Raw genomic sequence first — 138,946 nt, 5'->3', positions numbered from 1 at the left:
CCTGGAGGCAATCCCACCCAGGCCCGTCCACCACTTTGCCCATGACCACTGACTCCTGTCTGGACCAAACCTTACCGGGGGCCTTGGCGGGGAGGTGGGAGCACCAGGAAGGAGCATCTCAGGGCAGGGTGGACTTCAGGGGGCACATGCCAGACCCAGTAGCTGGGCCTGGTGGTCAGGGCTTCCTGCCAACTCACCATTTAACTGTTCACACCCCTCAACATCCAGGGTGGATTCTAGAGTCGCTCAAACCAAACTAGGCACCTCCATCCACAGTGTGGGCCCTGGAGGAAGGTCCCATCATCCTTCCCATTGTACCAACGAGAAATCCAAAACTCAGGTCCCCTGCTGCTCAGGCTCAGGAGGCAGAGCTGGACCTGCCCCAGGCTACTGAGAGTTAGGGCCTTCATAACCAGGAGACCATCTGAGGGCGCTGTGCAGTGCCCAGGTGCTCACCATCAGCCATGCTAAGATGTGTGCTTTTTCCAACACTACCAAGCAAGGAACTCAATTCCGACACTACCTGGAGATAGTGTCAGATCCCATAGAACAAGGGCTCGGTCCTCCCCGACTTCAGCTGCCTTTGCAAGTCCAGGTGCTTGTGACCAACTGGCTCTAGATCGTTCAGTCCTCAGAGAAACAGGTCACTTACAGGTTTATTATAAAAGGGCATAAACCAGGAACAGCCCGATGGAAGAGCTGCACAGGCAAGAATGGGGAAGGAGAGCGGAGCCGCCATGCGCTTCATACCCACCACCTTCCCAGTTCACCAACCTGGAAGCTCATCAAACCTTTTTATTTACTTAAATTTTTAAATTGAATTTATTGGTTGATAAAATTACATAGGTTTCCCCCTAGCCGGTTTGGCTCAGTGGATAGAGTGTTGGCCTGTAGACCGAAGGGTCCCAGGTTCAATTCCAGTCAAGGGCACATTCCTGGGTTGTGGGCTCTGTCCAAAGTGCAGGAGGCAGCCAATCAATGATTCCCTCTCATCATTGATGTTTCTCTCTCTCTTCCTCTCTGAAATCAATAAAAATATATTTTTAAAAAAATTATATAGGTTTCAACTGTTCTCCAAATCTTATTGAAGTTTTTAGAGAGCTTAACCTGTAGTCTCTCCCTGACTTCCCAGAGGTGGCTGCGAGTTCCCCTCAGTAATCACCCGATCTTTCTGGTGACCAGCCCCGAGCTGTCCTCTCAGCCTATACCCTGGGTGGTGAAGCCAGGTGTCCTGGGTGTAAGGACCAGCTGTGCTGCTTTCTGGTTGTGGGACCTTGGGCCAGTGACCTTCCACCGCTGGCCTGTTTCCTCACCTGCAAGCCTGTGGCACCTGCCTCACGGGGTGGCCCTTGAGAGTTACCTCTGTCAGTCAAGAAGCCTTCCCTGACCACCCTGCTCCACGCACCCCAGGCTCTGTTGCCCTATTTCTCACTGGAACTAAATGCTTGCCCACATGTCTGTGGGGTCATCTGAGTTCCTTGCGCCCAGCACTGCCATGGTTTTACCTTGGATGCTTGTCTAGTGGACAAGTGGTGGACAGTTGGAAGGACTGACCAAACCCCATTTACAATGGCCTGCCAGGCCTCCCTCTCCCCCCTCACTGGGCCCAGGGGGCTGACCAGAACCCAGGAAATCAGAGAGCCAGGAGTCTGCATCGGCTGCTTTATTTAAGGGCTGGTGACTAACAGTCCCCATCCCAGCCCTTCCTCTTCTATAAAAGCAACTACACATGAACCGGGGCCCCCATCCAGTGTTGTTGAATCCCAGGCCACAGTCCTTCGAAGGCAGAGGAGGGCGTGGGTCCAGTTCACACAGGCAAGGTGCTGGAGAGGGGGTGAGGAGGCGGAGAGTCCTGAGACCGTCTCTGTGGGCTTGCCCTCACCCAGGATGTCAGGACACTGGCCCCTGGAGAAGCCAGGGCTCCAGAGCCAGGGGGTCAGGGGCCGAAAGAGGGAGCAAGTCAAAGGCTTTTGGAGTCAAGGAGGCAGTTCAGGCCCCCGGAGCCCCCTGCCCATGAGCACACTCCCATGGCCATACTTGCAGTCAAACATTCACATCCACATCCACTCCATACACAGGCAGGGGGCTGCGAAGGCCCTGGACCCACACCCTGGACCTCAGGAATGTCTCTGGATTGGTATCCAGTGGGCTGGTCCTCGGCAGCGGGGCCGCTAAGGGGGTGGGTCCTCTGTTTTGCTACTGATTGGCGGCCTCACAGGCATCTATCCAATCACTATATACGTCCACTGGTTCTGATAGATCTGAGCCGCTGAAGTCAAGGGCAACTGCCGGCATCCGACACCTCCCCTTTCCCGTATACATCTCTGCTGCTCACGCTGATGTCAGTCAGACCCCTGCCCTGCACACTATCAGCCCACTTAAGCAAGCAGGTAGCACCCATTCCTCTGGGTGGCCACAGCCCTGCACAGGATATATAGCAAGGCCCGAGATGCAAGGGCTGATTCTACCCCTTGCCCTTGAGCAGCCCACCCTGGGCAGGGCAGCCCTGACCACCCTACCCTCACCCCCTGGATAAAGCCCAGTTTCCCAAGGATACACGTGATGGGCGTCTGGAATTCTTCTAGGCACACAGTACAAGAGATGACTCCGGTGTTACGGGCACGGTCCCTGGAATGGGAGGAGATGGAGGGACTATAAGCAAAGAGGCCTGTATTTAAGGGGGAGCCAATTCCCGACTGAGGGCGGGGAGGCCCCATGAGGCAGGATTCCTGGCCGCCATCCCCTGCTCACATTTTCACGTCACAAGATTTCTCGTGGTTGCAGAAGGGGCAGGTGAACTGGGTCTCTAGGGTGCCTGTCATCTTCTTCTTGGGGGGTGGCTTTCGTTTTGACTTTCTGCGCCCCATGTCTGCAGGAGGGCGAACCTGTGAGGGGAGGAAGACAGATGTCAATGACTCATGGGACCCAGGAGGCCCTCCAGATGTTCTGGGAAGCAGGCCGGGAAGATGGTCTGGCTGGCCCACAGTGTAAGGAGGACTTGTACAATGGCACCCTCTGGGGACAGCAGACAATTCCAGTGCACTCTGGGTAGAGGGGGTGAGAGCAGGTACTAGATTCTAACCCTGCCCCGCCCCCCACTTACTACATGACCTCCAATAGGTTACTTAATCTCTCTGTGCCTCAATTTCCTTATTTATAAGATAGAGATGAGGTTGCTACCTCAGAGGGGCTGACAGAATCCTAAGTGCCTGCATTGTATAAGGCCCATCCATCGTTGGCACCTACACAGGAGGCCACTGTTCCTGGTGAAGACAACACGAGTGACTGACAGGCCAGTTGCCCAGGGCTGGGCAGAGCCCAAGTGCTCTGGAGCCGATGGTTCTTAGGAGCAGCTGCTCCTCTTGTCAAAAGACATGCAAGGACTACCCAGGAGGAATGACACTCACGGGATCTGACAAGAGCCTCCGACAGGCTCCCCGGGCAGCCTATCCACAGAAGAGGGGTTACCGGACAGAGAAGTGTTTCAAGCAGAGAAATGCCAGGTAGAAGGCTGAGGGGCAGGTATCTGAGTGCTGGGCTAGCAGTTGGAGACCACGCAAGTGGGGGAGGGGCAGGCTGAAGAGGGAACAGAGGGATCCTGATGGCCAGGGAGAGAAACAACAACCTCACCCTGTGCTTTTAAGGGACTGAGGAATACAGGTCAAAAGTCTGGACAAAGATGGAAGTCAGAACTGGGACAGGGCTGTTTGGGGAGGAGAGAAGCAGCTGGCAAGACTGAAGAGACAAATCAGTGGAATGAGTGGTTATGGCGAGAGACGGAAGAGTCCAGAACGACCTCCAAGGTTGTGATGGGCAGGGGCTGTGTCAAACACTAAAGAACAGTGTCGTTAAAAAAATGAGTCAGGTGCCACTGGGACATATGTCTTGGAGGCAGAGACCACTGAACGAATCTCTATGCCAGGCGCTGGGCTCAGGGCTCTGCATTCACCATTCCTGAGCCTTCCAATGAGCTCCCCCTCTCTCCCAATCACACTCTGTCTTTCTCTCTCTTTCCACTGCTGGTTCTATGATCATTCCTCCATGACAGGGGAGGTCGGCAATCTGCCAGAAGAAAGACCAGAATTTCATTCATATGTAGCAATCACTTTCTATGTAACATCCTCATTCATTTTTTTTTTAATATATTTTATTGATTTTTTTACAGAGAGGAAGAGAGAGGGATAGAGAGTTAGAAACATCGATCAGCTGCCTCTTGCACACCCCCTACTGGGGATGTGCCCGCAACCAAGGCACATGCCCTTGACTGGAATCGAACCTGGGACCTTTGAGTCCGCAGGTCGACGCTCTATCCACTGAGCCAAACCGGTTTCGGCCTCATTCATTTTTTAAAAAAATTTTAAAGCCTGGCCAGAGTGGCTCAGTGGTTGAGTGTCAACCTATGCATCAGGAGGTCACTGTTCCATCCCAGGGTGCAGGAGGCAGACAATCAATGATTCTCTCTGATCATTGATGTGTCTATCTCTTCCTCTCCCTTCCTCTCTGAAATCAATAAAAATATATATTTTTAAAAAATTTAACTTTTCATTACAGTTTACATTCAACATTATTTTGTATTAGTTTCAGGTGTACAACATAGTTGTTAGATAATCATATACTTTACAAAGTGTTCCCCTGGCACCATACAGTATTAGACGGTATTTCCTAGGCTGTACTTTACATCCCCATAAGTATTTTGTAACTAACAATTTATATTTCTCAATTCCTTCCACCTTTTTCAGCGAGCTCCAAGCCCCTCGCCTCTGGCAACCATCAGTCTGTTCTCCGCATTTGAGTCTGTTTTTGTTTTGTTTGCTTGTTTATCTTGTTCTTTATATTCCACATATAAGTAAAATCATATGGTATTTGTCTTTCTCTGACTTATTTCACTTGGTATAATACCCTCTAGGTCCATCCATGCTGTGGCAACATCCTCAATCTTAACCAAGGATGCGTCCAAGTCACTTTGTTAACAAAAACAGCTGGCAGAGAACATCCCATGTGGCCTTCCCTCCTTTGCCTTGGACGGATGTCCGAGGTCCCCATAAAAACAATTTGTGCCCTGGATGCCAACATCACATTTTCTGTCACTAGTAGGTCTTTAACAAACACACTCCCATCATTAAAAAACAAATAAAAAAACAAACAAACCACCACAAAACAAAACACCTCCTTCTCTGCAGTTTCTAGTAGAGCTGTTTTCCCTCCCATACTCTCTCTACCACCTGCCTCATGCTGCCCGTCCCAAGGGGCAGTCCCACAGTGAAAGGAGGTGGTTTTGGACACACTGGTTTTCTCTTCCTGCCCTTCCCATGGGACCCTCAGAACCTGCACTCTTACACCCCTGATTCCCTACAGTTCCTTTCACTCTCTGCTGCTGCTGACCTCCCTTGAGCCCCCCAATTCTCTAATGAGGAGTCCACAAGCTCAATCTTTGGGCCCCTCTCCTCTGCCGACACTCACCTCCATGAAGATCTCACCCAGCCTCAAGGCTTCAAATGCCTCTTCTACACTGATGCCACCTGCCTCTCTGGCCTTGATGTGTCCTTTGAACCACAGACTCGCCCCTCTACTTGTCTTGGTCACACCTCCCTCTGATGCTAACAAACATTTAAAAGTAACCCGTCGAAAACTGAGGTCCTGACACCTCAACCTGCTCTCTCCCAGTTCTCCCCATCTCAGCAGACAGCAGATCCGTCTTTCGGACTCATCCTCGATTCCTCTCTCTCACACCCAGCTCTTAATCTGATCCTGATCCTGCTGCTCCTCTAAAACACATTCAGGACCTGACCACTTCTCACCACCTCCAGGGCTATTCCAGAGTCCTGGTCATCTCTGGCTTGGATTATCACAACAGCCTCCTCATTGGTCTCCCTGCATCTCCAAACGTAAATTCCACGAGGGCAGGGACTTCTGGCATTTCTTCGTATCCTCGGAGCCTAGAATTGTTCATGGCACAGAGCTGGCACTCAACAAATATTTACTGAGCCAATGAATGAAGTAATGCCAGGCCCAACACTACACCACAGCAATGCTGCAATCAAGGCAGGCGAGGATTCTGCTGTTGTGAAACTTCTATGGTCGTGGACGAAGACAGACCCTTAACAAGTTAACTAAGGGAAATCACTCCAAACATTGTTAAGTCCTACAAGGGTAAACACTTCCGGAGTGGGGGCTGCTTCAGATAAGGGCAGAGTGGGAAGGACCCTCTTCGGAAGTCACTTAAGATGAGACCTGAATGAGAAGGCACCATGCAAGGGAGTCAGTCCAGGCAGAGGGAACAGCAACGGCAAAGGCTTCGAGGCAGAAGCTTTTCTCGAGAAAGAGAAAGGCCGGTACAGCTGAAGCTCGGTGAACAATGGGGAGATGGGTATGAGATGCGACAGAAGCGGGAAGCAGCAGCCAGACCCCACAAAGCCCTGCAGACTTCAGTGAGGTGTAGTCAGTTCTGGAGCCCATGCTCTCACCTACCAAAGCCGTTTTCCCTCCAAAGTCCAGCCCTGGGTACCACCTGCAACAGAATCACCCGGGGGCCCTCCGAAAAGGCTGATTTCTGAGCCTCACCCCAGATCTACCCACACTGGGATGTCACTTCTGGAGGGGTCGGGGCATGATTTGCCCGCTGCTGAAGCCTCAGCATGCGTAGTGACTGGTACGCATTAAGCGCTCAATAACTACGTGTTGAATGAATAAATGAGTCTCCGGAATCAGGAGCTACAGATGTCTCCCCCCCGCCCCATCTCATTTTACCCGGTGACTACAATAACCCACCCCACCACAGGAAAGGGGGCTGGCCTGCCATAAAGCCCCAGGGACCTCGGCCGGTCCTTCGGTGACGGCGGCCAAACGCGCCGACAGAGGGAGGGATGGAAGGGGGTCGGCCTCCGATCCTGCCGAGACTCAAGAGGCGGAGGGTGGGCGGTCCCTTCAGGCTTACCCAGGCTTCGGCGGCGCCTCCGAGCAGCGCGCTCAGCCGGCTGGGACCCGGGGGAGTCAAGCTCCCTGACGGGCCACCCTCCAACCCCCGGGCCCTCGGCGCCTCCTCCGGTACCCCGTGAGCGGCCCCGAGTCGAAGAGCACCCAGCCCGCCCGGCTCCAACGCCCTCCCGCGTGAACCGTCACCTGCACAAGCCTTCCCTTGTTGCGACAGCCTCGTTCACCCGGGAGACTGAGACTTCCGTCTCTCAGCGGAAGCGGAACCTCTTATACCCTTACGTCCCGCCCACCCGCAGCCGGGATAGGCCAATAGCAGGACCCGCCTCCTCCAACATCTTCTTGTGCGCATGCGTACTCATGGGGTGAAGGGAAGGGGCACGGGAGCCGGCGGGAGTTTCGCAGTGCGCCTGCGCGTGGGCTTGAGCGCGTAAGAGTACTACTTCTCTTCTTTCCCAGGGCCGGCCGTTCCCGCCTTTCGGGGGCGTTGGGCCCGGCCATCCCTGAGCTGGGAAGGTGTCCTGTCCTGGGCCGCAGTATCTTCTTGGGGATGTCTCACTTGCCTGTCCCGATTCAAACCCCAGCCCCTCGCAGGCCACCCAGCTCTCCCCAACGTGGGACACATTAGTAAACTATCCCGGAGCTCGGGACTCTTTACCCCTCCCCACGTGGGAGTCTGTGCTTGTTCTTCAATCAATTTCCACCTTTGTTATAAAAAAATAAAATAAAATGTCCCGGTGCTAAGGAATTGCAAATACTAGTATGGCTGGATCAGGGTGAGGGGGGAGCTTGTAAGACGCTGTTCTCCAACTTTAACAACCTTTGGGTCTTGCTACAATTCTGCGTTTGATCATTGGTGACCTTGATAAGAACTGTTTCATTAGAGTGTTCAGGAAAATAAACTTGTAACGTGGTTGTCAGATGGACCTGTCTCCAAGGTTCCCACGAGGGGGCAGTGTTACCCTTGGAAGTGCCTTTCTGGAAGTCCCCTTCTCAGTGCTGGTTACAAACCTGAACTCACAGGTGGGATCATGCAATGAACCGCTGTCTTGCAACTTGCTTTTTCCACTTAATGGTCGGTACGTATACAGATAACGCTTGTTTTCAGTAGCTACATAAGTCATTGTGCAACTCTGCCATGACATATGGACACTGCTCTATTTGCTGAAGGGTAGTTTTTCCCGGCCTCCTTCCCTTCCTTCACAGCTTTATTGAGATACTGAAGCATCCATCTTATATAAAAACTGCTGTTTAAAATTTTAACCCTGCTATTTTGGCTTCTGTAAATGCTTGCTTGCTTAAATAATAAGGAAAATAAGACTACTCCAGAGAGGCCATAAACCTTCCCTGGACGAAGTTATCAGTGCTGGCACCAGGCCAAGCCTTTGGTTGAGGTCTCAAGGCCCCAGCACATAGGGCTCTTTAAGAACTTGCAAAGGGGACGGGAAACACCCCATATTTGGGAGACAAAGAAGGTAAAACATATAAATAGGGAAAGTTCCTCCATGTTGGGGCCCAGAATTTGAGAGACATTTTCCTCTGGGCCTGTGCGTAATAATAATAAATGTAACTCCATCTCTCTAAGCGTTTCTTGGTTCTTCTCCGGTTTTCTGTAACAATACTAGAGGCCCCGTGCACGAATTTCTGCTCGGTGGGGTCAGGGCAGATGGAGCTGGTGGGGTGGGGGTGTGGGGGGACATGGGAGGTTGGCCTGCCTGCCTGCCCCTATGGGGTGGGGTGGGGGGCTGATCGGGAGCAGGGCCAGCTCGGGGGAGGGGCCGAAGGTAGTTGGCCAGCTGGCCCCGCTCCGTGGTCAAACTCCCCATCGAGGGGACAATTTGCATATTAGCCTTTTATTTTATAGGATAATCGACAGATAATAAGCTGACATTTTATGTATTTAAACTGACATTTTATGTCTTGACATATGCATATACACATGAAACTATACAATCAAGATAGTGAATGTTTCTATCACCCCAGGAAGTTTCCTGTTGTTTCTTTGTAATCAGTTCCTTCCCTGCCCCTAGCCCCTGGCACCAACTGATCTGTTTTTATTTCCTATAGCTTTATATTTTTTCAGAAAGTCACATGAACAGAATAATACAATATGTAGCCTTTTGATTTGGCTTCTTTTACTCAGCTTACTACCTTCGAGTCTATGTTGTATCTATCAGCAGTTTGTTCCTTTCTATGTTGAATTATATTCCCTTATGAAGATACTAGAGGCCCGGTGCATGAAAATTTATGCACTGGAAGGGGGGGGGTCACTCAGCCCAGCCTTCCCCCTCTCACAGTCTGGGAGCCCTCAAGGGCGGGAGGCGACCCAGCAATCAGGGGAAGGTGATACCCCATCACACCTCTGCTGCTGCCACTGCTGGCAGCACAAGTCTCGGCCGGCCCTGGTTACCTGAGCCTCGTGTGGCCCTGGGTGGCTGGGGGCTGAGGGGACTGGGCACCACCATCTTGTGGCTGTGGGCGCTGCCATCTTTAAGGGCATGGCAGTTAATTAGCATATTCCATCCTTATTGGCTGTGGGCACCGCCATCTTTGAGGGCAGGGCAGTCAATTAGCATATTTCTTCCTGATTGGCTGTGGGTGCTGCCATCTTTGTGACAGTGTGAGGGTCAATTAGCATATTCCCTCTTTATTAGATAGGATACCAGCCTGTTTATCCTTTCAACTACTGCTGGACTTTTGGGATGTTTCCAATTATGGGACAATGATGAATAGAACTACTATGAACCATCTCATTCAGATCTTTGTGGGGATACTCATTTTCATCTTCTACTCTTTTATTTTTACACTGAAATATGTGATCCCTCTGGAATTTATTCTTGTATATGGTTGGAAGTAGGGTTCAGGCTCTGTCTTCTGGGCAATTCAACAAGGCAAATTATCCCTTTTCTTGTAAAGTTGCAATACCACCTTCAACCTACATCACATTCTTGTGTGTTCTTGGAATTTCTGGATTCCCTCTGGACATTTTCCTGAAGCCAGTGTTGTACTGGTTTTTATATTTTTAAAATATTTTCAAAATATATATTTTTTATTTTTAGAGAGGGAGGGAGAGGGAGAGAGGAGCATCATTGATCGTTTGCCTCCTGCACACACCCAGGCATGTGCCCTGACCAGGAATCAAACCAATTGAACCAGTAAACTCTTGGTTTCTGGGTCAACACTCAACTGCTGAGCCACACCACTTGACAGCTTTGCTTAATTTTAGCAGGGCAATGTTGTGCTGTTCTGATGACAGTGCATTTTGCTGTGTGGTAAGGCAGGTCTCTCACCTTCTGATTCATGATTCTTGGAAGCTGGTGAGGAGGTGGGTGTGGCCTGACTCTCTGGAGACAACCTGTTGCTGCTTGAGGGTGATGGTGCCCATTCTGGCACTCTGCATGAAGAGTGGAGAGGGGCCTGATAATACCCGTGATGACTGAATCAGAAGTGGTTGCTTAGGAAGAGTGAGAAGAGTGGTTTCTGCAACTGCCCTTGAGGAACTCTGTCATCTTAATCCTTGCAGTTGAGAAGGCATCTTTCTAACAATGGCTGTGTGCTGATTGGCATTGTTCCCTGAGCCGGACCGAAGCTCTCTGAGAGTGACTGTCTACCCTGCCTTATGCTTTTGGGTGCTCCTGTGTCCCCAGCTCTCTGCAGAGGACTCGGTCCTTGGTGCTTGGTAGCAGTACTTGGCCGTTGTGGAGGAGGGGGCCAACCCCATCCCTGCCACTCACTCCCTGTGTCAGCTTTGATGTGTCACTTCTCCTTTCCAAGCTCTGGGCCCTGTGAACCAGGACATTGGGCTAATTCCATGGTTTAGGCCCCACCAATAGGACATTGGGCTGACCTCTGATTCAGACCCATTCCTGCCCAGAGCCTCTGAGTCAGTGGGAAGAGGCAGGGTGGCTGTGAGCTGCCGTGACTGTCGCGGTTAAGATTGAGAGTCTGCCAACTCCTAGGCATGACCTTGGGCATGTAATCCGTTCAGTTTCTGTAATGTCCTCTGAGAAGCAAGGTTGATTATGGCCCTTCCCTCTCGGGTCAGGATTAGAAATGATTTATTTATTTATTTTTTGGCATAAAGCTTGGCCGGTAATAATGCCAGCCGGGTAAACTCAGTTGGAAAGTCATTAGGGCTGGTCTTTGGGTAAGATCGCTTTGCTTAATTTTAGCAGTAACACGCGTATCTTGTAACAAATTCAACACTATGGACATCTCTTAAGTAGCCCATGGAAGGTGCCCCTGCCCCGGGTTCCTCCCAGCAGTGGCCTCGGTTACTTTGTGTCTAGGCTGTTTGGCGTCCCTGCCCTGGAGCAGCTGAAGCAGCAGTTGAGGGCGGACCAAAGGAGAAGTTTCGGTGACTGGCCTGGAGCTGGGTGGCTGTTACTCAACTCTCCCCAAAGGGGAACTGGCTTCTCTGCAGCCTTCAGCCTTCACCAGAAGAAACAGGCCTGAGCCCTGCCGGTAGCTCAGTTGGCTAGTGTGGTCCTAATACGCCAATGTCGCAGGTTTGCTCTCGGGGCAGGGCATACAAGAAGCAACCGGTGACTGCATGGATGAGTGGAACAGCAAATTGATGTTTCTCTCTCCTCTCTCTCTCCTTCCTTCCCTCCCACCCTCTCTCTCTCTCCCTGAAACCAACCAACCAACCAACCAACCAATCAATCAATCAAAAATCCTCTTAAAGAAAAAGAAACAGGCCCTCAAACAATTCCACTTCTGGACTTCTATTTTTTTTTTTTCATACTTATTTGCACAGATGTACAAAAGCCTGGGTCCAGGAATGCATACAATTCCATAGCTATGTTGGTAAAAGGAAAAGATTGGAGATTTCAAGGGGCCCCCAGCAAGGAATGGGCGACATAGGTAGAAGCTCTGTGCCTGTTAAAAGGAACGGCAGCAGAAAAAAAAAAAGAACAAAAAATAACCGCAGTCCTGTTCTTTGGAATGTGTCTTGTTTATTCTACAAACTTATCTGCTCATGCAGGAAACAGGGACAGGGTCATTGATTGCAGCTTTGTTTGAGGATAGCAATTGGATGTGATCCTGGCAACCCTCAGGAGATGGCTGGTTAGATAGGCAGTGGAGCAGGCACACAGTGGGGCCTCCGTAGCCAAAGCCGCAGAAAGAGCCGGAAGCCACGGAGAGCAGATAGGCAGATCTCCAGGTGTAACAGGCAGGGACAGGAAAGTACCTTTGGGGATGTGGGACATGCTTATTCCTGTATCTAAATTGTGGTAGGTGTTTATGGAACTGTGTGCTTTAAAAACATGGTTTTTAATTAATTTCTTTTAGAGAGAGGAAGGGAGAGGGATAGAGAGACAGAAATATCAATGAGAGCCTGCCTCCTGCAAGCCCCCTACTGGGGATCGAGACCCAAACCCAGGCATGTGCCCGGACTTGGAATCGAACCAATGACCTCTTTAGTTCTTGGGCAGATGCTCAACCACTGAGCCACACCAGCCTGACTAGAATTGTATGCTTTTTTAAAAAAAATATATTTTATTGATTTTTTACAGAGAGGAAGGGAGAAGGATAGAGAGCTAGAAACATCGATGAGAGAGAAACATCGACCAGCTGCCTCCTGCACCCCCCCCCCCACCGGGGATGTGCCTGCAACTAATGTACATGCCCTTGCCCGGAATCGAACCCGGGACCATTCAGTCCGCAGGCCGATGCTCTATCCACTGAGCCAAACCGGTTTCAGCTGGAATTGTATGCTTTAAATGTGTCAATTACACCTAAGTAAAGTTGGTTTGAAACACACACACACACACACACACACACACACACACACACACACACAAAAGCCCACAAAAGCCAGGTGCAGATCAGTGAGGAGACAAAGGCATTCACACTTGTCTTTATTTGCATAGAGATATATACGGAAGGAAACAAGGAAGGAACCAAAGCCGTCATAAAAAGTTGTTTCTTTTTAGGAGAGGGGGCGGGAAAGACAGGGAGGTGGGTGGGAGACTTCACCTTGAGCCATAAGACCTTATTAGCAATTTCATGTTGAAATGAACAAAAAGAGTGTTCTGTTACGACAGTTGAATTGTGGTTAGGTAGAAAGAAGAGTCGTGGTTAACTAGAAAGCAGTTGCAGAACTGTGTGGGGACGGTGTTGTTTTGCATAAAGAGGGATGTTTTGCTGATGGAGGCACCAGTGACGGTGTGGCTGTCCCTAGAGAGCTGGGCTGGGAGAGGAAGGCTTGTTTTGTACCTTTATTTTTTTTCCTGTTTGGCTTTTTTTTTTTTTTTTTTTTTTGTGCAGCAAAGCAAGCAAGAATTTATTGACCGAAGCAAAAGCACTCTCAGGACAGTGAAACAAGGAAGGGCTCGAGGAGACACTTTTGCAAGGCTCACTGGGAAGGCAGAGGAAAGGGGACTGAGACAGGTTCAGGCGGTGAGCCTGGGGCGAGCTGCTGCTAGCTGCTCCCCTGGTTGCAAGTCTTGTGGGGTCCCTTCGGGTTTAGGAGACGCCTATCTGTGGGAGAAGAGGAGGAAGGGAACGGTGTGCCCTGCTCAGTCCTTCCTTAAAATCAAATCCATGTAGGGGGCCAGCTGGCTGTGGATGGGGCTAAGAGATGGAGTTACAGGCCAGCAAGGGGTTGGGGCAGACACTCTAGAACCCAGGTGATGCAACTCGCCAGGGTCAGGAAAGGGACATTTGCAGTCTTGCATCTATTTTTTTTTAATGTTTTTATTGGTAACAAATTTTTTTTTAAGAGAAAGAGGAAGGGAGTGGGAGGAAGGAAGTGAGAGATCGGAAAACATTGATGAGAGATAAACATTGATCGGCTGCCTCCTGCATGCTCCCCCTCTGGGGACAGGCAACCCCGGCATAGGTGCTAATAAGGAATGGAGCTGGCGTCCTTTTGGTGCACGGGGCGACGCTCAACCAACTGAGCCACACCGGCCAGGGCGCATCTATTCCTTTATTGAATATTTGGCAGTGACAGAAGGATGTCAGGTTCAAGAGCGTGGTTCCCGCTCAGCAGAACCACAGGCCCCTGAGAAGTCCTGCCAAGGGGCGGGGGTCCCAGGGGGCCCCACCACCCCACTGGCAGGGAAGTCTCTCTGCCTCCGGCCCCTCACAAGTGCTCAAGCCGGTCTTGCCTGGGCAGTTTGGTCTTGAAGAGGGACTTGCCCGAGGCCTCGATGTAAGTGACGCTCATCTCTTTGGGGCTGATCTCCACGTAGGTGAAGCCGCCCAGTGAGTTCTCAACCCCGTAGTGGAAGCGCAGGTAGCCGCTGGGAACCTTGCGGAAGTGCCTCCTCGAGGGGTCCATGAAGTTACCAGCCCCGCTCAGTATGTAGCCGATGCCGTCCTCATCCTGAAGGTACTGCGGATGGAGGACTCGGGGTCAGGGGAGCCCCCAGCCCCTCAGTGAGGCCGGCCACGGGCTTGGTGCCCACCTCTCTTGAGTCCAGGCTCTCCAGTCACTTTGGGGCAAGCAACATACACCCCCTGTGGGCCTCAGTTTCCCCACCTGCAGGAGTGTACTGATCCTACTTCACAAGTCCGCACTGAGTAAGCTACTGGCAACTGGTAGCCATGATGGTAGCTTTGGGGGGACTTGGGGTTGTTTCCCTGGTTAAAGAACATAGAGTCTGAGAGAGCGTGACATTTGGGGGAACCCCAAACAGCAGGAGGACCCCAATGTGCCACGTGGCACATCCACTGGGGTGGTGGCCCCTTACCTGGCTCCCCACCCTACCCCACCCGCAGGTCCCTCACCTGGAGGTTGTGGTCGTGGCCACTCAGGTAGGCGGTGACCTTGTACGTGGCCAGCAGCGGCTGCAGCTGACGGACCAGGCAGTGGGTGGGCCCGTGCTCCGCGATGGACCAGACTGGGTAGTGGCCGGCCACCAGCACGTAGTCCTCCTTGGCCGCCGCCAGCTGCTTCTTGAGCCAGGACAGCTGCGTCCGGGCCAGCTGTGGGTCGCGGGGCCTCTGCGGCTGCTGGCTCAGGAAGTCGTCCGAGTTGCCACACAGCGTCACCGTGTCCAGCATGAAGATGGCCACGGTCACATTGGACCGTGGGATCTTGAAGCGCAGGCGGTAGTAAGGGCTGGGGAAGTTCCTGTGGAGGGCACAGGGGCGGTGTGCACGGTGGAGAGGCCCCAGGGTCCGCTCAGGCCAGCGGGCCCCTCTGTGCCCCTGAGCCAGGCCTGGGGGGGGAGATGGATGGGGAGCAGGCTCACCAGCGCTTGGAGATCCTGGAGTAGGCAATTTGTGCCGAGACGTTGCCCAGGTGGTCATGGTTGCCAGCCAGCACGTACCAGGGCACATTGCGGAGGGAGGGGTCAGAGAACACATCCTCAAAGGTCTCCTGCAGCAGACAGAAAAGGCACCCCCACCCCAGGGTCAAGCAGCACCCCAATGCCCCCACCGACTCAGGAGTCAAGGACAAGAGAGACCCTGAGACCTCCAGGCCCCCACACGTGTCGGCGGCTTCCCTCTGCATCCCTCAGAGTCGGAAGGTGACCACGGCTTCCCCGCGGGTCCCCCGCCCCCGCCCCAGTGGCACACACCTGGAACCGCTTGTCCTCGGCATCCTGCACGCCGGTGAAGTAGAAATTGTCCCCCAGCGACAGGATGAAGTCTGTGCCGAGGATCTTCGCAGTCCTGGCAATCTCCTTGGCGTTGGCCGTCTCCCGGGCTGTGTAGAATGGGGCGTTGGGGACCCCGCCCCAGTCCCCCACAGCCACAAAGCGCAGGACGGGGGCAGCGCCACCAGCCAGGGGGAGCACCAGCAAGGCTTGCAGGACGAGCAGCGCTGTCCTTGTGTCCATCTGGGAGGCGAGAGACAAGTGTCTGGGGACCCGGGCTGAGGCGTGGGCAGGAGACACCCCCTTGCCCCGCTGTGGCCCAGCGGGAACCCCCCGGGGTGCCCTAGTTCCCAGGACTTCAGGGCAAAGTCGGCTGGGAGGGTGAGCGGGTAGGTGGCGTCCGGCCAGGGGCCAGGAAGGGTGGCCACGCAGGCCCACTCTGCCCGCCCTCACCCCGGACCCAGCACTCACCCCGGCGGAGGCACTGGCCGGTCACTTGGCACAGTCCAAGGGGCGGCTGCGTTCCAGGGCAGGGCTGGCCAGGGTCACGGAGCCTTTATGCTCTGGGGCGGAAACGGATCATTAGTGAGGATGAGGCAGTTTCTCCAGGGCTGTTCCAGAAGCCCTCCCCCTTGGGTCATGTGAGCCGTGGAGTTCCCCAGCCCTGGGCAGTGGGTGGGTGGGTGGGGGTCTGGCACACAAGTGTAGCCCCGCCTACCACCGCAGTCACGGTTCTGGCCTGGGGGCTTGTCTGTGCTGGGGGCCTGAGGCGCCGCTATTGCATGCTGCGTGTGCCCCAGCCAGACACATCTGGGTGTCCGCGTCCTGCCTGTGTCTGGGTGTGTCAGAGCTGCCGAGGTCACGTGTCTGCCGTGTGCCTGCGAGTCCCGTGTGCCCTGAGCAGATAAGGCCCAGGAGTCTGTGATGTGCGCCAGAAGCTGTGTGGGGCGATGACTTACTTGGGGGTCCCCGTTTTGTGTCTGGGTGGTGGTGTGTGCCTGCACCGTGTCTCTAGCGTGAGTGGTGTGTATGGTGTGTGTGGTGTGTTTGACAACATCTGAGTGTGTGTCCCAGGGTCACCCCCCCCCGCCCCCCAACAGTAGAGTCCCCCTTTTCCAGGAAGCCCTGCCCACACCTTCCTCTCTTCCCTGCCCCCATTCCTGCAGGAGGAACCCAGGCGGGAGGCAGCTGATGGCACCGCATGTGACCTCGGGCTTTAACCCTCACACTCTCCGCAGGGCTGGGAGGCTCTCCCAGTAACCCCAGCCCCTGGGACAGGCGCCTGGGCACCGGGGCCCCTGCACGTGTGGCCCGGCTGACTTACCCTGCGCTCGCGGCCTCCCTCTTCTGGCCGGAGTAGCCCCTGCACACTCGGGCTGCTGCCTGCAGCCCCGCAGGGTGAACAGGGGCCCCGGGGTCACCCAGACGGCTGGCAGTCCCTCGCCGCAGCCCGGGGTAACAGGAAGTGGGTCACAAGGACCCGGGGGGACCCCTCCCACGGGAGTCGGCCGGCACGACTACACCTGCAGGGCGGGTCTCACCTGTGGTTGGCTGGGGCCCGGGGTCAAGGTCAACGCCAGGCGCCGGGGGAGCCGCGCTGCTCAAGTGCGGGGCGCTCGCAGTGGGGGAGGGGGGTGCCCCGCGTTCAGGGCCCCCGGCCCGCGAGCCCGGGGCGGGCCCAGGTGTCCTCTGCGGCCCCGCGCTCCCACCTGGCCCGGTTGGCCACGCCCCGGAATCCTGCCCGGCCACCCCGCCGCCCCGCCCCACGGCGCTGGCAGCGCAAACACGATTGGGGCTCCGGACGGCGGCTTCGGGGCCCGATTTCCGCCCCGTCCCCCCACGCGGGCCCAGAGTCGCCACCTGCCTTCACACTGGGGGCGCCGCAGCCCTGGTCCAGCGCTGGGTGGGGCCTGGCCCTGGGCTGGGCCACCGTCTAGTGAGGAAGTCTCCACCCTCAGTCTTCTGGTCTTTAAAATGGGTGTGAGGGCAAGTGAGTCAAATCTTCCTTAGAAAGAATTCCAAATCATGTCAGTCAAAGGCCCCTCGGGAGCCAGGAGTCAGTCTTTCCAGCCTCCTTAAAAAAAATTTTTTTTTTAAATTGATTTAAGAGAGAGATAGAAACATCGATGATGAGAGAGAATCATTGATTCTGCTGCCTCCTGCAGGCCTCCCCTCCCCCGGGGATCCAGAGGGCAACCCGGGCATGTGCTCTTGACCAGAATCCGACTCCAGACCCTTCAGCCTGAAGTCCGAGGCTCTATCCACTGAGCATGGAGCATCCTCCCTTTGAGTGTGGACAGGGCTCAAAAGTGATTGACTCTCATCCAGTGAATAAAGTATGGAAAAACAAAAGCTGGGAACGGCACAGTGGAGACCCCTGGCGGACACCACCTGAACCAGACGGCCCTGGCTAACGTCCCAGTGTCCCTGACAGAATGTAGCGGGGAGGGCGGCTGACCTCTGGGGTTTCTTCCAGCAGCCGGTGGCCTCGGGCTAATGATGAGCACAATACCAGATACACTTCAACGGAGGGATTTTCGACAGAAGAATCCAGGCTCTGCAAACATGCCCCAGTCATGAAGAAGAAAAAAGTCCGAGGCATGTCACAGCCTGGCTGAGACCCGGCAGGCGTGAGGACACAATGAAATGTGGGATCCTGGGCCAGAGAGGGGGCGTTGGTGCAAAAACTGGTGACACCCAACCAAAGCCTGCAGGTCTGTGAATTGTAACACAACCAAGCGACACAATTTCTTCGTAGTTAAGGTGGTTATGGCTACAGGGGAGACAGGGAGGAGCCCGACCAAGCGCCTGGCATTCGTTTTTGCAACTTTTCTGTAAATCTAAAATATTCCAAATTAAAGTAGTTCACTTTGAAAATGGGTTTAATCCAAGAAACGTAAGAATGTTTTCAACATGTATTAAGCACCACTGTTTGCCCAGTACCGGCTGACACAGCAGTGAGCAGCACGGGCAGGAAAGCCCTCCCTGCTGGGCTGACATGCTGGAGAAACCTGTATGCTAGCCATTAATGGCTCTCCTTCCTTTGGGGGTGGGCGTTCTCTCTCCATTTTATAATTTACTAGAGGCCCAGCCTGCACCCTCTGGGACCCCTTGGGGGATCGGGCCTAAACCAGCAGTCAGACATCCCTCTCACAATCCGGCACTGCTGGCTCCCAACCACTTGCCTGTTTGCCTGCCTGATTGCCCCTAACCACTTCTGCCTGCCAGCCTGATCACCCCCTAACCACTCCTCTGTCAGCCTGATCGACGCCTAACTGCTCTCCTGCTGGTCTGATTGCCCCCAACTGCCCTCCCCTGCCCTCCCCTGCCGGCCTGGTCCCCCCAAGTGCCCTCCCTCCCCTGCAGGCCTGGTCCCCGCAACTGCCCTCCCTCCCCTGCAGGCCTGGTCGCCCCCAACTGCCTTCCCCTGCTGGCCACCTTGTGGTGGCCATCTTGTGACCACATGGGAGCGGCCATCTTGTGCAAGGGCATGATGGTCAATTTGCATATTATCTCTTTATTATATAGGATTATATAGGATGTACTTTTTGGAATGTTGCTTAAAAAGCCCTGTTAATTACTTTGCCAGCAGAACAAATACAGACTTCCTCTTAACATATCTGAGGTCAAATGGAAATACTAGTACAGGAAACAGGGCCCTCACTACAGGTTCAGGGCAGGGGCTGTTTCTGGGGAGACAGGCAGGGGAGTGGAATCAGGGTGGGGTGACAAAGGAGTTGGAAAGGGGCTTCAACTCCATCCCTACTGTTTTTTTGTTTATTTGTTTTCACAAAAAAGGAAAAAAGAAATGATCAGAACCAATTAGGACTAAATGTTAACATTTGCTTCTTCACATGGTTGGTACAGGAGTGTTTTAGGAGTAATCTATGCTTTCTGTATTTTTTTTTAACACCATGCAAATTTATATTTTTTAGCCCTAACCAGTTTGGCTCAGTGGATGGAGTGATGGCCTGTGGACTGAAGGGTCTCGGGTTCGATTCCAGTCAAGGACACATGCCTGGGTTGTGGGCTCGATCCCCAGTAAGGGGCATGCATGAGGCAGCCGACCAGTGATTCTCTCATCATTTATGTTTCTATCCCTCTCTCCTGTCCTCTCTGAAATCAATAAAAAGTATATTTTTAAAAATATGTTTTAAAATGTATATATTTTTTTATCTTATTGTAAGACGTGGTCTTTATAGAAAAATTGGAAAATACTGAAAAGCACAAAGAAAACAATTACACTCTCCAGTAATCTCTCTGCCTGGAGAGTCACTATTCATTCATTTTTCTTTTCCGTTGATTTTTCTATGCCTACATTTGTCTTCAGAAAGATGGGATGGCCCTGGCCAGTTTGGCTCAGTGGAGAGAGCGTCAGCCCGAGACTGAAGGGTCCCAAGTTCGATCCCAGTCCAGGGCACTTACCTGGGTTGCAGGCTTGATCTCTGGCAGCCCTGATTGGGGCACATGCAGGAGGCAACCAACTGATGTCTCTCTCACATCAGTGTTTCTCTCTCTGTGTCTCTCACCCTCCCTCCCACTCTCTCTAAAAATGAATGAAAAAATATCCTCGGGTGAAAATAAACAAAAAACAAAAATAAGAAACAGAAAAATGGGATGCTAGTGATACTATTTTATAAAGTCTTAAATGTTAACATTTTATATATATATTTAAATTAATAAGTATGCAAAAGCTTGTGCACATGACTTTGTGGATTCTTGGCAATCGCTCTGTCATCTCCCGGGTTCTGAATACGCTGTTCTCCCTCCGTTTGCCCAGGGGTCCCTGCTCTGCTGATTTTCTGTGAGGGTGGATCAGGGTTTGGCTCAGAGCCTCCCGCCCCCTCCCACCCTGCCTGGCTTCCCCACAGCCACGTCAATCCCGTGGTTGAGCTCTTCCTTTGGCACCTCTGTGCCCTGCCCACTCCTCCCCTCTCCCCTTGCTCTTCTCTGGCCTTTTCACCCTCCTGGAATAGGGCCACCTCTGACCTCAGGGCCTTGGCACTTGCTGTTCCATTTGCCTAGAAGGCTCTTCCCTTTCCAGATCACACCCCCGCAAACCCTGTGCTCCTTTCCCCGCTGTATTCAAGTTTCTTTATCTAAAATGCACCCTCCACCCCCATCTGACTCCTGCATTTTTCTCCGTCACCCTTATCATGACCCAACAAGCCACACATCTTGGTTTTTGTCTGTCTCCCCACCAGAGAGATCTCCACTGGGATAAGAACGTCCCTGTTGTGTTTCTCTGGCATCTGGAATCCAGGCGCACAGAGGCGGTTGCTCATGTGGGGGATGATGGAGCGAAGGGGTGCCCTTTCAGGACCCCACTTGCCTCTGGATTGAATGTGCAGCCTCCCCGACCGCCCTCCTGGCTTCCTGCCTTGAGTGGATTCCACCAACTCCGTTCCGGCTGCTTCGGTTCTGTCAGTGGTGTTGTGGTTGGTAACCTGCCCTGGAGTGTCTTAGAGATCCTTCAGTGACCTGTTAACGAAAAAAACCATTGAAACCTGTAAAGAATTTCTGTGAGTTTATTTGAGCCAAACTGTCGACATATGCCGGGAAGCAGAACCTCAATGAATTGAGATAATGCTCCGGAGAATGCAGGGTTACATCTGTTTTTATACATTGCAATCAAAGGAAAGGGACATAGGTGAGTTACATGAAATCCATTGGTGATAGATTAGGGAGGTGGGACAAAGCAAAGCGGGGAAACCTCTGGGATAGGGTGAAAAGTGAAATGATGGACATGTGCTTCTCTTACAGAGATGGATACAGGATACTTTAACGTAATTAACAGTTGACAATTAACTTGATAACAATAACAATGAGGGAATGTCCCGGTGCCATTTGTTGTGCCCTGAGGGGTCCGGGGTAAAAAGGAAGTTACAAGTTACCCAGACATCTCACAGATATGTTATCTTAGAGGCAAAAAGGCAAATGGGCTCAGTAAAGAAGATCTAAGTTGATCTTTGTCAGGGAAGATATCGGACTAGGACATGACTACCCACTATAACCTGTTTGTAGTTAAATATTTAATTTTCAAACCATCCTTTATGGTTATTCCAAGTCTCTGAGTTTGCAAGACTGCCACGCAGGCCTCCCCTGAGCTTGTCAGGTTAGCATGTGGCTTCTTTCGTTCACAGACCCCTGATTAGATTTGGCATCTCTCTCACATCCTGGGCACAGCCCTCAAGTCACACGAAGGACAGCTTATTCCCACCTCAGGGCCTTTGCACTTGCCGTTCTCTCCACTGGACCGCGCTCCCCCATCTTTCTGTCATCGAGTACTTGGCTGAAGTGCCACCTTCTCAGACGGCCCGGATACAATTAGCACCCCAGCACCCACTTCTCAGTGTCCACCATTGTCAAGCACCCTTTCCCCATCCTCCCCACCAAGAGTTCCCATAGTGCAGGTCTGAGTGGGCACCCAGTGGGCACTGATAAGCTCCGGTCAGTGAGGGGAGGTAGGCACCAGACTGGCACGAGTGGTCTGAGGAGAGCCGGAGGGCAGAGGCCGGTGGAAGGCATCAGGAGGTGGGAACAGAGGCCGAAGGGGCTGTAGGAACAAGGCCTGGAGCTATGGAGTGGGCGCTTGATCTGGAGAGTGACAGGTTCGGAGGATGGGGTCCAAGCCGTGTTTTAAAAATCAGTTTGGCCTGGCTGGCGTAGCTCAGTGGTTGAGCACCGACCTATGAACCAGGAGGTCACGGTTCAATTCCTGGTCAGGGCACGAGCCCAGGTTGTGGGCTCAATCCCCAGTGCAGGGTGTGCCGGAGGCAGCCGATCAATGATTCTCTCTCACCATTGATGTTTCTGTCTCTCTCTCCTTTTCCTTTCCTCTTTGAAATAAATAAAAACATTTTAAAAAATCAGTCTGGAACAAAGCAAGTCAAAGACAAATGTATACCATCTGACTGTCTGTACTTCTATCTTTATATATATATATTTTTTTAAAAAATATATATTTTATTGATTTTTTACAAAGAGGAAGAGAGAGAGATAGTTAGAAACATCAATGAGAGAGAAACACCGGTCGGCTGCCTCCTGCACACCCCACACTGGGAATGTGCCTGCAATCTAGGTACATGACCAGAATCGAACCTGGGACCTTTCAGTCCTTAGGCTGACACTCTATCCACTGAGCCAAACCAGTTAGGGCTATCTTTATATTTCTGTTTACTGATATCTCCCTATCACTGTCTATATCTACCTGCCTACCTAGTTATCCATCAGTCACGCTATATCTTTTTTTAAAAATATGTTCTATTGATTTTTACAGAGAGGAAGAGAGAGGAACAGAGAGTCAGAAACATCGATGAGAGAGAAACATCGACCAGCCGCCTCCTGCACACCTCCTACTGGGGATGTGCCCGCAACCAAGGTACATGCCCTTGACCGGAATCGAACCTGGGACCCTTCAGTCCACAGGCCGACGCTCTATCCACTGAGCCTAACCAATTAGGGAAGTCACACTATATCTTGATACAAAACTGCAAGTGCTCGGTGCTACACACCAAGAAGAAATTCTGGTGCCAAAAGGAACCAAATGAAGAGTGGTATGCTCTGAGGAGAGCTGCTATGGGACTTTATTAATTTCTACTTTATTCATTTCTTTACTTAATTCCTCTTTAAACATTATAAGCTGGTGATAAATATATTTTTAAATATTTGTATTGCTCTCAGAGAGGAAGGGAGAGAGAGACAGAAACATCAATGATGAGAGAGAATCATTGATCGGCTGCCTCCTTCAGCCCTCTCCTGGGGATGGAGCCTGCAACCTGGGCATGTGCCCCAACTGGGAACCGAACCGTGACCCTCTGGTTCATAGGTCAACGCTCAACCACTCAGTCACGCCAGCCGGGCTGGTAATATTTTTGTAACCAGGAAGACAATATTTACCTAGACAGTCACGCTGACGAAAGCGTGGACGATTGCTGCGGGAGATAAGCCTGCGGTCGGGGAGACCCAGGGTTGGCGCTCTGGACGGCGGCTCAAAGGCCGGGCCTGCGTCCACGCTCCAGCGCCTCTGATGGCATTCGTCTGTGGGACTGTTGGCTGGGTGTACCTTCCTGGGCCTCATTTCTTCATCTTTAACATGGATGCTGTGACCGTCGCGCAGTTCAGGATGTTGTGTGGACCAGAAGACCTGCCGCAGATGGAATATGCGGAATAACACCTTGCCCGGAGCAATCACTCACTGTAAGCCAGCTGCCACTGCTTAATATTATTACCATCACTATTACGTGTATTATTATTATTGTTGATCCTCACCCAAAGATATTTTTCCCATTGATTTTTAGAGAGTGTTGAAGGGAGGGAGGGAGGGTGGGAGAGGGAGAGAGAGACACACACACACACACATCGATCAGTTGCCTCCTGCAGGCATCCTGTGGGCTGAACCTGCAGCAATCGTCCACGCTTTCCTCAGCGTGACTGTCTAGTAAATATTGTCTTCCTGGTTACAAAAATATTACCAGCCCGGCTGGCGTGACTGAGTGGTTGAGCGTTGACCTATGAACCAGAGTGTCACGGTTCAGTTCCCAGTCGGGGCGTATGCCCAGGTTGCAGGCTCAATCCCCAGGAGAGGACTGAAGGAGGCAGCTGGTCTGGAATGGCACCCACAACCCTTGGATGCATGGGCCAACTCTCTAACCACTGAGCACGCCGGCCAGGGCTATTATGTGTATTAAGTTGAAGCGCCCACCCCCCCCCCAATCTCAATTTTTAAAATCCCAAATAGTTTACAGTGAGAAGCCTCCCTCCTACTCTGGTCTCTCAGCCACCACTTTGGAGGGAACGAGCTTACCAGATTTTTAAAAAAATATTTTTATTGATTTCAGAGAGGAAGGGAGAGGGATAGAGAGATAGAAACATCAATGATGAGAATCATTGGCTGCCTCCTGCACGCCCCCTACTGGGGACTGAGCCCTATGCCCTAGACCAAAATCGAACCCAGGACTCTTCAGTCCAGAGGGCAATGCTCTATCCACTGAGCCAAACCAGCCAGGGCAAATTTACCAGATTTTTGTGGCTCCTTCCAGAGACGACTAATTGATTTCAGGCTGATAACTTTAAATTGAAGAGTATAAGATAATTTGAGTTTAGAAGCAGTACAGAATGTTTAAGATAATACATTGCCCCCTATTTATATGTTTAATTTTCAAATTTATAATAACTGCTAAGGACCTCAGAAGGGCTTATTTGGTGGTGGCATTTAGCAGATTAAAGAATAAAATTTATCACTTTTTAAAAATATATATTTTGTTGATTTTTTACAGAAAGGAAGGGAGAAGGATAGAGAATTAGAAAGATCGATGACAGAGAAACATCGATCAGCTGCCTCCTGCACACCCCCTACTGGGGATGTGCTCACAACCAAGGTACATGCCCTTGAACGGAATCGAACCTGGGACCCTTCAGTCCGCAGGCCGATGCTCTATCCACTGAGCCAAACCAGTCAGGGCTAAAATTTATCACTTCAATAAAGGCCATCTAAAATGTTTAAGCGAGACTACATCAAAATAAAAAGCTTCTGCACAGCAAAAGAAACCATCAACAAAACAACAAGAAAGCCCACTGCATGGGAGAACATATTTGCCAATAGTATCTCCGATAAGGGTTTAATTTCCAAAATTTATAGGGAACTCACACAACTTAGCATAAGGAAGAGAAACAATCCAATAAAAAAATGGACAAAGGACCTAAATAGACACTTTTTGAAAGAGGACATTCAGAAAGCCAAGAGACATATGAAAACATGCTCAAAGTCATTAATCATCTGAGAGATGCAAATCAAAAGGACAATGAAGTACCATCTCACACCTGTCAGAATGGCTATCATCAACAAATCAATAAATGGCAAGTTCTGGCGAGGATGTGGAGAAAAAGAAACCCTCCTTCAATGCTGGTGGGAATGCAGACTGGTGCAGCCATTGTGGAAAACAGTATGGAGTTTCCTCAAAAAGTTAAAAATGGAACTTCCATTTGACCCAGTGATCCCACTTCTAGGAATATATCTGAGGAAAGTAGAAACACCAATCAGAAAGGATATACGCACCCCTATGTTCATAGCAGCACAATTTACAATAGCTAAGAGTTGGAAACAGCCTAAGTGCCCATAGCAGGTGAATGGATTGAAAAACTGTGGTACATCTACACAATGGAATACTACGCTGCTGTAAAAAGGAAGGAACTCCTACCATTTGCAACAGCATGGATGGAGCTGGAGAGCATTATGCTAAGTGAAATAAACCAGTCACAGAAAGATAAATATCACATGATCTCACTCATTTGTGGGATATAATGAACAACATAAACTGATGAACAAAAATAGAGCCAGAGGAAAAAAACGTTTTAGAATAGAATAAATCCTGTTATTTGCAGATTTTTAATATTTCCTACAACTTTTTTGATATCATATTATGTTAGTACAGTTTTGGTAATATTATACTTAAAATCCTTTTATTCTTGAAATATTAATGTTCATTGCACGTAACATTATTATATTTAAGATAGTTTTCCTTGAAATATTAAAAAATAAAAATAAAGTGTTTCAGTATTCATACTAAAAGGGAAAAATAAATAAAATGTTGAAGCGAATTCAACCCACTGCATTTCCACAAGGAGCCAATGGCCTCTTGGAAAGCGATGGTCCACGTGGCCAGGTGTAAAAGCTGGAACCACAGGCTGAAGGGAAACCGTGTTTCTCAAGGTATCGCTTAAACGGATTACACTTTTACAAAGTAACTACGAAGATGGACTATTCGAGGCACCAAAGCTGACCCCAAACCCAGACACTAATGAGTTTGATTTTAGGAACCGAAAGGCTAGTGTGGCTGGAGCAGAGGGAGCGAGTGAGGAGGACATGAAGGCGGGGAGGGGAGGAGGGCGTGTGTGGGGCAGATGCGTGGGGTGCGGGGGAGGAGCTTTTATCCCCAGTGAGGTGGGCTCAGAGGAGAACTCAGTAGAGGAGGGACTGATCTGATTTAGGTTTTGTGTAACTTCTACTGGGTGCCTGGAGCAGATGGAAAAACTGGGTCGTGGGGGCTTATACCCTGTTTACTCATTAAAAAAAAAAAAAAAAAAGGAGCGGAACGCCGGAGCCTGAATACCTTTCGGATCCTTGACCTGTTCATTGCTGCCCTCGTGTGGCTACATCCTGAACTGCAGCGACATCGGCTGACCGCTCTTTTTGGTGCGCAAAGGCTTCCTCCCAGCCCACTGTGCGCCGTGCAGAGGGTCCTGCAATGGATTCGGCCAAGGACTGTCCTAGAGACTCTCCCAGAGGAGTGAGGAGTGAGTGTGTGGGGAGTCAGATGTTTGCAGGGTAACCGATGAACCTCGCTCTTCTCAGGAAATTGCAGATTGTGTTGGCTTCTAGAGAGAGGTTTTCAGAGGAGGGGTCTTTGGTCCGCGTTCAAGGACCAGTAGGAGTTTTTCAGGAAGGCACAGTGAGAACAGCCATCCTGGCCCTAGCCGGGTTTGCTCAGTGGATAGAGCGTGGCCTGCGGACTGAAGGGTCCCAGGTTCGGTTCCTGTCAAGGGCTCAAGAGCTCATACCGTGGCTGCAGGCTCATGCAACCAATCGATGTGTTTCTCTCACATCGATATTTCTCTGTCTTTCCCTCTCTCTTCCACTCTATCTAAAAGATCAACGGAAAAATATCCTCAGGTGAGAATTAACAACAACAACAAAAAAAAAAGAGAAAAAAGAAAGAAAAAGAAAAGTTATCCTGGGCAGAAAGAAGGGCATTTTTTGCCATTTATTTACAAAGCTAGGTCAAAACTGAACTCCTGATATACTCCTTATCCCCTAAACTGCTGCTCCCAACCTGGGTCACGGGGTTACCATGCCTATACTTGTCCTGAACACCTCTCTTCCTCTCACGCCTGCCATCCCCATGGCCACCACCCAGGGCCAGACACCCATCACCTGGGTGTTGGATGCCTGTCCCGGCCTTTAATTCCTGCTTGCCATCCCCGTCTCAAGGGTATCTTTCCCTGCCTCTCCCCTGCTCCACTTCTCCCAAGGCTCCCAGCTCTGGAAGGAGGCCCAAGCCGGTCAGCCTGCCGCCTGAAGTGGTGGAGGACCGGGCCCTGCCTACCCCACAGAGTCATTGCATGAACAACTGCACACGCAATAACAGCACCTGCCCTTCTCACTGAGGCTCACCTGATGCCAGCCCATGTGTCATGCAGTTTAAAGGCGGCTTCACAACAGCCTTATCACTTGACAGAAGAGCAAACGGAGGTTCAGAGAGCTCAAGTGGCTTGTCCAAGGTGAACTCTGTTCTTTCCAGCTGCAAAGCTTGGGCTTAACCCCAACACACTGTCGCCTCTGTGACACATCTCTGATGTGATGGGTTTAATTCTTTGCTCTCGTTCTTCGTCAGCTCAGGATTCTAAACACAGACCAGGTGGCTTGAAGGACAGACAGCTATTGCTCACAGTTCTGGAGACTGGGAAGTCCAAGACCAAGGTGCCAGACAATTAATTCAATTACTGGTGAGTGCTCTCTTCCTGGCTTACCGACAGCCAACTCTTGCTATGTCCTCACATGGTGGGGGCAGGGGGGAGGGGGGAGATACCTCTGGTGTCTCTTCTTCTCAGGGCACCATCCCATCATAAGGGCCCACCCTCAGACCTCATCTGATCTGAATTACCGACCAAGGCCCCATGTCTAATACCATCACGTTGGGTTAGGACTTCAACATATGGATTTGGGGAGCCACACATATTCAGTCTATAACATCTTCCCTTCAAATGCTTGAGCCCTTCCCCTTGAGTGTGGGTCAAACTTTAGTGACACTTAAGAAAAACACCTTTGAATATTATTGTGGATCTAGTATTATAGAAAATAATAAAGAGATCTAGTATACCCTTCACCCACTTTCTCCCAATGGTAACATTGCATAACTTGAGTTCACTATCCCAACCAGGAAACTGATTTATTGAGGATAGCCATTCTGATAGGGGTGAGGTGATATCTCATTGTGGTATTAATTTGCATTTCTCTCATGATTAGTGATGGGGGGGGGCATCTTTTCATATGTCTGTTGGCCATCTGTACGTCTACTTTGGGAAAATGTCTATTCAGGTCATCTGCCCATTTTTTTTAATGCTTTTTATTGACTTCAGAGAGAGGAAGGAAGGGAGAGGGAGAGAGATAGAAACATCGATAGGAGAGAAATACTAATTGGCTGCCCCGTGCAAGCTCCCTACTGGGGATCGAACCAGCAACCCGGGCATGTGCCCTGACCTGGAATAGAACCAGTGACCTTCCGGTGCATGGATGGTGCCCAACCGAAGAGCCACACAGCCTGGGCCTCTGCCCATTTTTTTAGTTTGTTAATCCTCACTGGAGGGTATTTTCCTTTGACCTTTTTACAGAGAGTGGGAGAGAGAGGGATAGACAGAGAGAAACATCAATATGAGAGAAACGCATTGATTGGTTGCCTGCTGCATGCTCCTGACCAACGCTCAAGCCTGGGAAGAGCCTGCAACGAAGGTACCCTTGACCAGAACTGAACCCGGAACCCTTTGGTCTGCAGGCCTACACTCTATCCACTGAGCCAAATCGGCTAGAGCTGCCCATCTTTTCATTGTATTTTTTTGTTTGTTTTTTAAAAGTTGCATGAGTTCTTTACATATTTTGGCTACTAACTCCCTTATTGAATATATGATTTGCAAACATTTTACCTCATTTGGTAGGTTGGCTAATAATTTTGTTGATGGTTTTCTTAATTGCACAAAACCTTTTTAGTTTGATGTACTCCCATTTGTTTTTTTCTTTTTCTTTTGTTGCCTTTGCTTTTGTTCAGATTCAGAAAATCATATCAGGACCTACATCAAGGGACTTATGGACTATGTTTTTCTAAAAGTTTTATGGTTTCAGGTCTTTTATTTTTTATTTCCGAGATCAAGTGAGAGGGAAGAGATAGAAACATCAATGATGAGAATCATTGATCAGCTGCTTCCTGCACACCCCCTACATGGGATGGAGCCCACAAGCCAGGCACATGCTCTTGACATGAATCAAACCTGGGACCCTTCAGTCTGCAGGCTGACGCTCTATCCACTGAGCCAAACCAGCTAGGGCTCAGGTCTTACATTTAAGTCTTTAATCCATTTTTAAAATACTTTCTTTTAAAAAAATGTATTCGTATTGATTTCAGAGAGGAAGGAAGAGGGAGAGATAGAAACATCAGTGATGAGAATCATTGATTGGCTGCCTCTGGCACACCCCCCAACTGGGAATCGAAGCATGACCTCCTGGTTCATAGGTTGATGCTGAACCACTGAGCCACACACACTGGCTGGGCTAACCCATTTTTTTTTTTTTTAAGATGGTGAGAAACTTTTTAAAAATAAATGTGTTTTTATTGATTTAGAGAGAGAGAGGTAGGGAGCGGGATAGAGATAAAAACAGTGAGAGAAACATCATTGATCACTGCCTCCTGCATGTTAATAGGGATTGCATTGAATCTTTAGATGACTTTGGGTTGTATGAACATCTTAACAATATTCTTCCAGTACATGAACATAGGATACCCTTTCATTTACTTGTGTTTTTCAATTTTTCATGAATGTCTTGTGGTTTTCAGTATACATCTCCTTCTCCTCCTTGGTTAAATTTGTTCCTAAGTATTTTATTATATTTTTTTATAGTTTAATGTAATTTAATAGCAAACTTAGGAACAGCACAGAAGATAACATTAAAAACATGTTCTGGGGGTGGGGGGGACAATGGTAAGATATGTACACATATAATACCTTAATAAAAAAATTAAAAAAAAAAACATGTTCTGGCCTGGCTGGTGTGGCTCAATGGTTGAGTGTAGTCTCATGCACCAGTGGTCACCAGTTCTATTCTTGGGCAGGGCACATGCCTGGGTTGCAGGCTTAATCCTCAGTAGGAGGCAGCTGATAGATCGATGATGTTTCTATCCCTCCCTCTCCCTTCCTCTCTAAAAAAATAAATTAATTAAAAAATCAATAAAAACATTTTTAAAAATGAAAAGAACAGTTGGAGGTGGCTAACCGCCTTTTCCCCAGGTCAGATAAGGCTTAGGCAAATTAATTTTCTTTGAGGGATGACATAAGGTACAGAGAACAGAATGTTTCAAGATGTTTTTCTCCTTTGACTGTATAAAGCATTAGGCTTTGGGTCGTTGAGTTAAACTTCATGAGTTATTGGGGGTACCCTATGACTGGGCCCCAGAATATTCTCAAGCTAGTCCATCTGTGTCTCCAGCAGTTCATCTATTCCTGTTACCACAGTTTGCTGGCTCCAGTAGCTTTTGCTCCCAATCAGTGGCCATTCTCTATATTCTCTTGTCCCTCCAGTTTTCAGGGCAGTGGTTTAGCCTCTAACCTCAAATCTCTGATGAATTTTCAGTTCAGCTTTTTTCTTGTACTAATATAACTGATGGCATCAAGCTCTTTTCATGTAAGAGCAGAAGCGGCTCATTTACTTCCATTGCTGTGTTTCTCCCAGCTGCCCTAATATTGCACATTATTTTTAAAAATATATATTTTTATTGGTTTCAGAGAGGAAAGGGGAGAGAGAGAGAGAGAGAGAGAGAGAGAGAGAGAGAGAGAGAGAGAAAGAAAGAGAAACATCAATGAGAATCACTGATCGGCTGCCTCCTGCACGCCCCACACTAGGGATTGAGCCCACAACCTGGGCGTGTGCCCTGACTAGGAATCGAACTGTGACCTCCTGGTTCATATGTCGATGCTCAACCACTGAGCCTCACTGGCTGGGCTCACATTGCTCACATTATTTTTTTACATTCTATCCAAGCCCTTATTTTCATCTTATAAACCAAAGTGTTACCATTTGTTAACCATCTTTCTTCTCTCACAAAAATATGAGCACCAGGACCACAGACATTTGTTTCATGCCTCTATATCCAAGATGCACAGTGCCTTGATGACCTGTGCTAAACTAGGTATGTTTTGAATCTAGATGAGGCATGTTAAGAAATTAGCATCAAGAGTATGATCTCTAAGTAACAAAGGCCTGATTGGAATAGTGGTCATGTCTTTCTCCCTTGCTAGGTTTGTGTTCTTTCACTAGTTACCTAAACATAAAGGACTCATTTGAGTTATAAAGGAGACAAAAACGTTTCATGTGCTTTACTAAGGGGATTTCTATGTTTTCACTGATGTACTTTATAATCAACAGTGTCTGTCCAATACACGGTAGGAAACATATCAGTATTTAGATCATGAGCAGGGAAGGTGTTCCAGTGGACTGGGAGCTGGCCTTGAAGTCTCTTATTGTGCTGAAGAGTAAAATGTCAATCACTTCCATCATCAGACAAAGCTATTCAGTGACCATGATGAATCAAGACAAAAATAAGGGTCTTTTGTAACCATCTCTCTAAAATTGGTAAGAGAACAATTTCAAATCATATCACTCCCATGTCGTCATTTGACTCCTCCGATTCCTCCTTCTCTTCTTTCTTCTCAGCTGCAGCTTACATGGAACCATAAAAGATACAGATTTTAGAAATTGTCACATTACCCAGTGCCAAACACAATTTAGGAGAGTCATCTCCAATTCTAAATTTATTGTCCAACAACAGATCTGTCTTAATGCAAAGCCTATTATTTAAAGTCATAGCCTGAAGGAATGACAAACAGCAAAGGGCAAAATATGTAAATACAGTTGACCTTTGAATAACATGGGTTTAACTGTGCAGATCCACTTATTCATGGATTTTTTTCAATTGACCTATACAGTCTGAACATCAGCTCTGAGGCTGTAGAGGGCTGACTGTAGTTATACTCAGATTTTCAACTGTGTGGGCGGTCAGCACCTGTAACACCTGCATTGTTCAAAGATCAACTGTCATTCACATGAGACTGTACTCTATGATAAACTTTGCAGTATTTATAAATTTATGCCACCTTTTATTAGCAAGGAAAATGGAATAAGGGTCTTCTGGCCAAAACAAAGAGAGTAGTTTTCTCATAAGAAAGATGGGGCAAGGAATATCCAGTACTTGGCACAGGAGGCCAGTAGGTAAATCCCAACAAATACCAAAATATCATTTATTAATTGCTCATTTACAAAACAATGGAAACATAAAAATTAAGCTTACCTGTATATTAGAAATACACTTCAATTTACCCATAGATCAAATAGTCTTCAAAATGGTAAGAGAAAAATGTTAACTGATTTAAGGAGGAAATATCTATTAATCTTATGTAGTATTGCTTGAAGAGTATTGCCTCAATGTTCATTTTTGGAAGCAGTAAATATCCACACTTCAGAGGTCCACTTTAAAAATGAGGCACTGATACAGACAATACATTTATAACTTTTATAATAATTCTTTCATATTATAGTGTTCCAGAACATTATATATGGATTAATTTATATCAGGCTTTCTCACATTACTAATATTTACAGGGTTTCATTCCAGTGGGAGTTTTCACATGTAAGGATGAAGGCCAACTGATGTCTTTGTCCACACTGCTTACATTCAATAAGTTTCTATTTGGTATGAGATCTTTCATGCCTTCTAAAGGAACTGGGACGACTAAAGGCTTTCCCGCATTTTTTACATTGGTATGGTTTCTCACCAGTGTGCATTCTCACATGTCCTCGAAAGGTAGTACGATAAATGAAAGCTTTTCCACATTCTTTACATTCATAGGGTTTCTCTCCAGTGTGAGTATTTTCATGTGTTCGAAATGATGTGTAACAACTGAAGGCTCTGCCACATTCTTTACATTCATAGGGCTTCTCTCCAGTGTGAGTTCTTTCATGTACCCTAAATGAACTAGGAAAATTGAAGGCTTTCCCACATACCTTACATTTGTAAGGCCCATCTCCAGTATGCATTATCATGTGTGTTCGAACACTTGAGGAAGAAATGAAGGATTTCCCACATTCTTTACATTTGTAGGGTTTCTCTCCGGTATGCTTTCTCATGTGTCCTTGAAAGGTTGTGCGATAAATGAAGGTTTTCCCACATTCTGTACATGCATAGGGTTTCTCTCCAGTGTGTGTTCTTTCATGTATTCGGAAGGAACTGGGCCAACTGAAGGTTTTACCACACTGTTTACATTCATATGGTTTTTCTCCTGTGTGAGTCCTTTCATGTGATCGAAAAGAACTAGGACAAACAAATGCCTTCCCACATTCTTTACATTTATAACGTTCTCCTCCTGTGTGTGTTATCATGTGTGCTCGAATGCTTGAGAGAGAAATGAAAGCTTTACCACATTCTTTACATTCATAAGGCTTCTTTCCAGTGTGAATTCTTTCGTGTATTCGTAAACCTAGAGGAGAACTGAAGGTTTTGTCACACTGCTTACATTCATATTGTTTCTCTGCAGTGTGTGTCCTTTCATGTCTTCGAAAAGAACTGGGACAACTGAGGGCTTTACCACATTGCTCACATTCATAGGGTTTTTCTCCAGTGTGATTTCGTTCATGTATTCGCAAACCTAGGAGAGATCTCAGGGATTTACCACACTGTGTACATTCATAGGGTTTCTCTCCAGTGTGCATTTTTTCATGTGCTCGAAATGAAGTGGAAGAACTAAAGGCTTTCCCGCATGCCTTACATTTATAAGGAGCATCTCCAGTGTGTGTTATCATGTGTGTTTGAAAGGTTGGGAGCCACATGAAGGCTTTCCCGCATTCCTTACATTCATAGGGTTTCTCTCCAGTGTGAGTCCTTTCATGTCTGTGAACAGATTTGTGGTAACTGAAGGCTTTCCCACATTCCTTACATTTATATGGCTTATCTTCATATTTGTGATACTCATAAGGTTTATGTCCAGCGTGAGATCTGATGTGTATATTCAGGGATGAATGACGCACGAAGTCTTTTCCACACACCCTACATTTAAGTGATTGTCCTCCAGAAGTAGTTCCCTTGTTCAGATCAGGATTTGGAATTTGGCTGATGGTTTCTCCACACTGACTACCTCCTTTGCTTTCATGGAGTTTTTCTACCATATAACTTCTGTAAAAAATGAGAAGCATTATTAGTGATTTCTTTGTTAATTTCCTATTTTTTAGGAGGGTATTGGATTACATTTTTATAATTTATAACTATAGTGAAGGTTTTTTGTCCTTTTCTGAATTGTTTCAATATACTGAATGCTCTGTAAAAGGACTAGACCTTGGTTATTATGAAAACAGTGATATTAATATATGAGGTTAAGGGTAAATAAATTGAAGTAGAAATTGTTTTATTTGCTTGTTTTTAAAAACCCATGACAGCCCTAGCTGGTTTGGCTCAGTGGATAGGGTGTCGGCCTGTGGACTGAAGGGTCCCAGGTTTGATTCCAGTCAAGGGCACATGCCTGGGTTGTGGGCTCGATCCCCAGTAGGGGGCATGCAGGTGGCAGCCAATCAGTGACTCTCTCATCATTGATGTTTCTATCTCTCTCTCTCCTTCTCCCTTCTTCTCTGAAATCAATAAAAATATATAATAAAAAATTTTTAAAAAACATAAAAATATTAAAATAAATATAACATGACATACTAGAATTCTTATGTGGAATAATGCTGTTTATTGAGTGACTCACCGTAGTTTTCTCCCCTGGGTTTTGTACTGATATTCAATGTTATGATCTTCCCATTTTTTCTCTAAATGCGTACCTAGAAAAAACAATTCCAAATTATTAGAAGTTAGAGAAAAATTATTAGATTCTAAGTCCATGATGAGTTGTGACCATGCTTAGTTTATTTACTAATATATTCATTTTTACACATCTTGAAATAACACTGATGTGCAAGAAATACCTTGGTTTCTCCCCTTGAAGTTTCAACAATTTGAACAGCTATCATTCAACAAAGGACTCCCTGCTCAACGCAGAAACACATCTGAGAGATCAAACAATGAAACATATGAAGGTGGGAAGTGGGAGCAGACTGGAAAGGTGGGAAGAAAGAAGAGCTGAGATGGTGCCAGAGACAGAGCCTGGAGCTCACAGCCCGAAGCTCACTGCAGGTCTCAGCCCAGAGAGGGGAGGAATCAAGTGGCCACAGACATTCCCTTCAGCAGAGAGGGGCAGAGAGATACAAGGAGCATTCCTGCAGGAGTGGTCAGTACGTGCTGTGGCTGAAGCTAGTGGCCTGTGCAAGGACATAGCACAGAGGTATGGCCAAGATTGTCTGGTAATTGGCAATTTCTCAAAAGAGAGAAATTACCAGCCAAGAATAATATATCCAGCAAAGTTATCCTTTAGATATGAAGGAGAAATAAAGACTTTTCCAGACATACAGAAGTTGAGGGAATAAACCACGAGAAGACCCGTGTTATAGGAAATACTCAAGGGGTTATAATACCTGAAACAAAGAACAAAAGGTCACAAAACTAGGAGTAAGATTACCAACAGGCCCACAGAAGCAGGATATCACAACCTTTTTTTAGAATAGGGTATTATACACTTAAATGTCACATAAAGATTAAAGGAGGTAATAACATTAAAATAGAGAAAGAAGGCAATGTCTACTGCAATTCAGAAATAAACTCACAGAGTAAATAGGGATAATTTGTGACAAAGGGGTATGGTTAAGGTCTGAATTTGCAAAGGGGGATGGAGATTAGATGCATTCAGAAGAGAAAGGGCTACTATATATATATGAAACTTTATTTTACATAAACCTAATTGTGACCACACCAAAAAGCAAAAAACAAAACTGAGACACATACCTTAAAAAAAGGGGAAACAGAGAAAAAAATATGAAATACCACCAAACAAAAACAACGGAGAGAAACACAAAGGAGGATGAAGAGCCAAGATGGTGGCGGAGTTGAACGGCTGATCTGTTGCCTCGCATGGCAGTTTCGGAAATACAACTAAAAGATGGACTGGTGAGCGCGGCAACTCCTGCTCGCGTCTCCCCAGGCCGGGCGGCTGCTCCTCTCAGTCAGAAACACAAAGTAAAATAACCAATGGAAAAAGAGGACACATGTAATACTTTCAACAATAAAGACTAAAAAAGGTAAAAGGAACCCATGGAGGCACAGAGCCACCAAAAAACGAAGGGTAAATGGCTACAGGAAAACCACAGACATTAAATAATTGCCCTACTTGTCAATGGACTGAACTCACCAATAAAGAGGCACAGAGTAGCAGATCAAAAAACAAATCCCAACCTCATGCTACCTTTAGGAGACACATCTAAACTGCAAAGACAAATATAGACTCATAGTAAAAGGGTGTAAAATGATTCTCCAAGCAAAGGGCATCCACAGAAAAGCAGATGTAGCCATACTTATATCTGACAAAATAGATTTCAAGATAAGGAAGGTAATGAGTGACAAAGATGGACATTTTATAATGATACTAGTGGCCCTGTGCACAGATTCGTGCACATTGAAAGGAAATTAATTAGAAGAACTGCAGCTCGGCAGTAAACCAGATTCGGTAACCCACAGCTGAAAGTGGAATGGTGCGGCCCCACGAGGAATCAGGCTCCCTTCTCTCTGGTTCTGGGGTGCGTCACCCAGAGAATCACCACTGCCAAGTCACCGCAGCTTGGCAGCTCCTGTGTTGAGCGTCTGCCCTCTGGTGGTCAGTGCGTGTCATATGTACTGGCCAGTCGGCCGGTCAAACGGTCACTTAGCCTTTTATATATATAGAAAGGGGAGCCCTAATCGGTTTGGCTCAGTGGATGGAGCATCGGCCTGCGGACTCAAGGGTCCCAGGTTCGATTCTGGTCAAGGGCATGTACCTTGGTTGCAGGCATATCCCCAGTAGGGGGTGTGCAGGAGGCAGCTGATCAATGTTTCTCTCTCATCGATGTTTCTAACTCTCTATCCCTCTCCCTTCCTCTCTGTAAAGAATCAATAAAATATATATATAAAAAAAAAAAAAGGGGAAACTACCTCAAGAAGATATAACACTCCTTGCTTTGGCTGGTTTTGCTAAGTGGTTAGAGCACCAGCCTGTGGGTCCAAGGGTTGTGGGTTTAATTCCTGGTCAAGGGCACCTACCTTGGATGCAGGTTCCCCAGCCCCAGTAGGGGTGCATGCAGGAGGCAACCACCTGATGTCTCTCTCTCACATCAATGTTTTTCCCCCATCTCCTCCCTCCCTTCCACTCTCTAGAAATCAATGAAAAAAATATCCTTGGGTGAGGATTAAAAAAAATAAAAATAAGTAAATAAATTAAATTTTAAGAGAAGATATAATATTTTTCAATATATATGCACCCAATTAGGAAGCACCAAAATATAAAGTAACTACTAAGAGAACTAAAGGGAGAGACTGTAAAAAACACAATTATAGCCTGACCAGTGTGGCTCAATCCCCAGTAGGGGGCATGCAGGAGGCAGTCAATCAATGATTCTCTCTCATCATTGATGTTTCTCCTTGAAATCAATAAAAAATATAGGTAGATCATCTAAACAGAAAATCAATAAAGAAATATCAGCCTTGCCGAAACCGGTTTGGCTCAGTGGATAGAGCGTCGGCCTGCGGACTCAGGGGTCCCGGGTTCGATTCCGGTCAAGGGCATGTACCTTGGTTGCGGGCACATCCCCAGTAGGGGGTGTGCAGGAGGCAGCTGATCGATGTTTCTCTCTCATCGATGTTTCTAACTCTCTGTCCCTCTCTCTTCCTCTCTGTAAAAAATCAATAAAATATATTAAAAAAAAAAAAAAGAAATATCAGCCTTAAATGACACATTAGATGAAATGGACATAATTGACATTTCCAGTGCCTTTCATCCCAGGACATCAGAGTATACATTCTTCTCCAGTGCACATGGAAGAATCTCAAGGATAGACCATATGTTGGGTCACAAAACTAGCCTCAACAAATTTAAGATTAAACTCGTCCTAGCCATTGTGGCTCAGTTGGTTAGGCATTGTCCCATGCACGGAAAAGTTGTTGGCTCAGTTGCTGGTTCAATTCCCGGTTGGGAGAAATGCCCAGGTTTTGGCTTGATCCCCAGTGCGGGGTGGGCAGGAGGCAGCCAATTGATATTTTATTTCCACATCAATGTTTATCTCCTCCCTTTCTCTCTCTCTAAAAATCAATACAAAATCTTAAAAAAAAAGAGACTGAACTCATACCAATATATTCCTCAACCACAATGCTTTGAAATTAGTAATCAACTGCAAAAAGAAAGCAAAAAAAACAAAAAAAAAACCTACCCCACAAATATGTGGAGATTAAACAACATGCTGCTAAAAAATTGACAGGGTCAAAGAATAAAAGGTGAGATAAAAAGATAGAGACAAATGAGAATGACAATATGACATGTCACAACTTCTGGGATGCAGCAAAGGCAATAAAAAAAAAAAATACTTGATCTCTAATTGACAAATTAAGTAACAAAGTCGTCATTCTTACCTATGGAGGCCAAGTTCCTAAAGGTTTCCCTCATCACATCTCTGTAGAGTTTCTTCTGTGAAGGATCCAGTAAGGCCCACTCCTCCAGCGTGAAGTTCACAGCCACGTCCTCAAAGGTCACTAAGTCCTAAAACATTGCAAATATCTAATTAGTAGGGTGCGTCAATCTGACAGCACTGGGCATTTACACCCAATTTATAGAAGGGTTACATAGGATTCTGTCGTTTCTCAACATTTATTTTATGTCTTGGTCATCAGAAACAAACACTCTGTCCATACTTATTTCCTCATAAATTTAACAGCATTATCAGTACTCGCATCCTCACACAAAATTACAACTGAACTATAGAACATCATCATTTAGAACACCTGATATCTAGCTGAACGGAAGTCCTACAACTAAGGATATACAGAAGAAGCCACATCAAGATTGGTAGGAGGAGTGGAGACGTGGAATGGGCTAGTCCCACACGCACATTGTGGTTAAAAATAAGGAGGATTATCTCGGCTGCAGAGTTCCCCCCTGGTGAGCGAAAGGTTCTAGTGCCACATGAGACTCCCCAGCCCAGGATTCGAGTGCCGGGAAGAGGAATCCCTAAAATTTCTGGCCATGAAAACCAGCTGGTACTGTGGCTGAGATGGAGTGTGGGTGCAGTCCCAGGTATTCCTCTTAAAGGCCTGGTGCATGAACTTACACAGACTTACTCTCTCTGAGCTCCAGCCCTGGGGCGGCAGCTCGAAAGATGACAGGGACATACTGGCATGAAATGAATTGTCTGGCATCAGGGTGAGGGCTGGGGAAGGGCAGTTTTCTCCCAGACAGAAGTACTGGCAGAGGTTATTGTTCCTTTGATGAGACTTCCCTACCACAGTGCTGACAGGCAGGAGCCATATCTGAGTCTCCATCAACCTGGCCTATACTTTTTGCCCAACCCTGGTGATTCCCTGAGACCCCACCCCATCCAATTTGCCCCACCCAAGCTGTTTGCAGTGGCTTTTCCATATGAATGGCCTATCCTGGCTCAGGCTTCCAAATATCTCTCAAACAAGCTGGCCTCAGTATGCCCCATACCTCTTTTTTTTTTTTTAATATATTTTATTGATTCTTTACAGAGAGGAAGAGAGAGGGATAGAGAGTTAGAAACATCCTACTGGGGATGTGCCCGCAACCAAGGTACATGCCCTTGACCGGAATCGAACCTGGGACCTTTCAGTCCGCAGGCCGACGCTCTATCCACTGAGCCAAACCGGTTTCGGCTGCCCCATACCTCTTGATAAGTAGCCCCAGGCTCGGCTCTAGCAGCAGCTCGCCTTGGTTCACAGCTTGGCCTCTCCTGAATACCTCCAAGAACAACATAAGTAGCAGCCATCTGCAGATTGCTCTGTAGCTCCTGCCGGATGGCCCCAGGCAGAGCACAGGCAGTAGCTGACTTTGCACCTCTCAGGAGGCTCCAGCTAATGGGGCTGCATCCATGAGACCAACAAAGCTATAGCAAACTGAGAAACAGTTCTTAAAGAGCTCATGTGTGTAAACTCACCCAGCAGCCAACTGAAAAGTGCCCAGACTTTCTGTAAAGAGGCTTACTTGCTTATTTTAAACTAGTGTCCCGGTGCACAGATTTGTGTACATTAGAAGAAATATTTTAATATTGCTATTCGCATTTTACTAATGAAAAGAAAATAGGATTCCACATCTACCTACCTATTCCATGACTTTTGTGAGGATCAAATGAGATGATGTAAGGGAAAACGATTCACAAACATTTGGTTAAACTGTGAAATGTTTGCACCTGGCTATAAAGCAAACTCCAAAGATGCTAGTTGCTAGGGAGAGGAAGCCAGGCGTTGCTATGTGATGTCATTACCCGGTGCCCACAGCCACTGTTTACTGGCTGGGCCGGGCTGTGGGCCACATTTTGCGCTATGGGTCTTGGCAGTGTTGGCTGAGATTTTGTGGGGTGTCGCTCCAGGGTGGTGGCAGGGCCTGTGTCCTACTTGGGGGAAGCCGAGTGTTGGTTTGTTGGTGCCAGGTCTGCGGTGCTGTTTATTTTTAAATGGCCAGTGCACATCATGGCAGTTTATGCATTGAGCATCTGCCCCCTGGTGGTAAGTGTGCGTCATAGCTACCAGTTGGACGGACACTTAGCCTTTTATATATATAGATCCTTGGCCTGAGGGGCAGGTGTCTACTTTAATACAAATCTAGGGACCTACTGAAATAGTCCCCAAAGACAGAGGTCTGTGGGTGCAATTTCTGCGCTCTTCCTCTGCCTCTCTCCAGCAATCCAATATCCTGCAGGAGCTTGTGCCCTTGGACATGTGCCCTAATTGTTGCAGCTGTCACCTGGGAAACAACTCTAGATCACCTGGCTCTGGTGGACAGACCACCTGGCTCCGGGGTTATGCTTGAGGATCCCAGAAGAATGTAACAAATTGAGAAAGAGTTCTTAACTGGATACCACACTGAGGGTACAGCAGAGAGGCAACAGACTGACATACTCAGTCTTTCTGTGAAAGAGGCCTATTAGCTTATTTTCACAGTTGCAGCCTGAAAGGCAGGCATCTAATTTAACATAAATGTAGGGACCTACTGAAATACTCTACAAAGAATGAGCCTAGCAGGTGCGATACTTACATTTTACCTCTGCCTTGCTCTAGCTCACCAGTATCTCCTGCAGAGCTTTTACACTTGGTCTGGTGCCCCGATTTTTGTGGCTGCTGCCCAGGAGACACACCTAAATTGTCTAGCTCTGGTTAACTCGTGGGGCTTTCGTTCCTGGTTCCCACGAACAACAAAGGAGAAATTAGCCTTGGCACAGCCCTGAGACAGCAGACTAAAACACTCAGTCTTTCTGGGAAAGAAACTTATTTGCATGTCCAGGAGCTTTGGCCTGAAGGGCAGGCTTCTGGTTTGGCACACATCTAGAGGCCTACTGAGATACTCTCTCGGGACCAAGGCTGGAGGTAACCATCTTTGCGCCCTCCATCAGCCTTACTCTAGGCTCTCAGTATCTGTGAAAGAAGATTATTAGCTTACCTTCACAGCTATGGCCTGAGGGGTAGCTTCTAATTAAACACACATTTAGGGTCCAAATACCTGCTCTCCAGAGACTGGGGAGGGTGGAGGTGCCATCTTCACACTCTTCCCCCATCCTGCCCCAGCCCCTGCTCATTGGTGAATCCAAGAAAGGAGCCTGTATACATGTCTGGTGCCCCGGCGCTTATGTCTGCTGCCCAAAGAACACATCCTTGACAGCCTGGCTCTGGTGGCCAGCAGGGCTTGTGTCACGGGTTCAACAGGATGGTGGCTAAGAAATAGTTCTTAACTGGCTATCACCCCAGAGCTCAGCACAGAAGGAGCAGACAGAAATGCCCATCTACCAGTCTTCCCCTGAAAGAAGTGTAATGCATAATTTAAAAGCTGCTGCCTGTCCCAGCCACTGTGGTTCAGTTGGTTGAGCGTTTCCCATGCACCAAGAGGTCACTGGTTTAATTCCTGTTTAGGGCACATGCCCGGGTTGCGGGATCAATCCCTAGTGGGGGGCATGCAGGAAGCAGCCAATCGATGTTTCTATCTCTCTTTCTCTCTCTTTTCCTCTCTAAAGAAATCAATAAAAACATAGAAACAACAACAACAACAAAACACACCCTGCCTCCTGAGGGTCTGGCTTCCAATATATCTGAGTCTTAGTGCTGACTGAGATTCTCTCCTTTGGGATACTGACAGGTCTTGCCACATCTTCATCCAGTAGGAGGCACTAAAAATGAAATGGGCTTATTGGACAATGGTAAAGGTTTAAGAGACAACCAAGAGCTAAGGCAGGATTGAATGATAAGATACACCTTTTATACAAAGTCACTCCTTCAAAACTGGAAGAGGTGGCTGTTTTATCTAATGCATAGAACTCAACACAAAGAGTCAAGAAAAACAAACAAAAAAATCAATATATAAGGTAACAAAATATAAGATAAACCTCAGAAAAACACTTTAATGAAAAAGAAATGATGTACCTGATAAAAAATTCAAAATAAAAGTCATAAAGATGTTCATTTAGCTCAGAAGAATGGATGAACAAAGTGAGAATGTCAACAAAGAAAAAGATAAAAGTACAAATTATAAATCACAGCTGAAGAATGAAATAACTAAATGGAAAAACACAACAGAGGGGATCAACAGCAGACTAGATGAAGCAGAATGAAGGATCAGTGAACTCAAAGAAAATTGATCATAGATCTAAATGTAAAAAGCAAAAGTAAAAATCTCCTAGAAAATCACATAGAAGAAAATTCAAGTTGATCTTATGTTAACTGATAAATTTTAGGATAAAACACCAAAAGTATATAGTAACTATCACTTCATTAAACGAAATACCACTGTTCTACAAAAGACAGTGGTAGGAGAACGAAAAGGGCACAGATCGGGAAAAAACAATCTTTGTAAAAGACTAATCTAATAAAGGACTGGTATCTAAAATGTCCAAAGAACTCTTAAAACTCAACAATAAGAAGACAGATAGGAACTCATACTACTTAACAAAAGGAAGACAAACAATCCAATCAAAAAATGGGCAAAGGACCTAAATAGACACTTTTCAAAAGAGGACATAAAGAAGGCCAAGAGATATATGAAAACATGCTCAAAGTCACTAATCATCTGAGAGATGCAAATCAAAACAACAATGAGGTACCATCTCACACCTATCAGAATGGCTGTCATCAATAAATCAACAAATGACAAGTGCTGGTGAAGATGAGGAGAAAAAGGAACCCTGGTGCAACTGATGGTGGGAATGCAGATTGGTGCAACTACAACAGTATGGAGTTTCCTCAAAAAATTAAAAAAAAAATGGAACTCCCATTTGACCCAATAATCCCACATCTAGGAATATATCCCAAGAAATCAGAAACACCAATAAGAAAGGACATATTCACCCCTATGTTCATAGCAGCACAATTTACAATAGCTAAGAGTTGAAACAGCCTAAGTGCCCATCAGCAGATGAGTGGATTAGAAAACTATGGTACATCTACTCAATGGAATACTACGCTGCTGTAAAAAAGAAGGAATTCTTACCATTTGCAACAGCATGGATGGACTTGAAGAGCATTATGCTAAGCTAAATAAGCCAGTTGGAGAAAGATAAGTATCATATGATCTCACTCATTTGTGGAGTATAATGAACAACATAAACTGATGAGCAAAAATAAAGCCAGAGCGGGAAAAATATTCTAGAATATAATAGAAGTTATCCTGTTATTTGAAGATTTTCCTACAACTTTTTAATTTTGTGATATCACACTATGCTAGTACAGTTTTGGTAATATTATTATACTTAAAATCCTTTTATTCTTGAAATATTAATGTTTATTGCATGTATTATATGTAAGATCACTTTTCTTGAATAATTGTAGTTTATTGCATGTAACATCATATTTAAAATTACTTTTCTTGAGATATTAATATTTATTGCATGTAACATTATTATATTTAAGATAGTTTTTCTTAAAATATTAATGTTTATTGCATATAACATTATTATATTTAAGATTATTTTTCTTGAAATATTAAGGTTTATTGCATGTAAAAAAATGGCTTTTCGCTTAAGTGAGACTTGCATTGATATACCCATTCTTTTTTCTATAAAAGCGAAGTATTTTGACTTATATAAAGCGTTCAACTGCCTTCTGCTACTTCAGTACCTTCCATTCTATTTTTATTTCTTTGCACTGAGATATCTTCTCAGTGTATTTTTAATCCTGTATCTTGAATGCAGTTCCTCATTAAGGTTAAACTTTTTTTTTTAATTGACTTTTTACAGAGAGGAAGAGAGAGGGATAGAGAGTTAGAAACATCGATGAGAGAGAAACATCGATCAGCTGCCTCCTGCACATCCCCAACTGGGGCTTCCCATAGAATGTCTGTTCCCACGGGAAAGGGGATTTCATATGGTTGTTCCCTACTTTCCTCTCCTGTAAAATATACACAAAAATAAATCCCCGAAGAGAGCCACCCACGTCTCAGGGGATGAATGATAACATACTGCGTCTGTATGAAATGCACCGCGGGAGACAACTGGTTAATAAAAGGCCGTGAGCTGGGGATAAGATGACCTCTGGAATGGGGGGCTGGGCGGGCGGGGGGGGGTAGGTAATCCGGAAATGTAGGGGTTTACTGCCAGCCCTCGGAGGAGTCAGGCTGAGGGGACAGGGTGGTGGATTTGAGACTTGGAAAAGTGAGGGGAAAACAAGTCCCCCGGGGAGAAAGAGGAGGGGACACACACCGCAGCTCCTCCACGCAGAACCCTGGGGACTGAGTCACGATCGTCCCCTGATGCCCCTTCCCGCGGTCCCCGCGCAATGCGGCGGGGAGGCGACCGCGCGCAGTGATGGGAAGGCTCGGCGGGTGCGGGCTGCCGCCGAGGCCCCGCGCCGCGTGCCGGAGCGGACCGATGTCCCAGCGACTCGGGTCCGGGTCCGCAGACTCCGAAGGGACCTCGGGGAGGCGCTGTCCCACCTCCGCTGGTGCCAACCCGCTCCTCATCCTGGTCTCCTGACACCCGCCCCGCCCACTCACCATTTCCCGGGTTTCCGGAGCTCCCTGCCTTCCACCTTCCGACTCCCTCCCGCGGCAAGCGGCGAGCGCTGGCCGCAACCACAGAGGACGTGTCCAGCCCCCTCAGGCCTTCGGAGGAGCCGGGGAGCGCCCACAGCGTGGCGGGGGCTGGAAGCTACCGGCGAGCCGTCCACGCCAAACGCGCAGTCCACCCGCTTCACAAAGCGCCACGCCCACAAAGGTTACCAAGGTCTCTTCTGATTGGACGGTTGCAAGGCCCCGCCCTATCACGACTGAGTGACAGCAGGCCGAGGTCTATGAGCCAATGGCAGTGGGCCACAATCTGCCCTTTCCAGCATAAGGCCGTTCACGGAACTAGGACTCGTCTTCACATTCTCTTAAAAAATGACCTCACCGTAAATAAAGATCAGGCTGCGTCCGTTTTGGTATTTGGCCATTTCCGGAGGGAAAGGTCGGCCCTTCGGTCCCTCACACGCACTCATCTGGTGCTTTAAAGGATCCTGTGGTGTCAGGGACACTTGGCTCTGGAGGGAAATTTGAAGCCCAGAGTCCTAGACCAGGACCCCAGATGCCAGCATGTGTGAAACATATGAGGCAAAGTAACCACCGGAGTTCAAGGAACCCCATTAATACCCATTTGGTGAAAGGTCAAAGGAGGCAAGACTGAAAGAACACTGCTTAGTGAAAAATAATAGAAGGCAAAGAATCAAGGATCAGGACAGTGGTCACCTGTGGGGCATAACAGAGCTAAATCAGGACAGAAACATCAGGGACCCTCCCCACTGCCACAGGCCATTTGTAAATCTTGATCCCAAGGGTGTTAATATTGTTATTACTAATTTGTACCGTAATGCATTTTGTCTGGTCTTATCTGAATATATTTGATAAAATTTTTAAGAAGAAATTCAGGCCCTAGCCGGCTTGGCTCAGTGGTTGGAGTGTCACCTGGCAGACTGAAGGGTTCTATGTGGATTCTAGTCAAGGGCACATGCCTAGGTTGCAAGCTCAACCTCCGCGGGGGTGGGGCGGGGTAAGTGGGGGGGGGGCAACCAAACAATGTGTCTCTCTCACATCAATGTTTTCGCTGTCTCTCCCCCTCCCTTCCACTTAGTCTAAAAAATCAGTGGAAAAAAATCCTCTGGTGAGGATCAACAACAAAAAAGGAATTCAGTGTTTCAAATAATATAATTTGCATAAGTTTGTTTTCCCTGTAAAGTGGCAATCTGAGTTTTCATTCTTGGTTTTGGCGGCTGAAATTGGTAACAAACCATGTGGCTATGTAGAAAAATGGGTTACATAAATTTATCATCATATGTACCTTTTAAGAACAGATTATATGTATTGATATGTAAAGATTTGGAGTACTTATCAATAGACTATATATCATGTTACCTCTTCTAAAACTGTTATGCTCACTTGTAGAATCAGGTGAGCCCTCACTCTAGGTTTGGCTGACAACATACTGCTGCCAGAAATATATAAAAGGGTTTATGACATAACAGAAGTGTCTGGGGACAGCAAGTCAAAGATAAAATCTAAAAGAAGGGGGGGAACCTTAGAAAAACAAAGATAAAAATGAAATGGAACTTCGTCTCAGAAACAATGAAAGCAGGAAGAGAGTTTTGTGAAATAAAGTGTTAGAAGAGAAACCACCCAATTAGAATTTAGTGTAAAGCCAAATTATCTTTCAAAAGTGAGGGAGAAATAAAGACTGAGTTTAAATTTGAGGGAATTTGTCACCAATATCCCTGTTTTGTATGAAATTCATCAGGAGGAAGGTGAATGATAAAGAAAAGTAGTGTTAGAGAAGGAATAAAGGTAAAATAAGATAATTTGTTTTGTTATTCTTTTTTTAATATACATAATTTTATTACAATTTTAAAAAATGCAACAGTCTAGAAAACCCAAAATTTACTACTATTGGTATTATTCCTATGAGTGTGCTGTGCTACCATACACAAGAAATTAAAGAAACCATTAAATATTTAGAAACATTTAACATCAGAAGCCTTAAAATCTGTTTGTAGTAGCCCCTCAAAAAGCTACAAACTACATTTTTTATAAAATATTTTCTCTACAAAGAATTTATCAGCTATAAAAAAAATCTGTACAGTTTTTATAATGAAGCTAATATTGAGCTGCACTTGAATTCACTTTCTTAGCAAAACAATTGCCTGAGAGCACACACACATACTCCGCACATCATTACAGCACAGCCTTTATTCTTCATCTTCATCATCATCATCTTCTTCTTCCTCTTCCTCTCCCTCCTCCTCCTCATCTTCTGGTTCATTTTTCTTCTTGGAGCCAGCTGGCCTGCCAGGGCCCTTCTTTCCCACTTCACGTTTGCCCTTGGCATGGTATGCAGCAATATCCTTTTCATATTTCTCCTTTAGCTTAGCTGCTTTTTGTTCATATGGTTGCTTATCTTTGGCTGATTGTCCAGACCACTTTTCACCCAATTTTTTGCAGTACCCCAAGTGGATAAACCAGGGTGTTCACTTTTGATCTTTGGGCGATGTTCAGAGCAAAACAGGAACAAGGCAGATCTGAAAGGAAGTAACAGAGTTAATAAATGGAAAAGCAAGGGGCAATTTGAGCGATTTAAAAAAACAAAACACTTAACGGAGGCCTTTTAGGAGCGTTGGGATCTCTTTCTTTCCTTTCTTGTCACCTTTGGGGGGAACATAATTTTTCATCTCCCGGTCATAGTGAGCTTTGTCACTCTTTGCCATATTTATGAACTTTGACTCTTTCTTTGCAGACATGGTCTTCCATCTCTCCACACTTTTCTTGGAGAATTCGGAAAAATTGAGGGAAGAGTCGGGGTATTTCTTCTTGTGCTCTTCCCGGCAGGTTTGCACGAAGAAGGCACACAAGGACATCCTGCGCCCGGCTTGTTGCGGTCTCCTTTATCCATGATGACCGACGGCGTCCACCTGGTGGTAGGTTTTCCTCAGAGTCCCTCCAAGCAGCCGGTCCCTCAATGGGCTCTGGCGTGAACTGGTTTATCGCTTAGCCAATCCTCAGCCTGTTATGTTATTCTTTTTTTTAAAATATATTTTATTGATTTTTTACAGAGAGGAAGAGAGAGGGATAGAGAGTTAGAAACATCGATCAGCTGCCTCCTGCACACCCCCCACTGGGGATGTGCCAGCAACCAAGGTACATGCCCTTGACCGGAATCGAACCCGGGACCCTTGAGTCCGCAGGCCAACGCTCTATCCACTGAGCCAAACCGGTTTCGGCTGTTTTGTTATTCTTAACTAACCTAACAGAGAACATTTTGTTGAAAATTATAATAGCAGCAATATGTTCAGTAATTATAGCTTTTGAATATGTGAATTGAATGACAGCAATGTTACGAGCGACAGGGAGAGAGAAATTGGGAACACTCTTGTTATAAGAAACCTGAACACCCAGTGAAGTGCTATGGTGTTACTTCAGAGAAGACTTGGATTGGTTATAAATGTATACTGCAAACTCAAAGGCAATGACGAAGAAAGTAAAAAAAACAAAACAGCATAATATGCTAAAAGAAAACAAAAATGTAATCTGGTAAAATGCTCAAAAAGAAAGAGGGCAGAAGTGGAAGACAAGAAAGCACAGGAGCAACAAATAAAAATGATAAAAATATGGTAGGTATTAATCCAGCTATTTCAATAATCACTTTAAACATCAATGGTGTAAATACAAGTGAAAGACATTTCAGCAGATGGTGGAATATGAGTTTTCTACCAAAATCTCCCCTGAATGCACTGCTTTTGACAACCACACAAGGATGAAAGTATCTTTCTGAGGGTCCAGTGGAGAAGTTGCAGCACACCATGGAGCAAATTAACTGAGAACAGACACACTGTAGGCAGTAAGAATTAACAGTTTCATTTTACCCACATCACCCCTTCTCCAAAGCAGCATGCCTCACTGCCAAAAGAGACTCCTTGCTGGGCCTGGGATTCCTCCCCCTCGGGAAAGAGCGGAGTGACCCAGCATTTGGCTTCTCCAGTGGTGTGAGCCAGTGCCCATGAGGCTCGCTGCTTTGTCTTACGTTTCCCCTCATCAACTTTATAGCCAAATGACCTTGAACAAAACCACATTATTTGAAGATCTGCTCTACTTCAGGAAAGGCATACCTCAGAGATATCATGGGTTTGGTTCCAAACCATCACACTGAGTGACTCACATACAAAGTGAGTATAGCAATAAAGACAGTTGCGATCTTTGTGCTGGTAGGTCTTCAGTTTGTAAAAAATGCAACATTTGCAAAGTGCAATAAAGCAAAGCCCAATAAAACAGTACAAATGAGGTATGCCAGCATTGGTAATTTTTTTTCTTGCAGAGAGCCTCTAACCAGCACTGTCAGGTTTAGAAGCCTTTCCACCGTAATTGGTTGTTACATTATAGAGTTCAAGGACCTAAGCTGAAATCAGGTTTGGCTGTGCCACAGAGTGCCATGGGTGTTGTCTCCTAAACCCCAAGGGCAGGTTCTGTGTTGCATTAGAGGCAGGAGCAGCCGCAGCCGATGTACTTCCGGGTGGTGGTGGTGGGGGTGGGGTGGGGGGTTGGACTCAGTTGGCTACCTACTGACTATCTTTTACCCTCTCTTCCTCTTTGTAAATAACTGATGTTTCAGGAGTGACCATGAGATGGACCCACAGGGTGTAGTCTTTCCCTCGACCCCTGACTCCAGGGTATGTTGGGGCCAACGCAGCCTCTGTCACAGCTTCCCTCTAACACACAGATAAATCCCAGCAAAGGCAACAACCCAGGACCACTTAAAGGAGGGTCTCAACCCCACACTCCTGCTCCCAAATGTCTAGAATTTCTCAAAACTGCCCACTCTTGTCGGCTGCACATAGAACTGAGTCTTGGTAGTCTCAGCAATGCCACACGGGGCAGCACAGCTCACAGCACCAGCTCCCCAGAGCCCAGCAGCCACAGTGCAGGCAGCAGGCAGCAGGCAGCAGAACAGGTGAGCAAGTTAAAGCAAGAGACAAATGCATATTGGTGGTCATGTGGGGACATGTTGCCTGCATACCCAAATGTTACCTTTTCCTGCAGAGGTGTGGTCCTTATGTTGAGACTGATTCTAGTGTGGCCCAGAGGGTAGGCAGGGAAAGGCTTACAACTGCCTAACAGAGGTCTTTGGAGAGAGCAGGGCGGCCTCTCAGGCAGCTCTGAAATGGCTTCAGGAAGCAAGGAAAGGAGCTTGGTTTGGGTGTCTGCTGTGGGTTAGGGTGGGGCCTGAGCAAGATTCTGCACATAGGCCGGGGCTTGTGTGGTTGGAATCTGAAGCCAGTGCCAGAGGAGGAAGCCCCAGTTTTTCTCATTGGCCTGTCCAGGTATGGACACAAGAGAAGAGGGAGGGGGAGGCTTAAGCTGTCAGCAAACAACAAAAGATATGGAGTCTAACAGCTTATTAAAAGGAAAAACATACGTAAGAAAATATGTACTTGCAATGGCTTGTTTTTATAGAGAAACACTAACAGGAGGCTCAAGAAATGACCAAAACTGTGTTTGGGGGTGGCTGGAGTAACAGTGCTGGAGGGGCCAGAAGATATTTGCAGGGAGTCATCTCACCTTAGACCTTCCTATCTTACAGATTTATTTAAAATAAACACAGAGCCCAGCTGGCATGGCTCAGTGGTTGAGCATCGACCTATGAACCAGGAGATCACGGTTCGATTCCTGGTCAGGGCACATGCCCAGGTTGCAGGCTCGATCCTCAGTGTGGGGCGTGCAGGAGGCAGCAATCAATGATTCTCTCTCATCATTGATGTTTCTGGCTCTCTCTCCCTCACCCTTCCTCTCTGAAATCAATTTTAAAAAATGTGTTGAAAAAGAAACACACCCTGATGACAGCAAAGCAGAAGAAGAAAAACTGAAAGCTATGCAAGGGACTGAGTTGCCAATATAGAGTCATCTGAAGAAGTTAATGACTGAAGTGCAGCAGATTGTGGAAAAGCAAGAAGCTGAAGCTACTTCTTCAACCATGTTCCTGCTCATGCTAGCATCTGTTAGCTGCCAGTCTTCTGCAAAGTCTTGCGCAGCCAAGTCCAAGGACTCTGAGTAAATATACACCAGCAGCAAAAGAGACTTTCTTTCATTTAGTAGCAAAAAATGTTAACATGTCCATAGTTCTAATTTCTCTCTTACTATTGTTTTGCATTGGCATTGTTTTGTTATTATTTAATAACCAGAGTTTTGCTCTTGACATTCAAGTTTTGAAAATGCTAACATGTATGTAGTTTAGTTTTGCATTGCCATTGTTTGCAATTGTGTTAATATTGGAGCCTTCTTTTTAATGTTTAAATTTTACTTTTATTATAGTAGCTTAAAAAACAAAAAAGGGTGAGATGTAGAGGGCTACCTGGGAAGACACATGGGCATTTTTCTTTAATTATCGTCAGCTGAACTCAGGGTGTAGGCAGAGCCACGCCCTGGGAACATGCTTCTCCAATCATAGCAGCCCAGGTGTTGGCCGGGGTGGGACTAGATATGTAAATCTAGGTCTATAAAATAAACGTGCTGCGTGGCTTGGGTGGTCATGCTGCTTCTCCATCAGAGAAATGGCGTCCCACCCAGCTCCCAGCTATAATCTAAAAAAAAAAAAAGAAAGAAACATGAAAGTTTGTACATACCATAATTTACTATTTACTAACCATTATATTATTTAAATTCTTTAAAGACTAATAGTTACAAAAGTATAAACCATACAAAGAAAATTTCAAATCTCTTGCTGACTAAAAGTACATGGGGCAACTCAACTCATTTCTTCAGGTTCTCTTGCATAAAGGAATAAAAATTCTACTTGGTTCCACAGTTTTCTTGCTTTTCTCACCTCATATCTCTCAGTCATCTTACAGTTTCAGAGTCCAAGCTCTCAGGGAAACTAGATTCAAAGGCCTGCACTATTCAGGGGATAAAGGATCCGAAGGAAAGAAACAAGTATTGAAATCAGCTCAGAGGAGCAGCCTGCTTCCCACAGGACAGGAGAGCCACTTTCAGAAGGTTCCACATCCTAGACTCTCCTGACTGAGATAGAGCCCCTGGAGTGGATCTGTCCCTGCGAAAGGTGAGGAGGGACGCCTGAGCAGCCCAAGGAATAAAGTCTGGGAGCTCCAACACCCTCCTCTCCCCGGGGAATAACGGAAACGCTCCCTCTCTCAGGCTTCAGCTCACAGTGAGGAAGTGGTCATCTGGATTCAGTGTCAGGTTCTGATCCAAATGAACTCCCAAATTCACAATCCCTAACCCAGGACACAGACTCCTGACTTTTACAGACTTCCTCAACATGCACAAATGACACTCTGAGTGCACCCACATTGGGGATGCAAAACTCCAACCTATATGTCTAGAAACAGGCGCAGGGGAAGCACAACTAAAACCTCAGAAGGGGCTTCACCCCCTCGCCCAGGTGCACCTGCACCCCCAGCTCTCCAGGGCTGTAGCTTCTCAGTGTAAAGGCTCCTTCCACGGTGGGTGTGAGCAGGTAGGACACCTGCAGGGGAGGTGCCTCTGGAAAAATAACTGGGCCTTTAAGTACTTCCCTTTGCGGGCTCAAGGTGTGTGTGTATATCTGTGTGTGTGTGTGGGGGGGGGAGGGGTCTTAGCTTCCTGTCACTAACCTGAGGCTCTGCTTCCCAGTGGAGCTGCTCTGAACCACCATCTATATTTTAAGCACCACATAAACCCAGTGTTTGAACAATTCGGCAAAAGCACTTAAACCCAGTATTTATGTGTAAAGGAGGGAAAATAATTATAAGTTATTTTGCTAACTCAACAAGAAAACCCTCAACTATCTACTGCTTTCAGAAAATAATGATAATTCATTATTATTTCCATGCTGAGAAGTTGTCCTGTAAACAACTGATTATACGTAAACACGTGTTGCAAGTCTAAGCCCTGGGATTTTATTTGAAATCACCCTAAAGTAATGAACAGCCCTCAGAAACAAACCACAGCACCCAAGGAAAGAAAAAGGGAAGCAGTTTAACATCTGCAATGTGACGCTGTATCAACCTAAGAAATGTCTGAACCCAGGGAGAATTTTTATGAGTATTTGAGTCAAACTGATGACATAGCCATGGAATAAGACCTCAAATGTTCCTGAGAGTAGCAGTTTTGCAGGTTTTTTTATGCATTTGAAATTAAGAAGGGGATGTAAGGAAGATTGAAGAAAGGCAGGGATTGAATTATAGTTAACAATATCATGTGCTCTTTTGAGGGTTAACATCCGACTTCTGGCATTTCAAAGGTGAGTTAACCTAGATGCTATAAAAACTTTCATTAAGGAAGTTATAGGCCTGGGTTGTGACCACTCATCATGATTTGCCCAGTTAGTAATTTATGATCAGATCACCCTGTGAGGTTACAGTTCATAGAACCCTTTTTTCCTCCACAGTTTCCCCTTTTACTCATAAATCAATCCAAAGGATGCATTGATGACCAACCTTTTGGTTGGATAGTGTGGTCCCACAGCACTAGGAAGGCTCATTCCTAGGAAGTCCCCTGGGGACGGGATTTGAGTGGAGGCAGGATCTTTCCCCAAAAAGGAAAGGGCAGGTAAATGGAAGGCAATCAGATCTTATGGCCTTCATTATGAAAAAACATTGTGAATCATTTCTATCCTATTAATGAGGGGTCCTCAAACTTTTTAAACAGGGGGCCAGTTCACTGTCCCTCAGACCGTTGGAGGGCCGGACTATAGTTTTAAAAAAAAACTATGAACAAATTCCTATGCACACTGCACTTATCTTATTTTGAAGTAAAAAAACAAAACGGCAAAAACACCCGCATGTGGCCCGCGGGCCGTAGTTTGAGGACGCCTGCTATTAATTATCATGATTCGAGTTTTGCCTTCTCATCCTTCCTTGGCATTTAGTAGAACATTTATAGGAGCCACGAAAAGAGCATTAACAGATATCTCAGAAATGTCCAGACATCATAAACAGCTGGACCAGATGGAAAACACCCAAAGAACAAGTATAACTATTATTATGACTAATATCAGCAGCAGATAGGTAAAGACAATCAAATAACATGGATTCTGAGTTAATATCAATCTGCAAATATACAGATCTGGTCCATGTCTTGGGATAGCTGTCTACCTTTGGTATCAGTGGCTCCTCATCCTCAACGAGTCTTTGAAGTCCACAGACAGAGGTAGGCATCCAATTCCAGTTAGGCAATTGATAAGATCCTTCCCAAGGAGGTTGGAGTGTCTTTTTTTATTTTTTTCCCCCAATTCAGATGGTTTCCATTTTTATTGTCAATAAAATTGAGTTGTCAGCTGGTAGATAAAAATAATTTTTTAATTTATTTTTTTTCAATTTAATAAATTTTTATTGTTCAGATTATTACAATTGTTTCTCCTTCCTCTCCCCCTCCCCATAGCTCCCCTCCACCCGGTTCCCACCCCACCCTCTGCCCTTACCTCCCCCCCACTGTCCTCATCCATAGGTGTACGATTTTTGTCCAGTCTCTTCCTGTAGCCCCCACACCCTTTTCCCCCTGAGAATTATCAACCCATTCCCATTCTATGCCCCTGATTCTATTATATTCACCAGTTTATTCTGTTCCTCAGATTTTTATTTTTTTATTATTATTATTTTTAAAATATATTTTATTGATTTTTCACAGAGAGGAAGAGAGAAGGATAGAGAGTTAGAAACATCGATGATAGAGAAACATCAATCAGCTGCCTCTTGCACAACCCCTACTGGGGATGTGCCCGCAACCAAGGTACATGCCCTTGACCGGAATCGAACCTGGGACCTTTCAGTCCGCAGGCTGACGCTCTATCCACGCTCTATCCGAATCTCTGGTGACTCCTAGTTTTCAGTACTGAGCCAAACCGGTTTCGGCTGTTCCTCAGATTTTTAATTCACTTGATTTTTAGGTTCACTTGTTGATAGATATGTATTTGTTGTTCATAATTTTTATCTTTACTTTTTTTTTCTTCTTCCTCTTCTTAAAGAATACTTTTCAGCATTTCATATAATACTGCTTTGGTGGTGATGAACTCCTTTAGCTTTTTCTTATCTGTGAAGCTCTTTATTGACCTTCAATTCTGAATGATAACTTTGCTGGGTAGAGTAATCTTGGTTGTAGGTTCTTGCTATTCATCACTTTGAATATTTCTTGCCACTCCCGTCTGGCCTGCATGGTTTCTGTTGAGAATTCAGCTGACAATCTTATGGATGCTCCCTTGTAGGTAATTAACTGTTTTTCTCTGGCTGCCTTTAATATTCTCTCTTTGTCTTTTGCCCTTGGCATTTTAATTATGATGTGTCTTGGTGTGGTCCTCTTTGGATTCCTCTTGTTTGGGGTTCTGTGCGCTTCCTGGACTTGTAAGTCTATTTCTTTCACCAGGTGGGGAAAGTTTTCAGTCATTATTTCTTCAAATAGATTTTCAGTATCTTGCTCTCTCTCTTCTTCTGGCACCCCCATAATTCTGATGTTGGTACACTTGAAGTTGTCCCAGAGGCTTCTTACACTATCTTCAAATTTTTGGATTCTTTTTTCTTTTTGATTTCCCGTTTCTTTTTTTGCTTTTTTGTATTTCAAATCTTTGACTTGATTCTTGCAATCCTCTAGTCTGCTGTTGGGTCTCTGTATAATATTTTTTATTTCAGTCAATGTATGTTTAATTTTTAGTTGGTCCTTTTTCATATCCTCGAGAGTCTTGTTAAATTTATCGGCCTTTTCTAGGAAATTCTTGAAAAACCTTGTAACCGTGGTTTTGAACTCTATATCCAATCATTTGTTTTCCTCCATTTCTTTCGTTTGTGATCTGTTTCTTTGTCTCCACATTTTCGTTGCTTCCCTGAGTTGGTAGGGTAGCTCTGTGTGCTAGGTGTCCTATATGGCCCAGTGGGTCGGCCTCCCAGTTACCTGAGGTGGACACTCTTAGTGCACCCCTTTGTGAACTGTGTGTACAGCCTTGTTGTAGTTAAGTCTTGATTGTTGTTGGTATCATTGGGAGGAATTGACCTCCAGGCCAATTGGCTGTGAGGACCCGCTGTGTCTATAATGTAAGAACTGCTGTGCTGGAGACACGCTTATGGGGCAGGACTTGTTTCAGTGAGGCTTTGGTGCTCAGTGAGTCTGCCTCTTGAGTGTGTCTCTTATGGATGTGAGTAGTTGAAATCTGGTGTCGTCTCACACTGACCACTAGATACACTAGCTTCTGGATCTCCAATGGGGTGCAGGTCAGCTACTGTCTGAGGCCACCCAGCAGGAGCTACAGTGAGAACTACAGTTTTCTCCTCTTTGCTTGGGGTTTGGAGGTTTTGGAGCTGTCTAACCAGAGCTGCAGTTTGTTAGGTTAACCCTACCAGACCACTGTAGTGATTTTTCGGTAATTTCCGAATCTCTGGTGACTCCTAGTTGTCAGTACTTTGCCTAGACCTATTTTCTACAATGTTTCCAAGTTCCATCTTATTCTAACCACTTGTTTGCATGTAACTAACATTTTTCTATATCATGTTGATTTTTTCTCTTTAATGCTCAGGAGCCCAGGTATAGGGGACAGTTAGGTTCGGGGCCTCAGGTCTGGTAGGTTTAAGCTTCGATAGGGCAGGCCATTTATATGCAAAAGCCACTGCACAGAGCTTGGGTGGGTTTGTAGATTGTGCAGGGTGGGGTCTCAGGGAGTCGATAGGCTAGGGTGTGGCAAACAGTGATGGCTGCCAGTCAGCTGTCTCTGTGTTTCCGCATTTCCAAGTCCCTGCGCCCCAGAGCAGTAAACAATGATTTCTGGGCGCACCTCTGCAAGAAAGTCACCCTCATTTTCTGACCCAATGCAGACAGTCCAGCTTCTCCTCGTAGGAGTTTGGGTCCTCAGAGTCTCCCCAGAAACTGGAGTTCAGAGTAATTGGGAGCTTGTCTTCCTTTGGGTTGAAAAAAGCAGCGCACCCAGTTGCCTGCCGCCAGTCCGATTCACGTGCCTCCGTACCTCAGCTTTTCAGCGCTTGTGCACGTCTCAATGCTCTTTTCTCTTTCCTTCTAGTTGTAGAACTTTCACTCAGCTAGCTTTCCCGTGGTTCTAGGTAACAGATGTTTTGTCTTTTAGTTGTAGTTTTGAAATTGTGCGAGGCAGCAGTTTAGGTTTTTACCTATGCCGCCATCTTGATTTCTCTGGAGTGTCTTTTATTAGCTGTTTTTCCCAATAAACAACATCTCCAGGTGGCAGTCAATGTTTTTTAAAGTCTCTGTTTTCTGGGAGCTCGCTGTGAAAGAAAACTGTTACCAACTTGGCATTTCCTTGAAATAACTCTATCAAAACATGGCAATAAAAAAAACCAAACAAAAAAACATGGCAATAGTGTAAGATGTTTCCTTTTAATAATATCAGCTCATAGGTTCCTGCATCTAAGTTCAGCTTAAATTCACTGTGATATAAGAAGGAATGAAAAAACCTAAATATGAGAGTCAGGGAGCAGGGAAGAACCACGTGAACATCTTGGGGTTCCTATAGCACTGATTATTCTTAAGTTTATAACCATTGCTTACCCATACAATGTATCCTAGAAGATCATCACTTATTTTACAATGCTCCCCGTGCAATTTCAAATCCTGAGGTGTTCCAGGGGCTTTTCTGAAAGACTGCAGTTACTCCTAACATATTATTGAAATTTTAACCCTTAAAACCTCAATTTCTACTGAAGACTAAGAAGTAATCATTTTGCATTCTTTAGCTTGGACATTTTATAATCTCTAGAAACATTTTTCATAGACACACAAAAGTCGTTATTAATATGGACTTATCTTTGCAAAACCCAGGCAAAATAAAGACATGTCTGTTTTACTTAAGCCAACAAACTTAAACTAGCTTTTAATTTACTAAGGATTAATCTTAGATCACGTGAAAAGCATTTGAGTTTGTTTATTTATTTATTTTAAATTTTGAATTTCCTGTGGTGACACTGGTTAATAAAATTATAGTATAGTTTTCAAGTGTACAATTCTATAAAACATCATCTGTATACTGTATCATGTGTTCACCACCCAAAGTCAAGTCTCCTTCTGTCATCATTTATCTCCCCTTTACCCTCTTCTATTTTCCCCCAGCCCCCTTTCCCTCTGATAATCACCATACTGTTGTCTGTATAAGTCTTTCTTTTTCTTAACCCCTTCACCTTTTTCCCCCAGTCCAAAAATCCCCCACCCCTCTGACATCTGTCAGTCTGTATATTTGAGAATTTTAGAGAACCCAATTCTTACAGGCACTTGCCTTAAAATTAATTTTAACAATACCATCCAGAGGTAGAAAATTATCTCACATTTACAACATAGATATATATAAATATACAGACACACAAACAGAGCACAGCTGAATCCAAATTTTGTTTTGGAGGCATTTATAATTTATATCTGTCCTTGACAAGTCAGGCTCCAAATGACCTTTTATCACTCTATCTATCTATCTATCTATCTATCTATCTATCTATCTATCTATCTATCTATCTTATTGAACCTAGAAGAGAGAAGGGAAAGGGAGAGAGAGAAACATCAATTGTTTGCCTCCCACATGCACCCAGACTGGGGATCGAACCTGCAACCTAGACATGTGCCCTGAGTGGAAATCAAACCAGTGACCTTTTGGTGTACAGGACAATGCTCCAAGTGAACCACACCGGTCAGGACATGACTTTCCCCCTTTTAAAATACGGACAGTCACTTTTAATACCTCAAAAATTGGGTTGAGCCCTAGCTGGTTTGGCTCAGGTCCCGGGTTTGATTCCGGTCAAGGGCAGGTACCTTGGTTGCTATCCTTGAGTGAGGATTCACACACACACACACGCGCGCACACACACACAAATTGAGTTGGCACTTAAACAGTATCATAGGTTGATCCATTTATCTAAATGGAAGCTGAGGCCAATTTAATGTTTTCTATTCATTCTGCCTAGTTTTATAACAGCTTTCTCTAATTGTGCAATGCAAAAATAAATGTATAAGTATGAAGGGATCCTCAGCTTGGCCAGCTTAGTGTTAATGGGTCGTAGACTTGAAAGACTTTGCTTCCCACACACTGGAAAAACTCAGGAGAAAATGTGTCCCCTAGGGAGAAAGGAGGGGCTGGGAACGCCACAGGCCACAGCCCCTCCCATGCATAAACCCCGCAGAATGAGTCACGATTGTCCTCCCCATCCCCCAAGATCCTCCTGGGCGTCACCGCATCAACTGGGGTGAGGCGGGGCTGGGGGCGCAGAGCTGCCCAGAGAAACTCTGGCCGGGGCTCCTATCACCCCGCACCACGCTATGAACTCGAGGGGACTGAAGTCCCAGCAGCGCAGACTCCAGAAGTGACCGCAGGGAGGCCGGTCCGCCATCAGGCCCTCAGCCCGTCCTGGGACACCCAGTTCCGCAGTCTCACCATTTCCCGGCTTCTGGAGTCTTCCGGGGTCGTCCTTGCGGCTTCCCTGGCCGGTACAAGTGTTGTAGCAGAGGACCTGGACCGGGACTGACTTGTAGCAGAGGACCGGGCGGTTAAACGCAGGCAAAACCCAGTTTCTGAGCGTCGCCCCACCCCGCTGCCCTGCTGTGCCCCTGATTGAATAGTTCACAAGGACCCGCCTCCCTTATTCCTGAGTGACAACCGAAGGAACAAGTCAGATGCAAAAGCAGAACCAGCTTCCGCTTTTGGGCGGGAACATGTCTCTATTAGGGATGTTTGCTTTTTATCAACTGGTCAGTGGCCTTAGTGGGGCAGTGGTGTCTTCCTGTAGCTCTTTCCGGAAGCAGGACCATGTGTGCGGAAGCAGGACCATGTGTGCACTGGAAATTCCAGACTCAGTTTCCAGATAGAGGGACTCCCTTGTCCTGAACAAGAGGGGCAACCAGGCCAGATTGGGACGAGAGGGTCTGAGGTCCTTTCTGGATGAGGGGTTGGTATGGGCTGCAAAGCCACTTAGGGAACTGTAATCCCATTTAAAAATGACCTCATCATCTTACATAATAATAGAGAAACATGTAAATTGACCATACCTCCGGGATGCCCAAAGACAAATCAAAGTGAGTATGCAAATTAGAAGGCCAAAGATGGCGGCCATCCAGCTGCTCTAGGCACGGAGTGGCCAGGCGGGGCAAGACGCCTGCTATAAGAGGGAGGGTGGGGGGGAGGGGGTGCAAAGGAATCTGCAGGAGCGGAGTGCCACAGCGAAGACAAGACTGCAGACTGACGAAGATGGCAGACTCTGGCTGGAGCAAAGGCCTGGATCTCGGGTGCTGGAAGTCAAGGGAAGGAAGGCCTATTGCACGAATCTCTTCATGCAATGGGCCTCTAGTATGTAATAATGAGTCTAGCTCTATTGTGATCTTTGCTTAGAGTGTTGAGGCTTTCACCCATTACTTGACTTGGTTACTGTAAAGCAAGATATTCCGAGTTCGTTATGCCAAAGGGGTGACATTGGATAAGGAGTTACTGCTATACATAAGATGAGACAGCTAGATATTGGCTAATGCCAAAAAATGTGTAAATGAGTTTGATTAGTGTCTGACACTAATGGAGTGACTTATTTCAACAAATTCTAGAGTCATTTGTTTTCTCATTTAAAGTAAATCAATTTTTAAGTAGTGTAGGAATAATTAAGAAAGCAAGTCTGATGTTCTCTAATGCTAACATGACTGTCTGGTGTTTAACAGATCTACTGCTTGTGTCCCGTCTTTAATCAGGGATGGCCTGTTCAATCTAAGGACAAAATGCAGCATCTCTGCAGGGGACCCCTCCAGGTGCGGTGGAGGCACATTGTCTATAAAGCATATGAATCTCATGTGCTCCCAAGAGAATCCCAAAGTGGCCAGTATGTCTAGAAAAGTTACCTTTTTCAAAACAGACTGCATTAATGTTAAGGAAACATACTTCCTCTTATAGGTGGGATGTACCAGGGGCACCATTTTCAGCTCTATGCTGTAAGTACTAGTATCTCTTCAATGAGAACTATAGCTAGAAAGCCCAAGCGTCCCGCATTCATAACCTAAGGCAAAAGGAGAAGCAGACTGCAGAGCAAGATCAACTCAAGGCCTAGGAGAGCCTCCATTACAAAATGATTTTGTCAGTTGCCAGCAATGACTGCTCTAACTGTATACAGCATGGGCTGAGGAAAATAGTCTCTTGAATGAGAATGCCCTGGGGAATTGATGTCACCATGGATTTGGAGACTCTTGGATGCCTCTATAGTAAAGAGGTGTGGGGAGAAAGACACTAATGGAGTGACTTATTTCAACAAATTCTAAAGTCATTTGTTTTCTTAAAGTAAATCAATTTTTAAGTATTGTGGAAATAACTAAGAAAGGTCTGATAACTGTGACAGCTGTGACTAAGGGGAATCAGCTCATCATATATGTTCTGCCACTGACTCTGACATCCTTTTAGCTCACAACACCCTGGTGTTGCCAAGGAGAAATCCACACAAAAACAATAATTCACATGAAACTATCATATAATTAACACAAAATGCATTCCAATGGTTTATTAATGTGGGACATGAAAAAAGACTCCTATACTCCCTATACCCCAAAAGGAGCTTTCTCATTATGAAATGTAGCATATATATAATGGACTAAGGATATCCAGGAACCATCACAAAACCAGTAGGAAAATCCCAACAAAAACCAAACTTTCATTTTTCAATATTCCCTTAACACACAACAAATAACATTATGAAAAAATTAAACCCAACTGCATATTAAAAATACACTTCAAAAAAAAAATACACTTCAGCCCTAGTCAATTTGGCTCAGTGGATAGCGTGTTGGCCTGTGGACTGAAGGGTCCTGGGTTTGATTCTGGACAAGGGCACATGGCCGGGTTGTGGGCTCAATCCCCAGTGTAGGGTGTGAGGCAGCCGATCAATGATTCTCATCATTGATGTCCCCATCTCTCTCCCTCTCTTAAATTAATAAAGAAAATATACTTAAAGAATACACTTCATCTATGTATCCAACAGGTTTCAAAATGGAAATATTAACTGATTTAAAGGGGGAGAAAAACACTACTTATAAACTCATATATTACTAGAGGCCTGGTGCATGAAAATTCATGCACTGGAGGGGGAGTCCCTCAGCCCAGCCTGCCCTCTCTCAGTCCAGGAGCCCTCAGGGGCTAGATGCAACCTGGTGATCAGGGGAAGGCGATGCCCCCATCACACCCCTGCTGCTGCCACTGCTGGCAACGCAAGCCTCAGCCGGCCCTCGTCACCTGAGCCTCAGGTGGCCCTGGGTGGCTGGGAAGCCACCATAGGAGGCTTGCCTATGCCTTGGGCATTGGCTGGGCAGCCGACATCTGAGGCTTGCCTGTGCCTCAGGACGCTGGGAGGCTGAGGGGACTGGGGGACTCCGGAGGCAGGTGCCCGGAGTAGTCCAACCTGCCTGGGGGTGGACCTGGCTGTGCTGCGCACCTGCCATCCTGGCGGGGCTGAGGAGGCTGGGTGCTGCCATCTTGTGGCTGTGGCCTCCGCCATTTTTGAGGGTGTGGCAGTAATTAGCATATTCTCGCATTGGTTTTGGGCGCCCCCATCTTTGTGAGGGTGTGATGGTCAATTAGCATATACCCTCTTTATTAGATAGGATTGTTGAATGATATGCCACAGAGTTATCTGAATATTCAGCTCGGAAAATAATTAGTAGAAATCCAATGCACTTTAAGGAGGCTTGATAAACACAATATACTTATATCTATATATATAAAAGCCTAAGCAACTGTCTGACCTTTAGACCAGCAGTTATGATGAGTACTGACCAACAGGGGGCAGATGTTCAACACAGGAGCTGCTGAGTTGCAGTGACTTGGCAGCTGCAGTTTTCAGATGACACACCTGGAATCAGAGAGAAGGGAGTCTGATTCCGGAGTGTGTCACCCGAGAACTGCCCTCTCACTATCTGGGACCCCTCAGGGGATGTTGGAGAGCTGGTTTTGGCCTAATCCCCACAGGCCAGGCCAAGGGACCCCACCGGTGCACAAATCTGTGCACTAGGCCTCTAGTTTATAATAACTGTTTCATGTTGAAGTTTTCTAGAACATTACACATGAATTAATTTCCATCGAGCTTTTTCATGTTACTCATATTTATATCTATCCCCACCCTACATGTAAGGATGTGGATCAAATGAAGTCTTTCCTATGCTATTTACATTCAACAGGAATTTTACTGTGAGTCTTTTTATGTCTTCGGAAGGAACTGGGATAACCGAAGGATTTCCCACATTCTTCACATTCATACGGTTTCTCTCCAGTGTGACTTCTTTCATGTACTTGGAAACCTAGCTGAGAAATAAAAGCTTTACCGCAATGCTTACATTGATAGGGTTTCTCTCCAGTATGACTTCTTTCGTGTATTTTTAAATAACTGTGATCTCTGAAGGTTTTACCACATTGTTTACACTCACAGGGTTTCTCTCCAGTGTGAGTCATTTCATGCCTGCGTAATGTACTGGGAAAATAAAATGCTAGCCCGCATTCCTTACATTGATAAGGTCTATTTCCAACATGTACTTGCATCATGTGTGCTCTAACACCTGATGGGTAAATGAAAGCCTTCCCACATTCCTTACACTGATAAGGTCTATTCCCAGCATGCATTTTCATGTGTGTCCGAAATCCTGACAGATGCATGAAGGCTTTCCCACATTGCTTACATTTATAGGATTTCTCTCCCGTGTGCAGTTTCTCGTGTCTCTTTAAGCATTTGTGATTACTGAGGACTTTCCCGCATTCCTTGCATTCATAGGATTTCTCTGCAGTATGAGTTGACTTGTGTAATTGTAAGGCATAGTAATAAACAAAAGCTTTACCACATTCACATTTATAGGGTTTCTCTCCATTGTGATTTCTTTCATGTAATTGGAAACCTCGATAACAGCTAAAACTTTTACCACATTCCTTACACTCATAGGGTTTCTCCCCCTTGTGATTCCTTACATGTATTTCAAAACCTTGGTGAGAACTGAAAGCTTTACCACATTTCTTACATTCATAGGGCTTCTCTCCTTTGTGGTATCTTTCATGTACTTGGAAACCTCGATGAGAATTGAAAACTTTACCACACTGCTTACATTTATAGAGTTTCTCTCCTGTGTGAATCTTTTCATGTGCTTGAAGAGTATGATGATATCTAAAGACTTTTCCACATTGTTTACATACATAGGGGTGCTTTCCTTTGTGGTAGCTTTGATGTATTTGGAAACCTCGTTGAGAATTGAAAGCTTTATCACACTGCTTACATTCATAGGCTTTATCTCCTGTGTGAGTCCTTTCATGTGTCTGAAAAGCCTGATGATATCTAAAGACCATTCCACATTGTTTACATTTATAAGGTCCATATCCGGTGTGCATGGCCATGTGTCTTCGAAAGCTTGTGAGCCACATGAAGGGTTTTCCACATTCCTCACATTCATATTGTTTTTCTCCTGTGTGAACCCTTTCATGTATTTGAAAGGATGTGAAGAAACGGAAGGCTTTCCCACATTCCTTACAAGTATAAGTTTTCTCTTCAGTATGCTTCCTTTGATGTATTTGAAATAAACTTGAAGAAATATAAGCTTTCCCACACACCTTACATTTATATGGCCTCTCTCTATATTTCAGATACTCATATGGTTTGTGTCCAGTGTGACCTCGGATATGCATATTAAGGGAAAAATAATGCATGAAGACTTTTCCACATATACTGCATTTAGGTGGCTTCACTCCAGTAGTTTTCTTGTTCTGACTGAGATTTGGGGTAAGGTTGAAATTTTCTCCATGTTGACTGCTCTCTTTACTTTCAGAGTGTCTTTCTACCATTTGACTTCTGTAAAAAATGAGAAGCACATTACTAATGATTTTTTAAAATGGTATTTTTCAAACTATTTATTAGGATTTATATGAAATGTGTAAATTTCCCGCCTTGTCTAAATTCTCTGAAGTTGGATATAGTGAATGTTCTGGGACTTATTAATACAGTTTCCAAGTAAACTATTTTGCAAACACTGAATATTTATGTCACATATAAAGGAAGTATTTCTGGTTAAAAAAAGTAAGAATAACTAAATTTGAAGTATGAATTGTTTATTTTGTTCCCTTCTTTTAAAAATTCATAACACCAGGATTCTCACACGAGACACTACTTTCTATTGTGAGTGTGACTCACCTTAGTTTTCTCCCCTGGCTTTTGTACAGATCTTCAATGTAATGATCCTCCCAGTTTTGGCCTAAAATGTAAACCCAGAAAAATGATTCTAAAATATTAATGTTATAAAAAATTGTTAGATTCTAATTTCATTATTAGCTGTGACTATGCCTAGTTTCTTAACCAATGTTCTCCTTTCTACAATCTGCACCTTGGGAAAAAGATGGTGAAAAAGTATTTTTTCTCTAGTGACAACTGATGAATGTCCTCATCCTTACCTATTGAGTCCAGGTTCCTGAAGGTTTCCTTCATCACATCTCTATACAGTTTCTTCTGTGGAGTATCCAGTAAAGCCCACTCCTCCAGTGTGAAGTTCACAGCCACATCTTCAATGGCCACAGGATCCTAAAACATCCCAAGTATGTTTACAGTAGGATGCATGAGACTGATTGCACATGACATTTATATTCCATTTATAGGAAGCTTATGTATGATTTTATCATTTCCAAACACTTATGCCATGATTTGATCATCAGAAACTTACTCTCTGTTCATACCCACTTTCTTATAAAATTTTATTAAATTTATTGGGATGACATTGGTTAACATGAATATACTTTCTTATAAATTTAACAGCATGGATGAACACATGGAAATTATTTACACATTTTTACTGTGATTGCATTACATCTTATTTCTCTCTAATGGCAGGGTTCAGAGCATGTTGACAGAAATTCTATACAAATAAAACAAAATGATCATTTTAAGACCATCAATACCTTGGGAGAAAAACTCTTCATCTCCTTTATTATTACAGTCACTTAGAGCCCTCCAAGAGGCAGATGATCAGATCTGCATACAATCTTAATGGGGGGGGGGGGGGGGGGCGGGGAACAGGAATCCTTTTCTCATCACCAAACATGAGAAGTCTAAGAGACCAGTGGAAATCTAACTTTTAATAAGGTACAGCTGGCCATTATCATCCCTCAAGTATCCTGGGCCTTTAGAAGTAGTCAGGCACAGCTACAAAATCGAAATATTTTTGTGAAAAAGTACTGCTTTTGCCTCTGCCTTTCTCTCTCCATCCAATTTGATGGGCTATAAAGTTAATTGGAAGTCAGAGTTCAGACACTAGGTAAAGGACCTAACTCAGACCACAAATTCTCTATACTCATGTGCCTCAGGGCTGCATGGAGACAATTTTTGGCAGACATGGGTACATACAGTAACAAATATGCCAGAATAGCTCTTTACGGCAGAAACAGAACACTGTCCTGAACCTTCTTGACCCTGAGGAACAGACTGAGAGTTGCCAATGCCAAATGCAACTGCATTCAGTGAAATACACAAAGGTTTGATTGCAAATTTGCCCATGAGCATAACATACATCGAAGGATTCAGCAGTGCTTTCCTTCAAAAGAACATATAATCTCCATTTAAAAATATATATATATGTTTTTATTGATTAGAGAAAGAGAGAGAACGAGAGAGAGAGAGAGAGAGAGAGAGAGAGAGAGAGAGAGAGATGTGAGAGGAACATTGATCAGCTGCCTCCTGCACACCCCCTACTGGGGATCCAGCCCGCAACCCAGTCATGAGCCATGACCGGGAATTGAACTGTGACCTCCTGGCTCATGGGTTGACACTAAACCACTGAGCAACACTTGCTGGGTCATATAATCTCCATTTTTAAATTGCAGAAGAAAGTGTTTCCTGACCAGCCACCCTAGAGGGTACACTCCCAAGTTCTCTAATTCCCAAGCTCCCACGTGGAGTAAGGCGACATGATGTCTCGAACCCTGAGCACATCTCAAATCCCACAGATGATGACACCACATATTGCAAAGAATGTACAAAGGGTTTATTACTCCCATAATTGAGGCCTGTGGAAAAAGCAAGGCAGGCTTCTCTATCAGTCATGAGATGGCGTAAGAAAGCAAAAAGAGATGCCTGGACCGTTTGTAAAATTAAGGTTAGTGGATGGGTTAGAGTTATAGTTCACACATGAGAGCAGGTCCTTAGAGGACCAAATCTCCTGTCACCTTTAGAGAAAGGAGCACCAAGGAACTCTTATCACTTAGTGTAGATGTGAGTCAAAGGGAAATGAGGAGGGATGAGACTGGAAAGCTATCATCTGTCAATCATCAACTGGAGTCAGAGAATTCCAGTTTCTGTTGGACATTTAAGGAACTTAGAAGCCATCATTACTGACCTTGTAGAAAAAGCAAAACAAAACAAAACAAAACAAAAAACTTGTAATGAACAAGTTTTCTTAGATCTATCAGAGGATTGAGGTCAAAATCAAACCACTCTCTTCAACAGGGGTCCTCAAACTTTTTAAACAGGGGGCCAGTTCACTGTCCCTCAGACTGTTGGAGGGCCGGACTATAGTTTTAAAAAAAACTATGAAAAAATTCCTATGCACACTGCACATATCTTATTTTGAAGTAAAAAAACAAAACAGCAAAAACACCCGCATGTGGCCCACGGGCCGTAGTTTGAGGACGCCTGCTCTTCAACATTGCAAAAGAGAATATAAAACAGCGTTTTAAAATATACCCCCAAATATTCTTTGGTCAAGGCCTGTAATGCAAAGACAAAAAGGAACAAACATCATAAAACACAATATCCATGAACTGTTGGAGCAATTACAGAAGATTGGAATGCACATAATAGGGATACCTGAAGGAAAAGACAAACAGAAAAAATAGTTAAATAGTAATCACTAAGATTTTCCTACTAAAATTAATCATAGTCAGCAAATTGTACAATTAAGAAGCTCAGTGAACTGCCCTGGCTGGGTAGCTCAGTTGTTAGTGTCGTCCTGATACACCAAGGTTGCAGGTTCAATCTCCAGTGAGGGGACATATAAGAATCAACCAATGAATGCATAAATAAGTAAAATAATAAATCGATGTTTCTCTCTCACTCTCAAATCAAGAAATAATAAAAAGATTAAAAAGCCTAGTGAATGCTTTGCATGAAAAATACCAGAAATGCAAACCAAGAATATCATGTCCAAACTAGAGAAAAATCAAAGATGAAAATACATTGAAAAAAGCTAGAGGGGGAAACATCCTTTAGGTATAAAGAGAAAAAAAAAAGATTAGAATTAAATCAGACCTCTTCTCAGAAATCAGGCAAACAAGAAGAAAGTGGAGTAAAATGTTTCAAGTGTGAACGGAAAAACACACCAAAAGTTGGTCCATTGAAAAAAATTTATAGGAGAAACCAAGATGACGGCATAGGTAAACACCTAAACTGCTGCCTCGCACAACAATTTCAAAACTACAGCTAAAAGACAAAACGGACATCATCCAGAATCACAGGAAGGCTGGCTGAGTGGAAATTCTACCATGAGAAGGAAAGCGAAAAGCACACTGAGACTCACAGGAGCTGTGGAAGGCAAAGGTATGGAGGCGCGCGCGGAGAGCACTGGCAACTGAGTACGCGGCTGGCTTTCTCAATCGGGAAGGAGACAAAAGCTCCCAACTGCTCTGAACTCCAGTTCCAGGCGAGACTCTGGGGACCCAGACACATACAGGGAGAAACTGGACTGTCTGGCAGCGGGCGAAACTCTAGGGTGGCTTTCTCTCAGAGGTGCTTGCAGCTATTACTGCGGGACACTGAGACCCAGGGGCCTCTTAGGGCAGGGCTGATGGGAAGCCATAGCTGTTTGCTCTGCCCTGAGATCCTGCCCCACGAAGCCATTGCTGATTGCTCCACTCTGAAACTCCGCCCCATCCAAGCTGAGCACAGAGGCTTTTGTATATGAATGGCCTTGTTCTTTTGAATTCTTAACTTACCTAACAAACTGCAGCTGAGTCAGTGAGACCCAGAACATCCAAAAGAAGGCCCAAGGCCCCACAGCAGCTTGCACTGCTTCACAGCTGGGCCTCATCTGGGCACCTCCAAAACCCAAACAAAGAAAAGGAATCTGCAGATCTCTCCATAGCTCCTGCTGGGTGGCCTCAGGCAGAGGCTAAATTAGCACCTCCTTGGAGATTCAAGAGCCAGTGTACCCAGGGTTCAGAGTGGGACCATCCAGATTACAACTCCTCAGATCCATAAGGGACACAACTCAGGAGGCAGACTCAGTGAGCACCAAAGCCCCACTGAAGCAAGTCTTGTCTCATAAGGGTGTCTTCAGCACAGAAGTTCTCCCATTGTAGACACAGCTGATCCTCACAGCCAATTGGCCTGGAGGTCAATTCCTCCCAGTGATACCAACAATCAAGGCTTAACTACAACAAGACTGTGCATACAGCCCACAAAGGGATGCACCAAGAGTGTCCACCTCAGGTAACTGGGGAGGCTGAGCCACTGGGCCCTATAGGACACCTAGCACACAAAGCCACTCTATCAACTCAGGGATGCAGCCAAAATGCGGAAACAAAGAAACAGGTCACAAATGAAAGAAATGGAGGAAAGCAAATGACTGGATATAGAGTTCAAAATCACGGTTATAAGGTTTTTCAAGACTTTTCTGGAAAAGGCCGATAAATTTAGCGAGACCCTCAAGTATATGAAAAAGGACCAACTAGAAATTAAGCATACATTGACTGAAATAAAAAAATAATATACAGAGATCCAACAGCAGACTAGAGGATCACAAGAATCAAATCAAAGATTTGAAATACAAAGAAGCAAAAAACACCCAACTGGAAGCTAGTGTAAGGAGCCTCTGGGACAACTTCAAGCGTACCAACATCAGAATTATGGGGGTGCCAGAGGAGAGAGATCAAGATACTGAAAACCTATTTGAATAAATAATGTCAGAAAGCTCCCTCCACCTGGTGAAAGAAATAGACTTACAAGTCCAGGAAGCACACAGAACCCCAAACAAAAGGAATTCAAAGAGGACCACACCAAGACACATCACAATTAAAATGCCTAGGGCAAAGACAAAGAGAGAATATTAAAAGCAGCAAGAGAAAAACAGTTAATTACCTACAAGGGAGCACCCATACGATTGTCTGCTGATTTCTCAACAGAAACTATGCAGGCCTGATGGGATTGGCAAGAAATATTCAAAGTGATGAATAGCAAGAACCTACAACCAATATTACTCTACCCAGCAAAACTATCATTCAGAATTGAAGGTCAGATAAAGAGCTTCACAGACAAGAAAAAGCTAAAGGAGTTCATCACCACCAAAGCAGTATTATATGAAATGCTGAAAGGTATTCTTTAAGAAGAGGAGGAAGAAGAAAAAGGTAAAGATAAAAATTATGAACAAATACATATGTATCAATAAGTGAATCTAAAAGTCAAAGTGAATAAAAATCTGAGGAACAGAATAAACTGGTGAATATAATAGAATCAGGGGCATAGAAAGGGAGTGGACTGACAATTTTCGGGGGGAAAGGGTGTGGGGGTGTGAGAAGAGACTGAACAAAATTGTACACCTATGGATGAGGACAGTGAGGGTGGGGGGAGGTAAGGGCAGAGAGTGGGGTGGGAACCAGTTGGAAGGGAGCTATGGGGGGGAGTGGAACAATTATAATAATCTGAACAATAAAGATTTATTAAAAAAATTTATAAACATATAGTCAAGATAATTGAAAAGAGGGAAGATAGAAATTACTATTCGAAGTGAAAGGAAGGGCAAATGAACAAGAAAAAGTATTTTATGACAATAATCTAGTTATAGAGGGAATTCTCTCTTGAGAAAACATCATAATACCTATTGTTAACACTAGAGGTCCAGTACGGGGCTCAACCCAGCCTGTACCCTCTCCAATCTGGGATCCCGCGAGGACAGTCAGATATCCCTTTCACAATCCAGGACTGCTGGCTCCCAACCACTCACCTGCCTGCCTGCCTGAATGCCCTTAACCGCTTCTGCCTGCCAGCTTGATCACCCCCTAACCACTCCCCTGCCAGCCTAATAGCCTAACTGCTTCCCTGCAGGCTCAATCGCCCCCAACTGCCCTCCCCTGCACACCTGGTCCCCCCCAACTGCCATCTCCTGCTTCCGAGAAACACCATCTGAGGGATATAAAGTTACAGTATGGTGATAAACTTGTCTGTGTATTCTAAAACAGTATGGCCCATATCCTGATGGCGATGCAACATTTGTACCCATGGGAGCAAAAGCAAAAGAACTATTTATGGAACAAATATTTTCCATGAAATTTTTACTGTCAGGATCTTTGTTTGTCATTAATCTTTTTAAATATGCTGGGTATTCTGGAAAATGTATATCATTTGGACAGACTTTACCTTGGCTACGACATTGAGTAAATTTCCCATCGGAGAAATTTAGTGATATGCAAAATTGACATCTAACAGTCATTCCACAACTATGTTCGAGAATTGCATCCGCATGTACTCCATTTTTGCTGAGAAGGCAGTTCCTACCAGTATTCGTAGTCCTTGTTGATGACTGTTCTTTAGAAATATTCTGTTGTCACCACCGCCTTCTTTCAATTTCAAAGGCACGTTGGTCTTTAGACATTTTCTGTCGATGACGCCGGCTTTATTTGGCTTCAGAACTACGTTTTGTCAATAGTAGCTTCTCAGATACATTCTGTTGCAGGCGCCATCTTCTTTCAACATCACACATTGGTCTTCAGACATTTTCTGTCCATAACTCCGGCTTCTTTCGGCTGCAGAGCTACGTTGTATCAATAGTTGCTCTTTAGACATAGTCCCACCTCCCTGCTGTCACATCTGAAATGCAGGTGAATGAGAGTCCTGGCTGTCAGGCTGCTGAGAGCTGTCTGACCAACGACTGATTCTGGCTGATTCTGTGGGGGCGGGACATCCTCCTCCCTGCTGTCAGAGTCTCCGCGATGGCGATGAGGAAGCAAACATTATGCCCAGCCGCTCTGGGCCTGGGCTGCTTAGAGACCCTCCACAGGTGGGCCAGAACGCTTGCCTTGGCCCTCTGCAGCCAGGCCAGAATGCTTGCCTCATTGCTGGGGTGACGACGCAAGCATTCCCCCCCTCTCCTGCCATTCTGCACCCAGCCTGCCCAGAAGCCCTCTGTGGCTGGGCTGGAATGTTTGCCTCATCGCTGGGGCGACGAGGCAAGCGTTCCACTCCAGCTGCTCTGTCCCCACTGCCCAAAGGCCCTCTTCGGCCAGGGTGGAATGCTTGCCTCATTGCCGTGGCGACAAAGCAAGCATTCCGCCAGGCCGCTCACGTGGCCCACTCTCAGCGGCCGCCCCCACTGGGACTGGGGAACTCCAGAGGTGCTAAGAGGACTGGGCGCTGCAATCTTGTGGCTATGGGCCCAGCATTTTGTGATGGAGTGATGGTCAATTTGCATATTCCCTATTTATTATATGGGATGTATCCATATTACATCCCATATAATAAATTATTATGAATAAAGGGCCTATAAACATGTCAATGTTTGTAGGCCCTTTATCCATATAATAAATAGGGAATATGCAAATTGACCATCAATAATAAATAGGGAATATGCAAATTGACCATCACTGCAACACACAAGATGGCCACCACCATGTGGACACAAGATGGCCGGCAGGGGAGGGCAGTTGTGGGCGATCAGGCCAGCAGGGGAGGGCAGTTGGGAGGGACCAGGCCTGCAGGGGATGTCAGTTCAGGGGAACCAGGCCAGTAGGGGAGAGCAGTTGGGGGTGACCAGGATGGCAGGGGAGGGCAGTTAGGAGTGACCAGGCCTGCAGGGGAGGGCAGTTAGGGGTGACCAGGCTGGCAGGGGAGGGCCAGCAGGGGAGCAGTTAGGCATCGATCAGGCTGGCAGGCAGAAGCGGTTGGTGGCAATCAGGCAGGCAGGCAGGTGAGCGGTTGGGAGCCAGCAGTCCTGGATTGTGAGAGGGATCCCAGATTGGAGAGGGTGCAGGCTGGGCTGAGGGACACCCCCCCTCCGGCCCCATGCACAAATTTTGTGCACCGGGCCTCTAGTTTAATATAATGAAAAACTAGATGCTTTTCTAGTAAGATGAGAAGAGAAAGGTTTCCTCTCACCGTCCCACTCAACATTGTACTGGAAACCCTAGCCATGTAATAAGAAAAGAATATACCTGGCCAGAGTGGCTCAGTGATTGAGCATTGACCTATGAACCAGGAGGTCATGGTTCAATTTCTGGTCTGGGCACATGCCTGTGTTGCGGGCTTGATCCCTAGTAGGGGGAATGCAGGAGGCAGCCAATCGAAGATTCTTTCTAATCACTGATGTTTCTATCTCTCGCTCCTTCTCCTTTCCTTTCTAGAATCAATAAAAATATTTTTTTAAAGAAAGGAATATACAAGGTACACAGATTGGGGAGCAAGAATAAAAAATGTCTTTCTTCCGCCCTGGCCAGTGTGGCTCAGTGGATAGAGCGTCGGCCTGTGGACTGAAGGGTCCCAGGTTCGATTCCGGTCAAGGGCATGTACCTTGGTTGCGGGCACATCCCCAGTAGGGGGTGTGCAGGAGGCAGCTGATCGATGTTTCTAACTCTCTTTCTCTCTCCCTTCCTCTCTGTAAAAAAATCAATAAAATATATATTAAAAAAAAATGTCTTTCTTCCATTTGACATGAGTGTCCATGTAAAACGTCTGGGGGAAAAACACAGTAACAGAGATAATGCCTGGAATAACCAGGCTGAAGAATATACAAGTCAACTGGTTCCCTATAGACACATAGTAAACTGATCTTTGACAAATGAGTAAAGATTATAAGTAAAAAAGTCTTTTAATTAAACCATATTTGATATCCACATACAATACACACATACATGAAAAATGAATGTACATACAGAACTTAAACTTTGCACAACAATTAACTCAAAATAGATAATACATCTAAATGTAAAATGCAAAAGTAAAAACAATTCCTAGAATTTAACATATAAGAAAATCTAGGTGACCTTGTGTTTGTGATACATTTTTAGATAAGACACCAAAAAAAAAAAAGTTTCTCTTTATTAAAATAAAAAACTCCTGCTCTAGTGGGTGGGTCAGTTGGTTTGGAGCATATTACCGAACACCAAAAGGTTCCGGGTTTGATTCCGTCAGAGCACATACCTAGGTTGTGGGGGACAGGAACTTTCTGTCAAAACTAAATATGGAGCTCTCCCTCCTTCCCTCTCTTCCCCACAGGCATGCATCTCCTAAACTCTAAGGGACCCCATGAGATTTACAATTAGGGGAACAACAGGCAGCAGCAGCTCGTCCTGGGCTAACCCCCTGAACCTGTCTCCAAGGTCTCCTTTCTCTGACGTCTTAAGGAGCCAAATCAGCCCTGCCTAGGCTCTCTCCTATTGATTCTTCTATGCCAAGCCCTTCCCTGTTCCACTGTCCCCAGCTTTAATTACTACATATAGTAAAATCCAGCAATCACATACCTTGGTATTGACCTAATTGGTGAAACCTTGTTTACACAAAAACCTACATGTCAATGTTTGTAGGCCCTTTATTCATAATTAGCAAGAATTAGAGTTGTGAGATGTCCTTCAAAACACAAACATCCAGTGGTAAATCCATGCAATGAAATACTGTTCAGTGATAAGAAATGAGGTATTAAGCCATGAAAACACAGGAAGTACTAAGATAATTAGTACTGTATGTGGATATCTATTATTGCTAAGAGAAGGAAAGCAATCTGACAAGGCTATGCACTATATGATTCTAAATATAGGGCATCTGGGAAAGATAAAACTATGAGGCAATATAAAGATCTCTGGTTGCCAAGGACTTGAGGTCAGAGGGAGGGATGAAACAACAGGTAGGGCTTAAGAAATTTTTTGGGAAGTGAAAGGATATGATACAGAAATACAGGATACATGTCATTAAACATCTGCCAAGCAGCATAGAGGGGACACGGGGGTGGGGAGGAGTGCATGGGGCTGCCTGCCCCCCCCCCAGCACCCTCGGGAATAAAAGCAAAAACAAAAACAAACAAACAAACAAACAACCATCTGCCAAAACCCACATATCGATAAAACAAATCAATGCCATTATAAACAGTGCACTTTATCGATACTGGTTGAGCAATTGTTACAAATGTACCAGTCACACAAGATGTAAAAAAAATTGCCTGGCCAGTTTGGCTCAATGATTAGAGCGTTGGCCGCAGACCAAAGGGTCTTGGATTTGATTCCCAGGCAAAGGGGGCATGCATCTCAGTTGCAGGTTCGATCCCTGGCCCCAGTCTGTACCAACCAGTCAATATGTCTCTCTCACATTGATGTTTCTCTCCCCTCCCCACCCCCATCACTCTCTAAAAATCAATGGAAAAAATATCCTCAGGTAAAGATTAAAAAAAAAAAAAGTATGCAAACTGTGTGGATACTCAAGTTGCTCTAAAAACAAAACAAATCCACAAAAACCTGTGGTAGAAAAAAAAATGAAGACAGACTCATTACAATTCACCCTGATACTATGACTGAAATAGGGCATTTTTCATTCAACTCATTTGAACTTATTTCAATAAGCCAGTATGATACGATATGAATCTAGACCAGTAAGGGAAGTGAAAATTCCATTGACAGCCCTGTCAAAGAGTGGGGCATTGTATATTCTGGAACTCCAATGTGAAGGAGGAGTGTCCTTTTGAGTCCTTGTATTGTGGACCTAGTACAGAGATAACTGTTACCCTGATTTATACTAGTAATTTGGGCATCTGAGTCAAAAGATGGTTGCAGTTCTTTTATCACAAAGGGGCCACTCTAAAAGACAATCATCGAATTATCTATGAATACATGTAGATGGGGCCAATTTCTGGCCACTTGTAAGATGACTGCCTGACACTTGGTGACATTGGGATTGGTCCTTTATTAGGAATGTCCCAATTAATGGGTGAAGAGCAGCAACTCTCCACTGAGCACTATCTTGTAGAAATGTGCAACTTTGTGCTTAAAGTCTGTGCACTCCCCAGGGCTGTACACTCAGTCAACCCCAAGGAATTCTTGAGGGAACTGTTGGGGGGAATGGTGACCTCATCCAACACCATAGCAACTTTCAATGGACTGAACAGAGAAGGGATTAACTTCCTACAGGTAGCTTAAGCCAGAGGGTCAAGGTTTGGCTTCATCTTGTCACATGAAGGAGTTGGTAAGTGTGTTGACCTGATGGGGTGCTGCTTCCAGGGGCAAAAGCATAGTGGGCAGCTGGGCAGATAATCACATGCTTAGTACTCACAAGAGCCTCTATTTTCAAGAGAGCTCAGTAGGTAATCATAGCTACAGCTCTAATGGTAGTGTGTAGAGCTTCTTGCATTAAGCTTATGAATCTTGGAGGGAAAGTGGGGGAGGGTGGGTGGATGGGAGGTAACCAACCAAGGATGTTGTATGCATATATGCATGGCCCATGGATACAGACAATGATGAGGGCCTGGGGTGGGGATGGGGGAGAAGACTGGCTGAAAGGAGTCAATGGGGGGAAAAAAGGGGACATACGTAATACTTTCAATCAATAAAAAATAAAAATAAAAAAATTATTAAAGCCTGGCAGTGTGGCTCAGTGGTTGAGCATCGACCTATGAACCAGGAGGTCACAGTTTGATTCTCGGTCAAGGCACATGCCCAGATTGCGGGCTCCATCTCCATTGTGGGGCATGCAGGAAGCAGCCAATCAATGATTCTCATCATTGATGTTTCTATCTCTCTCTCCCTCTCCCTTCTTCTCTCAAATCAATAAAAATGTATTTTTTTTTTTATTGATTTTTTACAGAGAGGAAGAGAGAGGGATAGAGAGCCAGAAACATCGATGAGAGAGAAACATCGATCAGCTGCCTCTTGCACACCCCCTACTGGGGATGTGCCCGCAACCAAGGTACATGCCTTGACCGGAATCGAACCCGGGACCCTTCAGTCCGCAGGCTGACGCTCTATCCACCGAGCCAAACCGGTTTCGGCTAAAAATGTATTTTAAAAAATATTTTTTAAAGCCTATGAAGAACTTAAGACCATTATGTATAATTCAGAGAAATTAAGAAAATTTAAAGCCATAACGGGTAACTAAGAGAAATTAAGAAAAGTCATTATGCCCTAGCCGGTTTGGCTCCGTGGATAGAGCGTTGGCCTGTGGACTAAAGGTTTCCCAGTTCAATTCCGGCCAAGGGCACAAGCCTGGGTTGTGGGCTCAATCCCCCACAGTGGGGGATGTGCAGGAGGCAGTCAATCAGTGATTCTCTCTCACCATTGATGTTTTTATCTCTCTAGTTCTCTCCCTTCCTCTCTGAAATCAATAAAAATATGTTTTTTAAAAAGCCAAGAGCTTTTAAAAAAATGTAAAGAAAAAAAAACAACACTCATTACATTTACCATTGCATCAAAAAGAAAAAACCAAGTTTGAGATATCTCACTATCTGATATCAAATTATACTATAAGCTATAGTAATAAAAACAACATGGTACTGGCAAAAACAACAACAACCACATAGATCAATGGAACAGAATAGAGAGTCCAGAAACAAAAACAGCATCATGGTAACATAAGAAGACCTCCAGGTCTCTACCCTTGAAATTATAACTTGGACAGCTATAACTCAACAAAGGAGTCCCTGCTCAACACACAAACACATCTGAAAGACCCATGTGTTCCGACATTTGAAGATGGGCATATGGGAGCAAGCAGGGAACCACAAACAGGAGAGCCACAGACAAAGTCCAGGGCTTGCTGAGGCCCCAGAGGATGGATGCCAGCACAGTGAAGGCTAAGTCCAGGATCAGGGGCAGAGAAGTGGTGCAAAGGGTGGCAGTGGTGGACCAGCCCCCATCACCAGTCAAACAAAGCCACAGACATGGGAATTTACCCACCCTCACATTTCTGAGTCCCCGCCACCATCAGCCCCTCTCCTGCCACCAGCATTATAACCCTCACTTGGCGATCTCAAAGGGGCAGAAATATTCTAGTCTAAGTTCTCCTGAAATTAATTGTGATTGAACCCACTGGAAAGAACAGAGCCAAAGACACACAAATCCACTTTGCCCTGCCCACCACTGCCCCACCCATCATGGTAGAGAGAGTCCTGACACATAACACAGTACAGTGTAGCTGGCAGTTTCTGGTTGCAGGAAATTGGTGCTGGGAACACATAAGCCAAGACCCCATCATCTGCCACATTCCATCAGAGGGTGGTGTTCTGAGACTGAGGCAATTGGACTCTAAAGAGGACACCCATCTGGTCAGGCAATACAGAGTATTTCTCCCTGCTAAGGCAACACTACTTCACATAGCCCAGAGTTACAAGTAGTGCAGGTAAGAGAAAATGAAAACTTGCACTACAGCACCACCTACTGGCTATGCTAAGTGAAATAAGCCAGCCAGAGAAAGACAAATGCCATATGATTCCACTTATATGTTGAAACTAATCAACAAAATAAACAAAACAGACTCATATACAGAGAACAACAGACAGATGTCAGAAGGGCAGGGTGGGGAATTGGGGGGCTGGGTGCAAAAGGTGAATGGATTAAACAAACAAACAAATAAACAAACAAAAGAACTGAGGCACAGTTAACAGTATAGTGATTACCAAAGAGAAAGGAGAGTGTGGGGCAGAGGCAGGGGCAGGTAGATGGTAGGTAGAAGGTAAAGTGGGATAAATGGTGATGGAAGGAGACCTGATTTTGAGTGGTAAATACAATACACAGGCGATATATTATAGAACTGCACACTTGAAATATATAATTTTATTAACCAATGTTACTTCAATAAATTATTAACCAATGTTACTTTCAAAAATTTAAAAAACCTCTACTTACCAACTTGCTAAAAATTTAAAATAAACAAATAAAATAGAGGATCCAAGATGGCAGTAAAGGTAAACACCTAAACTGCTGCCTCGCACAACAATTTCAAAACTACAACTAAAAGACAAAATGTGTATCACCCAGAACCTCAGGAAAGCTGGCTGAGTGGAAGTTCTACAACTAGAAGGAAAGAGAAAAGAGCACTGAGACGTGCATAAGTGCTGAAAAGCTGAGGTACGGAGGCGCGCGATCCGGGCTGGTGGTGGGCATTGCTTTTTTCAACCTGAAGGGAGACAAGCTCCCAATTACTCTGAAATCCAGTTTCTGGAGAGACACGGGGACCTAAATTCCTACAGGAGAAGCTGGACTGTCTGCCATCGGGTCAGAAAGTGAGGGTGGCTTGCTTGCAGAGCTGCGCACAGGAATAATTGTTTACTGCGCTGGGGCACGGGATGCGGGGATGCGGTCTGAGATGCAGAGACAGCTGACTGGCAGCTATTGCTGTTTGCCACACCCTAGCCTAGTGACTCCCTGAGACCCCGCCCTGCACAATCTACAAACCCACCCAAGCTCTGTGCAGTGGCTTTTGCATATAAATGGCCTGCCCTATCGCAGCTTAACCTAGCAAACTTGCAGCCCTGGTCAGACTGCTCCAAAACCTCCAAACCCCAAGCAAAGAGGAGAAAACTGTAGTTCTCGCTGTAGCTCCTGCTGGGTGGACTCAGACAGTAGCTGACCTGCACCCCATTGGAGATCCAGAAGCCAGTGTACCTAGTGGTCAGTGTGAGACATCAGATTTCAACTCCTCACATCCATAAGTGACACATTCAAGAGGCAGACTCAGTGAGCACCAAAGGCCCACTGAAACAAGTCCTGCACCATAAGCGTGTCTCCAGCGCAGCAGTTCTTCCATTATAGACACAGCAGGTCCTCACAGCCAATTGGCCTGGAGGTCAATTCCTCCCAGTGTACCAACAGCAATCAAGGCTTAACTACACCAAGACTTTGCACTCAGCCCACAAAGAGGTGTACCAAGAGCGCCCACCTCAGGTGATTGGGGAGGCTGAGGTACTGGCCCCTATAGGTCACCTACCACACAAAGCCACTCCATCAACACAGGGAAGCAGTCAAAATGCAGAGACAAAGAAACATGTCACGAACGAAAGAAATGGAGGAAAGCAAACTACTGGACCACATAGAGTTCAAAACCACATTTATAAGGTTACTCAAGAATCTTCTAAAAATTGCTGAGAAACTTGATGAGACCTTCAAGGAGCTTAGTGAGTCCTTCAAGGACCTTAATGAGAATGCCAAAAAAATGGAAAAGGACCAGTCAGAAATTAAGCATACACTGTCTGAAATAAAGAATATTCAGAAACTCAACTGTAGATCAACGTACCCCAAGAATCAAACCAAAGATCTGAAATATGAGGAAACAAAAAACACCCAACCAGAAAAACAAAAAGAAAAAAGAATCCAAAAATATGAAGATAGTGTAAGGAGCCTCTGGGACAACTTTAAGCATACCAACATCCGAATTTTTGGGGTGCCAGAAGAAGAGAGAGAGCAAAATATTGAAAACCTATTAGAAGAAATGACAGAAAACTTTCCCCACCTGGTGAAAGAAATAGACTTACAAGTTCAGGAAGCTCACAGAACCCCAAACAAGAGGAATCCAAAGAGGACCACACCAAGACACATCATAATTAAAATGCCAAGGGCAAAAGACAAAGAGAGAATCTTGAAAGCAGCAAAAGAAAAACAGTTAGTTACCTACAAGGGAGTACCCATACGACTGTCAGCTGATTTCTCAACAGAAACTATGCAGGCCAGAAGGGAGTGGCAAGAAATATTCAAAGTGATGAACAGCAAGAACCTAATAGGCCCCTCCAGTGTGGCTCAGTGGGTGAGTATCAACCCATGAACCATGAGGTCACAATTGAGTCCTGGGCAGGGCAATGCCTGGTTTAAGGGCTTTATCGCCAGTGGGAGACTGTTTCTATCTCTCTCCCTCTCTCCTCCTCTCTCTCTCAAATCAATAAAAACATATTTAAAAAAAACAATAGCTAATGCAATTTGGGAATGAATAGACAGCATGAAAAGGGATAAGTTGTGACAACAAAAACATTTAAAAGGGAAGAGAGAGAACTAAATGTGCATAGGTAAGTGGAGATAAGATACAATCAGAAGAAAAGAAGACTACTGACCTCTGAAACTTTTTTGTCTAAACATAATGTTAATCACAAAACAAAAATCTAGAACTGAGACCCATAACACAAAGAAGAAATGCAGCCTGGCCAGTGTTGCCAGTGGTTAGAGTGTAGGCCCGAGCACCAAAAGGTCTCGGCTCCAATCTATTCATCTCTCTCACATCAACGTTTCTCTCTCTCCCACCCACTCTCTAAAAAAAAAAAAAGGAAAAAATATTCTTAGGTGAGGATTAAAAACAACAACTAAAAGAGAAGACAGGGAGGAAAAAATCATAGAATACCACCAAACTAAAATAAGCATAGAGCTCCCATCCCCCAGGCTTCCATTCACATCAGGCAACTCTCAGCCTGATATTGTTCAATGTTTTGACCCAAATGAACTCCCCAAATCATAAATCCTTTGTCCACCTGATCTTCACAGACTCTCTATGTGCAAAAATTATACCTTGAGTGCACTTATACTGTGGCTGCAAAACTAAAAGAGGATCTAAAAATGTCTAGACTTAAGAAACCACAGCCTCAGAAAGAGCCTCATCCCCACTCCCCCTCCTTGTGCACCTGCACCCCCAGCTTTCCAGGGCTGTAGCTTCTCAGTGTAAACACTCTGTCCACATGGGTGTGAGCAGGTAGGACACTTGCAGAGGAGCTCCCCAGGAAGAACAACTGGGCCTTCAATTAAGTCCTTGTGCAGGCTCAAGGGGGCCTTAGATTGTGTTACTGACTACAGGTCTCTGCTCCCCACTGGAGACGCCTGGTACCACCACTGATATTTAAATTACATAACCCAATGTTTGAACAATACAACAAAATCACTCGAACCCAGTGATAATGTGGAAAGGGGAAAGAAAACTGTAACTCACTTTTATCAGTTAAACCAGAAAAGCCCAAGTATCTGTTCCATTCAGAAAAAAAGCTGTCAGTTGATTATGATTTCCATGGCAACAGATTGTTTTGAAATAATCACACTTGAACACGTCTGCTCTGCAAGTCTAAGCTCTGGAATTTCATTTGAAAACATGCAAAAGCAAAGAAGAGACCTCGGGACTTACGACACAGGCTGACGGGAAGAAAATAGTGAAATCAGAATTCTTTACAAATTAATTGGGAATACTGGAATTTTTTTTTCTGAAAGTCACCACTCTCTTGCCTCTTTAGAACTATTTTACACTGCCTTTCTTGCTCTATTTAGACTAAATACATTCTATCCCCACTGAAAAACGAAAACAAATAAATCAATAAACCTCATCAGGGTGACAAACCCAGGGAAAAGCAGGTCATCCAGAAAAGATTTAAAAAATGAACCTCCAGCTCTAACCGGTTTGGCTCCGTGGACAGAGCTTCGGCCCTCGGACTGCAGGGTCGCCTGCACGATCCCCAGCCCCAGGTGGGGCAGGCAGGTGCGGGAGGCAGCCAATCCATGTCTCTCTCAAGTGCATGTTTCGCTCCGTCTTTACCCCTCCCTTCCGCTCTCTCTAAAAATCACTGGAGAAGATAGCCGCACCAGAGGATTAACAACAACAAAAGAGCCTCCATCCAAAGGATTCCCAGAAGATGCCTGTGCCCAGCCAAGCTCCTGGGGGAGAGGAACGGGAATTTCATACACCGTCTTCCTGGTGGTTATTCTCGGATCTCCTCTCACGTAAAATATTCAGACCCAAAACAACAACAATAACAACAACAACAACAACACATATCTTCATGACTATGTGAAAAACGGATAAAAAAGTAAAATACTGGGACTGTCTCTGATGCACCACCGATGACAAACAGCGGATAATGACGTAGTGAATCACAGAGGGGAAGCGCATTTGGGGAGGGACCTGGACATTTAGGGATTTTACTTTATTTTATTTTATTTTGCCAGCCCCAGGAAGAGCTTGGCTGGGGGACCGGGACGTGGATTTGACACCCTGCTCCCCCAACACTTGGAAAACTCAGGGGAAAAAACAAGTGCCGATGGGGAGAAATGAGAGCCTCAGGGTGCCACACACCACAGCTCCTCCCCCAGCCCAACTCCGGAGTGGGAGTTCGGACGGTCTCCGCACGACCTCCCCGCTGCGCACCGTCTGGGGAGACGCCGGGCAGCGGGCGCAGAGCTGCCAACAGAGGTTCCAGGTCGGGCCCAATGGGTCCCGCGGAGACCTGACAGGACGCCCGGGGGTCCCGGCGGCCGGTCCAGCCCCCACGCTGCGAGCCAGATAAGACGGGTTCGAGCGGCGGGCCGGGGCACTCAGGTAGGCGGACTCGGACCTGATCCCGGGGAGGCCGGCCGGCCAGGCAGGTTCCGGCGGTTCCGACTAGCACCGTATCTCCTCTTCCGTACCCGGCCCGCACACTCACCATTTCCAGGCTCCCTGGGTCTCCCTGAGTCCGGCCTACGACTCTCACGACCGGCACAGACCACAGCGCGACACCGGCGTGGCCGAGCCACCGGGGACGGCGTGAGGCAGCCGAGGAGCGAGCTAGAGCGTTGCCACGGGAGAAACGACCTCCACGCCGGAGCCGGCCGGAGCCCCACCCATCCGTTTCCAGGGAGGCCTCTGATTGGTCGGTTTAGAAGGCCGCGCCCCCGCGTGCCTGAGTGACAACCGCCGGGCGGACCTGGGGTTCTGCAGACCTAGCTTCGGCCTGAGGCCCGGAATCTACGCCCGCCCCTACCCCCACCCCCACCCCCATCCTACCCCCCCCCTAACATTTGCTTTTAAACAGAACTTTTTTTCCTGGCCTGGGGCTGACTCCTTTGTCTTTCCCACAGCTTTGTGGGAAGGCGTGGTCAGAGGTGTGCGCAGAGAATTCGTGATTCAGTTTTTCAAGATGGAGCAAGTCCAGACAGGAGAGTAGGCTAAGCCAGACCGCCCTGGCGCAAGATGGTTTGATATCTTGTAGGGGGTCAAAGATTTGGCGGAAGGCTGGGACTTCACTCGTGGAACGGTGACCCTTGTTTAGAAACACAGACAATCTGACCGTCTGTAACAGAGTCTGGCTCCATGTGGGTCTTTGGTTCTTGCAAGCCTTGAACCTTCCACCTATCCCTCTCTCACCGCCTCTCCTTTGGTCCTTAAGAGAAAGAATCCAGAGCACTTGGCGCTGCTGGGAAATTGGAACCCCGCTGGACACAAGGACTCGTCTTCAATCTAACCACAAGGTGTGAGATGTGTTCATTACATTTTCAGGTGTATGTTTGACACCAGAGGAAATTTATTTTAGGTCAGTTTCTCCATGTGACCCTAGAAAACTTCAACATGTCAACGGATTTAATATCCCGGAGGTTTAATTACTGATATAAGCAAAACTTTTATAAGTTGTCATGTAACTTTGGGATGTGCTTGAAAACTTCTTTCTCAGTTTACAAAGATTACAATAAGATGATTTGACTTACATATACTGCATGGTACCATTTAGCTATCACCCTCAGTCTTCCCATCTTCCTTCTTCAGTCCCCACCCCTGGGCAATCACTAATCTACCTTAGAGTTACTATTGGGGTCTTTCATATGCATGGTATTATATAATATATGGTCTTCCTGACTGACTTCACCCAGGATCATTTTTTTCAGGGCACATTCCTGTTGTGGCATGTATCAATACTTCATTTGTTTTTATGGTTGAAGAATGTTCCATTACGTCCACTGAAAATCAGTATTGACCAGGTGTTTCTGTTATTGGCACCCTGGGTTCTTGTGATCTCCCAGGATAGAGGTCAAAAGAGATCACCAAGCCCTAGCCGGTTTGGCTCAGTGGATAGAGCGTCGGCCTGCGGACTGAAGGGTCCCAGGTTCGATTCCGATCAAGGGCATGTGCCTTGGTTGCGGTCACATCCCCAGTGGGAGGTGTGCAGGAGGCAGCTGATCGAGGTTTCTCTCTCATCGAAGTTTCTAACTCTCCCTCTCCCTTCCTCTCTGTAAAAAATCAATAAAATATATTAAAAAAAAAAAGAGAGATCACCAAAACTAATATAGAGTTTTGGCTGGAAATAAAACAGGGGCTCTTGTATGTCAGGTGAGAATTCTACCACTAAACCATCCTGGCTTCTTTTAAATTTTTTATCCTCACCCAAGGATATCTTCCTTCCTTCCTTCCTTCCTTCCTTCCTTCCTTCCTTCCTTCCTTCCTTCCTTCCTTCCTTCCTTCCAGTACATTTTTTATTGATTTCAGAGAGGAAGAGAGAGGGAGAGAGAGATGGAAAAACATCAATGAGAGAGAATTATTGATTGGCTGCCTTCTGCATGCCCTCTATTGGGCATCGAGCCTGAAACCTGGGCATGTGCCCTTGACCGAATCAAACCTGGGACCCTTCAGTCTGCAGGCCAGCACTCTATCCACTGAGTCAAACCGGCTAGGGTGAGGATATTTTCCCATTGATTTCCAGAAAGAGTGGAAAAGACAGATAGAAACATGGATGTGAGAGAAACATATTGATTGGTTGCCTCCTGCACAAGCCCTGACCAGGGCCTCACCAGGACCTGGGCTGGGGAGGAGCCTACAACTGAGGCACATGCCCTTGACCAGAATTGAAACCGGGATCCTTTGGTCCGCAGGCCGACACTCTATCCACTGAGCCAAACCGATTAGGGCCCATCCTGGCTTTTTAGGAAATCCCAAGATAGAAATGAACAGAGTTCACCACAAGAATTAAGACTCAGGTGAAGGTTTATTAAATAGCTTGTACAGCAAGGGAGACAACATTTAAAGGGAAAAGGAGAAATGTTGCTCTCTGAACAAAGCCAGGGAACAGTTTTAAGGAAGCTGAGGCAGAAAAGATGACATCTAAGTGTGACATTTAAGTACAGAGTGGTAGAGAATTTTGGGGCATGCAGTGGAACTACAAGCTTCTTCCAGGAGGCGTGTCTAGTCAGCAAGCTAAATCTCCACCCAGGGGTGTGGCTTTTAGCATTTAAATGAGGAAGGGTCTTTGTTGGGGAGCTGGGGGAGGGGGGGGAGAGCAGCCTTTTTTGCTAGCTCACATGCTTGACTGGAAGGCACAAAATTTAAGCCCATCAAAGTAAATCTTATAGACAGCAGTGTCCTTCAGTCTAGCAGCTAATTGGCTGTAAAGAGAAGGAACGATATAAGGATATAAGAAGTGATTAATGAGTTTTTAATATAAAAGCTTGCCTATCTCATTTTGTCACCAAAAAGGATTTATTTGGGAAAAAGAAATGCAATCCAGTGTATGCAGGCATGGCTAGCCATGTGCACACACTGCCCAGCATCCCTTAACTTCCCTTTTCCTTTCTATTGGAAAAGGGAAGTTAAGGAAAAGGGAAGTTAAGGGAAGGGGTAATTACAAACCTAGAACTTTGTTGTAAGCATAGAGTTCTTCCTGTAGGGTTCTCAGGATGAGAGTGCAATAACTCCTCCCATAAACCCTAACTCCTTCCACAGACCTTCCAGACTGATCATGTTCCCTTAAACTTTAAAGTCTCACCATAATGTTTATCATTTCTCCCTTCTGATCAAAATCTTTCCCCAGGGGGGTGGGGGAGATCTTTCTCTGAAAGCATCACTGATCAATAGGCAGGTCTTAGTTATAAGAAATAAAATAAGAAAGATTAATCATGCTCTGTTAACTGTGATTGTTTTGTTCTGATATTAAAAAAGCACTTTCTAGCCCTAGCTGGTTTGGTTCAGTGGATAGAGCGTCGGTCTTTGGAGTGAAGGGTCCCAGGTTCGATTCCAGTCTAGGGCACATGCCTGGGTTTCGGGCTTGGTCCCCAGTGGGGGGCGTGCAGGAGGCAGTCAATCAATGATTCTCTCTCATCGTTGATGTTTCTATCTCTCTATTCCTCTCCCTTCCTCTCTGAAATCAATCTATATCTATATCTATATCTATACACACATATATACTTACATATTTAAAAAGCACTTTCTAATCTGGCTGTGAGTTGCGCTTGAGACCTGGGAGCTCACCTGGAAATTCAGCCCATCCTCCTCATCTCTGAGCTGCTGTTATCATGAAAAGACTAACAAGCCATGTTGCAGAAAGGAAGTAATGTAATCCCAGATGCCCCCTGCCCTTTGCAAACCCCCAGGCCACATTGCCTGTGTGGACCAAAGGGGCCACATGCTAACCTCACAAGCTCAGGGGAGGCCTGCATGGCGGCCTTGCAAACTCAGAGACCTAAAGTCATCACAAAGGATGGTCTGAAATGAAACTTGAACTACAAGCAGTTACGGTGGGTAGTTATGTCCTAGGCCGGTATCTTCACTGACAAGGTCAACCTTTACCTTCATTGAACCTATCTGTCTTTTTGCATCTATAATAACAAACCCTTTGAAATGTCTGGGTAACTTGTAACTTCCCTTTTTCTGGACCCCTTGGGGCACAACCTAATTTGCTGGGCACCAGGACAGATACCACAAATTCCTTCATTATCATGTTAATTGTTCCTGCACCCACCTAAGTATGTATTTATCATTTTACTTTTTATCCAGTCCCAGGAGTTTCTTCCCTCCCCCGCCCCACCTGCTTTGCTTTCTCCCGCCTCTCTAGTCTATCACCAATGAATTTCATGTAACCCACTTACATCCCTCCTTTGATTGCAATGTATAAATACAGATGTAACCCACCATTCTCCGGAGCATTATCTCAAACCATTGAGGTTCTGCTTCCCAGCATATGTCCACAGTTTGGCTCAAATAAACTCACAAAAATTCTTTACAGGCTTCAATGGTTTTTTATGTTAACACCTGTAATCGGAAACAATTATACCCATTCTTATTTCTTTTGCCCACTTCCCCATGCCTGTAATACCCATTTTTATTTTTGCATACCCATCTTTTATTCCTTTTGCCCACTTCCCCATGTAATATTTGTCCTTGTATCCCATACTAGTCTACACAGTTGGGGTCAAGGGGGGAAGTGCAGAGCAGATTTTTGTGGTTGACCATACTGCCAGCATTATTGGAATAAATGATCAGATATGATTTAACCCTGCCTCTGCTTAATTGGCTCAAGTAGTGACAGGCAGCCCATACCCATTGTTTGTCCAGTTTCAAAAATCCATAATTATAATGAGATATTTAATATATCCTCTCAGGAAATAAACAGTAATATTTCTTAGCTTACAAGTGCTTGGAAAACAGTTAATATAATATTTCTTAAAAAAAACCTACAGCCTGGCCAGTGTGGCTGAGTGGTTGAGCATTGAGCTATGAACCAGGAGGTCACCATCTGATTCCTGGTCAGCACGGATGCCCAGGTTTCAGGCTTGATCCCCAGTGGGGACCTACAGGAGGCAGTGGGTTAATGATTCTCATCATTGATGTTTCTATCTCTCTTCCTTTCTGAAATCAATTTTTAAAAAATGGGCAAAGAAGCCCTGGCTGTTTTGGCTCAGTGGATAGAGCATCAGCCTGAGGACTAAAGGGTCCCAGGTTAGATTCTGGTCAAGGGCACATGCTTAGGTTTTGGGCTCGATCCCCAGTAGGGGGCATGCATGAGGCAGCCAATTAATGATTCCCTCTCATCATTGATGTTTCTATCTCTCTTTTCCTTCCTATATGAAATCAATAAAAAAAATGGGCAAAACATATTTAACAGAAAATAAAAGATCACATATGAAAAAAATGTCCATCACCTTGGCAACGAGATGTCTTAGTTATGGGATTGACTGTTTATATACTGCAGTGCTTGTGTTCAAGTAACGCTTATTTTACTTAATAAACGCCCCCAAAGCACAAGATTAGCAATATGGCAATTTGGATATGCCTAAAAAAAGCCATAAAGTGCTTTTTTAAAAAAGCATGTATTTTTTTCTTTGCTTTCAATGTTATTTTGTATTAGTTCCAGGTGTACAGCATAATAGTTGGATAATCATATACTTTACAAAGTGTTCCCCTTAATATTTCCAGTACGGACCTGGCACCATATGTCGTTATACATAATTACTACAATATTATTGACTACACTAGGGGCCACCAGGCTGCGGTGGGCACAGGGGCAGGTCTCAGCCCATCCTCCGTGCCCCTGCCCGGCCCCTCCCACCACAGCCCCCGGTCCCCTGTCTGCCAGCAGCCCTGCTCCCACCGCCACTGCTGCCCCATCACCCCTCAGGAGCAGGGGGAGGTGGAGAAGCCCTCAGGGGCGACCAGGGCCAGCAGCTGCCACTCCTACCCGCTGACAGCGCTGAGCGATTGGGTCTGACGCTGGGCGCCAGCAGCAGGTGCGAGCGGTGGCTCCGTGCCAGCAGCGGGTGTGAGCAGGGCCGGCACCGGAAGCGGGTGCGAGTGCCAGGCGGGACTGCGGCACATGGAAGTAAAGAATTTTCAGTAACCACCAGAGGCTCGTCCAGATGACAGCAACCAGTGCCTCACCTTGGTCTGGCGCCCTCACTCACCTGCTCCACCATCCCGCCGTGACCAACACCTGCCATATTCCGCGTGTGCCCCCTGGTGGTCAGCACACATCATAGCGACTGGTTGTTAGGTTGTTCCACCATTCGGTCTATGTGCATATTAGGGTTTTATATATATAGATTCCCTATGCTGTACTTCACATACCTGTGACTGTTTTGTAAGTACCAATTTGTACATCTTAATCCCCATCTTTTTCACCCAGCCCCCCAACCCCCTCCCTTCAGGTACCACCAGTCTGCTCTCTGTGTCTGAATCTGCTTAAACTTTGTCTGTTTATTTTGTATTTATTTATTTAATACATAAATCTTATTGATTTCAGAGAAGAAGGAAGAGATAGAAACATCAATGATGAGAATCATTGATTGGCTGTTTCCTGCATGCCTCCTCCTGGGGACCTAGCTTATAACCAGGGCATGTGCCCTGACTGGGAATGGAACCCCAGACCTCTTGGTCCATGGGACCATGCTCAACCTACTGAGCCACTCCAGCTGGGCTATTTTGAACTTTAGATTCCACATAAAAGTGAAACAAAATGCTATTTGTGTTTCACAGTCTGGCTTATCTCACTTCCATAATACCCTCTAGATCCATTCATGCTGTCACAAATGGTAAGATTTCATTTTTTTTTATTATGGTTGAGTAATATTCCACTGTATATATGATACTGGACACTATACCAGTCTAAGGTTGCCTATCACTCCTTGAGCCCAAATAAGCAAACAGGGTTGAATAATATATGAATGCTTATTCCAATAATGCTGGCTGTATGGGGGAGCAACAGGTCATCCTGGAAATTCTGCTCTGACCTCCCCCTCACCACCTGGCTGATTATATTTCGGTGAGGGAGAAGATAACTACACGCAGCTGCAAGCTGCAAGTGTAACAGGGAAAGGAGTGGGGAGGATCTGAAGTCTGGCTTCCAGGAGCTCACAGTCTGATAACACTGTGGCTAATTTTCTGTGATGTTACAACAGCTCAGCCCTCCTGAGAATGGTCAGCATTCCTGATGAGGCAAACTCCTGGAGGGGGTCAGGGTCCAGTCACAGCAACCAAATCAAAGCGTGTCCTGTCCTTGGTCTGCTTTTATTTATTTATTTAAATCTATTTTTATTGATTTCAGAGAGGAAGGGAGAGGGAGAGATAGAAACATCAATGATGACAGAGAATCATTGATTGGCTGCCTCCTGCACGCCCCACACTGGGGATCAAGCCTGCAACCCAGGCATGTGCCCTGACCGGGAATCAAACTGGTGACCTCTTGGTTCCTGGGTCCAGGATCAACCGCTGAGCCACACCCGGCTGGGCCCTTGGTCTGATTTTAAAATGTATTTTCTTTTCTGAGTCATGGACCCACCTGGACTCTGAGGCATCTTATCTTTTTACAGCCTGTTTTCTACATGCAGCACATCCTCCAGGTTCCCAGGGTCTATAAGAAAACCTCTGATCTATGGTTAGTAATGTGAATTATCATTAAACAACTAAGGTTCTAGTCTTATTACCTGCTCTTCCCCCTATCATATATGTATCACAACTTCTTTATCCAATCATTTCTTAACAGACACTTAGGTTGCTTCCATATATTGGCTATTGTAAATTATGCTGCAATGAACATAGGGGTACAAATATTCTTTTGAATTACTATTTTGGGTTTCTTTGGATAAACTCTCAGAAGTGGAATTGCTGCATCATAAGGCAGTTCCATTTTTAATTTATTGAGATAACTCAATGATGTTTATTATTATTATTATTTTATATATTTGTATTGATTTCAGAGAGGAAGGGAGAGGGAGAGAGAGATAGAAACATCATGATATGATGAGAGAGAATCATTGAGTGGCTGCCTCCTGCACGCCCCCTACTGGGGATCAAGCCCACAAGCAACCCAGGCATGTGCCCTTGATCAGGAATTGAACCCAGGACCCTTGAGTCCGCAGGCTGACGCTCTATCCACTGAACCAAACGAGCTGGGGCGTCAATGCTGTTTTTCATAGTGGCTGCATTAATCTGATTTCCCGACAACAGTGGACAACATTCTGGCCAACACTTGTTTATTGATTTATGGGTGATAGCCATTCTGACAGGTATGAGGTAATATCTCATTGTGGTTTTAATTTGCATCTCTCTGATGATTAGTACTTTGAGCATCTTTTTATATGTCTATTGCCATCTGTATATGCCATCTATATTTCCATTTTGGAGAAATGTTGATTCAGGTTCTCTATCCATTTTTTAATTGGATTGTTTGTTTTTTGGTGTTGAGTGGTATGAGTTCTTTACAAATTTTGAATATTAACCCCTTATCAGATGTATCATTGGTGAATATGTTCTCTCATTTAGTAGGTTGTCTTTTTAATTTTGTTAATGGTTTCTTTTGCTGTGCAAAACCTTTTTAGTTTTTTCTTTTTGATTCTCTACTAAGAGACATAACAAAGAGTTACTGCATAAAGAGCTTTTTTAAAAGAGAAAAGGTGGCCGAAACCGGTTTGGCTCAGTGGATAGAGCATCGGCCTGCGGAGTCAAGGGTCCCAGGTTCGATTCCGGTCAAGGGCATGTACCTTGGTTGCGGGCACATCCCCAGTAGGGGGTGTGCAGGAGGCAGCTGATTGATGTTTCTCTCTCATCGATGTTTCTAACTCTCTATCCCTCTCTCTTCCTCTCTGTAAAAAAATCAATAAAATATATTTAAAAAAAGAGAAAAGGTGAAAATTCTCAACTTAATAAAAAAAATCATACAGTACAAAGTTTAGTGCTGTGCTTTTAATTAATTAATTTATCTTTGATTAATCCTCACCTGAGGATATTTTTCCCATTGCTTTTCAGAAAGAGTGGAAGGGAGGGAGGGAAGAAGGGAGAGAGAGGAAGAGAAAAAAACTGATGTGAGAGAGACACATTGATTGGTTGCCACCTGCAGTGCCCTGACCTTGGCAGGGATGAATGTGCAATCCAGGTATGTGCCGGGAATCGAGCACATGTTCAACCCTTCAGCACACAGGCCAACGTTCTAACCACTGAACCACACTTGCCAGGTCCTATCTGTGGTTTAACCATGCACTTTGAAATGTACTGCACACAAATGAGGGGAGTACTGTATTTATTATTACTGATTTACTATAAAGGATACAACTCAGGAACAGATGAAATGCTGCGAGCATAGGACAGTGGAGTGACGGGGTGGAGGGGGCCTGCAGAGCTTCCACATCCTCCAAGGACAGGGCACCCTCCTAGCACCACGCTGTGGTCACCAACCCAGAAACACTCTGAGTCTTGTTCTTTAAGGGTTTGATGGAGATTAGGTTGGGAGTTGGGGCTGAGAGTTCCAAGCCTTTTTTTTTTTTTTTTTTTTTTTAAATATATTTTATTGATTTTTTACAGAGAGGAAGAGAGAGGAATAGAGAGTTAGAAACATCGATCAGCTGCCTTGCACACCATCTACTGGGGATGTGCCCGCAACCAAGATACATGCCCTTGACCGGAATCGAACCTGGGACCCTTGAGTCCGCAGGCCAACGCTCTATCCACTGAGCCAAACCGGTTTCGGCGAGTTCCAAGCCTTTAATCAAGGCTTGGTGTTCCTCTTTCCAATCCCCATCCTGAAGCTATCTAGAAGCTGGCCGAGAGCTGCCTCATTAAAACAAAAGACACTGTCACCCTCATCACTCAAGTAATCCCAAGGACTTCAAGCGGACAAAGACCACACCTCTTTCTTATTATCTCACAGAAGGTCAAGCCCAGGAACACAGGCTCATAAAAGGTTGACACTAAATCATTGGACTAGAGAATGCTTTCCCTCTGCCGGCACCTACCTCTGCACCTGGTGGGCTCTTGACTATACACGTGGACTCCTCTGAAAGAATTAGATGCTTTCTGGTAACATTGGGAAGAAGGCAAGGATGTCTCCTCTCACCATTCCTAGTATAAAATGTAACCTTTTTTTTTTTTTCACCCGAGGATATTTTTCCATTGATTTTTAGAGAGAGTGGAAGGGAGGGGGAGAGACCGAGAGAAACATCAATGTGAGAGAGACCCATTGACTGGTTACCTCCCGTGTGCTCTCTGACTGGAGCCCGGAATCAAGCCTGTGACTGAGATATGTGCCCTTGACAGTAATTGAACCCGAAACCCTTCAGTCCACAGGCCGACACTCTAAACACTGAGCCCAACAAGCTAGGGCTAAAATGTATATCTTTACTTCCTTTTCTTGTCTAACTGCATAAGGAATTCTCAGCTAATGACATTAGGCAAGAAAAAGAAATAAGAGGTATACAGAATAGGAAGCAAGAAATAAAACTATTTTTGTGGCATATGACAAGACTGTCTAAGGAGAAAACCTCAAAGAATCTACAATAACAAAGAAATCTGAGCAAATAAGAGAGTAGAGGAAAGTTGAAGGATAAATGTTAATATACAAAAGGAAATTGCTTTTTATAGATCCCTAAAAAATAAACTACACAGACACTTTTCACAAAAATTAACTCAAAATGGATCATAGATCTTATAATCTTAGTATAAAATATAAAACTATAATATTCTAAAAAGGTATAGGAGAAAATCTAGGTGACTGGGTTTGGTGATTAATTTTTAGAGACAATAACAAAAGCAATATCTAAGAAAGAAAAAAATAAGTGATTAAAAATGCAAGCCACGTAGTCCTTGCTGGTTTGGCTCAGTGGATAGGGTGTCGGCCTGTGGACTGAAAGGTCCCAGGTTCGATTCCAGGGATTTGATTCCGGCCAAGGGATACCCCAGCAGGAGTTGTGCAGGAGGCAGCTGATTGATGCATTGCACTTTTTTTTTATTACAGTTGGTCATGTGATTTTATGTATATAAGTGTGCAGTCTATGAAGTGGTTTAAAAAGACAAGAATATATAATCAAATCTAAAATTCATGTTGCAGTCCTCCTACTTCTTATATTCCCTCGCAGTCTTTACTATATTTTTTAGTGTGGAGCCATACAAAACATTTCTATTCTTATTTCTAACTAGAGGCCTGATGCACGAAAATCGTGCAAGAGTAGGCCTTCCTTCCTCCGGCTGCCGGCACTGGCTTCCCTCTGGTACCCAGGACCCAGGATTCTCTCCGGCACCCGGGTCTTGGGCTTACTTCTGGCCGCTGGCAGGCACCTGGGACCTGGGTTTCCCTTGCAGCCCTGGCTTCGTCTGGAAGGTCATCTGATCTAATTAGCATATTATGCTTTTTTTATTATAGCCTAGAGGCCTGGTGCACGAATTCATGCATGGGTGGGGTCCCTTGGCCTGGTCAGCGATCAGGGCTGATCAGGGCCATCTTGCTCAGTCCTGATCAGGGCTGATGGGGGCCAGCCAGGGAGGCACCACAAGAGGGCTCCAGGGCATGTCTGGCCCTCTCGCCCAGCCCTGATTGGCCAGACCCCAGCAGCAAGCTAACCTACTGGAGCATCTGTCCCCTGGTGGTCAGTGCGCATCATAGTGACCAGTCATTCTGCCATCAGGTCGATTTGCATATTAGGCTTTTATTATATAGGATTTGAATATATGTAATTGTATATTTTTAAAGTATCTATATCACAGGGATGATTCTGTTCTTTCTTTTTTTTTTTTTTAAATATATTTTATTGATTTTTTTACAGAGAGGAAGAGAGAGGGATAGAGAGTTAGAAACATCGATGATAGAGAGACATCGATCAGCTGCCTCTTGCACAACCCCTACTGAGGATGTGCCCGCAACCAAGGTACATGCCCCTGACCGAAATCGAACCTGGGACCCTTCAGTCCGCAGGCCGACGCTCTATCCACTGAGCCAAACTGGTTTTGGCTCTGTTCTTTCTTTATGCTTAACAATATTGATTGCTGAGTGAAGCATGCCAGATGATGCTATATATTTCTATCTCAACCTCCCCACCCAATTATCATAGAAATATAACTTATATAGAGAAAAATACAAGACACTAACATCACCATGACTTTCACAAACTACACACATTCATGTGCCAGCACTGAAATCAGTACACAGAACACCAGCTTCATCCCGGAGGTGCCTTCTGCTCTGTCCTGCTCTGGCTGCCAGAAGGGCCCCTCTGTTGTAACAGGACCACAGGGAGTCTTTGCAAGTTTCAGTGTTTTATATGTACAGAAGGGAACCACATGATACTCATTAGGTGTGTGGGGTAACTCCTTAAAATTGTGTCCATTGTTAATTGAGAATTCTTATTGCTATGTGGGTATCCATTGGGTGCATAGAGCACAGGATGTGTCCGGTGTCCTGCTGAGGGGCAGTAGGTAGTTTCCAGCACAGAGCTATGACAACAGGTGCTGTGGCCACACTGGACATGTCTGTGATGAACACGTGCACACAATTTTTTGGGGGTTGTTTGCCACGCAGGGAAAGGATAAGGATATATACAACTTTGTAAATGCTGCCAAAGGGCTTTCCAAATTAAACCAATAAATAATTAATAACCAAATTCTTCCTACCAACTCAATCTCCTATTAGCTGTGCATGAATGATCTGAGTATTCCACAGTCTTGACAGCACTTGGCATTATTTATTTTTCATTTTAGCTAGTCATGTTTATATAATAGTATTTTGTTGTGATTTTTGTTAGCATTTCCATAAGCTAAAGAGGTTGTTTTGTACATTTTTATTGTTCATTTGTTTAGCCTCTTTAGTGTAGTACCTATTCAAGTTTCTTACCCATTTTTCTAATGGGTTTTGAATATGTATGTTTTATTTGACAAAATTATTTATATTTTCTGGCTTGATGTACCTTCCCAGCTATATAATGCAAATATCCTATCCCACTCTGGTTTTCCTAACCTTGTATCTTACTTATATATAAATTCTATGTATAATATATATATTATTGATTTGAGAGAGAGAAAGAGAAACATCAATGTGAGAGAGAAACATTGATCAGTTACCTCCTGGGATGATGCTACAACCAACTGAGCCACACCGGCCAGAGCTCTTACTGGTGAATTTTAATGAACAGTAGATCCTAATATGTTAACTGATGTATCATTTTCTCTCTTCTATTTTAAGTTTTATTGTATCATAAGACAAAAATTTCCCCATCAATTGTGAATCTGCTTTTTAATAGAAAAAATATTGTTTTGTTTAGATCTGAAATTTAAAAAATAAAAATTAAGACAAGTTTGAACACAGCATGAGGCTGAGTTACTAAACTGGAAGACAGTTCAGAGCAAATATCTCAACAAAAGCACAGGGTGAACTATATTGGGAAACAGGACGGAATTTAAAGACAAGCAGAATGTGATCAAAAGCGGAGCAGAGAGAACTTGGGGAGGAAATAATCAAAAGTGAAAATATAGAAGCATGTTCCAAAGTAATGAAAGACATAAACTCACAGATTCAGTTAACCCAGCATTCCCCAAGCAAAGTCAATACACTAAAAACAATAACCAGCTAATAAGACAATAATGGAGAGCCATCTTACAGTGTTGAAGAAATCTCCTGTTAAAAAATATTTCCATACTGAGTTGCAATAGTGTCCTCAAATAAAAATGCCTTGAGAAAAGCTTAAACTAAAACATTTCATTATTACCAGTCTTGAGTTAGAGAAATTACTCGAGTAAATTTTTCAGTTCAATGGAAAATAATCCCAGGTTGATTGCAGATATCTCTTCTTAATGCACACTCCATAGCCCAAAAAGAAGGAATCATAAAGAGCAAGGAACAACAGATGAAAATAATTCATGAGACTATACTACATGGTGAACTTTGCACACTTACAAATGTATTTATTGGCAAGAAAAACAAAATAAGGCTCTTCTGGCAAATGAAAAAGTAGTTTTCTATTAAGAAAGGTGGAATACACACGTATATAAAAGAGTAAAACATAACCAATCCTTGTCACCAGAGGCCAGTAGGAAAACAAAAAACAACAAATATTAAAATGTCATTTTTGTAATGGTCCTTTTCTTTTAGATCAATTACAAAATTATATAAAAATTAAACCAACTTGCATGCTAGAAATACACTTCAATTCACCCACAGATCTACAGAATTATCTCACTTTAATATTTACTTACAGAAGTAGGACCCCATACTACAGAGAATTACTTAAAGAATAAGTCAGTAATAATAAGACCGTATATGTATAACCTTTATAATATTTTGTTCATGTCTTGAAAATTTTAGAGTAACCTCATTTTCAACAGGTTATCCATATTATATTAATATGATTTATTTCCAATGCAGTTTTCACACCACTTTGAAAATATTTGTTAAAACTAAAAATTATGTATTAGTTTTTTCATTTATACAGTTTCTACCCAGTATTCATTCTCACAGGGTTTTGTAGGGATTTGAGACAAGTGAAGGTTTTCCTGTATTGTTTACATTTAGAACTTTTTCCACTGTGAGGTTTTTGTCTGTCTGTTTTTGTGTGTGGCTTCCCAAGGAAATGAGACAGCTAAAAGCTTTCCAATAAGGTATTTCTCCAGTGTGCATTCTTACATGTCCACAAAAGGTTCTCACACATTCCTTATATTCATAGACTTTTTCTTAGTTATGAGCTCTTTCATGACTTCGTAAAGAACTGGGGCGACTGAAGGCTTTACCACACTTTTTACACTGATAGGGTTTTTCTCCAGTGTGAGTTCTTTCATGTGTTCGTAATGAACTAGGACAATCAAAGGCTTTCCCACATTCCTCACATTTACAAGGCCCATCTCCAGTGTGCTTTATCATATGTCTTTGAACATTGGAAAGGGAAATGAAGGCTTTCCCACATTCCTTACATTCATAGGGCTTTTCTCCACTATGAGCTCTTTCATGTTTTTGAATGGAACTGAGATAAGTGAAGGCTTTCCCACATTGCTTACATTCATAGGGTTTCTCCCCAGTATGACTTCTTTCATGTTTTTGAAGGGAACAGGGAAAACTGAAGGCTTTACCACATTCCTTACATTCATGTGGTTTTTTTCTGGTATGAGTTCTTTCATGATTTTGAAGGGATCTGGGAGTACTGAAGGATTTACCACATTCCTTACATTCATATGGCTTTTCTCCACTATGTGTGCTTTCATGATGTTGCAAGTAATTTGGACAGTCAAAAGCCTTCCCACACTCCTTGCATTTGTAAGGCCCATCTCCGGTGTGCTTCATCATGTGTCTTCGAAAGTTGGTAAGAGAACTCAAAGCTTTCCCACATTCCTTACACTCATAGGGTTTCTCTGCAGTATGATTTCTTTCATGTTTTCGAAAGTAACTCGGACAACTGAAGGACTTCCCACATTCCTTACATTCATAGGGTTTCTCTACAGTATGACTTCGTTCATGTTTTCGAAAATAACTTGGACAACTGAAGGCTTTGCCACATTTTTTACATTCATAGGGCTTTTCTCCACTGTGTCTCTTTTCATGACTTCGAAAGGATCTGGAACAACTGAAGGCTTTACCACACTGCTTACATTCATAGGGTTTCTCTCCAGTATGAATTCTTTTATGTTTTCGAAAGTAACTTGGACAACTGAAGGCTTTGCCACATTTTTTACATTCATAGGGCTTTTCTCCACTGTGTCTCCTTTCATGGCTTTGAAAGGATGTAAAGCAGCTGAAGGCTTTACCACACTGCTTACATTCATATGGTTTCTCTCCAGTATGTGTTCTTTCATGTTTTCTGAAGTAACTGGGACAAATGAAAGCTTTACCACATTGCTTACATTTATACGGTTTCTCTCCTGTGTGAGATATTTCATGAGTTCGACAATAACTGAGACAACTGAAAGCTTTACCACAGTGCTTACATATATAGGGCTTCACTCCAGTGTGAATCTTTTCATGCCTTCGAAAGGACTGGCGATACTTGAAAGCTTTCCCACATTCCTTACATTTATATGGCTTGTCTTCATATTCCTGATACTCATATGGTTTGGGTGTAGTGTGAGATCTCATATGCCTACTAAAGAATGAATGATTCATGAAGACTCCACACAAACTGCATTCACATAGTTTTAGTCCAGAAGACGTTTTCTTTTTCTGATTCTGATTTGGAATTTGGCTGAAGTTTTCTCCATACTGACTACCTTGTTTACTTTTACCCAATCTCTTTACTATATGAATGCTGTAAAAAGTGAAAAGCATATTATTTATTAATTTGTTTATATTAATAGTTATTAAATGACATTTTTACCATAATTAAGGAAACTGTAAGTGTTTAGTGCTTTCTGATTGTTTGAAAGTTCTAAAAGTTTTGCAAGAGGGCTTAATCATAGCTATTAAAAGTTTATTGATAAATGGAGTTTCAAATATATTTCCAAATATATTAATTTTGAAACACTAACCATCTAAATCACATGTGAGAAAAAATTATGATGAAAATAACGCAAGAATAAAAACAAACTTGATTTGTTTTATGTGCAGTTTTAAATATTTCCTTTTTTAAAATATATTTTTTATTGATTTCAGAGAGAGAGAGAGAGAGAGAAACATCAATAATGAGTAAGAATCATCAATTGGCTGCCTTCTGCACGCCCCGCACTGGGGGTCGAGCCCACAACCTGGGCATGTGCCCTTGACCGGAATCGAACCTGGGACTCCTCAGTCCGCAGATCGATGCTCCATCCACCGAGTCAAACCAGCTAGGGCTGCAGTTTTAAATATTTCCAGACTTACTGAGATTCATGGGACACTGCTTCTCATGTCAGTGTGACTCACCTTAAATTTGTCCCATGATTTTCATATTGATCTTCAATGTCATGGTCTTTGCATATTTCTCCTAAAATGCAGACCAGGAAAAATTATAAACATAAAACCTCATAGAAAAAACAACACACACCTAAAAAAAAAAAAAATCAAAGAAAAGTAACTTACAAAAAAAATTGTTACATAATAAATCCATGATGAGCTGTGACCATGCCTGGTTTAGTTATCAATACATTTCCTTTCCACATTCTACTCCTTGGAAATCCATTGATGAGCAAGCAACACTGGTTTTCTAATCGACTAAGCAAGTAAGTAAGAAGTTGTCATCCGTACCTACTGAGGCCAAGTTCCTGAATGTTTCCCTCATCACATCTCTGTAGAGTTTCTTCTGTGAAGAATCCAGTAAAGCCCACTCCTCCAGGGTGAATTTCACACTTACATCCTCAAAGGCCACAGAATCCTAAAACATCCCAAATATGTACATAGGAGAATGGGTGAGATGAACAGCACTAGGAATTGATACTTAATTCGTAACAAGTTCACATATGACACTGTGGTTTCCCAACATTTATTTTATGACTTTGTTATCAGAACTATTATTTATTGGACACACTCACTTCCTCATAAAAATTTTTTTAAAACCTCACTTGAGGATATTTTTCTATTGATTTTTAGGGAGAGTGGAAGAGAGAGGGAAAGACAGAAACATTGATGTGAGAGAAACACATCGATTGGTTGCCTCCTGCAATCAAGGTTCGTGCCCTTGACCAGAATTGAACCCAGAACCCTTTGGTTCGCAGGCTGACGCTCTATCCACTGAGTCAAACCAGCTAGGGCTAGACTCTTGTTTAATATAAACAAACTGGAGGTCCAAGATGGTGATGAGGTAGGCCCCTGCCACAAGCAAACATCAAACATACATGTATAAACTCCTGCAAAGCAACTGAGGGCTGAATCAATAAATTCTTTTTAAATTTTTATTGATTTCAGAAAGGAAGGGAGAGGGGGAGAGAGAGAGAGAGAGAGAAACATCAATGATGAGAGAGAATCATTGATAGGCTGCCTCCTGCACGCCCCCTTCTGGGAATCGAGCCTGCAACCCCGGCATGTGCTCTTGGCCAGAATCGAACCTGGGACCTTTCAGTCTGAAGGCCAATGCTCTATCCACTGAGCCAAGCCCACTAGGGCAAATCAACAACTTCTGAACAGCAAGGGAGAGAAAGAAATCTTAACAGAGAAGGCTGTGAAACCACAGGTCATCAGGGAGTTGGAACAGAAGGAACTTAATTGAGTTGCCAGCGAATACCATTGGTTACACCCCCTTCACTTCCACAAGGTGACAGGAGCTCTATTCTGGTGCTTTGGCCTACCTGAAAGATCACCTCGGTGTGTTCACAGCTGCACCGCCTGTAGCTTCTTGCCTCAAACAAAGGGAGCAAGCAGGACAGAGCGTCAACACATGGGCCTGGTCTTCCTGCTGTGAGCCACTCCAGCCCAGCAGGCCAGTGCCGAAAGCACGAAAGCACGTAAGCTCTGATCACTTTCCCAAAACTACCTGTCACATAAAGACTAGCAGGAGTTGCTTCAACCACTTTCTATACAACAGAAAGAGAGATTGTAGAAAAAAATTGGAAGCCAAAAGAACTCTCTGGGAACTGCAGGAATTATATGAGGTCTGAGATGCCAGTGAACGTGATTGCTTACACCCCCCTGCACCTCCACAAGGTGAACGGGGAAGGGTGTGTGTGTGTGTGGGTGTGTGTGTGTGTGTGTGTGTGTGATGCACACTCAGCGGCTCTATCCAGGTGCTCTAGCATACCTGCAAGGTCACAGTAGATTTATTTGGATACATCACCTGAGACCATTTTGCCTCTGAATAAATGGAGCAAGCAGGGTCTACAGGGCATAACTACATGCACCTGGCCTCCACACACAGCGATGTTCTGGCTTGGTATGCCAATATTGCAGACAGACACCTCAAACACCTGCTCAGCTCCTACCAGCCTGCTGAAACCACCTGGCAAACAGCCTGCACAGAGGCTGTATCTACAAAGGCCACTTTTTCAAGACTGGGAGGGACAGTTATTTTGTTTAATCATATAAACAAACATAGAAAGTTAAACAAAATGAAAAGACAGAATATCTTTCCAATGAAGAAATAAGAAAAATCTCCTGGGGGTGGTGGGGAGAAGAAAAACCCCTACAAAAATGGAGATAAGTCATTTGCCTGATAAAAATTTCAAAGAAATGGTTATAAGGATACTCATCAAACTCAAGAGTGGAATAGAAAAACTTAGGGAGAATGTTAATCAAGAATTAGAAAGTATAATAACCAAGCAGACCTGAAGAATACAACAACTCAAATGAAAACTACATTAGAGGGAGTCCTGTTGAGATCGGTAGTAGGGGTGGACATGTGGAACAGGCTGGGCACAGAACCACATGTGGCAGTTTATAATCAGGAGGGATATCTTGGCTGTGGAGGTTCCCCATAAGGAGCAAGGGGTCCCAGCCCCCACACAAGACACCCAGCCCAGGGTTCCAGTGCCAGGAAGAGAAGTCCCCATAACTTTGGGCTGTAAACAACAGTGGAGACTGTGGCTGAGTGACACAGAGGCTGCTGGAGTCCCAGGAAATTCCTTTTAAAGGGCCGCACACAGACTCATTCCCTTTGAGCTCCAGCATGGGGGCAGCATGTTAAAAGAAACCAGGGACATACAGGGAGGAACTGAATTGTCTGGCATCAGGAGCTGGTGAGCAGCTTTTTGTCAGACAAAAGTGCTAGCAGAGGTCATTCATTGTTCCTTTGCTGAGCCCTCCCGCTGCAGAGCCGAGAGGGGGATGCCATATCTGAGTCTCCACTAACCTGGCTCTTACTGTTTGCTCCGCCCTGGTTATTCCCTGAGACCTTGCCCCACCCAACTTGTGGGCTTATCCAAGTTGTTTCCAGTAGCTTTTCCACACAACTGGCCTCTCTTGCCTCCTGCTTCAGACTTTTCTAAACTCTCTCAACCGAGCAGCATCTGACCTCTGTGTTCTCCTTACCCTAAGTGGTCCCAAGCCTAGCACTAGCGGTAGCCCGCCTTGCTTCCACTTAGGCCTCGCCTGGGCAACTTCAAATCTAATACAAGTAGCAGCTATCTGCAGATCACTCTGTAGCGAGTGCCGGGTGGTTCCAGGCAGGGCACAGGCAGTGGATGACTTTGCACCTCCTGGGAGGCCCCAGAGCCAGTACACCCAATGGACAACTTCAGATCATGCTGGATTACAACCCTACCACCTCCACAAGCATTACATTCAAGGGGCAGACTTGGTGAGCACCAAAGCCTCACTGAAGCAAGTCCTGCTCCTTAGGGTCGACTCCTGCATAGCCGATAGGCCTGGGGGTGACTCTCTCCCAGTGATGCTAACAGCAATAAAGGCTCAACTACAATAGGAAGTATACGGAGCCCACAGACGGACACACCTGGAGCTCCCAGTGCAGGTGACTGGGGAGGCTGCACCACTGGGCCCTATAGGACACTTACTATACAAGGTCACTCTAACAATTCCAGGAGAATAGCAGCTCTACCTAATACATAGAAACCAACACAGGGAAGCAGCCAAAGTGTGGAGACAAAGAAACATGTCCCAAGTGAAAGAACAAGAAAAATCCAGAAAAAGAACTAAGTGAAACAGAGGCAAGCAAACTACCAAGTACAGAGTTCAAAACAATGGTTACAAAAGATCCTCAAGGAGCTTAGTGAGAACTTCAAAGACCTTAGTGAGAATTTCAACAGCATGAAAAAGGACCTAGGAACCATACAAAAGAACCAGTCAGAAATGAAGGATACACTAACTAAAATGAAGACTAGCTGAAACCGGTTTGGCTCAGTGGATAGAGTGTCGGTCTGCGGACTGAGGGGTCCCAGGTTCGATTCCGGTCAAGGGCATGTACATTGGTTGCGGGCACATCCCCGGTGGGGGGTGTGCAGGAGGCAGCTGGTCGATGTTTCTCTCTCATCGATGTTTCTGGCTCTCTGTCTCTCTCCCTTCCTCTCTGTAAAAAATCAATAAAATATATTAAAAAAAAAAGAATAATTTACAGGGAATCAGCAGTATAGGACACTGAGAATCAAATCAGTGATTTGGAATATGCGGAAGCAAAAATCCAATTAGGCCCTGGTTGGTTGGTCCAGTGGTTAGAGAGTCATCCAGTGCACTGAAGGATTAGGGTTCAATTTCTGGTCAAGGGCACACACCTGGGTTGCAGGAAAGATCCACAACCCCAGTCAGGGTGTGTGTGGGAGGCAAACAATTGATGTGTGTGTGTGTGTGTCTCTCTCTCACTTTTCTCTCCTTCTCTCCCTGACTCCCTCCCTTTCACTCTTTCTCTCTTAAAAAAAAATCAATGGAAAAAATATCCTTGGGTGAGGATTAACAAACAACCAACAATAACAAAAATGCCCAATCAGAAGAGCAAAAAGAAAAAAATAATCCAAAAAATGAAGATAGTGTAAGAAGCCTCTGGGACAACTTTAACCCTGTGCACTCGCTTGGTTTTTTCTCGATTTCTTTATTCTACTCGGGATTTAATTTTTTAAATACCCCAGATTTTACAAAGCACGACAGTAGAATAAAAAACTGGAGTTTCTTTTCATACAAACTTATTTATTTGGATTTTTTTATATTTCAAATTATTGATACATTCAATACAATTCGACATACGAGCTGCTACCGATGCTAACCGTGTTGAGTCACACTTGACATCCGAGTGCAAAAGGTTAAGCATTCCCACATTTGCATCACGGGAGTACCAGAAGAAGAGAGAGTGCAAGAAATTGAAAACCTATTTGAAAAAATAATGACAGAGCTGTAGCTGGTTTGACTCAGTGGATAGAGTGTCAGCTTGGGGACTGAAGGGTTCCAGGTTCAATTCTGGTCAAGGGCACATGCCCAGGCCGCAGGCTCGATCCCCAGTGGGGGACGTGCAGGAGGCAGCTGATCAATGATTCTCTCATCATTGATGTTTCTATCTCTCTCTCCTTCTCCCTTCCTCTCTAAATTCAATAAAAAATATATTTAAAAAATAATAATAATGACAGAAAACTTCTCTCATCTGGTGAAAGAAATAGACAAACAAGTCTAGGAAGTACAGAGAGTCCCAAACAAGATGAACCCAAAGATGCCCAAACCAAGACACATAATTAAAATGCAAAGGGTTACAGACAAAGAGAGAATCTGCAAACAGCAAGAGAAGCCCTAACTGGTTGGCTCAGTGGGTAGAGCATCGGCCTGCAGACTCAAGGGTCTCAGGTTCGATTCCAGTCAAGGGCATGTACCTTGGTTGCGGGCACATACCCAGGAAGGAGTGTGCAGGAGGCAGCTGATTGATGTTTCTCTCTCATCAATGTTTCTAACTCTCTATCCCTCTCCCTTCCTCTCTGTAAAAAAATCAATAAAATATATATTTTTAAAAACAACAAAAAAATAGCAAGAGAAAAGCAGTTAGTTACCTACAAGGGAACTCCCATAAGGCTGTCAGCTGATTTCTCAATAGACACTTTGCAAGCCAGAAGGGACTGGCAAGAAATATTCAAAGTGATTACAAAGCAAGGACCTACAACCAAGATTACTATACTCAGCAGAGGTATCATTTAGAATGAAAGGTTAGATAAAGAGCTTCCCAGACAAGAAAAAGCTAAAAGAGTTCATCACCACCAAACCAGTATTACATGAAATGTTAAAGGGTCTTCTTTAAGAAGAAGAAAGAAAAAAGATAAAAAATATTAACAAAATGGCAGTAAATACATATCTGTCAACAATTAAATCTAAAATCAAAATAATCAAACAAGCAGAACAGAAATAGAGAACACTTTGATGGTGCCAGATGGGAGAGGGGTTGGGGTGGTGGTGTAAAAGGCTAAAGGATAGTTATAGTATAGTCATGGGGGTATAAAGTAGAGCATAGGGAATATAGTCAATAATATTCTAATAAGTATGTATTGTGCTAGGTGGGTATGAGATTTTTTTGGAAGATCACTTAGTTTTATAATGTCTAATCACTGGGGTGTACACATGAAAGTAACATAATAGTGTATGCAAACTATAATTGAAAAATAAAAAATTATTTAAAAAAATTTATATTTCTCTTTCTCTCTCCCCCTTCCCCTCTCTCTCTAAAATCAATTTTAAAAATTAAAAAGAAAAAAATATATGAGAGGAAAATATCTCACAGATAAAGCTAAGTATTTAATAAATATAGCAAATCAGACATTTAAAAAACTACTATGAATGTGAAAAGATAGAAGCATCAAACTCAACTCAAACTACAATAAGTAGTTAGGACTTAGGCAATACAAAAAAATCTAAAACATAACATCAATAACATAAAACATCGGGGCAATGTTTTATATAATATCTTGAAACTTAAATGCCTATCATCTTAAAATAGACTGCTACAGATACAGAATGGTATAGATAAACCTCATGGTAACTACAAACCAAAAACCTACAAAAGATAAAGAAAAAATAAAGAGAAAGAAACCCAAACAAAACACTAAGGAAAAGTAGAAAACCACAGGAGAAGAGATCAGGAGAAGAAAGGAACAGAGGAGAACTATAAAAACAACCAAAAAACAATTAACAAAATGGCAATAAGTACATATTAATAATTACATTAAATGTAAATAGATTAAATAAAAAGACATAGGGTGGCTGACTGGATTTAAAAAAATATGAGGCATTCTTTCTCTCTCTGAGCATGCCCACACCTTTCCCCGCCCCTTTCTTTCCCCAGGGCAGGTATATCTCTCTGGAGCACCCCCACAACAACCTTTCCTCCTCTTCTTCCCCTAGGCATGTTCTCTCTGCCTTTCTTTTGCCTCTGTAACTTGTTTCCTGAGCCCATGCAGCCCAGTTGGCTCACCTTTCCTACCTCTGTGACTTTCTAAATAAACTTTTTCTTATAATTTGAAAAAAAAAATCTATCTACATGCTGTTTACAGGAGACTTCAGATTAAAAGACACATGCACACTGAAAGTGAAGAAATGAAAAAGTAATCATGCAAATAGAAACAAAAAGAGAGCTGGGGTAGCAATACTCATATCAGACAAAACAGACTTAAAAAATATAAAAGACAAAGAAGAACATTGCATAAAGGAGTCAACCCAAAAAGAGGATATAACAATTGTTAATATCTACAAACCAAATGGAATAGCACCTAAATATATAAAGCAATTATTAATGGACATAAAGGGAGAAATTTACAGTAATATAATAATAGTAGGGGATATTAACACCCCACTCACATCATCCAGACAGATCAACCTAATAGGCATCTTAGAAACTTCATTAAAAACGGCAGAATACACATTTTCCCCAAGTGTACATGGAACATTCTCCAGGATAGATTATATAATTAGGTCACAAAACAAGCCTCAATAAATTCAACAAGAATGAGATCATATCAAGCATCTTTTTTTATCATAATGACATAAAACTAGGAATTAACTAGGAAGAAAACTGGGGGGGGAGGGAGAGGGGAGGGAGGGAGGGACAAATATGTGAAAACTCAACAACATGCTAATAAATAACCAATAGATTAAAAAGAAAATAACACAGGATATAAAAACCTATCTGAAAACAAATAAAAATGAAAAAAAAATTAAAATTCACAGGGTGCAGCAAAAACAGTTCTAAGAGGAAAGTTTATAATTATACAGGCCTACCTAAAGAAACCAGAAAACTCCCATATAAATAATCCAACTCTACACTGAAAGGAACTAGAAAAAAACAAAACACAAAGTATACAGAAGGAAGGAAATAATTAAGATCAGAACAGAAATAAATGAAATAGAAAATTTAAAAAACAATGAAAAAGATCACTAAAACTAAGGATTGGTTCTTTGAAAAGATAGACAACATTGACAAACTTTAGCTCAACTCATCAAGAAAAAAAGTGAGAGAGCCAAATAAAATATAAATGAAAGAGAAGTCACAAAAACACCACAAAAATACAAAGATTACTATGAACAATTATCTGACAAGAAATTCTACAATCTAGAATAGAAAAATTTCTTAAAGTTTATAACCTTCCAAGACTGAAAGGGGAAGAAATACAAAATCTAAACAGACCAATTACTAGCAAAGAAATTGAAGCAGTACTAAAAAATTAATAAATAAATAACAAATAGAAGTCTAGAGGGGAACCCAAGATGGCGGCGTAGGTAAACACACCTAAACTGCAGCTGTGCACAACAATTTCAAAACTACAACTAAAAGACAAAACGTCTATCACCCAGAGCCATGGGAGGGCTGGCTGAGTGGAAGTTCTACAACCAGACGGAAAGAGAGGGGAGCATTCAGTGCACAAATGCTGAAAAGCTGAGGTAAGGGGGCGTGCGCGCAATACTGGCTAGGGGCGGATCCTGCCTGGCAGCGGGAGTTACTTTCTTCAACCCAAAGGGGAGACGCGTGAGACCCAAACTCCTATGGAGAGAAGCTGGACTGTCTGCCATCGGGTCGGAAAGTGAGGGTGGCTTGCTTGCAGAGCTGCGTGGAGGAATAATTGTTTGCTGCGCTGGGGCACAAGATGCGGGGACTTGGTTGGAGGCGCGGGAAGGCTGGCTGCCAGCTATTGCTGTTTGCCACACCCTAGCCTAGTGACGCCCTGAGACCCTGCCCCGCACAACCTACAAACTCACCCAAGCTCCAAGCAGCGGCTTTTGCATATGAATGGCCTTCACTATCACTGCTAACTTGCAAACCGGTTCAGACAGCTCCATAATCTACAAATCCCAAGCAGGGAGGAGAGGACTGTAGTTCTTGCTGTAGCTCCTGCAGGGTGACCTCAGACAGCAGCTGACCTGCACCCCATTGGAGATCCAGAAGCCAGTGTACCTAGTGGTCAGTGTGAGACACAGATTTCAACTCCTCACATCCATAAGTGACACATTCAAGAGGCAGACTCAGTGAGCACCAAAGCCCCACTGAAACAAGTCCTGCACCATAAGCGTGTCTCCAGCACAGCAGTTCTTCCATTATAAACACTGCGGGTCCCCACAGCCAATTGGCCTGGAGGACAATTCCTTCCAGGGTACCAACAGCAATCAAGGCTTACCTACACCAAGACTTTGCACTCAGCCCACAAAGGGGTGTACCAAGACCGTCCACCTCGGGTGATTGGGGAGGCTGAGCTACTGGCCCCTGTGGGTCACCTACCACACAAAGCTGCTCCCTCTCCAATGGGGTGCAGGTCAGCTGCTGTCTGAGGGAAGCAGCCAACATGCGGAGACACAGAGGCATGTCGTGAAAGGGGCAATGGAGGAAAGCAAACTACGGGACGACATGGAGTTCAGGACCACATTTATAAGGTTACTCAAGAATCTTCTAAAAACTGTGGAGAAACTTGATGAGACCTTCAAGGACCTTAATGAGAATGCCAAAAAAATGGTAAAGGACCAGTCAGAAATTAAGCATACACTGTCTGAAATAAAGAATATATAGAAACTCAACTGTAGATCAACGTACTCCAAGAATCAAACCAAAGATCTGAAATATGAGGAAACAGAAAACACCCAACCAGAAAAACAAAAAGAAAAAAGGATCCAAAAATATGAAGATAATGTAAGGAGCTGCTGGGACAACTTTAAGCGTACCAACATCCGAATTTTTGGGGTGCCAGAAGAAGAGAGAAAGAAAAATATTGGAAACCTATTAGAAGAAATAATGACCGAAAACTTTCCCCACCTGGTGAAAGAAATAGACTTACAAGTTCAGGAAGTGCACAGAACCCCAAACAAGAGGAATCCAAAGAGGACCACACCAAGACACATCATAATTAAAATGCCAAGGGCAAAAGACAAAGAGAGAATCTTACAAGCAGCAAGAGAAAAACAGTTAGTTACCTACAAGGGAGTACCCATATGAATGTCAGCTGATTTCTCAACAGAAACTATGCAGGCCAGAAGGGAGTGGCAAGAAATCTTCAAAGTGATGAACAGCAAGAACCTACAACCAAGATTGCTCTACCCAGCAAAGCTATCATTCAGAATTGAAGGTCAGACAAAGAGCTTCACAGACAAGAAAAAGTTAAAGGAGTTCATCACCACCAAACCAGGATTACATGAAATGCTGAAAGGTATTCTTTAAGAAGAGGAAGAAGAAGAAAAAGGTAAAGATAAAAATTATGAACAACAAAAAGACATCAAATACATACCTACCAACAAGTGAATCTAAAAATCAAGTGAATAAAAAGTCTGAAGAACAGAATGGACTGGTGAATATAATGGAATCAGGGACATAGAAAGGGAGTGGACTGACAATTCTCAGGGGTAGGGGGCTGAGGGGTGTGGGAAGAGATTGGACAAAAGTCTTACACCTATGGATGAAGACAGTAGTGGGGGGTAAGGTCATGGGGTGGGGTGGGGAATCGGGTGGAAGGGAACTATGGGGGAAAAAAAAAAGAGGAACACCTGTAATAATCTGAACAATAACAAAAAAAAAAATAGAAGTCTAGGACCAACAGACAGCTTCATTGGTGAAGTCTACCAAACATCCAAATAAGAATACCTATCCTTATTTCTATTTCAAAAAATTAAAGAGGAAGGAATGTTTCTAAACTATTTTTACAAAGTCAGCATTACCCTGATACCAGAAACAAAGACATTATAAAAAAATAAAATGATAGGCCAATATTCTTGATGAACATAGATGCCAAAATTCTCAACAAAATATTGGCAAATTGGACTCAACAATCTATTAAAAGGATTATATACCACGACCAAGCGGGATTCATCCCAAGGATGCAAGGATGGTTCAACATCTGTAAGTCAATCAATGTAAGATCTGAAACCATAAAACTTCTGGAAGAAAACAGGCAGTAAACTCTGACATTGCTCTTAGCAATATCTTTTTGGATATGTCTTCTTGGGCAAAGGTAACAAAATAAATGAATAATTAAATGGAATTACATCAAACTAAAAAGTTTTTCACAGTGAAGGGAACCATCAACAAAACAAAAAGACAACCTGCTGAATGAGAGAAGATATTCACAAATGATACATTCAATAAGGAATTAATATCCCAAATATATAAGCAACTCATAAAACTTAACACCCCTCCCCCATCCAGTTAAAATATGGGAAGAGGACCTGAATAGACATTTCTCCAAGGAGAACATACAGATGGCCTACAGACATATGAAAAGATGTTCAACATCACTAATCATCAGAAAAATGCAAATTAAAACAACAATGTGATATCACCTCACACCTATCAGAATGGCTATCAATAAATCAACAAGCAATAAGTGTTGGTGAGACTGTAGAGAAAAGGAAATCCTTGAGCACTGTTGATGGGATTGCAAATCGGTGTAGCCACTATGGAAAACAGTAGGAGGTTCCTCAAAAAATTAAAACTACCTTTTGACCCAGCAATTCCACTTCTGGATATAAACTGAAGAAATCCAAAACACTATTTTAAAAATATACATGCAACCATATGTTAATTGCAGCACTACCAGTAACAGACAAGGTATGGCAGCAACCTGGATGTCCAATATATGAATGGATAAAGACATGTAATTGCTGTGCGCGCGCGCACACACACACACACACACACACACACACATGAAAATTATTCAGCAATTAAAATAAACAAAATCTTGCTCCAGCCGACTTGGCTCAGTGGATAGAGTGTCGCCTGCAGACTGAAGAGTTGCGGGTTCAATTCCAGTCAAGAGCACATGTCTAGGTTGCAGGCCCAATCCCCTGTAGAGGGTGTGCAGGAGGCAGCTGATCAATGGTTCTTTCTCATCATTGATGTTTCTATCTCTCTCTCCCTCTAACTTCCTCTCTGAAATCAATAAGAATATTTAAAAATAAATAAATAACCAAGATGGCTCAGTTATTAAGGCCCTAACTCTCTTTCTAGATTGTTATTGCAAAAGGCTACTAAGTGGTCCCTCTTATTATCTCACCCCCTACAAAAGCATCTATCTTTCTTCCAAAGGATGACTTTTCTAAAATTGAAATATGATTGTTACTACCCTGGTCAAAGCCCTTCAGTGACTACTCAGTGTCTCAGGGCAGAGTATTATCTGGTCAATGTATTAGTCAAGACATTTGAGGCTCTGCCCCTGCCTAAAAGATATATGCACCCCTATGTTCATAATATGGTATATAATATTGTATATGTATATAATATATATATAAAGAGAGAGATACTACATTGAAAGAACTATATGTAACTATAAAACTATAGTAACATCACGAAGGGGAACAAAAGTCCCCTTTCACCACTCCTCGTCAACCTTGTACTGGAATTCTTAGCTAATGCAATTAAACAAGAAAAGGAAATAAAAGGTATCTAGATTGGGAAGCAAGACATAAAAGTGTCTTTCTGGCATATGACAAGATTGTCTAAGGAGAAACTCTAAAAAAAATCGCAAATAAGAAAACCTCTTGAACGAATAAGAGAATAGAGAAAAGTTGAAGTATAAAAGGTTCATATACAAAAGGTAATTATTGCTTTCTACAGATACCCACAGATATACTAAACTGATCTTTGACAAAGGACTAAAGGCAATTCAGTGGAAAAACATAGTCTTTACAACAAATAGTGCAAGAAAAACTGGACATCCATAAGCAGAAAAAAAGACAAACAGAAAGAAAATATCTATAAACAGATTTTTACATCTTTCACAAAAATGAACTCAAATGTATCAGAGATTTAGTACAAAATGCAAAACTACAAAACTTCCAGAAGATAACGTAGAAGAAAATCTAGGTGACCTTGGTTTAGTATTAATTTTTAGATACAACAACAAAAGCAAGAGCCAAGATAGAAAAAAAAAATGATAATTTTGACTATAATAAAATAACTCCTGCTCAGTAAAACACACCATTAAGATAATGAAAACAAGCCACAGGCTGTCAAGAAATCTCTGCAAATCACTTAATTCCTTTAAGCACTAACAAAATGTAAACCATACAAAATAAAAATGTTCAAATTTCTTGCTAAGTAAAGGGCATGTAGTGTCATAGTTTGTCCTTCTCCTATACTTCACATCAGGGGTATTTTCAGGAATAATATATGCAGGATATTATAATGCATTAGGGTTTGAGTTTAGCTCCTAAATGTAGAATGATTTTCAAAGATCACACCAGCTTTCTGTAGTTCTCCTCACATCAAGTAAGGTAGATATTCAATTGCTTTAGCTTTTTTTTACAAAAGTTCTGTAGGACCCTGGCTGGTTTGGCTCAGTGGATAGAGTGTTGGCCTGCGGACTGAAGGGTCCCAGGTTCGATTCCAGTCAAGGGCACATGCCCTGGTTGTGGGCTCGATCCCCAGTGGGGGGCGTGCAGGAGGCAGCTGATCAGTGATCCTCCTTATTGATGTTTCTATCCTCTCTCCCTCTCCCTTCCTCTCTGAAATCAATATAAATATACTTTTTAAAAAAGTACGCTAGGGACACACATATATAAAAACTGATATGAAATAGAAAAATGTACCTGAGCCCTGGTTGGTGGTTAGAGCATCGGACAACCAAAGGGTCTCAGGTTCCATACCTGGTCATGGGTGCATACCTCGGTTACACGTTCAATCCCCGGCCCCAGTTGGGGTGCAAGGGGGAAGCAATCTCCTCTTCTTCTTCCCCCTCCTCCTCCCCTTCCTCCTCTACCGTCATCCTTTCCTTCCTTCCAGTCTATCTAAAAATCAATGGGAAAATATCCTCTGCTGAGAATTTTAAAAAATGTACCTGAGAACTTATATGCACTCACCTCACATTTTGAGGTTCTCTTGCTTAAATGGAAAATGCTATTTTCACAGTTTTCTTGCTTTCCTGACCTTGTATCTGTCAATCATACAGTTCCAGAGCCCAAGTTTTCAGGGACACTAAAGTCAAAGGCCTGCATTATTCAGGGGATAAAGGATCCGAAGGAAAGAAACAAGTATTGTAATCAGCTCAGAGGAGCAGCCTGCTTCCCACAGGACAGGAGAGCCACTTTCAGAAGGTTCCACATTCTGTTTTCTCCGGGTTGAGACAGAACCCTGGAAGGAGGGGGGGGACACCTGAGCAGCCCCAGGAGTGAAGTCTGGGAGCTCCAATACCCTCTTCTCCCCAGGAAGAAACACCCCCTCTCTCAGGCTTCATCTCACAGTGAGGAAACGTTCAGCTGTATTTATATGAAGGTTCTGATCCAAATGTACTCCCACATTCATGAACCCTAACCCAGGACACAGAACTCCTGACTTTTACAGACTTTCTCAATGTGCATGAATTACATTCTGAGTGCACCTACAACCTGGATGCAAAATGCCATCCGGTATGCCTAGAAACAGGCCCAGGGGGACCACAAGTAAAACCTCAGAAGGAGCATCAACCCCTCTCCCAGGTGTACCTGCACCCCCAGCTTTCCAGGGCTGTAGCTTCTCAGTATAAAGGCTCCTTCCATGGCAGGTAGGACACCTGCAGCGGGGAGGAGGACTCCCCAGGAAGAACCAACTGGGCCTTTGAGTACTTCCCTTTGCAGGTTCGGGGGGGGGGGGGGGTATGTGTGCTTAGTTTGGGTCACTGACCACAGACCTCTGCTCCCCACTGGAATCGCTTTGGGCAACCACTGGTATTTAAAGACACAAGCCCAGTGTTTGAACAACCCTATTTAAGCAAGTATACCTCTTAAAGGTGACAAACCCAAATAGGGGCAGTGTTGACAGGACAGATCACCCAGGAAAGTCTGCCAAGAGGAACTTGCACCCAAACATCCACAGAACGTGCCATAGGCTGTCTGTGTCTAGGAATGATCCTGGGAGGTCGGGCATAAGAATTTTATACAACGTAGTTCCAATTCGCTACTTTCCTCTCATGTAAAATGTCCACAAACAAAAAAATAAACCCTATTAAAAGACCATCCATTGACTATGGAAAAATGATAAACAGTTAAAATTATGGGTCTGTTTGAAACGCACCCCGGAAGACAAATAGTGGACTCTGATGCTTGAATCGGGAAGGGGACTTTGGCGTTTGGGAATAGGGGGAGGAATATGAAAATGTAGGCAGTTATTGCCACCCCTAGGAAGATTGGGGTGGGAGTAGGGTTGGGGATTTGAGACCCTGCTTCCTAAACATTTGGAAAACTCAGGAGAAAATGGCACCCTCCCCCCCACCCCGCCCTGGAGAGAAAGCAGCGACCGAGGACCCCACAGATCAGTTCCTCTCCCGTACGGGCCCCAGATAATAAGTTACGATTGTTCTCTTACGACCCGTCCCGCGGTCACCGCACCATAGGGGCGGACGCGGGGCTGCGGGCGCAGAGCTGCCCAGCTGAGCTCCAGGGTCTGGCCGAAATCGCCGAGCGTGGAGACGGGACAGGACGCCCGGGGTCCGGCTGCTGGTCCAGCCCCCACGCCGCGTGCGTGAGCGGACCGAGGTCCGAGAGGCGGCTCCGAGGACTCTGGACTTGACCTTGGGGAGGCCAGGTCCGCTAAAGCCGGTTCCAACCAGCATCTCGTCCACGTCTCCGCACCCTGGCCTCACGCACTCACCATTTCTAGGTTTCTTGGGTCCCCTGGCGTCCCCCTTAAGATTTCTGGTAACCGTACGGGTCCCAGCGCGACAGAGCCTGCGGCAAAGCAACCTGGGGCCTTGAAGGGCGAGCGACCCCCGAGCTCCCGGAGGCAGGACGTCCGGGCTAGTTGGGGGACATCGCCCCGCCCACCGGCCCGGGGCCACCCCTGATTGGACAGTTCGAAAGGCCTGTTCTTTTGCTCCTGAGTGACAGCCGGACAACGCTTTGGAGCCTGGGCAGAAGGCCCGCGGGAACTCGTCCTCTGTGGGACTTTTGCATTAAAATATAATGTGCGAGCCCCTGGCGGAGCTGGGATCCTTTTTTTTTTTTTTTTTTTTACAAGTGCACACACTTAAAAGTCACCTAACCATATGTAATAATGTGTCTGGCTCCATTTGATCTTTTATGGTTGACAGCGTTGAGTCTTCCACCCATCACCACCCCACCACCTATTTCGTATTTTAAAAAATCCCCTGGCCTGCCAAGCACTTGGCTCTGGTGGGAAGTTGAAACCCCGCAGCCTGGGCCTGGGCGCCAGGACAATTCTCAGTCTAACCACCAGCTATGAGATGTGTTGATTAGATTCTCAGGTGTGCGGTCTAGAAGGAAATTTATTTGAGATCATTTTAAAAAATGTATCCTTAGAGAAATTTGAAAGGTAAAAGGACATAATCTCCCTAAGGTAGCGATTTTCAACCTTTTTCATGGCATACATAAGCGAATTACTAAAATTCTGCTGCACACCAAAAAAATGTCTGTGATTAAAATTTTTTTTTTTTTTGCCAATCTGACAAAAAAAAAAAAAAGAAAAAAAAAAAAGGTATAATTTTGATTCATTCATTCCGGGCAGCTATTGTTGTGTTGGCTGTTGTCATTATTTAAATTTAACAATCCAAGGGAAAAGAGGTCAGTGCCTCTTCTCATGTTTTAAAAATTCTTGCAGCACACCTGTCTGTCTCTTGCTGTACACCAGTTGAAAATCAATCGGTGCCCTGAGGTAATCAATTTCTATTTGGGCTGATATAACAGAAACACTATTTTTAATACGACTATTTTTGGTTTTTGTGTCATTTATACTAATTAAAGCCTAGGTGGTCCTGGCGCCCTCAAGCGATGCCCTCATATCATCACAAGATGGCTGCCACAAGATGGCCGACAGGGAGGGCAGTTGGGGTGATCAGGCCAGTAGGGGAGCAGTTAGGGGCGATCAGGTTGGCAGGCAGAAGTGGTTAGGGGCAATCAGGCAGGCAGGCGAGCAGTTAGGAGCCAACAGTCCCGGATTGTGAGAGGGATGTCTGACTGCTGGTTTAGGCCTGGTCCCACTCAGGCTTAAACCAGCAGTTGGACAACCCCCGAGGGGTCCCAGATTGGAGAGGGTACAGGACCGGCTGAAGGACACCTCCTCCTCCCATGCACGAATTTCATGCACTGGGCCTCTAGTATTGAATAATTCTTTGCCAAATCAAAGGTCATTTTTCTCCCTATGTGTGTTTCTAAGAATGTTATAATTTTACTTCAGATTTAGGTCTTTGATCTATTTTGGTAAATTACTATATGTGGGGTAATGTAAGGATCAAACTTAATTCTTTTTAAAAATATATATTTTTTTATTGATTTCAAAGAGGAAGGGAGAGGGAGAGATAGAAGCATCAATGATGAAAGAGAATCATTGATTGGCTGCCTCCTGCACACCCCTTACTGGGCGTCTAGCCTGCAACCTGGGCATGTGCCCTGACCCGGAATCTAACCATGGCCTCTTGGTTCATAGGCCCATGCTCAACCACTGAGCCATGCCAGCCAGGCTTAATTCTTTTGAATGTTGCTGTCTAGTTGTCCCAGCACCAATTTTTTAAAAGTATATTCTCTCTTCATTCTTAGCATATTTTTCAAAAATCAGATGACCGTAATGAATGGGTTTATATCTGGAATCTCAATCTACTGCATTGATCTGTGTGTCTGTCCTTGTGTCATTACCACATTACCTTGGTTACTATTGCTGAATAGTATGATTTGAAATAAGGAAATAGTCCTACTACTTTGTTTTACTTTTTCAAGATTTCAAGTTTCACTACTCTAGTTGTCCTGCAATTCCATATGAATTTATGAAACAGCCTGACAATTTCTATAAAGAAGTCAGCTGGGATTCTGTCAAGGATTGTGTTGAATATCTAGATCATTTTGGGAAGCATTGCCATCTCAACAGTGTTAAGCCTTCTGATCTGTGACCATTGGCTATTTCTCCTATGATTTATTTAGGTCTTTATATAATTTTGGGGGGTTCACCCCTTTTTTCCCTTGCCTCTATTAATCAGGGAGAAATAAAGAGCAAGGAAAAGGGATGGCATTATTTCAAGGCTTGTACTCATTTTTATTAAAGATTTGCAATGTCCAAATATATAAATCCCCACACCCCAATTCTTTCCATTTCCAAAAATGCAAATCAAAATTTGGCAATAAAAATGTTTAATGGTTATTATTACTAGAAATTAATTTCAGGGAAAACGTGGCTATGCCCTAGCCGGTTTGGCTCAGTGGATAGAGTGTTGGCCTATGGACTGAAGGGTCCTGGGTTCGATTCTGGCCAAGGGCACATGCCTGGGTTTCGGGCTCAATCCCCAGTAGGGGGCATGCAGGAGGCAGCTGATCAATGATTCTCTCTCGTCACTGATGTTTCTATCTCTCTGTCCCTCTCCGTTCCTCTCTAAAATCAATAAAAAATATAAAAAATAAAGTGTTAAAAAAAATAGAAAATGTGGCTAGAAGAGAGTTTTCCTCTACATACTGTCAAAATTCTTGCAGATCTATAACTATCCATTTGCATGTATGTGCATTCATTTATGACATCCAATAGAAATGACACATAATTTGCAAATTTAAAAATATAACATATGTAATCATTTTTCTGTGTCACTAGGTGATTATTATGATTATACTTTTTTTTTTGTACAACACCCTTGATTTTTTATTTTTTTTAACCTTTTGATCCTGTTCACTCATTCTTCTACCCTCTCACTCTAAGACTCTGGTCTCCACTGGTAGGTTCTCTGTATCCATGCGCTTTGTTTTAGATTGTATTTTTAAAGCTTTCACATATAAGGGAGATTATACGGTATTTTTCTTTCCCATTCACATAGTGTAATGCCCTCAAGGTCCATCCACACTGTCACAAATGGCAAGATATCTTTCTTGCCGGGGCTGATGAGCAGCCCCTGAACTACGGATGAACAGATTACTTAGACACAGTTTCACAGTTTGACTGTGAAAGGGAGGGCTAAGGGGCTTGCCCAGCACTAGTGGCCAGAGCAGCCTCTATTGCCTGCCTCGTTAGGCCTTTATTGGAATTTTTATCTTTAGATGCAATCAGTAGCGTGAGTAATCTTGGGAGGACACGTGTTTACACTGTCCTCTAGGCAAGGGCACCCAGGGATTAAGCATAAGGATTCCAGTAAACACCCGGGGGTCTGCGTGTGCACAGGCTTGTTTGGAAAGGTCAAGGAATAATTAGGGGCACCGCCTTCCACACTCCCCTACGTCTCCCCTAAGTCGGAATTCCCATAAGCAGAGCAGGCGGCCTTCCACACTTGTCCCTTTTACCAGAAGGTCCTCCTTACAACTTTCCAACCAAGTCCCTTGTGCTCCCCAACAATTCCAACTTATGGCTGAATAGTTTTCCAATCCTTTATATATTTACCACATCCTCTTTATGCACTCATTCATCAATGCACCCTTAGGTTGTTTCTGTATCTTGCCTATCCTATTGTAAATAATGCTGCAGTGAACATGGGGGGGGGGGGGGGAGGGTGCATATATATTTTTTAGTTATTATTTCATTTTCTTCAAATAAATACCCAGAAGTGGAATTGCTGAATCATATGATAGCTCTATTTTTAATTTCTTGAAGACCATCCATACTTTTATTTTTTATCCTCACCCAAAGATATGTTTTTTATTGATTTTTAGAGAGAAGAAGAAGAGATAGAGATTGAGAGACAGAGAAAAACATTGGTTCTCTATCTCTTCTTCTCTCTAAAAATCAATAAAAAACATATCTTTGGGTGAGGATAAAAAATAAAAGTATGGATGGTCTTCAAGAAATTAAAAATAGAGCTATCATATGATTCAGCAATTCCACTTCTGGGTATTTATTTGAAGAAAATGAAACCTTCTTACGTGCCCCCACTGGGTATCAAATCCGAAACCTAGGTATGTGCCCTGACTGGGAATCAAACCTGCAACCTTTTGGTGTATGGGTCTATGTTCCAACCAACTCAGCCACCCAGCCAGGGCAAAACATCTATACATTTTTTCCATCGTGGCTGTACAAGTTTACATTCCTACCAACAAAGCACAAGAATTCTGTTTTCGCCACATTCTTTCCAACGCCTCTTATTTCATTCTTGCAGAACTTTATTAACATTTTAATGATGTTTTGCAGTTTTCAGAGTATTTGTTTTATACTTTCATTAAATTTATTTTTACCTTGGCCAGTGTTGCTCATTTAGTTGAGTGTTGTCCCATGCACTGAAAGGTTGCCAGTTCGATTCCTGGTCAGGGCACATGCCCAGGTTTCGGGCTCAATTCCCCTTTATTATTAGTGTTAGCATTTCTGTTCCTGTTGTCATTGTCATCATCACCTTATAAAGACTTAAAAAGTACAACTTTTCTCAATAGAATCTATATTGTACACTGCAGATAAATCAGTTATTCCCTTAAAAGTAAGATCAAAATTGGCCTGTAAAACTACTGAAAAGTAATGTTTTAATAAAAGTCTGTGATTACTATTTTGATTTCATCTATGAGTGCTTATTTTTTAAAAATTTCAAATCTTTAAAATAAATGCTGTGATGATTATTTGCAGTAATTTGTGCCTTCTCAATAAGATAGAAGTATTGGGTTGATTCTCCCACTGCTACCTCAAACACCATGTCAATATTTTAATCAGACCATGAGTTGCCTCCTGCGCATGCCCCTACCAGGGCTGGGGAACCTGCCTGTGATTGGGAATCGAACCCGAAACCCTTTGGTCCGCAGGCCGACACTTGAACTGCTTAGCAAAATGGGCGAGGGCAGGAAAAAAATATTTTTAAGCACAAATACATATTTTATTCGTCTGTCATTTAAAGGTACATCATGCTTTCGACCACAAAAAAGATCAGCTGCTTCCTGATTTTTATTCAGAAGTAAGAGATGCTGGATTGCAACTTGGGAGTTCCCCAGGTGACCTCTGAAACTGGCCCCCACACTGGCAAGGGGAGAGGCAGACCACTCTAGATTTTTAAGTGGCAGTTTTATTAGCAAAGAAACTTCCATACTAGGGTTGTCTTAGGGGGCCACAAGAGGAGTAGACCTCCACACTGCCCATCAGAATCTTTCAAGTTTACCTGAAGCCTCCACTGGGTCATGGACACAGTTCAGATGGGATCAGCAACACATGTTCTCTCAAAGCTGTGTCCTTGAAATGGTTCTTAGTTCTCCATCCGTGGGCAGAACATATATCCCAAGTACAGGGTTAGGAGTAAGGAGCCTCTGATTGCCCAGGTACAGCTCATGGGTTGACCAACAGTCAAATCTTCTCAATGATTTCCTGCAACAGAGGAGCTACATGAACCGTGTGTAACTCTTCCCATTAGAGCCATATGTCAAGGCTACGGGGAAAATCTCTCTATACATTCTAAAATCTCTCACAGTTACCTGTGAGAAGTAGAGCATTTTCTGCCCAGATGGGGCCACAGCTGGAACTATACAGTTCCCACAGGTTAAGTACCAGCAGGATGGAATGTAATTTCTGCAGCAGCAGGTTCCTGAAGTTCAACCGTGTGAGGGAAGAGACCAAACATGTGCATCTTCCCCAGTGGATGCACATTCTTAGTAGAAGGTCATTTATTTGAGGTTGAGATGAGAGAGAAAACAAAACAAAAAAAACCCAGAGGTATTCTAGGCTAGAAAATCTGAATGATTTCTAGAAAAACTGCCTAGAGACTATTGTTTTCCAGATAGCTGTGAAAAAAAGATGAAATGCAAATATATTCTCCATCTCTCAGTTTTTTTAAAAAATATATCTTATTGATTTTTTACAGAGAGGAAGGGAGAGCGATAGAGAGTTAGAAACATTGATGAGAGAGAAACATCAATCAGCTGCCTCCTGCACAATACTGAGAATGTGCCTGCAACCAAGGTACATGCCCTTGACCAGAATCAAACCTGGGACCCTTCAGTCCGCAGGCTGACGCTCTATCCACTGAGCCAGACCGGTTAGGGCCAACGCTCAGTACCTCATGGTGAATGCCCACAGACCTCTCTTCCTGCTGTGAATGGTGACTGATGCTGCTCCTCCCGATGGTGGTCCTCCTGGTAAGCTGAGTCCTGGGTGACACGTGTGCCCTCCTTCCCTCTCTCCATTGAGGTCACCTGTGGGTCTGTGGCTCTGCCCTCAGGCTGCCTGTGTCACATGGCCCCCAGGTTCTTCTGTGTCCCAGGCTCGATGGGGTTATTGCTGCAGTGTGGGTGGGGCTGTTTGTCTGGGATGGCACTACAGGTGAGCACTTCCTCAGGGACTGGAGAGAGGCCATGGGCAGAGCCAGGAAGCTGTGCTTACTCTCTGGGGAGGCTGCCTGGCAGGGAGTGATTCCATCATAGTCAGAATGAATGTTATGCTAGTATCACAGAGTCACCAATCAGGGGATTATTACTTTGATGAAACCCAGATTTCTAAGTCTCGTTGTTGTGGATTAAACAGTGTAACCACAAGTAAGTGATTGAGTCACAAGTGAGAAAACCTAACCACCTACTTGTATTTTCCATGTCAGGAACATTTTCTCTCTTTAATTAAAAATGTTTTTTAAATAGTTTTTTTAAATTCTTTTTAAAAATGTGTTTCTTTTTTTTTTTTTTTTTTACATGTTGTTAAACCTCAGCCAATGATATTTTCCCCATTGATTTTCAGAGAGAGTGGAAGGAAGGTGTGGAGACAGAGAGAAACATGGATGTGAGAGAGACACATCCATTAGTTGCCTCCTGCAGGTGCCCACCCAGCGCCTGGATGGAGCCTACAACCGAAGTAGTGCCCTTGACCTGAATGGAACTCATGAGCTTTCAGTCCAAGGGTTGATGCTCTTAACCACTGAGCAAAGCCAGCAAGGGATAAATATGTTTTTATTGATGTCATAGAGAAAGGCAGAGGGAGGGGGAGATAGAAATATCAATGATGAGAATCATCCAGGGCTGCCTCCGCCCCCTAATGGGGATCAGTCCGAAACCCGGGCATGTGCCCTGACTGGGAATCGAACCGTGACGACCACTGAGCCACACCGGGGGGCATGTCAGGAACATTTTTTAAAGTTAATCATTCTGCCCAGCTGGCATGGCTCAGTGGTTGAGCATTGATATATGAACCAGGCGGTCACAGTTCAAATCCTGATCAAGGCACATGCCAGGGTTGTGGGCTCAGTCATCAGTGTGGGACGTGCAAGAGGCAGCTGATCAATGACTCTCTCTCATCATTGATGTTTCTGTTAGATCCATGCTGAAAGGAGCCAGGCCAAGAGACGTTGTGAGAGTTTAAGAAACTTTATTATCTTCTCTCACAGCGGGCTGAGACCATTGTGTGGGTGTCAGTGGGGCAGAGTAGGGAAAGCGGGATATTTATGCCTCTAGTAAGGGTCAGCGTAACCAGTCCGACCAGGTGCAGGTGGGGGCCAGGTGTAGGCGGTCCAGGGAAACTGGGTGAGGCAGTTTACTGCAAGCGGAAGACTGTTATCATGAAACCTACAATGAGAATAACAGGAAAAACGCAGGGAGGGGCAAGGGCCCCAGCAGGGCACAATGGAATGCAAGAATGTGCCTAACAGTTTCTATCTCTCCCTCTCCATTCCTCTCTGAAATAAATACAAATATATATAAAAAGTTAACCATTCTAAATATCCAGAAGTCACCTTTATTTTTCCACGGAAAGGATGGGTTGTTTTTTGTTTGTTTGTTTGTTTCAATGCTCTTTCTGGGAATCTGACTGTAGTTCTGGAAAGATACCCACCTAACGCATCCCTGCTACCTGAGCCTGTGCACCTTTTTGGCAAATGCACACGTCAGACTCCAGTTGTCAACAAAGAAAAAAACGGAGCCAGAGTCATTATTGCACGTGGTGAGGTGCCTTTTAAGTGGATGTGTTTGCAAGGAAGGACCACTGTTCCCTGGGGGACTCTCAGCGCTGCCTCTCAGTGCAAACGTCCCTGGACAGGAGATCTGGCTGCTTTGGGCTCAGGCCTGCGCACCTCGGGCGCTAGGGGGCGATGTCGTGAGAAGTGTCTGTCCTTTCGGGAGCTGTGCGCATGGTGACTGGGGCTTTTGGGAGCAGGTGGGGGCACCTACAGCTGCAACCGCGCGGAAGGCCTGCTCGCTCCGGCTGAGATCCGGCCGGCACTTTTCTCCCCCTTAAAACCCAAGGCTGCTCTGCCCTCTTGTGTGCAGCTGTGATCTGTGAGGTGGTGGGAGCCGCAGGCGGGACTCAGGGGGCCCCGGAAACCAGAAATGGTGAGTGTGCGGCCGGGCGCGGAGACGGGGAGGAGGGGCGGGTGGAGCCGCCGGGGCGGGACCGTCTCTCCTCGGTCAGGTCCGGGGCCTGCGGACCCCAGGCGCCCGGGGGCTCCGCTGAAACCGCAGGCCCCTCGGGCTCGCAGTGTGGGGCCCAGCCGGGACCCGGGGTCCGGTTTGTCCCCGCGGCAGGGCCTTCGGCTGCGGAGCGAGTCTGGGCAGCTCTGCACCCACGTCCCCGCGGCTCCGCAGTTGGTGCGGTGACCACGGGGAGGGTCAGTGGGGACAGTGGGGACCCGGTCTCCGCGGTTCGTGCCTGGGAGGAGCTGTGGTCTGTGGGTCCCCTGTCCCTCCTTTCTCCCCAGAAGGATCCCGTTTTCTCCTGAGTTTTGATGTTTGTGGAGCAGGCTCTCAAGTCCACCCTCTGTCCCCCAGGCCCTGCTCTGCAGCAAATGCCTGCATTTCCAGTCTCTCCCCCGAATCCTGAACGCCATCTTCCCTTCTCTGAGTCACAGCATCTTTATCAGCTGTTTGTTTTGTGGTGCTTTTCAAACGGTTAAAAACAAAATTCAGCTGAGTAAATTGGAAGGTATAATTGGCTTGATTCCCATTCACGAATAGGGCCGCATCCCATCTAGTAAATAGAATCTCAGAGGAGCTGTTCAAAATGGAAGCCTTTTAAAAAAAATATATATTTTATTGATTTTTTACAGAGAGGAAGGGAGAGGGATAGAGAGTTAGAAACATGGATCAGCTGCCTCTTACACACTCCCTACTGGGAATGTGCCCGCAACCAAGGTACATGCCCTTGACCAGAATTGAATCTGGGACCCTTCAGTCCGCAGGCCGATGCTCTATCCACTGAGCCAAAGGGCCAAAAATGGAAGGCTTTTACAAGAGGCTGAAGAGAAGTAGCTTTGAGAGGTTAAAGGGTTGCTTCAGGCAGGGTCACCTTTCCTTAGGGGAAGGAACAGCAGGAGTCTTACTAGGCAGATTAGTGTTGATTAGGGAATTCCAGAGTGATTGGTTTAAAATTTTATTCCTGGGAGAGGTTGAAACTGCACACCCAGCTGGTGTGGCTCAGTTGGTTGAGCATCCATCCTCTCATGCATCAGGAGGATTCAGGGTCAGGACACATGCCAGGATTGGGGGCTTCTATCCCCAGGAGGGGACCTGCAGGAAGCAACCAATTGATGTTTTTCTCTCAAACATGTTTCTATTTCTCCATCTACCTTCCTCTCTCTGAAATCAATTAAAATTTAACATTAAAAAAAATTTTGTTTCTTAAATAGACTCATATACCCTTTAGCTTGGGGAGTACACCTTAGGCCAGTGGTCGGCAAACTCATTAGTCAACAGAGCCAAATATCAACAGTACAACGATTGAAATTTCTTTTGAGAGCCAAATTTTTTAAACTTCTTCTAACGCTACTTCTTCAAAATAGACTCGCCCAGGCCGTGATATTTTGTGGAAGAGCCACACTCAAGGGGCCAAAGAGCTGCATGTGGCTCGCGAGCCGCAGTTTGCCGACCACGGTCTTAGGCAATTTACACAGTTTATACAAACCTGCATGGTGTAGTCTACTGCATACCTAGGCTATATGGTATAGCCTTTTGCTCCTAGCCTAAAAACCTGTACAACACGTTACTGTACTGAATACTGTAGGCAATTGTAATGCAGTGGTAGTAAGCATTTATGAAAAGGTGCAGTAAAAATGTGGTGTGCAAGGTAGAAAATGGTACATCCGTGTGGGGCACTGACCCTGAATGGGCTACAGGACTGGAGGCTGCTCTGCAGGAGTCAGTGATTGGTGAGTGAATATGAAGGCCTAGGACGTTACTGTGCACGACTGTAGACTTTATCACACTGTACACTTAGGCCAGGAAATGTGCAAAACACAGATTCAATCAAGCCCAGGAGGCAATGATGCAATCAAAAGGCACAGTCAACACAAGACCTCTGAGGCTGCTGCTGAAAGATGAGACAGAGGGCCGAAGACCAGAACTACAGGATTTATTAGAGGAGAAGGACCCTGCCGGGCTGCCTTGCAAAGGAAGAGAGCACCTGTGCAGGGGTGGAGACGCCTTTTGAGGGGAGGAAAGGGAAGGGATGGGGCTTAGGGTACTCGGCACGCGCTGATTGGTGGTTTCATGTAAGGCACTTGATTAGGCACCTAGGGACTTAGGAATCAGGGGCTTAGGGTATTTGGCAGGTGCTGATTGGTGGTTCAATGTACAGTCCATATAAGGTGCCTGGTTAGGTGCTCAGGAATGTCCAGGCCGCAGGTACAGTTTTTGTCATACTCCATCCATCAGTTGGGGGAAGGGAGGATCTATCAGCTGCCTGCATAAAAGAGCATATTGTTGTTTTAAAAAGAGCATATTGTTCAACAACAAACTTTTTTATTTTTTTTTCGCACCTCAGGATATTTTTTTCCATTGTTTTCTCGAGAGAGTGGAAGGGAGAGAGGAGGGGTAAAGAGAGAGAGAAACATTGACTTGAGAGAGACACTTCAACTGGTTGCCTCCACATTTCTATTATTCCCCCGGGGAGGAGAGAGTGTTGGAGCTTCACTCCTGGGGCTGCTCAGGCGTCCCTCCCGCCTCCCCCAGGGACTGGCCCACTCCAGGGGTTCTTTCTGTCTCAGTCAGGAGAGTCTAGGATGTGGAACCTTCTGAAAGTGGCTCTCCTGTCCTGTGGGAAGCAGGCTGCTCCTCTGAGCTAAATCCAATACTTGTTTCTTTCCTTCGGATCCTTTATCCCCTGAATAGTGCAGCCTTTGAATCTAGTTTCCCTGAGCTCTGGGGTTCTGACAATATCAGTTAATTGAAGGATACAAGGTGAATAAATCAAGGAAATTGTAAAAATAAATAGTTTTTTTTTTCTTTTTAGGCTATAGAAACTAAAAATTTGTGAAGAATGTATTTAAATTTTCAGGCACATTTTTATTCTTTTTAGATTGGTGTTTGTCTGGGTTTGTCTCTAGAGACCTCTAACATTTAAAATGGTAACAACTGCATTTTTATTTTAATTGATGTGAGGACAGCTACTAAAAGCTTTTGTAAATCAATGAAACTTCAATACATTTTAGGAGCTAAGTTCATACCCCTATTGCATTGTTATATGTTACTTATTCCTGAAAATATCCCTGATGTGAGACATAGAGGAAGGGCAAACTAGATGAATATCCTCTGTTAACAAAAAAAAAACACCATTGAAACCTGTAAAGAATTTTAGTGAGTTTATTTGAGCCAAACTGTCGACATATGCTGGGAAGCAGAACCTCAATGAATTGAGATAATGCTCCAAGGAATGGCAGGTTACATCTGTATTTATACATTGCCATCAAAGGAGGGACATAGGTGGGCTACATGAAATTCATTGGTGACGGATTAAGGAGGTGGGATAAAGTCAAACGGTGGGAAACCCCTGGGATTGGATAAAGAGTAAAATGATGGACACATACTTAGGAGGGTACAGGAACAACATGATAATGAAGGAATTTGAAGTATCTGTCCTGGCGCCTACCACATTTGGTTGTGTCCCAGGGCCTCCAGCAAAAGAAGGAAGTTACAAGTTACCCAGACATCTCACAGATATGTTATCTTAGAGGCAAAAAGGCAAATGGGCTCAGGAAAGATCTAAGTTGATCTTTGTCAGGGAAAATATCGGCCTAGGACATGACTGCCCACTATAACCTGTTTGTAGTTAAATATTTAATTTTCAGACCATCTTTTGTGGTTACTTTAGGTCTCTGAGTTTTCAAGACTGCCACACAGGCCTCCCCTGAGCTTGTCAGGTTAGCAGGTGGCTTCTTTCGTTCACACCTCTTAGTTAGCAAGAGATTTGAAAATTTACATTTTGTATGGTTTATATGTCTGTACCTGTTATTATTTAAAGGAATTAAAGCCTAGGAATGGTTTCCTAAGTACAAAAGATAAAAATGAAGAATGTGAATTTCTACATTTAAAAAAATAAATCTGCAGGCCCTAGCTGGTTTGGCTCAGTGGATAGAACATTGGCCTGCGGACTGAAGGGTCCCAGGTTCAATTCCGGTCAAGGGCACATGCCTGGGTTGTGGGCTTGATCTCCAGTAGGGGTAGTGCAGGAGGCAGCTTATCATTGGTTCTCTGTCATCATTGATGTTTCTATCTCTCTCTCCCTCTCCCTTCCTCTCTGAAGTAAATATATGTATATTAAAAAAATAAATATTTGCAGGATAGAAAAGTCCAACTTAAGGCTCACTGCCCACATATGCTGGCCCCTCCAGCACTTGTTACTCCAATCCCCTCCAAATACAGTTTGATTATTTCTTAACAAATGTCCCAGTGTATACCAAGTCTAGCCACTACTCCTGGATGCTTGCACACCTTTGTGGTGGGGCAGGGCCTCAGGAAGTCCTCAGGAAGAGGTCAGCAGAGTTTATCAGGTGCAAACGAACCAAAATTTGGCCATGTGAAGGGAGGACTCTGTATGGGTTGTTCCTGGAAAGGAGAAATGGCCCCAGACCTAGAGCCACACAACTCAGTCTGTGCCAGACTCTGCCAGGAAGCTGATCTCTGCAGGGCAGGGCCACCTAGAGTCAGAAGGGTGGGGATTTGGGATCTCCCTTGAGGGGAGGTGCCCATCAAGCTTTGGGGAAGGTGGGTGTTGTGGCCTTCACCCCTGAACAAACAACTCAGTCTGTCCTGGATTCTGCCCAGACCCCTGGAAGGTGGAGCCACCAGGAGTCGGGAGGGTGGGGCTGCATGGAGCCCCAAGAGTGGGACTAGCAGATCTCTCCTGAGGGAGGCACAGTCAGGTTCACGGGACACTTTGGGGAATGATCCCTGCCCCAGAGCCACACTGAGGTGTCAATCACTGACACCTCAGAGTCTGCACAGACCTCTACACCCCTGCCCACGCAGCTGACGCCTCAGCAGTGCGCTAGCTCCACAGGGTTTTTCTTTTTTTTTTTTTTTTTTAATATATTTTATTGACTTTTACAGAGAGGAAGAGAGAGGGATAGAGAGTAGAAACATCGATGAGAGAGAAACAGATCAGCTGCCTCCTGCACACCCCCTACTGTGTACATGCCCTTGACCGGAATCGAACCCGGGACCCTTCATCCGCAGGCCGACGCTCTATCCACTGAGCCAAACCTGCTGACAGCTTGAGCCTCAGCCGCTCTTGTCCCTATTGCCTCCCACTTGAACAAGCTGATAAGAAAGCCTGGGTGGTGTCTCCTATACAGCAGGCAGTGATTCAAACCACAGAATCCCTGTCTGTGCAGAACTCTTGCCCAGGACCCATCTTCAAAGCCCCACATGACCACACCAGGCTCCATTTCTGGCTCTGAAGCCAGGTCTCAGCTGCTGGAGAGGCCAGCCCGGCCCTCCTTTGAGACCTCTATGTGAGTCCTAAGGCTTTTCCTGCTCTCTTGGTGTGGGTGTGAGGGGTGACACACCAGCATCACTCTCATCCACTCCTCTGCAGTGACCATAACACTTGAAGTTGCTGCCAGGAACAGCACATCCCAACATACCAGCCGTGTGGGTCTGTCTTCTGTTTCTCAGACTTGCTCACCTGTGGCTGCTGGGAGCCGGGCGGATGGTGCTGGGAGCTGTGCTGCCCCATGAGGCATTGCAAGCTTGTTGCGCTTCACTTCTATGTACCAGAGTGGGCAGTTTCATACATTTCTAGGCAATTGGCAGGCAGAGTATGGTATCGGGGCCCTCTTTAAAGTGGTCCTGAATTGGTGTCTTAGTCAGAATTTATCTGTGTTGGAGTGAAACTGAGACATACCCCAGGGGTGAGGGTTGAAGAGGGTGAGTACACCTGTACAAGAGGTGCCGATCAGGTGGTCACTTCTGAAAGAGCAGTTATTTAAATAGAGAGAAAGAGAAGAGAAGGAACGGCAGCCATTCCACCCCGCTAATACCAGAAGGCTCCCCAGGACTCTTAAGTACCTCTGCTGCTGCTGCCCCTGCCTCTACTGCAACACAGATCCTGACCCTCGGGGTTCAGGGGACAAACCCATGGCCTCACTGTGGTACAGCTTCACACCTGACTTAACTCCAGGGTCTTTATTTTATTTTATTTAAATATATTTTTATTGATTTCAGAGAGGAAGGGAGAAGGAAAGATAGAAACATCAATGATGAGAGAGAATCATTGGTTGGCTGTGCATAGGGATCAAGCCTGTAAGCCGGGGCATGTATCCTTGACCAGAATCGAACCAGGGACCCTTTAGTCTGCAGGCTGATGCTCAATCCATTGAACCATACCGGCTAGGGCAACTCCAGGGTCTTTAAAACTTGCAAAGCAACTACTTGTCATGGGGAGGCTCCTAACCCTGATGGCTCTGCTATGAGGCCCTTGGGAGGAAAAACTATAAATGCCAGGGTAGAGAGGACACCCTCCCCCAAGTATATCCAACAAAAACTCAAAACAGGGAAGGAGCCCCTCCCCCCCCAAAGAAAAACAAATATCTAGAATTAGAACCAATTGAAAATTAAAACTGTATTTAATAATTTACACAACAAAACAGGTAAATGTACACTACTTGGGTTTGGGGCCTCTACAGCATAGGTTCTGAGTTAATTTTGCTGTAATGCACTTATTCACAAACCTTCAAGCAGTTCATCTGTACTGGGTCTCAAATTACAGTTATACCTGGAGTTGCACTAAATTTAAGCCAGGTACCATTGATGATCTTAGGTGGTGCTAATGAATATAACATAGTGAATGAATAGGACAAAGTTTCTCTTTAATTACCAGAATTCTTGTCTTGTTTAAATTCTCCATGATCATAACACCTGTTCTAAAATATCCCATACTGAGGAGGGAAGCTCTGAATCAATGATTCATGAATTAAAATTAAATGAAGTCTGTTTTATGTCCAAATGGCTCGACAAAATGGGGTCCATAGGCCAAACCCCTCAAATAAATTAATATGGCCAATGTAAATGAGACTGGTGCTTGAAGGATTGAAAAGTGTACACACAACCTAGTTAGTGAAGGGTTGATCATCCCCAATGCTTCTCCTTTGAACAGCTTGTTCTTAAACCACAGAATAATGGATTATACCTGACTGTGGGTTATGTAACTTTGAGGCAGTGGTCCCACCCAACCGATCTCTATTCCCAGTCCCCAACATTATGGAAATTACTGTCTCCATCTACTGATCAACTGGTAAATATCCTGCTTCCCAGATTTGACCAAGCCTGTTCTGTTCAGTGCCTATTTTTAAAAAAATATATTTTATTGATTTTTTACAGAGAGGGATAGAGAGTTAGAAACATCGATGAAAGAGAAACATCGATCAGCTGCCTCCTGCACACCTCCTATTGGGGATGTGCCCACAACCAGGTACACGCCTTTGACCGGAATCGAACCTGGGACCTTTCAGTCCGCAGGCCGATGCTCTATCCACTGAGCCAAACCGGTTAAGGCTTCAGTGCCTATTTTAATAGGCACTCAGGTGCACTTGGCCTTCATTTCTGAAGAGATGATACACCTTTCCTGGTGCATCATGGACCTTCACCAGCTTTGCCCTCCCATGCATTCATTACAGGCAAGATCCTCACTGCATCTTGGTTTCTCTAAGAACACAGGGACATTCCATTTAATGCATCCTCCTCTGAACACATATGGGACGTGCAAATATTGAAAAAAGGAGGTAGCAAAAGTGGATGGATGCTTATTATGTGAGGCCTTGTTAACTTGGTTAAATTTTTGGAAGTTACTTCACTCACTCCATCCCTGGCATGAAGAAATAGCTGTTGTCCCCATCAGCATGCACAAAATCTACTACATTTTTTTGTTGTTCCAAATAGTTTACAAATTTTGCTTAAACCCATGAGTGCTGTTACTTGCACATTAGCCCATCTTGAATGGGCACCACTAGCACAAAGGCTGAAGACTCTCTTTAAATTGCCACATAGCTGGAACTCTTCTTGTTTGTGACCTCAGAGAATTCTCTATAGAGGCTTCAGAGGCCTCCTGTCTTTCCCCCTTGAGTTACCAATGATGGCCTTAAGGCGATCATAGGCTTCTGATATAAGAACCTGCCCTAGGCCCCATACTATATGTCATCAGAGCTGCAATTACCTCTACTTACGAAGCTATCTTGAAAGTAGATAGCCCTGAGCATGTGTCCACCTACTCAGCAATCCCTTTTGCCTGGGAACAGCATCCAGTGGCTCATGACAGCTACTGAGGTCCCCTTGTGTCAGGGCCAGCCTGACAGGTTGAACCGGGCTGAGGTAGGGAGGTGGGAATTGAGAAATAGAAAGAATAAGAGAAACAACAGCGGGATCAGGAGGACCACGAGCCCTCGAGAGGCTGTGGCAACTTTTATTAGCAGTACAATGCTTTTTTTTTTTTTAATATATATTTTATTGATTTTTTACAGAGAGGAAGGGAGAGGGATAGAGAGTTAGAAACATCGATGAGAGAGACACATTGATCAGCTGCCTCCTGCACACCCCCTACTGGGGATGTGCCCGCAACCAAGGTACATGCCCTTGACCGGAATCGAACCTGGGACCCTTCAGTCCGCAGGCCGACGCTCTATCCACTGAGCCAAACTGGTTAGGGCTTTTTTTTTTTTTAATTTTATTTATTTTTTATATATTTTATTGATTTTTTACAGAGAGGAAGGGAGAGGGATAGAGAGTTAGAAACATCGATGAGAGAGACACATCGATCAAGTACAATGCTTTTTATACATAAGACACTAAGCAGGGGATCGATCAAAAGGAAAACATTCTTTGTTCTTCTAAAATCACTAATGGAGGGATAAGTTGAAGGACAGGTTCTTGTTACAATAAGTCTCACTAATTGAATACATATTTCTTGGTAAGCCATGAAAGTAGCTCTTATCCTACTGATAGCAGTCATATAAACAAACCTGGGAAAGCTTTGTAGGTAGGGGCTGCTCTCATTATACTGATTAGTTGCCATCCAAACAGGCCTGGGAAATCTGTGTGGGGGTAGGGTGCCAGTCTTGCTAGCCCCTTCGGGTGCAAGGACCGTGTCAGCTTACATCTCGCTCCCAACACCCTTGGACATGATGGAGTGAAACTGGGTCCTCGGGGATAGCCTGCCTGCAGGTGAGGATTGTCTTCTCATTCCTCTGTCTCTTGTGAGATGCCTGGAGCTGCATAAGGTCCCCCACACCCCTAGGCTTTCTGAGGAGCTTCTTAGGATTTTGAATGAAAAGCTGTGGGAGTTCGTAGAGTTTAGGGTCTGCATCCTCTCATTTGTATACAATGGAGCTGAGGCGAAGTAGCTCAGGCAGAGATGCTGCTTTTCATGTCTTAATTGGAATGTCTCTGATAATGGAACAGACCCAGGAATCATCAGAACTCATCACATACCAGTCATCTTAGCACCAACCAGCAACTGGTACCATCTTCACATGTTTACCACTTGTGGGCAGCTCTCTAAGAATTGCTCCTTTGGTGAAAGAGTTCTGGGAATCTTTTGCCTTAGTTATACCCTCGATATAAATCAAAGGAATAGTTTTCTCTCTATATATTCTGGGCATATTTTGAAACGACTGCTTTTTTCCTTTCTTATTTTGGAGACCCTGTAACCTCAATTGTCTGATAGAAAAATTGTTGCTTTTAAGTTCCTTGGCTTTTTTCTTCTGAGGACTGAAAGTTGTCTTCTAAGCTCCTTCAAGACACCAGAGATCAGTGTCTGACTCCTTTTATTTTTATTTAAAATTTTTTTATTTTAAATTGATTTCAGAGAGGAAGGAAGAGGGAGGGAGAGAGAGATAGAAACATCAGTGATGAGAGAGAATCATTGATTGGCTGCCTCCTGAACACCACCCCAGGCATGTGCCTTGTCCAGGAATCAAACCATGACCTCCTGGTTCATAGGTCAACGCTCAACCACTGAGCCACACCAGCTGGGCTGAAAACTAACCCTTTTATATTACATGTCTTATAGATATTTTTCTCCCCCTTTTTTTGTTTATTTTTTAATTACCTTAAATTTAATATATTTAAATTTATCACTTACTCTTTTCTTATCCTATCTAATAAAAGCATAATATTCAAATTGACCATCACTCCAATACATAAGATGGCTACCCCCATGTGGACACAAGATGGCCACCACAAGATGGCCAGCAGGGGAGGGCATTTGGGAGGGACCAGGTCTGCAAGGGAGGGCAGTTGTGGGTGATCAGGCCAGCAGGGGAGGGCAGTTGGGAGGGACCAGGCCTGTAAGGGAGGGCAGTTGGGGGTGGTCAAGCCTGCAGGGGAGGGCAGTTAGGGGTGAACAGACCAGCAGAGGAGGGAAGTTTGGGGCAACTGGGCCTGCAGGGAAGGGCAGTTGGGGGGGACCCAGGCCTGCAGGGGAGAGCAGTTGGGACCAGGCCTGCAGGGGAGGGCAATTCGGGGGGACCAGGCTGACAGGGGAGCAGTTAGGCATCAATCAGGCTGGCAGGGGAGTGGTTAGGGGGTGATCAGGCTGCCAGGCAGAAGCAGTTAGGGGCAATCAGGAAGGCAGGCAGGCAGGCAAGCAGTTGAGAGCCAGAAGTCCTGGATTGTGAGAGGGATGTCCCAGATTGGAGAGGGTGCAGGCTGGGCTGAGGGACACTCCCACCCCCTGTGCATGAATTTCATGCACCAGGCCTCTAGTATGAGAATATTCTTTCTTTTCTTGTGTCAATAAATCATTTACCTGTAACTTCTAGAAGTGGCCTAGTTTTATCTTTCACATTTAAATCTACAATGAATTGGCTATTGCCCATGGAATAGAAGGGACTACAGTGCATTTCCCCCCCAATTAAATAACATTTATACCTGTCCCATGAATTAAAGTGTTCATGATATTTGCCACTGCTGTCTGTCTCATCCATGCATATATGGGATGTTTTAGGATTCAGTGGCCTTTGAGGATGTTAATGTGGAGTTCACCATGGAGGAGTGGGCTTTCCTGGATCCGAACCAGAAGAAACTCTACACAGATGTGATGCAGGAAACCTTCTGGAACCTGGCATCAGTAGGTAGTGATCACAACTTCTTACTTATTTAGTCAATTACAAAACAAATGTTGCTTGCTCATCAATATTGTTTTAAAAACTGAAATGTGGAAAGGGGAATGAATACACTGATAAACTGGGCATGGTCACAGCTCATTGTGTACCTAAAATCTAACTATTTTTTATATTCTTTAATAGTTTATAATGCTTTTTCTAGCATGTATTTTGGAAGAAAAATATGAAGACCATGACAGTGAAGATCAGTATGAAAATCATGGGATGAGTGTTAGGTGAGTCTCAATTACATGAGAAAGCATTAAAAGCATCTTTGCTTTTTAAAAAAATAGGTTTTTGTATATTTTATTTATTTATATATTTAATGTTTATTTATTTCAGAGAGGTAGGGAGAGGGAGAAAGAGAGAAACATCAATGATGAGAGAGCATTATTTAAGGCTGCCTTCTACACTCCCCACACTCAGAATCAAGTCCAGAACCTGGGCATATGTCCTGATCAGGAATTGAACTGTGACCTCCTGGTTCAGAGGTTGGCACTCAACCACTGAGCCTCACTGTAGGTGTGAAAATAAAATATGTTTTTATTGATTTTAGTGTGTGGAGGTGAGAGGGAGAGATAGGAACATTGATTGGCTGCCTCCTGCATGCCCTGTACTGGGGTTAATAAGTCTGCAGTCTGGACACATTCCCTTTTGGGGAATTGAACTGGCAACCCCCTGGTGGTTGGATCCATGCTGAACCACTGACACATGGGCCCAGTCCACAAAACAATCTTAAAAACAGGTAATCCAATTATATCACCCCTGCTTTAAATTTATTGACTCTTAGAATATTCTCATCCAAATGTTTTTTTTTCTGAAATATTACCTAGATATTTAGCATATAAAAATAATTACACTTGGAAACAATATACAGAAGTACCATTAATGACTATAAGTGTTTTCATAACCACTATGATCCAGTCTATTTCAGAGGTTTTAGTATATTCACTTTCAAAAATTGGAATGTCCAGAAACTCTGCATTTTCCTTGAAAATAGTGAAAATGTCATTGTCATGCAATTAATAAATATTAAATTGTTAACATAGTAATAATATGCTTCTGATTTTTACAGCAGTCATATGGTAGAGAGACTCTGTAAAAGGAAGGATGGTAGTCAATGCAGAGAAAACTTCAGCCAGATTCCAAATCATAATGAAAAGAAGGAAACTCCTACTGAGATGAAACAACCTAAATCCATGTCGTGTAGGCAAATCTTCATGCATTATTTATCTTTGAATAACCACCTGAGCTCTCACATTGGACCCAAACTGTACCTGTGTCAGGAATATGAAGAAAACCTTTATAAATGTAAGGAACCTGAGAAAGCTTTCAAGCATCGCCAACATAGTCGAAGACATAAAGGCAGCCCCAGTGGGAAAGCTTTCCACTATTCAACTTCCCTTAGAAATCATGAAAGGAAGCATATGGGTGGGAAACCGTATGAGTGTAAGCAATGTGGGAAAGGCTTTAGTCGTCTCATTTACTTTAAACGTCACAAAAGCACTCATAGTGGAGAGAAACCATATCAAAGTAAGCAACGTGGCAAAGCTCTCAGTTCTCCCAAGTACTCTGGAGAAAATGAAAGAACACACACTGCTGAAAAGACCTATGAATGTAAGAAATCTGGTAAAGCTTTCAGTTCCACTTCTCTTAGGAATCATGAAAAAACACATACCGGCAAGAAACCTTATGAATGTAAGCAATGTGGGAAAGTCTTCAGTTTGCTCAGTTCTCTTAGAAATCATAAAAGAAGTCATGAAGAAAAGAAGCCTCATGAATGTAAGGAATGTGGTAAAACATTCCGTCATTGCTGTTCCCTTCGAAAGCATGAAAGAATTCATACTGGGGAAAAACCCTATAAATGTAAGCTTTGTGGCAAAGCTTTCTCTTCTTCAGTTGCCCGCCAACGTCATGAAAAAACTCATACTGGGGTAAAATGCTATGAATGTAAGCATTGTGGTAAAGGTTTCTATTATCAGTCTTCTCTCCCAGATCATGAAAGAACTCATACTGGGGAAAAACCCTATGAATGTAAAATTTGTGGAAAAGTTTTCTCTTATTCAACTTCCCTCCAATATCATAAAAGAACTCATACTGGGGAAAAGCCCTATGAATGCAAGCAATGTGGGAAAGCCTTCAGTTCTCCCAGCTCTCTTGGAAAACATAAGAAAAGTCATGATGGAAAGAAACCTTATGAATGTAAGGAATGTGGTAAAACATTTCATCATCACTATGCCCTTAGAAATCATGAAAGAACTCATACTGGGATCAAGCCCTATGAATGTAAGCAATGTGGGAAAGTCTTCACTTGGCTCAGCTCTCTTGGAAAACATAAAAGAAGTCATGATGGGAAGAAGCCTCATGAATGTAAGGAATGTGGTAAAACTTTCCTTTATCCCTCTTTCCTTAGAATTCATGAAAGAACACATAATGGGGAGAAACCCTATGAATGTAAACATTGTGGTAAAGCTTTCTCTTATCCAACTTCCCTCCGATGTCATGAAAGAACTCATGATAAGGAAAAACCCTATGAATGTAAGCTGTGGGAGAAAGCCTTTATTCGCTCCAGTTCCCTTCAAAATCACAAAAAATCTAATAGTGGACAGAAATCATAATGAATGAAAGCACTCACACTGAAAATAAGCTCTGTTGTGTAAAGATTGTAGAAAAGCCTTTGACCATCCTAGTTCTTTTTTTTTTTAAATCCTTACCTGAGGATATTTTTCCATTGAGAGAGTAGAAGTCAGAGAGAAAGACAGCAATATAGATGTGAGAGAAACACATCAATTGGTTGCCTCCTGCATGCACCCAGATATGAAAACACACACAGTGGAGAAATGCTCTATAAATGTAAAGAATGTGGTAAAGTTTTCAGTTTCTGCAAGTCTCTTAGGAAGCATGAACATATACTAGGGAAAAACCTTATGAATGTAAGCAATGTGGGAAGACCTTTGTTGGATGTCACATCTTCAAAGACATAGAAGAACTCATGATGGAAAGAAGCCTAATAAATAAGGAATGAGGTAAACCTTCTTGTTATCCTTTTCTCTTAGATATCATGAAATGTATAACGGGAAGAAACCCTATGAATGTAAAAAATGTGGGATAACCTATAATCATCTCATATCCTTTCAAATTCACAAAAATTCTCATAGTGGAGAGAAACCATAGCAATGTAAGGAATATGGTAAAGCCTTCAGGTTCCAACTAGTTTTTACAGACACGTGAGAACAAAATGTATTGATAAACACTGTTTATGTAAATAATAGCAAAGAGCCTTCATTTATCTCTCAGCTGTGCCATCATGTATAATTATATATACTGGAGATGGACCCTAGGAATGTAAGAGTGTTAGAAAGCATTCATTTCTTTCATTTTATTGTAAAGGATGAAAGAACTCACTAAAGAGAAGCTCTGTCATGTAATTGGCCATTCTAG

At 44.6% G+C, this 138,946-nt stretch overlaps 6 protein-coding genes and 1 pseudogene across 13 annotated transcripts; 1 reads left to right on the top strand and 6 right to left on the bottom strand.

Moving 5' to 3' along the window:
• Positions 1-1,648: 1,648 nt before the first annotated feature.
• Positions 1,649-7,184, bottom strand: ELOF1 (elongation factor 1). Of its 3 annotated transcripts, none has more exons than XM_054717414.1 (4): positions 7,120-7,184; positions 2,752-2,885; positions 2,558-2,628; positions 1,649-1,967 (listed from the first exon to the last, which is right to left on the bottom strand). In XM_054717414.1, exons 2-4 carry the CDS (start codon positions 2,865-2,867, stop codon positions 1,891-1,893), a joined length of 264 nt encoding a protein of 87 aa, XP_054573389.1. In that variant the 5' UTR covers positions 2,868-2,885; positions 7,120-7,184; the 3' UTR covers positions 1,649-1,890. The 3 variants fall into 3 exon arrangements, with proteins under 3 accessions (XP_054573389.1, XP_027990539.1, XP_054573388.1); XM_028134738.2 differs by lacking the exon at positions 7,120-7,184 and adding an exon at positions 6,935-7,113 and having other exon boundaries at positions 1,649-2,261; XM_054717413.1 differs by lacking the exon at positions 7,120-7,184 and adding an exon at positions 6,935-7,113.
• Positions 7,185-13,786: 6,602 nt separating this feature from the next.
• ACP5 (acid phosphatase 5, tartrate resistant) lies at positions 13,787-17,306 on the bottom strand. Of its 2 annotated transcripts, none has more exons than XM_028134731.2 (6): positions 17,027-17,306; positions 15,957-16,048; positions 15,468-15,728; positions 15,138-15,265; positions 14,671-15,016; positions 13,787-14,275 (listed from the first exon to the last, which is right to left on the bottom strand). In XM_028134731.2, the coding sequence occupies exons 3-6, from the start codon at positions 15,726-15,728 to the stop codon at positions 14,024-14,026; spliced, it is 987 nt and encodes a 328-aa protein (XP_027990532.1). In that variant the 5' UTR covers positions 15,957-16,048; positions 17,027-17,306; the 3' UTR covers positions 13,787-14,023. The 2 variants fall into 2 exon arrangements, with proteins under 2 accessions (XP_027990532.1, XP_027990533.1); XM_028134732.2 differs by lacking the exon at positions 17,027-17,306 and adding an exon at positions 16,810-16,949.
• A 14,321-nt stretch (positions 17,307-31,627) lies between these two features.
• Positions 31,628-45,775, bottom strand: LOC103301160 (zinc finger protein 709-like). The gene is made up of 5 exons (XM_028134726.2): positions 45,396-45,775; positions 38,822-38,948; positions 35,043-35,115; positions 32,597-34,474; positions 31,628-31,968 (listed from the first exon to the last, which is right to left on the bottom strand). Exons 1-4 carry the CDS (start codon positions 45,396-45,398, stop codon positions 32,992-32,994), a joined length of 1,686 nt encoding a protein of 561 aa, XP_027990527.2. The 5' UTR covers positions 45,399-45,775; the 3' UTR covers positions 31,628-31,968; positions 32,597-32,991.
• A 1,474-nt stretch (positions 45,776-47,249) lies between these two features.
• LOC129149411 (high mobility group protein B2-like) lies at positions 47,250-48,396 on the bottom strand (annotated as a pseudogene).
• A 13,448-nt stretch (positions 48,397-61,844) lies between these two features.
• On the bottom strand, positions 61,845-84,041 carry LOC103304732 (zinc finger protein 709-like). Of its 5 annotated transcripts, none has more exons than XM_028138925.2 (4): positions 83,730-84,041; positions 65,788-65,914; positions 65,531-65,591; positions 61,845-65,191 (listed from the first exon to the last, which is right to left on the bottom strand). In XM_028138925.2, the coding sequence occupies exons 1-4, from the start codon at positions 83,730-83,732 to the stop codon at positions 63,526-63,528; spliced, it is 1,857 nt and encodes a 618-aa protein (XP_027994726.2). In that variant the 5' UTR covers positions 83,733-84,041; the 3' UTR covers positions 61,845-63,525. The 5 variants fall into 5 exon arrangements, with proteins under 5 accessions (XP_027994726.2, XP_054573382.1, XP_054573381.1 ...); XM_054717407.1 differs by lacking the exon at positions 83,730-84,041 and adding an exon at positions 82,250-82,436; XM_054717406.1 differs by lacking the exon at positions 83,730-84,041 and adding an exon at positions 80,953-81,042.
• A 14,208-nt stretch (positions 84,042-98,249) lies between these two features.
• LOC103301159 (zinc finger protein 709-like) lies at positions 98,250-116,006 on the bottom strand. The gene is made up of 4 exons (XM_028134787.2): positions 115,921-116,006; positions 100,725-100,851; positions 100,404-100,464; positions 98,250-99,810 (listed from the first exon to the last, which is right to left on the bottom strand). The coding sequence occupies exons 1-4, from the start codon at positions 115,921-115,923 to the stop codon at positions 98,250-98,252; spliced, it is 1,752 nt and encodes a 583-aa protein (XP_027990588.2). The 5' UTR covers positions 115,924-116,006.
• Positions 116,007-124,302: 8,296 nt separating this feature from the next.
• On the top strand, positions 124,303-138,183 carry LOC103301158 (zinc finger protein 14-like). Its single transcript, XM_054718348.1, has 4 exons — positions 124,303-124,469; positions 135,349-135,478; positions 135,684-135,741; positions 136,581-138,183. Exons 1-4 carry the CDS (start codon positions 124,467-124,469, stop codon positions 138,121-138,123), a joined length of 1,734 nt encoding a protein of 577 aa, XP_054574323.1. The 5' UTR covers positions 124,303-124,466; the 3' UTR covers positions 138,124-138,183.
• The last annotated feature ends 763 nt before the right edge of the window (positions 138,184-138,946 follow it).

Source organism: Eptesicus fuscus, chromosome 6 (genome assembly GCF_027574615.1).
Source record: "Eptesicus fuscus isolate TK198812 chromosome 6, DD_ASM_mEF_20220401, whole genome shotgun sequence".
In the NCBI taxonomy this organism is placed as follows: Eukaryota; Metazoa; Chordata; class Mammalia; order Chiroptera; family Vespertilionidae; genus Eptesicus; species Eptesicus fuscus.
The sequence above is the reverse complement of the archived record's forward strand: the minus strand, read 5'-3'. Positions and strand labels throughout refer to the sequence as shown.

Excerpts from the sequence above, each read along its gene's own strand:
- ELOF1 (XM_054717414.1), bottom strand. The coding sequence starts at position 2,867 with ATGGGGCGCAGAAAGTCAAAACGAAAGCCACCCCCCAAGAAGAAGATG. Across the intron at positions 2,629-2,751 it reads AAATCTTGTGACGTGAAAAT|GGACCGTGCCCGTAACACCG; the intron begins GTGAGCAGGGGA and ends CTCCCATTCCAG. Across the intron at positions 1,968-2,557 it reads ATTCCAGACGCCCATCACGT|CCTTTGACTTGCTCCCTCTT; the intron begins GTATCCTTGGGA and ends TGACTCCAAAAG.
- ACP5 (XM_028134731.2), bottom strand. The coding sequence starts at position 15,728 with ATGGACACAAGGACAGCGCTGCTCGTCCTGCAAGCCTTGCTGGTGCTC. Across the intron at positions 15,266-15,467 it reads CCGAGGACAAGCGGTTCCAG|GAGACCTTTGAGGATGTGTT; the intron begins GTGTGTGCCACT and ends TGTCTGCTGCAG. Across the intron at positions 15,017-15,137 it reads TCCAGGATCTCCAAGCGCTG|GAACTTCCCCAGCCCTTACT; the intron begins GTGAGCCTGCTC and ends TGCCCTCCACAG.
- LOC103301160 (XM_028134726.2), bottom strand. Across the intron at positions 35,116-38,821 it reads TAGGAACTTGGCCTCCATAG|GTACGCATTTAGAGAAAAAA; the intron begins GTAAGAATGACG and ends TGTTTTTTCTAG. Across the intron at positions 34,475-35,042 it reads ACCCAGGGGAGAAAACTACG|AAGTTATATGGTAGAAAAAC; the intron begins GTGAGTCACTCA and ends CATTTTTTACAG.
- LOC103304732 (XM_028138925.2), bottom strand. Across the intron at positions 65,592-65,787 it reads CAGGAACCTGGACTCAATAG|GCCAAAACTGGGAGGATCAT; the intron begins GTAAGGATGAGG and ends TTTACATTTTAG. Across the intron at positions 65,192-65,530 it reads AGCCAGGGGAGAAAACTAAG|AAGTCAAATGGTAGAAAGAC; the intron begins GTGAGTCACACT and ends CATTTTTTACAG.
- LOC103301159 (XM_028134787.2), bottom strand. Across the intron at positions 100,465-100,724 it reads CAGGAACTTGGCCTCAGTAG|GAGAAATATGCAAAGACCAT; the intron begins GTACGGATGACA and ends TCTGCATTTTAG. Across the intron at positions 99,811-100,403 it reads AATCATGGGACAAATTTAAG|CATTCATATAGTAAAGAGAT; the intron begins GTGAGTCACACT and ends CACTTTTTACAG.
- LOC103301158 (XM_054718348.1), top strand. Across the intron at positions 135,479-135,683 it reads GAACCTGGCATCAGTAGGTA|AAAAATATGAAGACCATGAC; the intron begins GTGATCACAACT and ends GTATTTTGGAAG. Across the intron at positions 135,742-136,580 it reads AATCATGGGATGAGTGTTAG|CAGTCATATGGTAGAGAGAC; the intron begins GTGAGTCTCAAT and ends TGATTTTTACAG.